This window comes from Agelaius tricolor, unplaced genomic scaffold, assembly GCF_023055355.1.
Source record: "Agelaius tricolor isolate 1412-34295 unplaced genomic scaffold, bAgeTri1.0.p SCAF_22, whole genome shotgun sequence".
Taxonomy (NCBI): domain Eukaryota; kingdom Metazoa; phylum Chordata; class Aves; order Passeriformes; family Icteridae; genus Agelaius; species Agelaius tricolor.
In genome coordinates, this window is record NW_027269282.1 from 14020888 (window position 1) to 14163118 (window position 142231).

Below are 142231 nucleotides of genomic sequence, written 5' to 3' on the forward strand. Positions count from 1 at the left end.
GCACTGAGGGGGATCAAAGAGGAAAAGCGATCTCCTGACACTTCCAGGGGTGCTTTTATTGAGGTTAAGATACGTAATCCAGGGCTCTGTGGGGAAATACCAAACCCCTGTGAGCCGTGGCTGTGGTGTCCTCCGTGCCACAGCGAGGTCAGCTCTGTGCTGGCTGGCAGTGTCCCACCAGCCCTGGTTCCAGCTGCGCTCCTGAACTCCAGCGTTTGGACGCTTCCGTGCTTTCGTGCATCAATACCCTGGAAATGACACCAAATCCTTGGCAATGTTAAAAATACACATTTATTACTGCACGTGTGCAATGGCTTCTGACAGTATCTGCAAAAACACAACCTTGTCATAACTTAAATATTCTGTGATGTGGTAAAATTGTCATGCAAGAAAATTACGGGAATGTATTAACATAAAATACAAAGATATATTTACATATATCTGCACTGAAATAGTTTTTAAAAATACCCTCCCAAGGCAGCAGGATTTCAGTCCAGGGTCAAGTCCATATTACTGGTATTTTTGCTATTATTTTATTACTCTTAGACTCTTTTTGGCAAGCTCTGGAGTAATAGAGAATTGGCAACAGAAGAAACATCAGGACCTGACCTGCCATTTGTCTTATGCACAAAATTCCCAGGGAAGGCCATGGAATTCAATGCAAACACTTAAAAATATGCAACTTTGCAAAACTTCGTAACACAACAGAGACAAGAAAACAATCTCATGGCAAGTGATTAAAGGAGAATAATTTATAGGTGCTGTAGACTTTTCACAGCAGATAATGGCACACACTGTATAAATCTGTCATACAAAAAAATACAGGTATTTAAATATTTATGTACAGAAAATTCCTGTGTTCTGGCTGTAGTGGAGGTGCAGCCCAGAGCTGTCAGTGACACCTTCCAAGCTGGGACATGGGACCAGGGCTCACAACTTCACTGTGAGGTTTGCTCAGCAGCAGCAGCAGCAGCCAGGGCTCAGCCAGAACAAGGGCACCACCGTAGGCACCACCACGGGCACCTCCACGGGCACCACCACGGGCACCACAGCCATCCCCAGCCCAGCCTGTGCCAGGGCCAGGGCCAGGGAACACCCACGGGAGTGGCACAGGGAGCAGAGAGGATCAGACCCCAGGACTGCATTGTGCATGGGATGAGCTGGACACGGGACACCCTGGCAGGAGCCACAAAGGTGTGTAGGGCCAACAGGACTGAGCTGGGCTCAGCTGGCACTGGCTCGTTACAGGGACACAGCAATGGGGACACAAGAGGGGCCCAGAGTGGGGCACGGGGGGCAGGAGCACTGAAACCCTCCACAGGGGTTCTGACAATAACACGGAGCTGTTGTCACTGTTGTTCCTATCATTTGTCCCTTTACCAATTGCTCTTTTTGTGCCATTTCTTCTCCAGGGACTGAGTGCAAACAGGTGGCAATGAACCCTTGTCTCCTATGGGCTCTGGTGAGGTTATGCCCAAATATTACTCTCGACCCAAACCAAGCACTTCAGTGCTGTGTCCACGGTGTCTCTCCCACTCAGCACAGTGACCCCACAGCTCTGTGTCCTGGGGCTGGTCTCAGGGATTCAGGTTGAACAGTGTCCCCAGCACATCCCTGGGGATGCACTGCTGCATTCCAGAGGTGCTGCCCAGGCAGCCAGGACCCACCCAGAGTGTGTCCCCTGGGAAGGAGCCATTCCCTGGCATCCCCCAGAAGCCCTCCTGGCTTGTGCCAGGTGCTGCTGAGCTGTTTTGCACAATGCACTGGAGAAGAGGAGTGCTGCAAGGGGAAGAGGTGAGCGACAGAGAGAGGGCTTGGGCTGAGAAGGCTCAGTTTCAGAAGCAGACCAGCTCCTCCCCACACACACCAACCCCCACCTTGTCTCTTGTCCTAAGGAGAGCAATGAAAACATCAATTACACATGTCCTGTAACTGCCAACACCTCTCCTGGCCTGAGCTTCTGGCTGAAGAGGATGTATCTTCATCACCCATCTGTGGGATGGTTTGGTCAAAAGATCAGCACCACTCCTCGTCATTCCAATAACCTAAAATTTTGCTGTTATTTACAGGAAGTTTCTAAATAGTGCAACGGAATTCACTGTAAAACCCTACCCACACTGCTGGAGTAAATCACCTGTAATTCATAACTCCTGAATAAATACATGGCTTGAGCCTGATCTGCTGTGCCAGGAGAGGGCTGGTGCTCCAGCTGGGAGATGTGGATGGAGACACAGGGTGAGCACAGAGCCCCAGCAGAGGACCAGGCTGCCCGTGTGGAGAGCAGGGGCTGCTCAGCACAGCAAAGGGGCCAGAGCAGCCCCTGCGCACAAAGGTGAGCTCTGACAGGTGAGACAAGGTAATTGGGCCTCCCTGGTACCCAGTAAAGAGACAGGAAGTTACTGGAGGCAGAGAGGGCAGGTTCCCCAGCACAGCCTGGGGTCAGAGCCTGGGCAGGTGCCCTCCCGTGGCTGGGAGAAGGAGCAGGAGGACACAGTGATTTCAGCACTCTCTCAATGACTGGCCAAGCCCCCGAGCCATCATTAACACAGCTCCTAACGAGGCATGGGGTGTGCAGGACCCATGGCTGACACCAGGGACCCCGGGCCTGACAGCATCTCCTGGCTCTGCCCTGAAAATAACCATGCAGATATATAAAATAACTGGACAGAGAGCTGCAGCTACCCTCCTCCTGCACAGCCCTAAAGACTTCCATGAAAACACATCTCTGCACAAGTGCAGCCACTGATTCCCACATAAAACTGTGGGAGACACACACGCCATGCCCTTGCCTGTGGAAGATCATTTTGTACCATTCTGCCTTTCTGGTTTGTTCATGGAAACAAAAACCGCAGCAAAACTGGTCCTGACAGAATCTGATCTGTTAAAAATATCTCCCATCCATTTCTGCACTGGGAATACCCAGCAGGGATGCAAACACTGCAGCCTGCCAGTGTCTGGCACAAACAGCTGCTGGTGGCTGATGGTGACTGTGCTCCCACCACGCACCTGGGGCAGTTGTGTGGCACCGCAGGGCTCGGGTTCACAGCAACCAAAAACCCCTCTGCAGCAGGTTCAACATCAATACAGTGAACGAGAAAGGCAACACCCACAGCTGGAGCAAGGGAAGATTTCCCGTCTTATTAAGAAGTTAAGACAGGTATTGGCAAATTATATACAGTACTTGTACTTTACACTGAAAATAAAGTAAATCGAAGGGTGAAATACGATATTCCTGTCTTTCATAACCAAGCAGCCTTGCAAGGCCACCCACTCTGCCTCCAACAAAACCTCAGCCTGTGATAAACTGTGTCCTCTGAACCTGGGCACATGGAGCCAGACCCTCCAACCCATCCCACAGCTCCTCACTGTCTGCAGCAGCCATGTCAAGGAAGAAAACATTTTAAATGCATCTCAAATACACATTGAACCATTACCCAGCCCCTGAAGAATCCATGGAGTGCACACAAAACATTTATTTGCCTTCAGTCAGGAAAGGAACTGACAGGTGACACAGGGACAGGAGGTGCCTGGGACACCCATGTGCTGCAGGACCCAAGCAGCTGGAGGCTCCCAGGAGCTGGTGCCAGAGCCCCGGGGCTGCTCTGGTTTGCACAGGGATTGCCCATCCCCAGAGCAGCATTTGTGAACAGGGAGTGCCAAAGCCAAACTCACACCACCTCTTTGGCCTTCCTCCTTGCTCCTTGTCCCTCCCCGTGGGGCCCAAGGACATGGCTTTGTTCCCTGTCCTCTCACTGCATTAAAAAGGTGTAGATCAGCAACCTGACATTAAAACAGAAAGACTAAATGAGTTGATCTCCTCCCCTGACAAGTTGCATAGGCCGTATCTTCCCCTGACAGGCAGCCATGGTGCGGGGCTGGCCATCCATGGCCAGGGAAGTCCTGTGGCAATTTGGCTCCTGTGCAGGCCATCCATGGCCGGGGCAGTCCTGTGTGAATCTGGCTCCTCCAGCTCTCAGGGGAGCTGGGCTGGGCAGGCCATCCATGGCCGGGGCAGTCCTGTGTGAATCTGGCTCCTGGGCAGGCCATCCATGGCCGGGGCAGCCCTGTGTGAATCTGGCTCCTGGGCTGGCCATCCATGGCTGGGGCAGTCCTGTGTGAATCTGGCTCCTGGGCAGGCCATCCATGGCCGGGGCAGCCCTGTGTGAATCTGGCTCCTGGGCAGGCCATCCATGGCCGGGGCAGTCCTGTGTGAATCTGGCTCCTGGGCTGGCCATCCATGGCCGGGGCAGTCCTGTGTGAATCTGGCGTGCTCCAGCTCCCAGGGCAGCTGCCGGTGCTGTGCGGTGGGCTCGGGTGCTCGGCGCACCTGAGGGCAGGTGAGGGCGGTGGCCGGCCCTGGCCTAGCTGCTGCCCGAGGAGCACACGGAGCTGCACATGTGCAGGGGCTCAGCCTCGGCCTCCTCGGTGGTCTCAGAGGCAGACACGGACTCGCTGGGCTGCTCCTGGCTCTTCTTTAGCCTGTGGGAGTGGAGGAACAGGAGTTACAGAGCTGCCCCCACAGCAAACACCCCAGCAGTGGGCAGGGGTCAGGACCCTGTGCCCACTCCCTGCTCGGGAGGTGCCTACAGCAGAGACATGGAGAATGGAGTCCTGCCAGAGCTCACAAACAGGTCATGACACAGCCCAGCGTACCAGCAAACCACACTGAGCTGCTCTGAAACGCCCCAAAACAGCCTGTAAGGCTTCAGCCCACCCAGACCTTGGCCATGAGCACCCACAGCACAGCCGGGCTCCTGCCAACCCCTCCTGCACAGAGCCTGCCCCACGCTCTGCTTACAGACCCAGCAAGCAGCCCCAACCCTGGGGAAGCTGTGGCTTTAATCCAGCACTTTCACTGCCTGCTGATTCCCACCAGGGACCTCTCCAACCTGAATGATCCTGTGAATCTATTCTATGTGTTAAAGATCTCCACAATCATTGAGTCCAACCTTCCTCGCCTTCATTTCCCAAAACATCATCTGCTAAAAGCAGGATGGGTGAGCAGACGCCATGGGGGAATGGAGGCAGTGTCACACACACATGTCAAATCCCAGAAGTCTCTCTACAGCATATTTATTTAATGGCACTTAATAATCCTTGATCTTGCCTCCCGTTGTGGCTAGAGCCATTTTTCATCCACAGGCAGACCTGAGCTCCTCTGCTGACACCAGTCACCTGGGGCTAGGCTGGCAGCAAGGTGCTCCTGGCTGTCAGGCACTGGCACTGATTCCTGAGGGAAATCAGAAAAAGGAGTATTTTTCCATAAAAAAAACACCCCACACACTCACTTCTCTCTGTTGAAGATGACAAAGTCCTGCTGGATAGCTTCAAGGCATTCCTGGAGATAGTCATTTTCCTATTGAAGAAAAACAAAACATGCATAAGCAGCCCCATTTGCATCTCACTGCTGCCTGCAGCCCCCGGCACTCCCAGCTGTGGGCAGGAGCCCCCACGCTCCTGAACCTCAGCCCAACAGCTGGAGGCAGCAGGGCTGGCTGCCATGTGGCTTTCACCAGGGGCTGGTGCCATCCATGGCAGCAGTTTTCTATAAACACAGATCACACCGTTCCTGACATAAACATAACATGTTCTTCCATGTATCCTGTATTTTGGGAGTGCTGTCAGCCCAAAGGGAGCTCAGGCAGCGTGGGGAGACCCCAGCACACAGCCCACGTGTGGGAGTCCCTGCCAAGGCACACAGGGAGCTGCTGCCTCGTGCCCAGCCTGAGGCTGTGCAGGGACAGAGGCTGAACACACCAGACCTCTGCTGCTCATCTCACTTCCCAAAGTACCCACTACTGTGAAAGTCTGATCAAACTCCCATAAGAGGATACGTGGTTGTTGGAATGACTCCATGGGCAAATGTTTTCACCAAAACAAACCCATGGCTCCAGCAGTGTGGCAGTAACAGCTGCAACAGCCGCCCAGATCCAGCCCTTCCCAGCTGCATGTTACCCCAGGGAGCACATACAGACTGCGAGCTGTCTTTGCTGTTATCCCTTGACTTGTTCTTTGCGAGCCTCTTCTTCTTCTTGTGCAGGGGCCTTGACTCCAGAATCATCTCCTCCAGCTCGAAGGTGGGGTCGCAGTGCAGGCGGCCCTTCTGCCAGGACACAGACACACTCAGGTGAGGCGCAGCAGAGACCCAGCAACCCCTCCCTGCTCAGCAAAGCCCTGCTTGCTCTCACAGCGGCTCCTGCAGCGTGAGGAACAGCCCCAGCTCGGCAGGACAGGTCCCTACTCACGTTGGGGACGAAGGCCGGCTCCACGCGCTTCTCGCTCACGTCGCTCCACACCACGCCCGAGAGCTGAGCCGAGGCCTGGATGTGCGCCAGGCAGGAGAAGCGATGCTCGGGATTCACTGTCAGCAGCTGGGGAGGGAAAAGCATTGCTGACACAGCACTGGAGAGAGCAGCATCCCTGCCAGAGGAGGCAGGCAAGGCAGCCAGCAGCAGCCCGCCCGGGCCAGCTGCAGGGCTCAGCCATGCCAAGGAGCCTTTCTGCTGGGGGAAATAGAGAACTTACTGCAGGAAAAACACCTAAGAAAACGTTCTGCGGGCACCCCAACGCTCGGGGGGGACATGAGGGTCCCCTCCCGGCTGAGGGGGCTGCTGGCACATGCCTGGTGAGAGGCTGGATTCCCTGGCAGCCCGGCTGCCCAGCAGATGGCAATGCAAACCCACCGAATGTGCTGCCACAGCCTCTGCCAGCAACTCCTCATTAAACTGAATCTAATTATGCAAATTGCCCACCCAACATTAACTCATATCAGAGGCACTTATTTGCTGCCGGCACCGGCTGCACCTTTCCTACAGCAAACTCACCAGCTACTTTCCAGAGTTCTCAGGGAAGCCAGAGCTAAACCAGCTGCCCCAACCCATCCCAGCTTTCTGCAGCAGCAGCACAAGGAAAGCAGCAGAGCATTCCACAGAGCTGGAACCCCCAGCAGGTCTCACAACTCCGTCAGACCCTTCAGCCCCAAAAACAAGCAAGAGGGAGCAGCCAGTGCTGCAGTGCAGCTCCACCTTAGCTGCCATCCCAGCCAGAGGTGCTGCCTTTACAGGTGACACTGACCGTGGAGAGGATGGGATGCTGGAAGGCACAATTCCAGCCCAGCTGGGAATCTGACTGTCACACCAAAACCAGCCTTTTTGCTCCCCTTGCTATCAAACATCATGCATCTTTTAACAGGGATAATAAACACACAACACACATAATTAATCATAGGGTCCCAGACTGGATTGGGCTGGAAGCTCACCCAGTGCCAGCCCTGCCATGGCAGGGACACCTTCCCCTGTCCCAGGATGGTCCCAGCCCCAGTGTCCAGCCTGGCCTTGGGCACTGCCAGGGATCCAGGGGCAGCCCCAGCTGCTCTGGGAATTCCATCCCAGCCCCTCCCACCCTGCCAGGGAACAATTCCCAATGCCCAATCTCCCATCCAGCCCTGCCCTCTGGCACTGGGAGCCATTCCCTGGCTCCTGTCCCTCCATCCCTTGTCCCCAGTCCCTCTGCAGCTTCTCCTGGAGCCCCTTTAGGCACTCCCACAAGGTCTCCCTGGAGCTTCTCTTCTCAAGACTTAACATCCCTAATTCTCCCAGCCTTTCTTTCATATATTATTATTATTACTTCATTATTATTCATTGTTTATTAATACGCTGATAATTTTCCAGCTAGTCCTGCCTGCACAGCAGCTGCCATCCAACCCAAAGCCACCCCAGAAGGACAATTCATCCAACAATTCATCCAGCTGCACCCAGAAGGGCCCCTCACCTTGCGCAGCAGCGCGACCATTTCCTTGGACCAGGCTGAGGAGTACTGGACACTGACGGTGCTGAAGAGCTGCACCAGGGACTCCACGGGGTTGTTGGAGTGGATGTCGTACGGCCTCTGGGGACAAGAGCACAAGGGTGAGGCGTGCCCTGTCCCTCTGGGCCAGCCAGAGCACGCGTCCGAGGGCCGGGACGGCCGGAGCCCTACCCAGCCCCGCAGCAGCTCGTAGGCCATGATGCCCAGGGACCACCAGTCCACCTCGAAGGAATAGCCCGTCCCGCCGCTCAGGAAGGAGTGGAAAATCTCCGGGGCTGAGCAGAAAGGCAGAATACACAACAGGTTATTTGTTGTTCTCACTCCAGTACTTCATGTAAGTCAGCGCACAACACTTGCGGTGATTTTCCTGCTCAGCTGCCCCAGGGGAGGCTGTGTGAGACAGGAGAACAGAAGCAGCAGCAGCAGCTGTGTGCCTGCCCTCACTGGGAACTGGGATGTCAGCCACCTGCAGGGACAGCCCTCCCAGCACAGGACAGCACAACCATGGGGCCCAGGAGACACCAAGTGCAAGGCTGGAGCCAGAGAGGGATGGGGAGCGCAGGAGGAGGAGGCTGGATGGGATGAGGAGGGCAGGGCAGGATGGAGGGGACTGGACAGGGTGTAATGCAGAGGGCAGGCCAGGACAGGACAGGACAGGATGGGATGGGGTGACATGCCAGCCCCAATGCCTTCTCACTGGGAGTTCCTCTTCTCAAACAATCGGGCTCTGCTGAGCCACTTGGGCACGAGCACCAATGTCCCAAATTAACTGGAGGGCCCTGGCTGGGGCAGCGTGTGCTGAGCACGCAGAACATGACACAGGCACAGGGGCAGCAATTGTCTCTTACCCATGTATGGCTTTGTCCCAGCCAATGCTGTCGCTCTTTCCCCGTCCCTAATGATGGTTGCAATATTAAAATCTGTTAAATGGGCATGACCTTAAATAAAGACACATTTTAAGAAGGAATTAATGGCAGTGCAGTGGCAATGCAGAGTCAGAACACATTTGTTTCATAAGCGTCTGCCCTCAGACAGGGTAGCACAGACACGGGCAAGTCAGGGTCAGATCCCACAGCATGGCCATGGGAGATCCCAAAGGTTTCCCAGGATTTGGGCTGGCCAGGTGATTAAAGGGTAAGGAGCTTTGGGTTTTGATTTTGAATCATCTACCCAGGGAGGTGGTGGAGTCACCATCCCTCGATGTGTTTAAAAAAAGACTGGATGTGGCACTTGGTGCCATGATCTAGTTGAGGTGTTAGAACATGGGTTGGACTCGATGATCTTAAAGGTCTCTTCCAACCTAGAAATTCTGTGATTCTGTGATTCTGTGAATCACACTTGGAGCAGCTTCAGCACTGGACAAATTGCTCGGGCCAGAAGCTACAGGAGTGAAAAGGACATCAGGGAAACACCATCATAGAACCACAGAATGCTTGGGTTGGGAGGGACCTAAAGATCATCTCATTCCAAGCTCCTGCCGTGAAGCTTCCACTAGGCATGGGTGCTCCAAGACACTGAAGCCATTGAATTACAGTGACTCCAAATTCCCAGGGCTGAAGTTGGGCTGAGCACAGCACACTGGACAGGCCAGTTGGGTGACCCTCCCCGCATTAAAAAGCACAGGGATGTTCAGGCAAACATGATCCAGTAAAAGCAGAGCAGCTTTTCCCACACTTTCCCCAGTGTGGGAAAAGATATCCAGTACCCGGGACTATAAGGAATCTGTCCCTGGAATGAATGAAGGAGCAAGCAAAGAGAAGCAGAGCGATCCTACCTTGTTCATCGAGGAGGATGTTGTCTGGTTTTACATCTCTGGGAAAAGAAGGAAGATTACAGCAGATGGAATCTCAGTCAGACCAGGGATGAGACTCAATGACAAAAATCCTGCAATTGTTTATCTATCAAAAATTAGGAACAAATTAAACAAAAATATTCTAACACAAGGCAAGCCCCTTTATGACGGACTAGAAATATGCTTTTCCTGGGCAACTTGGTGAAAAACTGGAAGGATTAGATTTGTTCAGAAAGGAAAGGTAATTTCCAAGGAAAAAGGAATAACAATACTGGGGATATTTGTGTGAAGCCCTGGATGGCTTAAACACCTGCCCTGAAATGTTCAGCCCCCAGTGAAGCATCAGACTCCCTCTGGGTGGTGGGGGCAGGAGCAGCACCATGAGCCAGCCCAGGCCAGCAGGGCAGGTGCAGCAGGTGCAGCAGGGCTGTGGAGTTACCTGTGGATGATGTGCTGGCTCCGCAGGTAGTCGAGGGCCAGAGCCATCTCACAGATGTAGAGTTTGACTGTCTCCTCAGTGAACTGCACGTTCTGCTGCAGGTGGTAGCGCAGGTCACCTCCCAGGAGCAGGTCCACCACCATGAACATGTCCTCCTCGTCCTGGAAGGAATACCTGCAGGACAGGGGAGTGGCTGAGCCTCCCGGGGCTCACAAACCCAGCCAGGCTTTTCCCCTCTCCTCATCACACAGCTCCAAGGAGAACGGCACGTGGCCCCACCATGGGCACAGAATCCCAGAATCGTTTGTGCTGTAAAAGCTCCCTCACACCTTCGAGTCCAACCATTCCCAGCGCTGCCAAGGTCAGCAATGACCATGTCCCCAGCTGCCACAACCACATGGCTTTTAAATCCCTCCAGGGATAGGCACCACCGCCCCAGGCAGCTGTGCCAGAGCTGGGCAGCCCTTTCGGATAGAAAATTTTCCCTAATACCCACCCTGAGCTGCCCTGGCCCAGCCTGAGGCCGTTCCCTCTGCTCCTGGAGCAGAGCCCGACCCCCCCGGCTGTGCCCTCCTGGCAGGAGCTGTGCAGAGCCACAAGGGCCCCCTGAGCCTCCTCTGCTCCAGGCTCAGCCCCTGCCCAGTTCCCTCAGCCTCTCCTGGGGCTCCAGACCCTTCCCAGCTCCGTTCCCTGCCCTGGACCTGCTCCAGCCCCTCAAGGTCCTTGCAGTGTTGGGCCCAAAACTGAAGATGCAGCTTTGCTGCTTGCACCTTCACAATCAAGCACATCCAGCTCAAGATGTTCACTTTTTTTTTAAATCATTCCTACATTAAGCAATGTTTCCCTGAAAGAGATGAGTATCCCAGGTAATGTTCCCCTGCTCACCCTGTCACTGTCCCTGAGCAGCTGTGCCATGTCAGCCCACCAGCACAGAGCTCAGGCTCTGCCAGCCAGACACTTCAGGGAAACTTCATATTTTCAACTGCAAACAATCTCATAAAACCTACTTAAAATATCTCAGCCTATCTGGAAGATGAATTGGAAAACTCAACTGCTAATTTAACCAGATAAACCAGGAAAAGAGATTTATATTTACTGTGGAGTAAACCGCCTCTCTAAATCTGCTGTGGGTCCCACGGGAGACTGACAGCAGTGGGGATACACCAAAACAACGCTCATTGTTATATTTGGTGACTGCACTTCCAAGGAAAGAGTATGTGGGATTGTATAATACTTATGAATCACTCACTTCTGCTCCCATCTTAAATGTAGGTTTATTCTAAAACTATGAGACGAAAGGGTTTGCCACGAGAGCAAGTTCTCTCCAGAATTTCATTGCTTGTTGGGAAAAACATTTGCAATTGCTAAGAAACCGAAAAATATCAATATTAACTCAATTGGCTATTCTGGAGCAATGGGTCAACAAAACAAATGTGACACATCACCCACTTCCATCACTTTGGGTATAAAACTTCCTCAATTTTTAAAAGTCTCCCCCTCCCTACCAGCCTGGCTCACATCCAGCACTGCTGGAGGGGAGGGGACCCTTCACTGGGCAGGAAGACTGAGAAAGAACAGATCACTGGAGCCCAAGGCCTCTGCCTAGGGCTCACCCCAAACTAACCAACGACACTGGGATATAATGCTCTACTTCCTAAAACTGTAAATCAGTTTTTCCTGCAAAATTTGATAATGATGTGCCTGAGCTCCAAAGGAATGTGTTTTATTTGGCCAGTGAGTGTGATGCAAAGCGTGCAAAGGGATGCTGGTGGGCTGAAGGGTCAATGTGGTTGTAGGGCAGATGAGACAGACTGCAGCCTTTGGCACTGCCTAGACAGGATACATTTCCCAGGCATTGCCAACTCAAGCTATTTGTTAGATTTCAACCTGATTTTAAGAGTGTTTTTTAAAATTAGATGTTGCTCAGTAATGAGGATATTTCTGCCAGTACACACAGAGTGAAGTCAATATTGAGCAACTTGAAATGCCAGTATTTGTAGTGATCTGCTGCTGAAAAAGTTATGAGAGCCCCTGGGATTATGGGGTGTGTGGCTCTGCAAGCCCTGGAGGCTGGGGAGGGAGCTGCTCACCAGAGATTGACCAGGAACACGTGCTCGATCTCCTGCAGGATCTCCAGCTCTCGGAACACGTTGCGCACCTCATCCCTCTCGATGCACTGCTGCTTGTTCATGTACTTCATGGCGTACATCTTCTCTGTGTCCCTCTTCTGCACGATGCACACCTGGGCCAGGAGGAGAAAACAGTCAGGAGCGTGCTCCACGTCCTCATCTGCTGCTTTCGGAGCTGAGAGCACCCTGCTCAGCATCTCACCCCTCAAACATCCCTGATCCCTAGACTGACACTTCGACCTACGGACAGCAGCATCCCTGGCTCTGCTCCAGCGCTGCCCATCGGACACTGCAGCTGCCTCCAGGGCATGATGGCCAGCTCCAGAGAGCTTTCCAAAGGGACAGTGCTTCCAACAACTCTGTGGGAGCTGTGAGACACCTTTGGGCTCGCTCTGCCTGGATGGAAAGCGGTGTCAGGCAGCCACAGGGTTCCGTGCCAGCCTCGCCGCCCCGCTGCTCACAGCGCTGCTCCACAGGGCAGCTCTCACCTGCCCGCACATCACTGGGCTCCCAAAGGGGAAAATAATCCCTTCAGGCAGCAGAAAGCGACCAAAATGCAAACTGGTTATAACAACAAAGACCTGGCCCAGAGGGGCACCCCGGGCCTGTCTGCTGAGCCCCGCTCTGCCACAGGCACGGAGCCCCCAGGCTGGCACGGAGCCCCCAGGCCTGTCCTCAGAGCCCCTGGGCTGGCACGGAGCCCCCAGGCCTGTCCCCAGAGCCCCTGGGCTGGCACGGAGCCCCCAGGCCTGTCCTCAGAGCCCCTGGGCTGACACGGAGCCCCCAGGCCTGTCCTCGGAGCCCCCAGGCTGGCATGGAGCCCCCAGGCCTGTCCCCAGAGCCCCTGGGCTGGCACGGAGCCCCCAGGCCTGTCCCCAGAGCCCCTGGGCTGGCACGGAGCCCCCAGGCCTGTCCTCAGAGCCCCTGGGCTGGCACGGAGCCCCCAGGCCTGTCCCCAGAGCCCCTGGGCTGGCACGGAGCCCCCAGGCCTGTCCTCAGAGCCCTTGGGCTGACACGGAGCCCCCAGGCCTGTCCTCAGAGCCCCTGGGCTGACACAGAGCCCCCAGGCTGGCACAGAGCCCCCAGGCCTGTCCTCAGAGACCCTGGGCTGGCACAGAACTCCCGGGCCTGTCCTCGGAGCCCCCGGGCTGGCACAGAGCCCTCAGGCCTGTCCTTGGAGCCCCTGGGCTGGCACAGAGGCCCCAGGCTGGCCCTGCCGCCCCCCTCAGCTCCGCTAATGACACCTTCATTACCAAGGTGACTGCTTTCCCAAGAGCTAATTAGCTATCACGGTAACTCTTTTTAAATTACTAATGGCATGTCTACATCTGCTATAATTATGCCTGCCCTCTGTTAATTATCAGCCCTGGCGGTAATTAGGATGAGCTGGATACGCTCCCCGGGCAGCTCGGCCGGGGTGGCTGCAGGCAGGGAGTGGGTCCCGCTCACAGCGAGTGGAACAAGGACAGGGGATTTCTGTGGGTGGCAGGGAACTGAGACAGGTGGGAGCCGCAAACGCTCGGCGCCTCTACACGCTGCCACTAATAACCATGTGCAAGTGCTAATGGTGCTCGGTATAATATCATCAAGGACACGCTGCCGCGAGGAGGTGACAAAATAATGGGTGGTTATCGTTAGCCTGATATACCCCCTAATTAGTGATGCACAGGAATTACCGCGATTATTTCCCGCCGTCGTTACAACTGCGGTGAGAGCTGAAAATCAGCTGTTGCCATAACTCTCTGCACACCTCAGAGCTCACAATAAGGACACTTCGTGGGCAGAGTGACCTGGGCTGTTTTCCTGCATCTGGACCCCTCCGGTGCCCATGGGCGAGCAGAGCCCTTCAACTCCAGCTGCCAGGGACTGTTCCAGGTACAAAACATAAGGGAAAACCTTCTTCATGCAAACTTAATAATAATAATAAACGACCTACCACAATGCACACCACCAGCAGGATCCAGCCCCTGCCTAGAGCAGGCTGAATGGTTGGTTATACATTCAATAAACCAGGCAAAAATATATTTTATAAATTCTTTGAGCAGCAAAGCCCTAACAATTTTCCTTTAAAACATGGTCATTGCTGTAGAACTGCTCTGAAAACAATCCAATCCTCTGGGTAACAACCATCAAGGCACTGAGCAACATTCTCTCCTGATGTCAGCTTATTCCACATTATTGCTGGAAGATCATTAATTTCTAGGTCCTTTATTTTTTAAGTTGTGACTTGCTGTACCTTAATGAGTATTACATGTTATTCTGGTGTCATTTGTCTCTTGTTTCTCCACAGTGAAAATGGGAGCCCGGCATAATAAATGAGAAAATGATGAAAACTTCATGTACTCTGTAATTATGATAAACAGTTTTCTGCAATGGAACAGCATCACCTCCACTCAGAGCAGCACCAGTTCCGGGCACTCTGGGAATGTTTGTTCTCTGATTTCTGCGGGAAAAGTGGATGGCAGTGGAGAGGCTGCCCTGCAGCTGAGTCCATGGCGTGAGCAGGGGCTGCCCTGTGCCTGTGGGGCTGCCTGAGGGCACAATGAGCCCCAGGGCCCATGGAGAGCTGGGCAGGGCACAGAGAGCCCCATGGACAGCTGGGCAGGGCACAGAGAGCCCCATGGGCAGCTGGGCAGGGCACAGTGAGCCCCATGGAGAGCTGGGCAGGGCACAATGAGCCCCATGGAGAGCTGGGCAGGGCACAGTGAGCCCCATGGGCAGCTGGGCAGGGCACAATGAGCCCCATGGCCCATGGAGATCTGGGCAGGGCACAGAGAGCCCCATGGGCAGCTGGGCAGGGCACAGAGAGCCCCATGGGCAGCTGGGCAGGGCACAGTGAGCCCCATGGAGAGCTGGGCAGGGCACAATGAGCCCCATGGAGAGCTGGGCAGGGCACAGTGAGCCCCATGGAGAGCTGGGCAGGGCACAGTGAGTCCCATGGGCAGCTGGGCAGGGCACAGTGAGCCCCATGGACAGCTGGGCAGGGCACAGAGAGCCCCATGGCCCATGACAGCTGGGCAGGGCACAATGAGCCCCAGGGCCCATGGAGAGCTGGGCAGGGCACAGTGAGCCCCATGGAGAGCTGGGCAGGGCACAATGAGCCCCATGGAGAGCTGGGCAGGGCACAGTGAGCCCCATGGGCAGCTGGGCAGGGCACAGTGAGCCCCATGGGCAGCTGGGCAGGGCACAGTGAGCCCCATGGCCCATGGAGATCTGGGCAGGGCACAGTGAGCCCCATGGAGAGCTGGGCAGGGCACAATGAGCCCCATGGAGAGCTGGGCAGGGCACAGTGAGCCCCATGGAGAGCTGGGCAGGGCACAATGAGCCCCATGGAGAGCTGGGCAGGGCACAGTGAGCCCCATGGAGAGCTGGGCAGGGCACAGTGAGCCCCATGGAGAGCTGGGCAAGGCAGAATGAGCCCCATGGAGAGCTGGGCAGGGGTGCTGTGTCCGCAGCACAGCCACCAGCAGGTACTGATCACATCACACTGCTCTTGGTCAGGGTCTAACTTGGGTCAAACCAACACCAGGACCAGTGCTGGCGCTGCCTGGCTGGGCTCAGCCACTCGGTGCCCCTGCTTACAGAAATGCATCGATATGTTTGTGTCCCCCAAAATGGCAGTGACACAAAACCTATCTTTTTTCCTTTTGTGCTTCTCTGTTCATGCATCAGTTCCTGGGGAAGGAATAAACATCTATTTCGTCACAAGTCAAGAGTGCATTTTTTAAATTAATCCATTTTCAGGCAAGTCTACAATGCGGAGCAAGGCAAGAAGCAGAAACGACTGTCCTCGTTCTGCACATTGCAGCCACACAAAGGGAGTGTTTGGTGGTTAAATACAGCCATTAGGAGAACGAGTGGAACGGAGCCAGCCCTGCGAGGCAGAAGGCAGGCAGCAGCTGGGAGTGGATTGCTCAAGACACGGCACATAAAAGCTTTCAGAGAGCCCCAGACAGCCAGGCACGTGTGCAGCTGCCCATCCTGCAGGGATGGCTGGAGCCCCCACCCACGACTCCAGCCAGGACAGGGGCAGGTGACACCTCCCGGGCGAGATAGTGACAATGCCTGTGCTGTCACAGTGACAAAACCTGTGCCATCACAGAGACAACACCTGAACTGTCACAGTGACAACACCTGAACTGTCACAGTGACAATACCTGTGCTGTCACAGTGACAAAACCTGTGCCATCACAGAGACAACACCTGAACTGTCACAGTGACAATACCTGTGCCATCACAGTGACAAAACCTGTGCCATCACAGAGACAACACCTGAACTGTCACAGTGACAACACATGAGCTATCACAGTGACAATCCCTGTGCTGTCACAGTGACAAAACCTGTGCCATCACAGTGACAACACCTGAGCTATCACAGTGACAATCCCTGTGCTGTCACAGTGACAATAACTGAGCTGTCACAGTGACAATACCTGAGCTATCACAGTGACAACACCTGAACTGTCACAGAGACAACACCTGAGCTATCACAGTGACAATACCTGAACTGTCACAGTGACAACACCTGAGCTATCACAGTGACAATACCTGAGCTATCACAGTGACAATACCTGAACTGTCACAGAGACAACACCTGTGCCATCACAGTGACAACACCTGTGCCATCACAGTGACAATACCTGAACTCTCACAGTGACAACACCTGTGTGTCACCCCAGCTGGCAGCTCAGCTGAATCCCTACCCTTCCCAGCCTGGCACGCTGCCTCCAGCAAGCTCTGCCTTTTCTCCTTTAGAAATCCAATAACTTTTTGCCCTGCTGATTCTGAAGGAATTCATCAGGCTGAAATCCCCACTCAGATGAGAGGTCACCTAATCATCTGACAGCATGTCCTGACTTAGCCTTGCTATCCAGGGACAGCAGAGTGCTCCTGGACTCAAACAATGCCATTCTGGGCAGGATCCATGCAGCTGGTAAACAGTGGGGATGGCTCTACCTCGGCTGCACCAAGACCTCGTTTCCTCCTGCACACGCAGAGGTCACCCAAAGTGAAGGCACTCGTGGCCCCTGAGGGACGTCACCGTCACGGCTGGTGACAAACCCACAGCTGACTCAGGGATCTGTCTTTGGGTCTGAACTGGGAGCACTGGCTTTCCTTCTTGAATTTCTGCTCCTTTGGCTTCTGCCTCTGTAAGACGAGAGTGATGCCCTGTAATCCTCCCACACACAGACACTGTTGACTGCAGCTGAGCCACGGGGACATTTCAGCATACAACCTGGATTTCACTCTTTTTGTTTTCAGAGCAGAGGCAAGGCTTAGAGTCAGCCAACACTACACACCTACACCAAACACCTTAATCCCACCCAGTTCTGAACCACGGCCACTGCTCTAGTTTATAAAAATGCTTCTTTGCAGAGGTTGCGCCTTGCCCACATATATTGATTTCTCCTCCAGCTTCTGCTGGGTGCTTATCCCTCCCTGTTTTCCCCAGGATCTACAGAACTGCCATTTAGCAGAAAGGCTGGAAATTGAAATGAGGAGCATTAACACGAAATTGCCCATGGCACCCAGAAGCATCAGCAGGCTCTGGGACTGCGTGGGGAGAGAATTCTGTGCTGTGGGGGCAGCACGGCAGCAGCCTCGGGGGGCTGGGGACACGGGAGATTTGCAGCCTCTGGAAGAACTAAGTCTTTCATCCTGAAGGACCAGAAGCAGTGAGAAGGCACTTAGCATGATGTAGAAACAGCTCAAGCTTTTTTGACAACTGATTTCATTTTGAGCACTAAATTTTACTTTGGAGACAGACTGCAAGGGCGAGGATAGGCTGGACAATTGTGTTCATTGGTTTCCTGAGCTTGTTGAGCAAAGAGTAAAGCAGGTGAGAAGGGCTCTATTACACCTGTGCACTGCTGAAAGGATAACCTCAATACTGACTTTGAACAAGTTCATCTCCTTTAGCCAAGCTCTCCTTGAATCGCTCAGCTCTTACACCAAGACACCGTTCACTTTTCCCAGGGTTTTCATCCTTTAGAAAGTGGCTGGAGAGAGATCCCTGTCACCCAGCATCCCTAGGTCCCCTCTGCTTTGCTCTTGTACCAAGAACTGCAGGCAGAATCCTGCCATTTATTAAAAAAAAAAAAAAAAAATTAAACTCTCAGCTGTTATCAGGAAAGCTGCAAACAGGGATCACTGTTCTGGGCATGGCCACAGCTGCACAGGACACAGAACTACTTCCCCTGGCATTCAAATGCATCTTTGTATCCATATTGTATTATGATGGTGCTGTTGGCAATTAAAATACAACCCTTCCCTGGTAATTAGCATCTGTGTAACACTGGTAATCAAAAACTTCATAACAATTTGTTCTACAATCCTCACAAATATCAAGGATAAAATCAGCTAATCAAATTTCTTTTTAGGCATAGCCAAGAGAACAAAGCCTACAGCTGCCTCTCAGGTGTATGTGCAGTGACATAACTCAGTGTCAGGGATTCTGGGTGAATCCCGTGGAGCCACAGGAACAGCTGGATGGAGCTGCTGGAAGCATCTCCCACAGGCACCAGCAGGCCCAGAAGGGGCAGGCAGCCCCTCAAGGATGCTGCTGGTCCCTCACAGGAGCTCCCCCTCCACAATGCTGACCCAGAGCTTGGTGCCATGAGCGCCAAGAGAGATGCAAACACTGCAGGCTGCCAGCAGCTGCAGCCCCTCTCCATGCCCTCAGGGCTGGGGCTGGGAGGGAGCTCAGCAGATCCTTTCCCACCCACCCTTAGCGGTGAAGGGGTCAGGTAACACCCAGAGGGACTGTGGCACCAAGTCCTGGCCGGGCTGCAGCTGCACACATCCTGCCCATGACAGTGACACTCGCCCCACGCTCGGCGGGGACACGGAACACAGGAAACTGTCTGACCCTGGATAAAAGCTTACTCTGAATCAACCCAAACCCTTCACTGCCTGGCTGCAAAGCTTATTGAAGCAGCACTTTGTCCTGGAGCAGCTCTGACAGCGGTGTCTCTGGCAGGGTGCTCTCAGCCATTGTCTCCAGCACACAAGGACCCGTTTGCAGGAGCAGGACATCTGCTGCCATTGCCACCTCCCCATGTGCCAGTGACCCAGCCCAGGGGACACCAACATGAGAGGGCTGCTGGCTGTGACAACAGCCCCCTCAGTCCTTCCATCCAGCTCACAGAAGCACAGACTCACAGAATGGTTTGGGAGGGAAGGGACCCCAAATCCCCCCCCATTCCCACCCCTGCCATGGCAGGGACACCTCCCACTGTCCCAGGTGCTCCCAGCCCCAGTGTCCAGCCTGGCCTTGGGCACTGCCAGGGATCCAGGGGCAGCCCCAGCTGCTCTGGACACCTGTGCCAGGGCTGCCCACCCTGCCAGGGAACAATTCCTAATTCCCAGTATCCCATCTGAAACTCTAAAGTTGCAGTGGTAACCAAACAAGTGGGACCCTCAGGAGCCATGCTCTAAGTACAAGGTTATCAGCTCGACAAATCTGCCCTCACATCTTTAAGTGCTGATTTTGTTTCCATTTCCAGACACCTTGCCACGTTTCACTCCTTAAGATATTTCTCATGGAGCCTTACAACTTTAGTTTTTCCCTGCTGAAAAGCTGTGCTTTTCCACAAGATTGATGGACTCGTTTGTCAGAACACCATAAATCATTAAAATCTCTTTTATGCAGCACTGCTGTTTGCTGCAGCCAAGTTGTAACAGCAGCTGATGAAACTTTTATTCACAGCAAGCCTGTTGGTGTTTCCAGGTCGTGTCAACACTTCCATAAAAAATCTCTTTCTCAGTTGCTTATGTTAGAGCCAAAAAAGTCTTCTGACCCAAAATAACACCTGCTGTTCCCAGCAGCACTTCAGTGTGCTGTGTATCAGAGGATCACAGAATCCCAGGCTGGTCTGGGTTGGAAGGGACCTTAAAGATCATCCAGTCCCAGCCCCCTGCCATGGCAGGGACACCTCCCACTGTCCCAGGGGCTCCCAGCCCCAGGGTCCAGCCTGGCCTTGGGCACTGCCAGGGGTCCAGGGGCAGCCCCAGCTGCTCTGGGCAATCTCAGTGGTTCAGTCTGGAGTCCTAAGGATGTGTTCCTGTGCTTCTGTGCAGGTCCACAGCCCTCCCTGGGGCTCAGCAGGCCCCTGTGGATCTGTACCCCCTCTGGGTGTGCCCACACTCTGTGTGCAGGCAAAGGAAACCACGTGTGCAGGTGCAGCTGGAGCGGCTCAAAACACATTGCAAAGCTAAGCTTGCCCATGGTTTTTGATTTATTTTTTTTCCAGAATGAGCCTTATTCTGTCTCACACAAATGGGACAGCCAGCACACTGAAACTATGTCAGGGAAAGCTCTCCTCATTGGCACCCTGCACATGGGGCTGAGGCATCTATCAGGGAACATTTCCTCATTTCCCTGCAAGAAATCATGGAAGGGGACTTCAGAATGATATCTACAGGGTCTGAGTCCTGACTTAATGCAATTTAAGGTGGCTCAGAGTAAGCATTTCCCCTTAATGTCACGCTGAGAAAATAAGGTCCCATCAGACATTAAGCAGATGTTTCTGTAATTGAGTTTGGATATGGGGGATTATTTGACTTGAAGCTCCAAAACACGTGTAGATTTCTTTTCCTCAGGAGAGACACTAATCCAAATAAACAAGGAGAAACTGAAGAAGTGACAGCAGAGAACCCTAAAGAACAAAAAGGGAAGAGAAGTGCTTTTCCTTGCTTTTACTTGTCTTGGTTCTCCACCTCTCCCCTGCACACCAGCTGAGCCCCATCACCAGCCAGACACCCCAAACCTGGTGTCTTCGCTCAGGGTTCAAACACAAACGCAGACATTTGGGATCCCCCTCTGGCCACAGCCCTGAGCACATCTCTGGTGGGGCTCGGGGTGATTTGCTGACCCCAGGCCATGGGGCAGCCCCTGGGGAGGCCCTGAAGGGCACAGGGGCTGTGCTGGCACCATGAGGAGAGCAGGGAGGAGCACAGCCCAGAGATGTGTTCTGGAGCTGTCACACTGCCTACAGAAAGGCTGTCAGGCATCTACATTTCTGTCTGGCTTTAATCACATGCTCAGAGATCTCTGCTGGGCTTTTCTTTTCCAATAATTAAAGTAGAATGATGAAAACTCAGACCAACCTGCAGAGATCCCTGAAGACAGTGTGACCCATCTTTCTGCCTTTTGGGTGGATCCAAACCTGGATCCAGCATTTCCTCCAGCTCAGCAGCACTCCACAGATTTACATGAGCACCTGGACCCCTGTGCACAGCCACAGCTAACGAGCATTGTCTGAATAAATCGTGCAATGTTTTCCTGTGGGCGACATGCATTTTGAGTTATGTCTGGTATTTGGAGCCATCTCTCCTTATGGCCATGACCACATTCTGTGATAGGCTGGTTAAAGAGGCAAAATGATTGTTTTTAGCTACATATTTGACAGATACTGGGAACAGAAAGAAATCTAATTACTTCCAACGAAGATTGGAGGGCCTTATTTAATCTGTGAACGTAAATTGATGTTGAAGTTCCCTGACCCCAAGGCAAGAACACTCGCTGTGCTATTTTGAAAAAAGCCTCATCACTCATCCTGACCCGGCCCTGATGGGCACTGGCACTGAGACCCAAGTGGCCCCAACGTCCTCGTTTGTTTGTGCTGCTGCCACAACACGCCCCCAGGCACCAAACTTCCCTTCTGTGCTGAAGGAAATAAACACGGGCCTCTCTTTTCAGCCAAGAAAGGAGGGGATACTCGTGTTTCACAGCGCAAAACCCTCAGGAGGAATCAGTGCCACTTGCAGCCAAATGCTTGATTTTCCCTTGGCAGAAGCTTGCCCCATTGAGCTGGTGTTTAGCAGCAGGCTGCACAAAGGGATCAGCCTGGAAGGGCAGCTGTGGAGGCTGGGCAGGGTCTGGAGATCCCTGCCAGAGCGAGGGCACAGGGCTGTGGTGGGCCTGGCCACAAACCCCCTGCCCCTCCTGGCTGCTCTCCTTCTCCTGCACTGCAGCCACCCAGCAGCCCCAGCAGGCACTGCCTGGCCCCAAGGAGCCTGCACAAGCCTCACCAGCCTTTCTATCAAACCCACCAAACAGCACTCCAGTACCTCAAGCTACCAAGACAAAGAAATACTCTTTATATTCCTCCATGTTTCCAAGGATGGGACTCCTCTGCCCAGGAACACCCTGCAAACCTCAGAATCACAGGATCACAGGATGCCTTGGGTTGGCAGGGACCCCAAACCCCCCCTGTCCCAGGTGCTCCCAGCCCCAGTGTCCAGCCTGGCCTTGGGCACTGCCAGGGATCCAGGGGCAGCCCCAGCTGCTCTGGGCAGCAATCTTACCCTGACAAGCCCAGAGACAGCAGCAGGGGCTAAAACCGAGTTCCAGAGCAGAGCAGAGCTGTTCTGAGAGCCTGAGCATGCAGCAGCCCCCCAGAGCTGTGCGTGGGCACACAGGGGGCACACACAGTCCCACCATGGAGCGAGGGCTGGCTGCAGCCCCTGCCTCCTGGCAAACAGCACTGCTCCAGCTGGGCTGGTGCTGGGCAATCTTCACTGGGGCTTGGTTTCACTGCACCACTTGCTGTACATGAACAGATAAGTATTGCATACTGCACTGCCCTTTGTTGAGAGGAATTTTTAGCATTTACTTTTAAAGACAATTTTTAGATCAAAAGTAATAATGTGGCACAACAATCTTACTGCAACTCCTTGAGAAAACGACAGGAACAGAAGGAATCTCAATGAATTTTGGACATAAATAGTAAGTAAACGGGAGGTGAGGGTGGAAAGCAGAGACACAAAAGGCTTCTGTTCAATAAATATGGTTTCCTTCCATGCTCTTCTTTCTTTACAAATTCTCATGGACTTATACTCCAGAGTGCCTTCCAAAGGGAGGTAGAATCCCTGATCATACATATAAAATATAGTCTATCCCAAATGTGACATGTCAGCAAGAAGAAAAAAGTATTAAGAAAAAATAAGAAAAGCCAATTTGCAATTGTCAGAGTGATCCTGTACTTACAGTTTCATTTCAGAGAACAAAATGGCCAGTTGGTACAAAAATGGAAAGCACTAAATTTAGAATTTGTCGGGATTTTCACTCCTGATATTTTAATTTTATGGAACTATTGAAACAGACATGATTTTGCCGTGCACATTACATAAATAACAATGTCCAGGCCTTTTCAGCAGGTGACCCTCGCTGGGCTGCACCTGAGGGCCCCTCACCCCGGGCTTGGCAACAGCAGCACAGATGGAAAGAGCAGCAGGAAGGAACCCAAACCCACCAAAACCCACAGCCCAGTACCCATGCTGCTCCCAAAGCTGTCAGTGTTTCCTGGCTGTGGTCTCAGGAGCCCTTTGCAGTGACAGCCTGAGCAGGCTGCCATGGCCCATGCTCCAGTGCCCCGTTCCCCTGCTGACAGCGGCGCTGGGCACACAGACCCCTCACACAGACAGAAAGAGCAGGTGCCACAGGGGTTCTGTCCCTGTCCCTCCCTCAGCGTGGGCAGGGAAGGCAGTGTGGAGCAGCCCCAGGGCACAAGGAGGGCTCTGGTTTTGCAGAGCAGGGCTCTTCAGGCCATGGGCAGAGCCTGCTCTGCTCCCAGCCACGGCCCCACAACCCCTGAGCCCACACCTGGGCCCTGCAAGGGACCCCTCAGCTGAGGGGACACCCAGCCCTCCACACCACCTTCCTGATCCCCCTCCACAGGTCCATCCCACAACAGCTCTTCCCACATCCCCTTCTCGGCCCTCTCCACAGTCCACCAGCATCGTCCATCTGGGAAACAAGGCAAATGGCCACCTCAGAAGACAGGAGCAGAGGGGATTCCAAAGGAGAAGGGCTGCCAGGAAAACTGGGAGGGGTAAGAGCACCTGGTGTGCTCATCCCTGGGAAGGACCCTGCCTAGCAAGCCTGGCCCACACCAAGGCCCTGTCCCCTGGCACTGCCACTGGCTCCGGGTGCCCAGCTCAGGCCATGGTCCCTCAACCTCAGCAAAATCACGTCAAATCCCTTGTCACAACACTGTTCCTTTTGTGAGTTGTGCACTAGCTGCATCAGTTTCTGCTTCTATTTTTCATGCTCCATCTTTAATTCATTGCTGAGACACAGGAAATCCCAACGGCCTTGTAGTGGCTTGTGGGCAGCTCTGCCTTCACCACAGAGAAACCAGAGCAGAACTGTATCCAGCCTTTTGGAGCTGTGTCCAAAAGACTCCCATGAGATTCAGACCAGTTTCTGAGCAGTGCACGGACACTTCAATAAGAACTCATGAACTTTAGACCCACAAGAAGAAATAGATCCTGTGAAGAAGAGGACAAAGGTTCCTTCCACAGACACCACTGCCCAGAGTAACAACAGGGCACACCCATAATCCTCTCAACAAACCCAGGCAGTATTTTCCTTAATAAACTCTATTTGCTGTATCATGCTGATGTACCCATAATTTCATAGGAACCGAGGACACTGCTCCCTATCATTTTTGACATTAAGTGGTTTGTAATTGGATTGTCCAACCATGAGCATTAACACAACATCCCAAGCTCACAAGCTGCAGCTTCCAAGGACCTGTAGATGACCTCCATGTCCAACACAGCTTCAATTTTATTGTTGCCAAAAGCTGCATCTGACGCTGGAACCTTCCATCTCTCAGCTCCATTTACGAGCTGGTGGGGGTGTGGGCTATGATGGCTTGTCAGAACAAAAACAAGATCCAAATGCTGGCCACATTTCAGCCTCTGAGAAAATTGTAATTATCAGTAGTGACAAAGGATGGGGTTTTTACTTTAAAAGTAAGAGGTTTTCACATCTCACCATGTGAGAGCTGCAGTCTGGTGTGGCCGTGGGGGCCCTGCTGAGGGCAGGAGGAGCCTCTGCCAGCAGCACACAGGGGCACAGGAGGTTCTCCTGAGGGCAGCCCTGACAGAACTATCATCACATTTCCAATCATTAATCTGAACAATGCCAAAACATTCTGCTCTCTGTCCTTTCAGGTGGGTGAATGTTTACAGAATTCTGTGATGCACTTAGGCTGTAGAAGTCTCATAGAATCACAGAATCCTTTCAGCTGAGTTAAAAAAAGCCCTCGAAGACTGAGATCCAGTATTTGACCAAACACCACCCTGCCAACCAGAGCAGAGCACAGAATGCCACATCCTGTCATTCCTCAAACACCACCAGGCAGGGGTGGGCAATGCACCACCTCCCTGGGCAGCCTATCCTAATGTTTCTCCAAAGCCAGGTCACCCTGACCCAGCTCCATCCTCCCCTGCTTCCTCCGCAGCTCCTCCTCCTCCTCCTCCTGTAACGCTTGCAGCTCTCTGTCCCATACCCCTCTGCAAGGCTGGCCCTTCTGACAAGGGGTCAGGGCTGGATTCAGGCACATCTGCCACTCAACAGGCAGCATATGTTGATCCACGAAAAGGTCTCCTTAATCAAAGACCTCAGAGTGAGATCTCTTTGGGTTCAGGAGGGGAGGGGGAGCAGGGAGGGTGTGGGTGGATTTTGTTGCAGAACCTAAAGCTGAAAAACCTCTCATCTAAGAGGCAGGAAGAGCCAGCTGCTGTCGAGGCTCGGTGCACACACAGGAGCTCACAGAAAGCACTCGTGCTGGCACAAGGCACAGCGAGCTCTCTCCCTGTGGTCCAGCTGAGGGCACGCTCCTGCTCCAGAGCTGCTGCTGAGGCTGCAGCCCATGCAGCCAGCAGGCATCCACAGGGCATCGACCACCTGTGCCCCAGGCCAGCCCCTCGGGGACATCAGCCGCCTCATCCCCACCTGCCCTGAGCCACTGCCACGCTCCAGCCCCTGCTGCCAGCAGTGCCAGCCCCTGTGGAGACCTGGGGTGGCCCAGGGCCATCAGTGCCAGCTCGGGTGGGGGACCAGGCTTCTGCCCTCTGCTCTCTTACTCCTCTTTCCTGTCCACCGGTCCCTGGCAGCTGGAGTGAGGGTCCATCCCACCTCCCAACCCACCTACCTCCACACCAGCGTGACTCACCTACAGGGAATGACGGGGGCTCCAATAACCCCAGGCAGCTTCTAATGCAAATGTTAATAAGGCACTGGGTGTACAATAATAACAAAAGTGGGCAGCTTGTTTGATAAATCATGGTCTTTTGAAGTCTGATCTTTCAGAAACCCCCCCCAAACAGGTCCCCAGTGGGGAAGTGCAGGAAAATCCCCAGCCCCTTCCAGCTGAGCTCACTGCTCACCCAGTCACTGCAGACCCTTCAGTGGCACTTCCCACTCTGTAATTTTCCTGCTGCTGCCCCCACAGCCTGAGATCCAGACAGTGAGGAGGTGCTGGACCCCACCACCACTGCACCTTTCATGCTCTGCCATTCTCTCCCGTGGCTTTTACTGATTACACGCTCACAGCTTAGCAACATCCAGGAAAGAAGAAAAATCCCTTGGTACTACTGAGGAGATGGTGTCAGAGGGAGGATCCCCCTGTGGGTGCCCTGTGCTTTCTCACCCCCTGCTCCTGGTCACTGTCCCCAGCCCAGGCAGCTGCTCCACTGCTGGATGCAATGGTGGAGCATGCTGTGGAATCAGAGAATCCCACAATCATGGAATATCCTGAGCTGGAAAAGACCCACAAGGAGTCCAGCTCGTGTCCCTGCCAGAACCCCAACAATCCCACCCTGGGATCCCTGGGAGCAGGATCCAAAGGCTCCTGAAGCTCTGCCAGCCTCGGGGCCATGCCCATTCCCTGGGCAGCCTGGGCAGTGCCAGCACCCTCTGAGGATGAACCTGTCCCTAGTGCTAATGACCTTCACATCACTCCTGCTGCACGTCCCATCTCCTGCATCCTGCAGGACTCCCTGGCAGCCTCGGGGGCCGGGCAGGATGGGGCCTGACCAGCACTGGATGGCCCCACAGCAGCAGCTCTCCAGCACCCCAGGATGCACAGACACCCCTCGGGCTGTGCCCTCTCCATGACCAGGCTGCCCTTTGACAAAGCCGAGGCAGCCCTGGCTCCAGAGCTGCCAATGACATGGTGAGGGATCGAGTGACAGGGGCAGTGTCCAGCAGGGACAGCCTCTGTCCAGCCCTGCCGGGGGCTCCAGCAAACCCTCAGCCTCAGGTGAGATCAAGGACAAGAAAGGAAAAATCAAGGGCAAAAAATATGTGTGGCAGCTAAATACCAAGGGATTAAGTTTCCAGCCTTTCTTTAGGGGGAAAAATCCAACATTTATAAAGCTGGAAAAAAAGAAAATGGATCAAGCTAGTGTTGATGTCAAAGAGGGATTCAGTTGAGAATAGACTTGAAGGGAATTTTATTTATGGTGCAGCTACTGGGTGGGCATCTGTGACCTTTAGAAAATGGATTAAAGCCTTTCTATACCCGGCTCCAGGCTGTATGAATTATTAAAGCAACAAAATCATGAAGTTGAAGTACTTGTACAAAGAAACCCAGACACAGCCAGCCCTCGCTGGAGGGTCAGTGGAGCTGGGCACAGGGACCAGGACCCCCAGCTCCTCTGGAGCAAACTGAAAGCCAGGCCCCCACAGGCTCCCACCCCAGGTATACTGGTTCCCTCTGGAAGATTCCATTTCCTGCTGCTGCTCATTCCAGCCCCAGCCCTGGTTTAATCCCCTATTTCCAACGGCACACAAAGGCACAAATCCACGCTGAAAAACTTCAGACGTGTTCTTATGTCTTCTCAGCAGTGAAGTGTAAATAATGAATTCCCACAGCCCCATCCAGCTCCTTATCGCTTGGAAAAGGCAGCTGGGGCTGCAGAGCCACGAGGGAAGCCAGGTGGGAGGAGGAGGTCAGGGGCAAACAGCCCCCGCTGCCTCACGGGGCTGAAGCCACAAGAGGCCAATAAAACAGGCAGAGCTCCCGGTCCTGCAATGCCACCTCTGCCTTGGGGCATCTCTGCGTCTCATGCTGGCTCTGGTGAAGCACAATGAACCTCAGAGCACATTTCCCACTGCAACAGGGCCACAAACTGCACCCCAGTCCAGAAACCCCCTCCTGGCTGCTGCTCCTCGGGAAACGGCATCAGAGCAGCCAAAACCTGGACAGCTGCTGCTGCTGCTGCTGCTGCTGCTGCTTGGAAAGGAGCCTGTGCTGCAGGAGGAACACCATGCTGATATTAAATCACTGAAAATCAAATCATATCACCTCTACTATGTGTGGAAAATATTCCACACTTGCTAATTGGTGTAAACATGGAGTTGAACCTGACCTTCATTTGATTAATTGTATCTTAAAGCTGATTAAACCCATCTCTAGAAAACAGAAATTGGCCATTCATTGCAGATATGCCAAAACCACAGCTCTGGGGCTCTCAGGCTCTTCAAAAGGGATTTCTGAGTCCCTTTTCCCTTCATTTCCTACAGTTCCCACACCGAGGATGTCACCATCTGTCCTGAGAGGTGCACAAAGTGACCATGGAAGGAAATGCTGTGCCCAAGGCCACCCCAGGCGCTGGCCCCAGTCCTGTCACCATGAGATCACACAGTGCCACAGCTCCCACAGGTCACTCACACACCCACGGTCTGCTCGCACACTGGCTCCCAAATATCTTCCTGAATGTGGCCAGGGAGTTTAACCAAGCATATCAAGTCACTCCTAAACTTTTAGGAACACTTGCCAGGTAGGTAGTTTTATGTTTTCTGTAATTTGATGTGAGTTGTAAATGACTTGGTAAACACAAATGCTTTTCTCAGTGTCAGAGGAAATTCAGCATATTGACAAAGTCATCCAGAAAGATGACAGATGAATCATTTCAGCATTTTGTTGAAAGTGTGTGTATGGTTCTGCTGCCTGACAGACTGCTACGTGCTAGACTTAACCTTTGTGCAACGCAGAGCGAGCAGCTGCAGGGAGCAGCCACGGGGAGCAGCTCTCTGCAGAGCCCAGGGACTCCTGCCCTGGGACAAGAACTGGCTCTTCTCTGGTTCATATTCTGAGCAGAATTAATTTTCCAGGTGCTGCTCCTTAATAGAATAAAACCTCCTTGTCTGGAAAGTTTATATGTGAAGTATGAATCTTCTCCTACCAGCTCAAAACAAGCTGCTCTTTTTCACTGAGGTTTGGAGTTAGTGTTTGGCCTTTGTGAGCTGAAGACACAAGACCTTGAGTGTTCCTGTTCTCACCAGGAGTGTCTGGGGAGACTTTCTTCTGCTGTTTGCCTTATCCTCACAGCGCAAGGGCTGAGCTGGTATTTAATCATTTGCCATCATTCAACAGAAGCCCAGAAATGTGACAGAGCTCTGCTGCACGCTTTCGCCTCTCCTTGCTCAAGGGATGTGGCTGCAAAGAGGGGTGAGTGTTTCAAACCACCCCCTCAACCCGTCACAGTGACTTGCACACTGCTGGCAATCCATTTCCATTACCCTGGAAGTCCCAGGCAGACTCTCATGGAAGCCCAGCAGGAATTCATGTGGGCGGGTTGTGCCAGAGCAGGGTAATGGATCTCCTGGTGTTCATCAGGGAACTGAGGCTGGATGGGAACATCTTCTCTAGAAAGAAGCACTGATGGCAGCACTGGGACTGAGTGTCCCCTGTCCTGCCTCTCAGAACAGTTGGACCCTCCCCATACAGACCACAGCTGATTTTGTGCTGCCACTGTTACGCAGCACCACAACTGCTTAATACACATGAAGTATTCAAAAAGAGATTTCAGTAATTGGTAATATTTGGGTTCTTCTGACCAAACAGGTCTCAGATCTCCTGGGAAATTTCTGCTTTTGCAAAATTTCCATCTTCCAGCCATCCAAGTATAGGCCAGGCTGCTCCCCAGGCTGTGGCCCAGTGGAACAAGACCTCGTCAGGCTGTACCACAGAGGGAGAAGGCAAAGGACAGTGTGGGTCATCTCCAGACCCTCGTGGCATCAGCTTTTGATCAAAGTGTGATGGCAGAAACCAGCCAAGATGACCTGACCAGAGGGAAACGCGAGCAGGTGCAGTTTGCCCCACCACTCAGCTGTCCTGTTGATGTCCCCAGTGCATGGGGACACTCGTGGCACCCACTGACCCAGGCTGGGCCCTTCCACAGCTTTGACACTGCACATTTCACACTATTTCCACGGCCATGTCTGCCCCCAAAGCCCCAGTGCTGGCACACAGCCCCACCCACACAAGCAGGTGACACACCTGAGCCTGCAGTGTCCGGGATCAGCGCTGGCACCGCCGCTCCCAGCTCTCACCCACCACACACAGGGGAGTGAGGCTGCACAGGGGGCACCCCTGCTGCTGGCTGCAGCAGAGCACAGTGACAGAAGCACTGCAGAGCCCCCAGCACAGCCCTGTGCTGTCAGACATCCCACGGGCACCGTGCTGGCACTGCCAGAGCAGGGGCAAATGCCAGAGGCACCTGCACAGGGGCAGGGGGCCAGCCAGAGGAACAGGGAATGGAGAAGGACTGGCACTAGGAAACCAACAGTAACCGACTCCAGAGATACACAGCTTTTTGATCATCACCTCCCACATCCTCCCACATGCTTGGCAAGAAAAGCCAGTTAAAAATAAACAACAAAACCTCTTCAGCATAACTGATTTCTGATTGGGAAAACAGCCCAGGACTTCACAGAACCCTCCTGACTCAAGTGCCAGCTCAGTCAAGCACCAAGGACAACTTCCAGCACCTTCCTGCCTCACTGCCCCCATCACAACCCGGACATCCCCACTGGAAACTGAAAACATAAAGAATGTTTGCTGTAAAATGGTCACAATTGTGCTGGTAACTTACAACACATCTGTTGCACCACGATGCCAAGAATTACAGCAAAGCCAAATGGCAACAAGGTATTTTCCTGAACATTTTTCCTGTGTTGACTGAGCAGCCATCATAAAAAAATAGAAAAATAGCCAATTTCAGCCCCATTACTGTTCCAATAAACCACAAATACATAACAGCAGACACCTGATAAACCATGCAAGACTGAGAGCTCAAGCCTACCTTGCCAAAGCTTCCCTTCCCAATGGCCCGGAGAATCTGGAAGTGGTCAAAGTTCACTACAAGGCAAGGAAAAAAGAATTTACATTTGTAAATGCTTTACTACAAATAAGCTTGCATCCTAAAGAAGGCAAGAAGACAACTACAGAACATTGGCCAAGCTTTTATTAAAGGTTTTCCTCTGGGGAAGCTGCAGGACAGCAGCTGCTTTGCTTTCAAGTCTCTTCACGAGCTGGCAGAGGGTTGGATGAGATTACTAAATGAGTGGTTTAGCACAAAGTAAAATACAGCTTCGACCTGTGTGGATCCAGGGGGAGCTTCACAGAGCTCAGGAGCAAACTGCGAGTGTGGCAGAGCGGAGAGCGTGGTGAGACCCTGCCCTACACTGTGTCCTGCCCTCTGCCCACTGCCCCACAAACAGTGCCCACTGCCCCACAAACACTGCCCACTGCCCACTGCCCCACAAACACTGCCCACTGCCCCACAAACACTGTCCACTACCCCACAAACAGTGCCCACTGCCCACTGCCCCACAAACACTGCCCATTGCCCCACAAACACTGCCCACTGCCCCACAAACACTGCCCACTGCCCCACAAACACTGCCCCATTGCCCCACAAACACTGCCCACTGCCCCACTGCCCCACAAACACTGCCCACTGCCCCTGCCCCACAAACACTGCCCCATTGCCCACTGCCCCACAAACACTGACCCACAAACACTGCCCACTGCCCCACTGCCCACTGCCCCTGCCCCCTGTGCTCAGCCAGCGCTGGGTGTGCTGTGGTTGCTGCTGCCAAAGGACAGCGTTAGGGACAGGGACAGCCCTCCTCTCCCTTCACATGCAGACCCATCTGTGGAAGAGATCCATAGTTTTTCCAGAGCCAGCGTGAGGAGCAATGACAAGAGATGATCGTGCAGCTGTAACACTCAGCCACTGACTCCATCAGCTGCTGCTGCAAACAAAATTATTTTTATACCAAAGTACTGCTGTGATTTAATTTAATATCAGTGTTAAATAAAGAAGACAAGGTGAGGAGGAGCTTGCTGATGGACTGAGCCCACCTGCTCAGATACAGCTGTCAGCCCTTGCCAGCTGTACCATGAGACCCTCCCCGTGCAGGGGACCCTCAGCATTCCTTGCCACATGTCTGGATGAAAAGAAATGCTTGGCATGGGCTTGGGGTTTGCAGCATAAGGTGGTCAACAATGAGCACTGAGCCTGTTGGCTGGCCACAGAGACCAAAATCACTCAGGAGGAGTGGGAACAAAGAATTCACTATAAATATTACGAGTCCCACTCCCAGATCTTAAATAAATGCACATCTGTCATCTCTGAGGATGAATCAAGAGCCCACGCATGCCCATGGAGTTCCTATTACCCTTTTGTGCTAGGCTTATATCCAAAATATTGTTATTGTCACTTTTGTGGGACGTTTTCTGCAGGAGAGCTCAGAAAACTTTGCCAAATGAAACTGAGAACAGAATCTGGGCCAGCTCGTACTCCGTGTGTCCCTGCACTCCCAGTTCCCTCCCTCGGGGATGCTGAAGGGCAGAAGCACCACGACTGCTCCATGTTTAGTTGGTTTAGTTGGTTTAGCTGACTGTGTGGTGATCAGTCATGGGCTGCACTCCTTGATCTTGGCTAAGGATCTTATTCCACCCTCAATGACTCTGTGACCTGCCCGAGATCTCTCCAGGAGACCCCAAACAGATCCCATGGGGACACCAGTGTCCCCAAACCTTCTGACAGCCTCCCCCATCTCCAGGGGAAGGGCTCAGCTCCACGGGTGCTGTGTCACCTCCTCATCACCTCCCTCCTCTGTGGGCCTTTTGTTTCAGCAGTGATTTTACTGAGGATCTTCCTCCCTCTCCTACTAGAGGGGCTGTAGTGAGCAATGCAAAACTGCAGCTTCAGCTTCACAAGTATTCTGTCCGAAATGTTCTGGCCAAAGCATTTGGAGCAACAGATCAAATGTTTTCCACGTGCAACCAAATCCACTGGCTGACCTCTTGTCACCAAAAGGATGCCCAGCTACAGGGAGCCCCTTGGAAGGGCAGCGTTTTCTTGACAATTCACCCACATGCAAGTGCTCTGCCATCACTCCAGGAGGAGAGCTTTTGATAATTCTTCCTTATAATGTTTGGAATATTGTGTAAAAAGGCATTGCCTCTGAGAAAACAAACCCCAAAGTGTCATTTCCACGTATCCATGACTACAACTGATCTGGGAAGCCTGCTCGAGCCAGCAGGCAGGAAACAAACCTAGAAATGAATATTCACCAGGCCCTTGAACCTATCAGAAGAGATGTCACTTTTAATAAATTAATACAGAGTTCTGCTGATGGGAAGTTCGGATGATGCACTGCCTGGTTTCCCAGTTCCAGTATTTTCTGCAGGATTCAGTAGGCAATCTGATAATTCTGTGGAAGTAAACGATTCTAAGATTACACGATCCCAATAAAGCAAAAGCAATCTCAGCATGTGAAGAAGAAAATCATAGTAGCAGTGTGCTGCTTTTTGTGCACAGCACAGTGGATTACTAAGAATGTTAACTTATCACTACGGAATACGTGATTATCCCTAAAATAGAAATCCTGAACCTGCCTGGAACAACTGCATATGCTCCAGAGGCTCTGCTCTCTGGGCTGCCAGGAGAAAGCTGTCATTCACCCCCAGCCAGCAGGGCTGGCTGACTCTGGGGGCACTGCTAGGAGCCTGAGTCACAGACACAGCGGAGCTTGGGTGGCAGGAGCAGGAGGGGACAGCTGCTGCCTCTGCCAGGCCCTGCTCACCCACTGCTCTGGCTCTGCACAGCTCCAGCCACAGGCTGGGGGGCAGAAACAGCCCTGGCTTCAGGAGGAGCCAGTCACTCACAGGGAGCTGCAAACCTGGGGGCTTCAGGAAGCATTTCTGTACAGAGGCTGCTCGAGCCTGGAACAGGCATCCCGCAGCCATGGTCATGATCCAAGCCCATCAGGGCTCAGGAGGCACTTGCACAATGCCCTTAATGGCATGCTTCAGCTTTGGCCACTCCTGAAGCACCAAGCACAGGGACTAGATCAGTCTAGGTGAGGAGTGGGACTAGTAGGTGCCTTACAACTGAAAAGATTCTGTTCTTCTGTTCCATCCCATCCCATCCCATCCCATCCCATCCCATCCCCACCTGCAATGTGCAAACAGGAGGAGCTGACTTGCCCCCCACAGCCAGCCCATGCCCTGCCTGTGTGCAATGCCCAGGGTGCTCCCTCAGCTCCTCACAGGAACAGGACACTCACTGTTCCAGCAGCTCCTCACCACCGTGGCACCTCGGCAGGGAGGGGAACCACGGGACAGGAGACGCTGGCATTTGCCATGTGCTGCTTCCCGGCTCTCCCTGGCACCGAGTGACAAACCATGAATCACAAATAAAATAAACACCATAGCCTGTGGCTCTGGCTTTGCTGTGGCTCTGCTCTCCAGCTCCAGGAGTGCGTGACGAGCGGGATGGCAGGGATGGATGGCAGGGATGGATGGCAGGGATGGCAGGGATGGATGGCAGGGATGGATGGCAAGGATGGCAGGGATGGATGGCAGGGATGGATGGCAGGGATGGATGGCAGGGATGGATGGCAAGGATGGCAGGGATGGATGGCAGGGATGGATGGCAGGGATGGATAGCAAGGATGGCAGGGATGGATGGCAGGGATGGATGGCAGGGATGGATGGCAAGGATGGCAGGGATGGATGGCAGGGATGGATGGCAAGGATGGATGGCAAGGATGGATGGCAGGGATGGCAGGGCTCCACGTGCCCACAGGACCTCCCCAAACCTCACGCAGCCCAGCCCTGCCCACTGCACAACAGAGTGCCAGGTGCTGCTCTGACATCCCTGTAATTAAGACCTCATTGTAATCACAAGATGTACTGTGGGATAAAGCAGGCTGGATACACAGCTTCCACTGCCAGTGAAATAGAGAGAATGAGGAGTACATTTCCCCATTTCCCTGCAAAAACTCATTGTACAGAAGGATGAGGGATGCAAAAAAAAAAAAAAGAAAAGGAGAGCTTTGTCTTCACTATTTCAAAATTATTAATGTTTTCATTACTTTTTGCTATTTATTCCACATTTATTTGCAAGATACCTAAAAGCAATACTTCAGAGACACAGTGGACTCCCCGTGAGTGTTCAACATCAGGACCTGGTATTAATCTCCAGCAGCAGGAGAACAATACAGTAGGATGCAGTTAGTAAACCTGGTCTACAATACCCTCAAATCTGGGGAAGCCAGCAAAATAAATCACATGTTAAGGTTCAAGTCAACCTTTTACCCTTCAGCTGCATGTTTTCCAGCATCATTAATACCAACAGGGACATTTAACTCCAAGAATGATTCTCTTCAATACTAAAGGCCTAAGAAATAATTTTTTGAATCTTGTAACAGCAAATGTGTCAGGGTAGCATGACATGATCCACTTTCTATCAACATATTTCTAGACATTGGCATAACAAATAGCATTTCTCTACCCACTGTCTTTCTGCAACGTAGCTTGGAAGAAGCACCCCAGTAACTGATGTAGAAACATTAAATTGTAGCCACAGAAACCACAAGTTTGCTGCCACAGAATGCCGTGAGTTCCATCTGGCAGGAAGGAGAGTTCCAGCTTTGCTGCAAAGCCACCACACACAGGGTGACACGGGAGGTGAGGCCACCCCGGCTGGGACAGAGGGGGCATCAGGACACGGGCATGGGGGCCTGCACGGGGCACGGCAGGCAGGGCAAGAGGACAGGGCAGGAAGCCAGCAGGACGAAGAGATGGGGGGGGATTTGGGGCAGCTCTGGGGCTCTGGGAGCCTGGGCAGGCATCAGGCACAGAAGGGAAGGAGGCAGAGCCACAGGGGAGCAGCAGCACCACGGCAGACAGGGAGCATCCCCAGGGAGGGGATGGGATGAGCTGCCAGGAGCAGCAGGGAGAGGGGCAGGACAAGGGAGGGGTGGGAGGACTTGCTTGGAAAAGCTTTCACACCAGAGGATCAGCCTGGGCGAACTGGAAGCTGAGATTTGAGTTCAAACACAAAGCTGTTGGTGGAGAGAGGGAGCAAAGGGCCTTGGGGGGAGATGCCAGCACTCCCTCCCCAGCCTGAATCCCTTGGAACACAAGGCATCCCATTTGCTCCAGCCAGAGGGCCGTGCAGTGCAGGACACCACTGCTTTCTTTCCCTGTTGTTCCTGCAGAAAGCACAAGCAGCAGGTTTGGTCTCCAGCATCTCGGGCCAATCTGTTTTGCCTATTCACAGCCACAGAGAAGATTACACAGGTGAGGGAAATGGAAATACAGTGTAATATGGCTGTCAGGAACCTCAAGTGAGCATTCACTACCCAGGAATCCAGGCAATGCTAGTAGATAATGGAAGAAATTAAAGGTACAATGGCAGCCCAGTGCTGTAATGAGCCCCTTTAGGAACCACAGACTCAAACCTACTACTAGGAAGCAACTCTAAAGTCGTGTAAAAACAGAGAATTTTGTATAATTAAAAATGAGTCCCTGCAACTCCATAAGGAATCAAATGCACCATGCAAAGCAACTGCTAAGTCAGTTTAGGCAGACTGGGTAATGGATATGCAATATAAAAATGTTTGCATTGGCCAGAAACCATTCCTAAACAGCAAGAAATGCCCTTTGCATTGGCCAGGAGCCCTTCCAAAGAGTGTGAGCAGGTTGCATTCACCTGATCTCCATCAGCGAGCTCAGGAGGCACTGGAGATGGAGAAGGAAACCCAGCACCTCATCCCTTGTGCTCCGTGTCCCTGACCAGGGCTATTTCTGTTAGAAAAACACGTGTTAGTGTGCAACAGCAACCCAGGGAGGCCAGCAGGGCACTCATTAACCAGCTGAGCCCTGGCTGGCTCAGGTCAACGAGCACTAAATGAGTTCACAGTGGTCCCGAAAGCACGGGAGATGTGGTCGCACACACAGGAGGGGTGAGCAGGCCTGCCCTCCCAGCAGTCAGGGCTCAGGGTCAGCACGTTCTGGGGCTGGCTGCAGGGCAGCTCCAGAGCCCTGGCTGCCCAAAGGGAGTGCCCAGTGCCCCAAGGCCAGCACCAGGACAGGTCTGTTTCCCCCTGTCAGCTGCCACGTGTCTGGCTGCTGTTTCCACAAGGGCACAGCCCCTCGGCAAACCTGCCTGGAAATGATCCATTTTACAGGGCACCTCTGGTTAAACAGCCTGCCAGGAGATCAGAGCAGAGCTGTTGGAAAGGCAAAGGTCACTCTGGCAACCACCCCAGCCATAAACAGCCCAGGTAACCTGCAGGGCCAGGGCTCACCTTCCCTGCTGGGCTGGCAGGGGACAGGGACAGCCACCAGCCCACACTGCTGCACTGCAGTGCAGAGCACTGCACACCTGGACACACCTTCCCTTCCTTCTGCTCCCAGGAGCAGCCACGGCCCGCACGGATCTGGGATGGAAAACTTCCTCTGCAGCTGGAATAAACCCTCCCTGGCACATCACCAAACCCCTCTGGCACGCTGAGTCCAGAGCACACAGAGCTGCAGCCCTTGGACCACAGAGCCATCCATGGGTCTGGGCTGAAGGATTGCCCACTGGAGCCCCCCAGGAGTGACAGAGCCCAGCTCCAGCCCAGCTCCATGGCTATGCTGCAGTGCCAGAGCCATCCATGGGTCTGGGCTGGAAGGATTGCCCACCTGGAGCCCCTGAGGAGCCCAGCTCCAGCCCAGCTCCATGGCTATGCTGCAGTGCCAGAGCCATCCATGGTCTGGGCTGGTCACTGGAGCCCATCAGGAGTGACAGAGCCCAGCTCCAGCCCAGCTCCTTGGCTATGCTGCAGTGCCAGAGCCATCCATGGGTCTGGGCTGAAGGATTGCCCACTCGAGTTCCCCAGGAGTGACAGAGCCCAGCTCCAGCCCAGCTCCTTGGCCACACTGCAGTGCCAGAGCCATCCATGGGTCTGGGCTGGTCACTGGAGCCCATCAGGAGTGACAGAGCCCAGCTCCAGCCCAGCTCCTTGGCTATGCTGCAGTGCCAGAGCCATCCATGGGTCTGGGCTGAAGGATTGCCCACTCGAGTTCCCCAGGAGTGACAGAGCCCAGCTCCAGCCCAGCTCCTTGGCCACACTGCAGTGCCAGAGCCATCCATGGGTCTGGGCTGGTCACTGGAGCCCATCAGGAGTGACAGAGCCCAGCTCCAGCCCAGCTCCTTGGCTATGCTGCAGTGCCAGAGCCATCCATGGGTCTGGGCTGAAGGATTGCCCACTCGAGTTCCCCAGGAGTGACAGAGCCCAGCTCCAGCCCAGCTCCTTGGCCACACTGCAGTGCCAGAGCCATCCATGGGTCTGGGCTGGTCACTGGAGCCCATCAGGAGTGACAGAGCCCAGCTCCAGCCCAGCTCCTTGGCTATGCTGCAGTGCCAGAGCCATCCATGGGTCTGGGTGAAGGATTGCCCACTGGAGCCCAGCAGGAGTGCCAGAGCCCAGCTCCAGCCCAGCTCCTTGGCTATGCTGCAGTGCCAGAGCCATCCATGGTCTGGGCTGGAAGGATTGCCCACTCGAGTTCCCCAGGAGTGACAGAGCCCAGCTCCAGCCCAGCTCCTTGGCCACACTGCATTGACAGAGCCCAGCCTGTCCCCAGACACAGCCTGCAGGCAGTGCCACAGCAGCACCAGCAGCTCTGCCCCACAGCAGCAGTCCCAGCCCTGCACTTCTCGGGTTGTTGCTTTTTTCCTTACTTCTACCGATAAGAAAATTTTATTTCAAGGAACTATAATTGATTTACGGAAAAAAAAAAATTAGAAAGCCTTTATAGCACATGTTTTTAGTTGGATAATGTTAGCAATAAACAGCTGCTGGATGTTACTTAATGTTTCTGCAGCATATGTTAGGAATGATAAATGGCTGAGTTTCGGCGCCTCATGAAAGATTGAGGCTGTACCATGTTCAGGGCTCGGCTGGGACTGCTAAAATCCCCAAAGTGAACAGAAGCACCTTTGTAAAGCTACGTTAAAATTAATTTTAGACAAATTAATTCCAACCAGGTTTGTAAAGTTGGCTGGAACAGGACACTGAATTAATTGCCTCCATTCATTTGTTGACAACGTGTAAAATTGCCTCTTCTGGAGTGTTTTCAGTACTGGCCATGCCAGTACTTTTTAGCACAATAAAGACTCTTTTGCAGTTTTATTTTAAAAGGTATAAAAGGAATAAAGAGTTATACAAAATTAAGTGATTGAGCTCAAATGAAGTCTTCATTTCTCCTCTGAAAAAATATGAATTTCAGGTGAAATACCCAAACTGGGTATTATTCACTGCTACTCTCAGCTCCTCACCCAGCTCCACATCCTGACCGTGCAGGCAGGGACTCCCCAGCCCTGGCCAGCACTCCCCACAAGCCGCAGGGAACACACTTTGCTTTGGGGGAAAACTCATTTAAAAAAAAAAAGCTTAGTCAAAGAATCACAGAATCATTAAGGTTGGAAAAGACCTTGGAGTTCACCCAGTCCAACCATCCCCATCACCACCACAGTCACCAACAAACCTCAGCTGCCACATCCACTCAGATTCTGAACACTTCCAGGGATGGGGACTCCAGCCCTGCCCTGGGCAGCTGTGGTGACAGCCTTTTCCAAAATGGAAAACTTTCCCAAAATGGAAAACTTTCCCAAAATCCGTCCTGAGCTGCCCTGGCCCAGCCTGAGGCCGTTCCCTCTGCTCCTGTCCCTGTGCCCTGGAGCAGAGCCCGACCCCCCGGCTGTGCCCTCCTGGCAGGAGCTGTGCAGAGCCACAAGGGCCCCTGAGCCTCCTTTGCTCCAGGCTCAGCCCCTGCCCAGCTCCCTCAGGGATTCTGCAGCCCCTGCCCGGCTCCCTCAGGGATTCTGCAGCCCCTGCCCAGCTCCCTCAGGGATTCTGCAGCCCCTGCCCGGCTCCCTCAGGGATTCTGCAGCCCCTGCCCAGCTCCCTCAGGGATTCTGCAGCCCCTGCCCGGCTCCCTCAGGGATTCTGCAGCCCCTGCCCGGCTCCCTCAGGGATTCTGCAGCCCCTGCCCAGCTCCCTCAGGGATTCTGCAGCCCCTGCCCGGCTCCCTCACGGATTCTGCAGCCCCTGCCAGCTCCCTCAGGGATTCTGCAGCCCCTGCCCGGCTCCCTCAGGGATTCTGCAGCCCCTGCCCGGCTCCGTTCCCTTCTCTGCACACTCCAGGCCCTCAATGCCAAATACAAGGCTGAGAACAAAGTTTAGGGTGTCTTTGCCATTTCCATTCAAAACTAAAAGCTGGCAACCAGCTTTGCTCAGCACAACAGGAGGTTTGGGGTTCATCAGCCTGAGCTCACCCCTGTCCCTGGGAAAACATCCATGGTTTTATGCAGGTTCTGCATGTTCTGGCTCTTCAGTGTCCAGGTCTGCTGAGCAAGCCCAGCTTAAATACAATTAAGGAACTCTCATAGGGATATAAAAGTCTTTAGTAATCAGAAATAAAATCCAGCCAGCAGACATACACTGTTTCCAGGAAGAAACTCATCACTACTATTCCAAGCCAGCTCAGTCCTCCCAGGTCTATGAGACAATGGCTACCAACATCTGATGAAGCAGGAGTCCACAGGGGACCCTTGTGATGAAGCAGAAAGCTTGAGGAGGAAGAAATGAAGAAAATATTATTGAAATCTGTAATAAAATTCAGGACGTGGAAGTTCAAGAAGCATCTCCAATATTAAATGTGGCAGAGATGGATCATAGAGTCACAGCATCCCAGACTGGACTGGGTAAGAAGGGACCCCAAATCCCACCCAGTGCCACCCCTGCCATGGCAGGGACACCTCCCACTGTCCCAGGTGCTCCCAGCCCCAGTGTCCAGCCTGGCCTTGGGCACTGCCAGGGATCCAGGGGCAGCCCCAGCTGCTCTGGGCACCTGTGCCAGGGCTGCCCACCCTGCCAGGGAAGAAATCCTCCAGTATATCCAAACTAAATTTAACCTCTGTCAGTTTAATCTTTTAAAATCAAAGGAAGTAATTTAATTAGAAATCCCTTTGAGGTAGGATTTTCCCCCCTTTATGGGATGTGTCTGTAGCCTCATGGGATCCCAGTTCAACAGCTCATGTCCTTAAATTTAACTCCAATAAATTTTTTTTAGCAAGAGAGGGTTTATGTTACTGCAGCCCTCTCAGAGCAGTCCTCCCTTAAGTACAAGTGCACCCTTGTATTGTACCATCAGCCACAGCCCCCAGAACACACAAGGGGTGGAAACTGAAGATGCCCAAGTCCTCAGCACTTCTCTCCTGTCCCAGGCTCTGCAGAGGCTGGATTGGACCCTCGACTCATTCCTTCATCCCAACTGTCCTCACCAGACCCGTCACTCATAAAATATGGATACTGCAGCACTCCTCAGCCTCCACACTGGAGCAGGAAACCTGCCCTGCACCCTCGAGCTGCAGCTGAACTCTAAAATATTTAAGCCCATCCAGAGATGCTGGATGAATTCTGGAGGCGGGACACCAGCAGGGCTGGCAGCTGAGCTTATGCAAACCCAAATTTAGGTGGAAGGAGGATGTGTCTCTGCTGGAGAGCCCATGCTGAGGACACCACCAGCACCGTTCTCCTGCCCACAGGGAGAGAGGCCCTACAGCCAGGAGGAGCAGCTGCTCTTATGGCAGCCTGGCCAACAGCCACTGTCCTGTTTGGCTTTGCCTGTGGCAGCCACTGCAGTGGGATGTGGGATGGAATCCCCAAGAGGAAGGGAAGGATCAGCATCCCACAGCCTGTGCTGCAGGGGCAAAAGCAATGACAGGTACCGGCCAGCCCGTGTGGCACACCTAACCCTGGGCACAACAACAGGAGCTCTGCTGGGTTCTCTCCTAAACACAAACAGGAAAACAATTCATGGCAGGTTTTACTGCTCTGTGGGGAAGCCATTCCACCAGCCGAACTCCATTGCCTTGTCTGAAATTTCCAGAAGGCACAGCACTGGAAGGCAGTGCCGCAGGATCCTCTGGCTACTGAGCCACTGAGCTCCATCTTGCTCCAAACGTCCGTCCATCTGTCCATCCATCCATCCATCATCCATCCATCATCCATCCATCCATCCATCCATCCATCCATCATCCATCCATCCATCCATCCATCCATCCATCCATCATCCATCCATCCATCATCCATCCATCATCCATCCATCCATCCATCCACCCATCCATCCATCCATCCATCATCCATCCATCCATCATCCATCCATCCATCCATCTGTCCATCCATCCATCCATCATCCATCCATCCATCATCCATCCATCCATCCATCCACCCATCCATCCATCCATCCATCATCCATCCATCCATCATCCATCCATCCATCCATCATCCATCCATCCATCATCCATCATCCATCCATCATCCATCCATCCATCCATCCATCCATCCATCCATCATCCATCATCCATCATCCATCCATCATCCATCATCCATCCATCATCCATCATCCATCCATCCATCCATCCATCCATCCATCCATCCATCCATCATCCATCATCCATCCATCCATCCATCCATCCATCCATCCACCCATCATCCATCCATCATCCCTCCATCATCCATCCATCCATCCATCATCCATCCATCATCCATCATCCATCCATCATCCATCCATCCATCCATCCACCCATCATCCATCCATCATCCCTCATCTATCCATCCATCATCCATCCATCCATCCATCATCCATCCATCCATCCATCCATCCATCCATCCATCATCCATCCATCCATCATCCATCCATCCATTCATCATCCATCCATCCCTCCATCATCCATCCATCATCCATCATCCATCCATCCATCCATCCATCCATCCATCATCCATCCATCCATCCATCATCCATCCATCCATCATCCATCATGCATCCATCCATCCATCATCCATTCATCCATCATCCATCCATCCATCATCCATCCATCCATCCATCCATCATCCATCCATCCATTCATCCATCATCCATCATCCATCATCCATCATCCATCATCCATCCATCATCCATCATCCATCCATCCATCATCCATCCATCCATTCATCATCCATCCATCCCTCCATCATCCCTCCATCATCCATCCATCATCCATCATCCATCCATCCATCCATCCATCCATCCATCCATCCATCCATCCATCATCCATCCATCCATCCATCATCCATCCATCCATCATCCATCATGCATCCATCCATCCATCATCCATTCATCCATCATCCATCATGCATCCATCCATCCATCCATCCATCCATCCATCCATCCATCATCCATCCATCCATCATCCATCCATCTGTCCATCCATCCATCCATCATCCATCCATCCATCCATCATCCATCCATCCATCCATCTGTCCATCCATCCATCCATCCATCCATCATCCATCCATCCATCCCTCCATTCATCATCCATCCATCCATTTGTCCATCCCTCCATCCATCCATCCCTCCCCAGCTTTAGTGTTTGCTCTAAGGTTTAATTCTGTCTGTGCCAATCAAAGTCACACTGCCTGGGTGAGGGGCAGATTGAGCTGTGCTCTTCTGGCACCATTTTTAAGCATTAACCACAGTTCACTTATGTCCAATACAACAAGGACAGATTTTTTTTAACATTTATGACACAGTAATAGTTCCACTGAGTGTCCCCAACTTGCAGTGTAATAAATTACAGGGATTATATCAGAAATAAATCTGCTTATTTCCATAAGCTTGGCTTACCCTGTGGTCCTGACTGTACAAGGGAAACCATTAAACAAGAAGTTAGTTCTTTAAATAATTTCAATTCACAATTTAGGGAAAAGTTGTTCTGTGACAAAGCCCCTTCTGAGGGTCTGACACACAAACTGCTCCCCACCCTCAGGTCTTCAGTCCACCTGTGCCCTGAGGATGAGACAAGCCTAAATCTTGGCCCCTCTCTCAGCAGGAACCTTCTTGGAGTGAATCCACAGAACTGAAAGGATGCAAAGGGTTTGTGCTGCCATCCTGCCCAGGAACGTGTCTCACTCCACCTTCCATGCTCCAGCCTCTCCTCTATGTTAATCACTTCAAAGTTGCTAAATTATTCACTGCTCAGAAAATACATTTTCATTTCTTAGAGCTGGCAGCCAAGAATGACTTACAGAAATAGGTCATGCTCATCCCATAGAAGAATTACCATACACTTCATCTGCTCCCCTCCCCAGTTTCCATTTTTAAGCTCTGCTCCACGTGAGGATGGGCCAAATTTAAACAGTCTGCATTTTTCATGCTGCTCCCACTGTCTCCACCATGTGCCCTGACTTTCCATTTTTAATAAACTGCACCCAGCAGAAGTATTACCAGACCAACTTCTGTCTGGTGTTCCTGTAGACCCGAGCAAAGCTTTAATGATAAGTGCAAAGGAAATAACCCCAGTTTTCCAATGCCACCACCGTGGCTTGGGAAAACTCCATCCTGCTGGAGCCCAGCCAGGATGCTGCCAACCACTGCCCTTGGCCAAGAAGGGTTTGCACCTGCCTTGAAAGGGGGAGCAGGTTGTAGTTTTCCTTCTTTTCGTTTTTGCTACCTAACTATCCCCAAAATGATCAGATTTTAATGTGACATTAAAAAAAATAAAACAAAAAAAACCCCAAAAAAACAAAACTTCTTGCTGGCACATTTAACTTTCTGGTTTTACACATCCCCAAACAAAACGCATTTGGCTGAGGCCTGTTCTCAGCAAGCTGTCAGCCAGGATATGCCCAGGCTGCTGCTGTCTGTTGGGTCCACAGGAATTTCTCCTCACTGGGAGCACAGAGCAAGGGCCCAGTTCAGGCTTTGTGCTCCTGCTGTGCTTTGCACAGGCAGAGCCAGCACTGGATTACCTGGAGACCACGCTGGTGCCTGCAGGGACACAGCCCAGGGGACACAAGTGGCACATGAAGCCAAAGTACAAAGCAGGAGACCTTAAATAGCATCAAAGACTCACAGACTGGTTTCTCTTGGAAGAGACCTTAAAGCTCATCCAGTTCCAATCCCCTGCTACGGGCAGGGGCACCTTCCACTAGAAGAGGCTGCTCCAAGCCCCATGCAACCTGGCCTTGGATATTTCCAGGGTTGAGAATGTGCAATACCATCACTAGAACTGATGAGACAGAGGAAAATCAAGACTGAGCCCATCCTGAAGGCAGGGGAGGGAAGGAAACTGAGTGTGGCAGGTGCAAGGGAGGATGGAGAGGATGGATGACCTCAACGATGCCACCGAGGACATGGACAGCCACCAGCCCTGTGCCCTGCTGCTGCTGCTGCTATCTCTGATCCAGAGTGAATTGCACTGCCTGGCTCGCTGTGCTGCTCATTGAACACTCTGCAGTGCCAAGTGTCCCCAAGCTGTGCCACCCACGGCACCAACACAGGGGCTCTTGTTGCCCACAGGAACTGAGCAAAGACAGTGGAGCAGAATCATCTCCAGGCTGGAGAGGCTGCAGCTCGTGGGGCAGCGCCTGCAGCTCCCAGGGAAAGAGAAGGCAAAAGCAATGAGGAGAGGTCCTCTATGCACAAAGGCAGAGCCTGGGGATGCTTTGCCCTGTGGACTCCTCAGGAGACTTTTCTGACTGACTTTAATGAGACACAGATTCTCCCAGCAAGGCCCTGGGAAGTGCCACCCACTGCAGCAGCTGGATGCTCAGTCTGGTTTAGCTTGGGGACCTGCCTTAAGGCAGCCCAGTGAGAGCCCAGCACCTTCCAGCACGGTGCCAGCCCTGCAGTGGCCCAGCCCTGGCAGAGCCCCGTCCCTGCAGCCTGGCTGTGTGCTCGGGATGCTGTTTGTTTGTGATTCACACCACGAGAGGGGTGCTGATCACAGAGCGCAGCTGCCCTGCCATATGCAGCGGATTAATTACTGTATCATTTGTTCCCATGGCAGGTCAAAGAGATCATTACCAACTCAGGAACACGAGTGCTAATAATAGTATTGCTCCCAACCATATTCCAGCATTCAGCTTGTTCCGATTGTTCGGCTCAATAACAGCTTACACTAATTCCCACCAACTTTTAACACCCATCCATCCATCCATCCATCCATCCATCCATCCATCCACGTGTATTGAGAAGTTCACACTCAAACAGCAGAAATTCTAATTCACAGCAGGATTAACTCTTCATGCTTTCAACTTAATTACGTGCAGTCAGGTGGATCTTGATGTTCCTTCCTCCTTAGCTAAACCCAACCACACACATTTAATGATTCCTGTGTACATTCACTGATGGAGATAATTAGGACTCCTGGGGGGCCAAGTGCAACTTTTCCAGTGTTGTCTAAACTGAAAACAAAATGTTCCAGAAGCCATGCTGCGCACCCAGGCTCTGCGAGACAGCTCGCTCCTGTGAGTCTGCAAAACCCGACGGTGTTTGCTGGGAGAAAGGAAAAAAGCTCAAAAAGTGCTGCTCACAGAATCACAGAATGATTCAGGTTGGAAAAGTCCCCTCAGACCACTGAGTCCAATCACACCTGCAGCAGCCAAGGCCGCTGCAAACCCATGTCCCCAGCTGCCACATCCACACGGTTTTCAAACCCCTCCCGGGATGGGGACTTCAGCGCTGCCCTGAGCAGCCTGTGCCAGGGCTGGACAGCCCTTTCCATGGAGGAATTTTCCCTGATAGTCCATATAAGGTCTCCATACTGGTGTTTACAGCCCACACAGTATTTCCATGGGCACTCCCAGAACCTGGGTGACCTTTCTGCCCCGGGCAGCAGAGGCAGGAGTGCAGGCACAGCAGCACCCTGGAGCAGGCAGGGCTGGGATGGCTCTGAGCACCCCTGCCCATGCCCTGAGGTGTGTCCCAGCCAGGCACACTGGACAGGAGGAGCAGACAGTGGGCACGCAGCAGGCATGGCCTGGCAGGCAGGACCACAGAGCACACTGTGCTCCTGGAAGCTCAGCAGACACCTCTGGCCATGTACCAATGGCCCACGGGAACAAACATCTGCCAGGCTGAAGCCACTGAGGAAAGCAAGGCAGGATCTGCGTGTGCTCAAGAGCTGCTGGGGCTCTCTGTTGCACACTGGGCTCTGTGACTGCAGTACCAGCAGTGCCTGTTTGGAACAGCCTCAGGGAACCCCGCTCTGAGAAACTGCTCAGCTGCCTCCCGGGTCTGAAAAAAGAAATACTTCAAACCATTACACTGCTATCAAGATGCTGCTGATTAAAGGATGACTCCAAACTCAGGGGACTGCCCCAGCAGCTGTGCACCCCTCTGGATCCCAGCCACAGCCCAGCTCCTGCACACGGGCAGAAAAGCAGCAGCAGGCTCCTGTGCTGCTCCCCAGCCAGCCCATGATCACCTGTCCGTGTCCAGCTGGAACCATGGCCATGTGAGGGAGGAGATGCTGGGATCACCATGTCCAGGTGGAGCATGGCTGTATGAGAGAGGAGATGCCCAGATCCCCGTGCCCATTTCCAGCCAGGGCATGGCCATGTGAGGGAGGAGATGCTGGGATCACCATGTCCAGGTGGAGCATGGCTGTGTGAGGGAGGAGATGCCCAGATCCCCGTGCCCATTTCCAGCTGGAACCATGGCCATGTGAGGGAGGAGATGCTGGGATCACCATGTCCAGGTGGAGCATGGCTGTATGAGAGAGGAGATGCCCAGATCCCCGTGCCCATTTCCAGCCGGGGCCATGGCCATGTGAGGGAGGAGATGCCCAGATCCCCTGGCTATCAGCAATCCACAGTGGTTAAACACACACCTCTGGCAGCCCACAGGCTCTCCTATCCCATCCTGGCTATCAGCAATCCACAGTGATTAAACACACACCTCTGGCAGCCTACAGGCTCTCCTATCCCATCCTGGCTATCAGCAATCCACAGTGGTTAAACACACACCTCTGGCAGCCTACAGGCTCTCCTATCCCATCCTGGCTATCAGCAATCCACAGTGATTAAACACACACCTCTGGCAGGTCTCAGGCTCTCCTATCCCATCCTGGCTCTCAGCAATCCACAGTGGTTAAACACACACCTCTGGCAGCCTACAGGCTCTCCTATCCCATCCTGGCTATCAGCAATCCAGAGTGGTTAAACACACACCTCTGGCAGGTCTCAGGCTCTCCTATCCCATCCTGGCTATCAGCAATCCACAGTGGTTGAACACACACCTCTGGCAGCTCGTGGGCTCTCTTACTGCCCATCAGCCTCTCCAGCCTGGCCTGGAAGCAGGAGCCCCATCTGGCTCCCAGGAGAGAGTACAGTGAAGCCACACCATGACTCGCCTCCAAACAGGAAAAACTTCAAACCCAGCATCCAACTGATGCCAAAAGCACCCAAGCAAATAGACAAGGGAATGAACTCCTATGAAATGCCATAAATATAACTGTGGAGTACCTCACAGAAGCCAATGAAGCCCTGTCTTTGCTCAAACTAGGGCAATTATGCCCAAAGAAACAAGAGGGGAGAAGACATTCTCAACGAGCAGGTGGGGACAGCACTGGGGGCCACCCCATGCTCTCACCTGCCTGTGACACTGCCCAGATCCCTCCCTCATCTCCTCACCCCGGCTGCTTTCCCTACAGCTGGGTCACATCTTTTGTCATGCATCTCACTGCGAACAGCAGGGAGAAATACCAAATTCAACAAATTCCTGATAAACTGTAGAATCAATTGAATGAAATCAAAACCTTTCCCTTCTCTCAGCCTCTGTTTTCACATTTGACATCTCAAGCATTTTCCAGTTAGATTTAATGAACAGAAAGTGTTCTCTTTTTTATTCCCTGAAGGCAAATACTATTTTCTACCTCCTGGGGAAAAAATTGTTCAAAATCTACTTCCTTTTGTTCAAGAAACAGAGAGAAAAAGACTAAATGTTTCTTAAATTAGCCTACTAGTATCCAGAAATACCAAAAAGCCATTATAATGGATACATATATATCTTCACACAGTGGAGAATATGTACATTAGCTGCCAGAGGAGGGGCCAAGTGCTGTGCTCATGGCAAGGATGGAGCTCCAGTGCCTGACAGGCACAGGGATACACCTTTCCTGGGAAAGCTGGGAGAGCACAACCTGCTTGTCCCTCCCAGCTGGAAACCAGCGTCCTACCACAGCCTCACCCCAGCACAAACAATACTCGTTGGGCCATAGGGAAAAAACATGGGGGAAAAAGTTCTGCATTTCCAAAACTTCCTCTTTTTCTTGCCTTTTCCTCCCCTTTGCGGGGCAGTTTTCCAGGAGGTGTTTAAACTGCCAGTCCTTGAGCTGTGCTTGCCCAGCGCAGAATGAACCTGTCAGTGCCTGGCGCTGGGGAGCACAACCAGGCTCTGAGTGCTGGGAGAATCCTGCTCCCCTCCTACTCCCTGGGCTGAGCCATTCCCCAGCCAGCTGCACCTCAGGGACAGAGTTCCAGCAGGGACACAACAGCCCGTGCAACCAGAGCTCGGCCACAGCACTGAGCAGAGGAGAACATCCCTGCCCTGAGCTCCCCACCCTGCTGTGCCACGGCCCAGAGCTGCCCAGCAGAGCCTGCTCATCCCCAGCACAGAGCCCAAACACCCATCCCTCTGTGCCATGGCCCAGAGCTGCCCAGCAGGGCCTGCTCATCCCCAGCACAGAGCCCAAACACCCATCCCTGCTGTGCCATGGCCCAGAGCTGCCCAGCAGAGCCTGCTCATGCCCAGCACTGAGCCCAAACACCCATCCCTGCTGTGCCATGGCCCAGAGCTGCCCAGCAGAGCCTGCTCATCCCCAGCACAGAGCCCAAACACCCATCCCTGCTGTGCCATGGCCCAGAGCTGCCCAGCAGAGCCTGCTCATCCCCAGCACAGAGCCCAAACACCCATCCCTGCTGTGCCATGGCCCAGAGCTGCCCAGCAGAGCCTGCTCATGCCCAGCACTGAGCCCAGATCCCCAGCACAGAGCCCAAACACCCATCCCTCTGTGCCATGGCCCAGAGCTGCCCAGCAGGGCCTGCTCATCCCCAGCACAGAGCCCAGATCCCACCCAGAGCAACACTGCAGCCTTGCCTGTAAACAACGGCAGCGTCTCTGCTACCTGTTTGCAATTCCTACAAAGCATCTCCAAGGGAAACAGAACCGAGTGCTGACACTGAATCATCCCCAGACAGGAACCTCTCCACAGAAGGCCCTTCCCAGCTGCTTCAGGCAAACCAAGGTTGACTTTACATATACGTAGGCATTTGTTTTTCCTTTAAAAACTGCCGTGTTAACTGCTGGCTGACTCCACTGGCTCTGGCAGGAGCTAGGGAGTCCAGAGGCAGCTGCTGCTGCATCCCCAGTGCACAAGGAGACACTGGTCCAGCTGATGCCTGTTATTTTTTTAAATAAATATGTAATTTACAATATTGAACAAAATATGGAATAAATACCACTTGTCACTATCCAATGCTACAACTTCCCTTAAGCCTGTAATTACTTACAAAAGCCTTTCACTACTGTACAGATCTCCCACAGATTTTGCCTCAGTAAGTTCAGGCTGAAGCTGATGACTGTCAGCTGAAAGACAGGAGTTGATTTCAGCCTATTTATCCTCCAGATTGATCTATCCCACAGACGAGGAGAAGAAACAAATTGGATGTTATTCATGTTTACTGAGAGCCCTCCAACAGCTCCAGCCTAGGCTGGCATGGCCGTGGAGGTGACACTGCCCAGGTGCCCCCGGTGATGGCTCTCACAGGGATGCCAGGTGCCAGCAGGGAGAGGGAATGGAAAGGACACAGCCCAACTCCCAGGGGAGAGGGAATGGAAAGGACACAGCCCATATCCCAGGGGAGAGCTGGGGAATGGAAAGGACACAGCCCAACTCCCAGGGGAGAGCTGGGGAATGGAAAGGATACAGCCCAACTCCTGAGGCAAAGGGAATGGAAAGGACGCAGCCCAACTCCTGAGGCAAAGGGAATGGAAAGGACACAGCCCATATCCCAGGGCAGAGCTGGGGAATGGAATGGACACAGCCCAACTCCCGAGGCAAAGGGAATGGAAAGGACACAGCCCAGCTCCTGAGGCAAAGGGAATGGAAAGGACGCAGCCCAACTCCCAGGGCAGAGCTGGGGAATGGTCCCTGAGCCAGGAGCCTGCTGGGCCCCATCCCGCCCAGCCCTGGGGTCACTGTGTGTCCCCTGTGTGTCCCCAGGTGTCCCCAGCCAGACACACCTCGCTCCCCTCTGCAGGCCCAGCCACTGCCAACGAGGCATCTCCGAGCTGGCTGCCCCAGGTGACAAAGCCCAGGTGACGCGAGGGAGGCTCCTGGGGCACAGCCACACCCGAGTGCCAGCAGCTGCAGAGCCACGGAACAGGCGCCGGTTTGCATCTTTAAACATAAGGTGTTTTTCCATGTCTTTTGGGCAAGAAGTACTCAAAATGCATTAATGTCTTGCTCTGTTAACAAAGAAACTATGGCAACACACACAGAGCTGCCAAGAGAATTACTGAAACAAGGTTTAATAGTTAATAAGCAGCCAGATGATGTCAGATTCATCTATTAAGACCAGTTTATATCTGCCTATTAGAACTTAATGTCCCAGAAAGTTGGGTTGGCCAGGATTAAATAGTCTTCCTTTTAGCCCAATTATCAGCAATAAAACCAATTTTCTAAAGAATAGGGTAGAGTTATTCAAAGTGTGGCCAGACCAAGCCTGTATTTTGTAGCATGCCTATAATGTTCCTTTTGTTAAGGAGCAATTTTCTAGATGTCAGAGATGTGAATCAAAATTTAATGTGTGTGTGCGTGTGTGTTATGGAAATGGCAATTGCAGCAGTTGCTTGCAACACACCCCGACTGCCAGGCAGCACAGGAAACCAAAAGCTTTTATTCCCATTTATGCCAGTGCATTTCTGAGTGTGCTGGAATTGTTCTTCTTTCTAATTGAGGCGATCAAGAATTCTTAAGAAATAATTTTCAGCAAAAATTAGTTTCTAAAATGGAATAATGAATATTTTATGGAAAAGCATTAAGTTGCAGATACACCTGCAGAGGGTTTTGTTTACCCAGCTGGCCATATCCACCATGAGGGGACCCTGAGGTCCCCACAGCTCCTCATGTGCTGCTGGCCTGGGAGGCTGCCCCATGGAGCTGGCTGTCCATGCCACCAGGAAACCTTCCACAGCCTCCAACCACTGCTTCCTTCCTGTTCATTAAACCAGCTAGGGCCTGTTTTGCTGCTGATGGAGATGCAGCAAAAGGTGCCTCCCTCCCTCTGGCACTGTCACCTGGTCCCAAAGGCCAACCTTCAGCTCGAGGTCCTCGCCAGAGTCCCCCTCCAGAGGCTGCTCCACATCAAGGCTTTATTATGGATCCCACACCCCAGTTCCAGGCACAGCCTCTGTTCTTGCAGAGCTGCTCTCTAACCAGTTTCCTGCAAACCCTCACCCCTGCAGCTGCTGCCATGGCCAGAGCTGCTGATCTGCAGGAGCATCCATCCCCTCAGCCTGCCTGACACTGCTCTGTCTCTGCCATGCTCTATTCTTAGCAGCTCTCACATCACCAATCCTTGAAACCATCTCATCTCTGACCCACCACATCTTCTGCAACTTTCCTTCATTCCAGTCTCCAGTGCTGCTGAAATCAATCAGAAACTCTCAGAGCTTTCAGAGGCAAAGACAGGAGATTATTTCTGGGCAGTTCCCTGCTCTCCTGACTGTGTCTGACTCCTTCCGCTCCCTTACGCTCAATGCAAAATTAAAATCTCTGGCAAAAAACTCCTCCAGCACTTCCTAAAGCTTTCTGTACATCCGTGTCTAACTGTGGCATCCAGCACTAGAGCTTCAGCTGACCCAGAGGAGCTGCCAGGCACTGGAGCCAGCCCAGGAGACACTGGGGGAACGGGGAGGCTCCCCAGCACCCCTTGGGATGAGCCCTCAGCTCCCCAGCAGCAGCACCCAGCTCCCCCAGCTGCTGCCCTGAGCCCCGTGCACTCCCAGCACCATGGCTCTGCCTGGCTCTGCCCAGCTGAGCACACCTGGCACCCTCACACCACAGCCCAGGGGCTGCAAAAGAGGCGCTGGACCCAGCAGAGCTGGCCACGGGGGACAGGGGGGCCACCTGAGGCACCTGTACAGCCTGGGCTGCACACCTGGGCTGCCCTGCTCTCTTGGGAACACGAGGTGCAAGATTTAGGGGAATTTCTCACGTGTACGCAACCCTTCGGCAAAGAAAAACATTGAACAGCTTTAAAAGGCTCAGCTCCTCGTGTGAACATCATGGCAGAGACACGGAAACGTTCTCTTCTTGTGAAGTGAACAGCTGAGGAACTTGCACCAGATGGACCATATTTGGAACTCTCTCTCATAAATACAAGATTCACCATTTGGAGTTAAGCGAGAGGAGCAGCTGTCCATTGTCCCACTTGGAGGGGTTTTGTTCACCAAATAAGCAGAAGCCAGGTGTCCGTGGAAGGAAAACCACAGAATCCCAGAGTCACTGGGGCTGGAAAAGCCCTCCCAGTCCCCAGCCCAGAGCCCTGAGTGCCACCCCCAGGTGCCACCTGCAGGGATGGGCACTGCAACCCTCCCTGGGCAGCTCCTGAGCCCCCTTTCCATGGGGAAATTCCTGCTGTGCCCACCCTGAGCTGCCCTGGCAGCCTGGGGCCGTTCCCTCTGCTCCTGTCACAGCCTGCAGTCAATGCAAGCACAGAGAATGTGTCAGTGACCCCCTGATTCTCTATTAACAAGGAATCAGAATAATGATTATTGGAGTTTCAAAGCCAGACAAAACCTGCTCAGCCAGAGTCCTGTCATTTCATCCCAAGAGCAGTGCCATGGCAAGGGGTACAGCTATTCCCCTAATCCTGCACAAAGGAAGGGCTGGAATTTAGGGAAGGTGGCTTTTCCTGTCTGTATTTTGTTACACAAACCCCACAACAGCTACAAAAATAAGCAATAATTAAACTGCAACCTAATCTAATATCTTCATTAAAGATAAATTATGAATTACCATATTATGGACACTCATTAAATCCAGAGGGCTGCTAAATCAAATGTACCACCACTCAGAACTGCCTGACCTAGTGCCCACAGGATTTAATGCCAGACTCCCCTGCCTCCAGCTGGCTGTGCCAGCAGGATCTGGGTCCTGCTGGAGTGGGTGGAGAGGGAGCATAAATCTAAACTAGGGATGAGATGACTCAGTTGAGACCGTTGGAATGAGGCAGACGATAAAAATACCCCAAAGACGTAAGGCAAATCTCAAAAACACTGCCTTGCTTCTAAACCAGCACGGCTGGGCCATGCTTTCCTACTCACTGCCAAAGCCAGCTCTGCAGGGACACAGGGACAGGGCTGGGTCACTGTGGGGAGCCCAGCAGGGCTCGGATGGGGACCCCAAAGCACTGATGGGCACCCAAAAGCATTGATGGGCACCCCAAATTCACTGATGGACACCCAACAGCACTGATGGGCACCCAACAGCACTGATGGGGACCCCAATAGCACTGATGGGCACCCAACAGCACTGATGGACACCCCAATAGCATTGATGGGCACCCCAAAAGCACTGATGGGCACCCCAAATTCACTGATGGACACCCAACAGCACTGATGGGCACCCCAAAGCTCTGATGGACACCCCAAAACACTGATGGACACCCCAAAACACTGATGGACACCCCAAAGGCATTGATGGGCACCCCAAAGCACTGATGGGCCCCCAACAGCACTGATGGGCACCCAACAGCACTGATGGACACCCCAAAACACTGATGGGCACCCCAAAGCACTGATGGGCACCCCAAATTCACTGATGGACACCCAACAGCACTGATGGGCACCCAACAGCACTGATGGGGACCCCAATAGCACTGATGGGCACCCAACAGCACTGATGGGGACCCCAATAGCACTGATGGGCACCCAACAGCACTGATGGGCACCCAACAGCATTAATGGGCACCCCAAGAGCATTGATGGGCACCCCAAAACACTGATGGGCACCCCAAAGCACTGATGGACACCCCAAAGCACTGATGGGCCCCCAGCTCTGTGCCAGGGCAGGAAGGAGCTGTGAGGGCCATCCTGCAGTGGGGCTGCTCCCACAGCACACAGAGGCACTGCCAGGGCTCTTCCCTTTCCACAGCAAACCCCTCCAAGGATGCACATTCATTTCTGTCAGGCTTCAGTTCTGGAGCAGAATAATCCATCTTTATCTTATTATTTCAAAAAGTAAATTTTCCACAGGAAAGTGGAGCTTTGCCTCTTTCAGAAATAAGGATTTTCTCTCCATAATTGCCATTAAGTAATGGGCACTCATTTAATTAACGGCTCTCTGTAATTTGACAAGAATCTCTAGAAATAATTTCTCCCTTGGATTACCTCTCAGAGAGGTTTTCTGACAAGTTGTAATTGAGAGACTGACCTTTCCTGGGAGTGGGGGAGCTCACAGGGCCCTGTTCAGGAGCTTCAGGACGAGGGCTGGGGGGTCTGAAGCACAGTCAGGCGTCTCTTACGCCCTCCTGCACAACCCTGGAGTCCCAAAGTATTTTTTTCAGAAAGAATTTCAAACCCTTGCCTTGACCTGGCCTCGTCCCTGTCAGCGGCCCCATGGAGTGAGGGGAAATAGGAGCTGTTGCCAGAGAGCGTTTGAAGTTCCTGTTTTTGATTAATAATGTCAAACGTGTGCTGCACATTTCAATGGGGTTTGAGAGACGTGTTCATTGTAAATGATTCCTTGTTAACTAATTATGAAATGCAAAGTCATTGCCAATTTACCATTGCCAGACAATGCTACAGCTGCTTTCACACGACACAATAGGCTCAGGCTTTAAGACAGATTCCTCAAAGGCAAGAAGTGATGAGGAGGAAAATCGGGCCCTTTTCATGATGGCATTGAGGATCCCCACTGTTCTGAACAGAGAACTTACTCAGAGACTGAAATATTGCATTCCTGCTATGATACCTGAAGCTGCTGCCTCAAAATCACTGAAGACACAGACGTGGCTTTCTCTCTTTTCCTATATTTCTGTTTGCTATGTCCCTCAGCCACCGTGGGTGCCATCTCTGCTCAGCACCTGCCTGTTCCTCGCGCACAGCACACGGGCCCCAGGGTTGGGCAGATGGTGGGAGCTGCTCCAGCTGACACCAGCTCAGAGCCGAGGCTGCTGCAGGCTCACCCTGTGTCTTTAATAACCATATCTCACGGCAGCAGAACATCTTTGTTTACGCCTAACACACCACATGACATTCGGCAGTATACGAGGAAGGAGTGTAATTAAATCTCTACTGTAATTGTCAAAACAAACAAGCAGCGTCTATTTTGCTCATTTGCCGATATAGATTGGCAGTGGAAATGGAAGAATGCAGGTGTTGGGGTGGCCGTGGCTGACAGGAGGAGGCAGGGGCGGTGGGGATGGGTGACCAGGGGTGATGGGCACTGGGAGCAGCTCCGGTGCCTCTGGCACAGCCCGAGCTCCATGGGGCAGGAAGGGCCCTGGGGCAGAGCCAGTGGTGCCACACAGGCAGGGTAAGGAGATCAGAGTGGTGCCACACAGGCAGGGTAAGGAGATCAGAGTGGTGCCACACAGGATGGCAACGAGATCAGCCCAACGAGCACCCTGTGCCCCCAGTACCGCGAGCTCTCCTCTCAACTGCTTCTTAATTAACTGCCAGTAATTAGTGTCACCCAGCAGCCTCAGCAGAGTGCCTCTCAAAGGCATCTCGCTGCCCTCCAAGCACAGTGGGGTTTAATTAGGAGTGATCTCAGCCAGGCTGTTGGGTCTGTGTGGCACCATCCCACCTCCCTGGTGCTGGCCACGCTGTGCCAGGGCAGCACTGGGCTCCAGAGGGGGAACCAGAGGAGGATTTGTGTGTGTCTCCCTCCTTTGTGTGTGTCCCTCCTGGGGCACACTAATCCCCTAACACCACCCAAGGCAACTCCTTCCACCCGGGCTGGACACACACAGAGCTTTGAGGTGCAGAGGCAGCCTCGGCCCTGCACTGGGTGTCAGAGAGACCAACAGAGGGGATGAGCCTCAAACCACGTGAAGTGATCAGGCTAGAAGCAGCAGAAGCTCCAACAGCAGAACCAGGGACCATTTTCCCGCTCCCTCTGCCTCTTCCCCAGCTCATGCCCAGCACACCAGCTGCAGGGTGCCTGCCAGGACACCCACACGCTCCTGGGGCCAGATGTGGGCAGCAGGAGCCCAGTGTGGGGGCACAGCACAGCCTGGGGCTCCCAGCCCAGAGCTGCAGATGCTCCCTGCACAGGAATGGGCCCTTCCACTCAGCAGTGAGACTGGCACCTGTAACAGCTGCACACCCACGTGCCTGAGAGAGGACTCTGTGAGCCACAGGGACACTCGGCACCAGGGACACACCAACAAGGGCATCACTGCTGGCCTGGGCTGGGACCCCCTGGGCAAACACCTCTGTGCTCAGAGCCAATGAAACAGCAAGAGTTCACCTGCAGGCAGAGGCGTACCACATCCTGATGGACCAAACACACCCCTGGAAGCACCTGCAGGAAGGGATTGAGGTATGTAGGGCACAGATCTGACAACACTGCACAGCTCCACTCGAGCCCAGAGCAACAAACACTGACAGTACAGACCTACTTTGCAGCCAACCTTGTGCTGCATTTGCATCGTGCTGAGACACAAAGGAACTGCAAGTGGGGCTTCACTGAAAGTTTAAAAACACCCCTGGGGAATGGAGCCCCCACTTGGGTCACGCATGGGAAACCTGATTTTGGGTCTGTCAGAACAGCCCCAGTCACACTCCTCACAGCAGATCCTGTGAGAGCACCAGCGTGGGACACACTGGGGGCACCTGAGGGCCAGAAAGGGAACCCGGCTGGACAGGTACATCCGTGGTACATCCCCATCCTAAAGAAAAGAATCACTTCTTCTGCAAACGTGTCTGTAACTGTGGCACCACAGCAATGCCCCGTGTTCGGTGCTCACTCCTGGCTCAGTTACAGATGTGAGCTTTCCCCAGCAGTGAGAAGGCTGTGGCTGGTGGCAGAGAGGAGGCTCTCTGCTCAGACACAGCCCCAGCTCCAGGCAGAACGATGCCTGTATCCAGCTTTGGCCAAGGAGATTGGCACCATCTGTGTGCCAATGACACCTGAGGGTGGCTTCCCCAGCCCTGGCTGGGGCTGGCAGCTGCCCCTGGCACACGGCCCTGCTGCTGCCGCCTGTGGCAGGGCCACATCCCCACCCCACTGCAATGCCAGCAGAGCCTTGCTCACCTCCTTGCTCCTTTACAAACCCTGGCAGTGCTGTGCCCTGCTCCCAGCCCGGGCCAGGCACCAGGGCAGGGTGCAGGCAGGCACACAGGGGTGACCCAGCAGCCTGGGGCACTGAGCAGAGAGAGCAGCAGAGCCCCAGCCAGCTGGGCACAGCCTCCCTGCCCCTCTCCCTGCCTGAGAGCAGCTCCTCTTGCTGCTTTCTTTATGCTCTGTGCCACTGAAGGGTAAATTTGGGCACAGCCTCCCTGCCCCTCTCCCTGCCTGAGAGCAGCTCCTCTTGCTGCTTTCTTGATGCTCTGTGCCACTGAAGGGTAAATTTGGAAACAACAGATATTTCTTTATATAGCAGCAGCCGTCCTGTGGAAGGGAGCGCCCCGGGACTGCGGGGAGCAGACTCAGGAGAGCCAGAGGGGAGCAGGGCCTCGGCTGGGTGTCAGGGCTGCAGCAGCACTGCCAGGCTCAGGGGCACTGGGGACAACCAAGCACACTGCTGACAGGGCCACCAGCACAGCAGGGGCTGCTCCCGTGGGCAGGAGGGGCACACCTGGAGATGGGCTGGGCTGGCTGAGGGGCACACACACCTGGAGCAGGGCTGGGCTGGCTCAGGGACTCACACACCTGGAGCAGGGCTGGGCTGGCTCAGGGACTCACACACCTGGAGCAGGGCTGGGCTGGCTCAGGGACTCACACACCTGGAGCAGGGCTGGGCTGGCTCAGGGACTCACACACCTGGAGATGGGGCTGGGCTGGCTCAGGGACTCACACACCTGGGGCTGGGCTGGCTCAGGGACTCACACACCTGGAGATGGGGCTGGGCTGGCTCAGGGACTCACACACCTGGAGCAGGGCTGGGCTGGCTCAGGGACTCACACACCTGAGCAGGGCTGGGCTGGCTCAGGGACTCACACACCTGAGCAGGGGCTGGGCTGGCTCAGGGACTCACACACCTGGAGCAGGGCTGGGCTGGCTCAGGGACTCACACACCTGAGCAGGGGCTGGGCTGGCTCAGGGACTCACACACCTGGAGCAGGGCTGGGCTGGCTCAGGCACTCACCTGGAGATGGGCTGAGCTGGCTCAGGGACTCACCTGGAGCAGGGCTGGGCTGGCTCAGGCACTCACCTGGAGATGGGGCTGGGCTGGCTCAGGGACTCACCTGGAGCAGGGCTGGGCTGGCTCAGGGACTCACACACCTGAGCAGGGGCTGGGCTGGCTCAGGGACTCACACACCTGGAGCAGGGGCTGGGCTGGCTCAGGGACTCACACACCTGGAGCAGGGCTGAGCTGGCTCAGGGACTCACCTGAGCAGGAGAGGCACACAGGTGAAGGAGGGCTGCTCAGGGAAAAGCAGAGCACAGGAGCTGTGCCCAGACTGCAGAGCTGTGCTGGAGCTCCCCGAGGGACAGCCCAGCGTGTCCCCAGTGCCAGGCTGGGGTGGCACTGGGGACCCTGCCCTCACCCCCCACCAGCCCTTCCCGTTGCCATGGCAATACAGAGAATAACGAGCAGCTCGAGTCATCCTGGAGATGCACCAGCTGCTATGGTGAAATCCAATGCACTTTTTCATGCTGTAACCTTACCCCACCCTCCTGCAACAGCACAACTGCATCCTGCAGGGAAGGGAGAAGGAAAAACAACAGGGCTTTGTACTGAAAGAGCAGGAAACGGCTCACAAGGACACCCAAAGTACACAGACCATGGCTAACTGCAGTACCACAGCACTTGGGAAGGCCCTGACGCTGTACTTGGAAGACTTAAAACATTAATTAATAGAAAAAAACAGTAATATTAATAATTAAGAACACTTTTCCAAGAAAGAGCCACATTAAATCCAGTCACCACAGGTAACTGAAGCCCTCAGACCTGGCAGGTTTCTTCTGTGCACCCAAGGAGAGCCACAAAAGCTGCTCAGGGCAGAGAGGAGAAGGAGCCACCCACATCTTGTTTGACTTTGTGTTCCAGGCAGCAGCAAACAGCAAGAAGCTTTGTATTGTGACAAAACTGCTGGGCTCACAGCACCAACCAGTGTGTGATGGATCACACACAAGCATTTTTAACTGAGAACTTAAAAACTGCTGATAACAAGACAGAATTCAGCATTCCTTTTATTTTTTAAATCACACGACAGGGTTTAAGAGGTCTGAGACAAACACAGCTCTTTTGGGGAACAACCTACCTCATTCTCTTTTATTCCATCATTTATTTTATGTCTCCTGATCATCACTGCTTTTCCCAAATCTTTATCCAGAACCACTGCAGTTTCCTACAATATGTAACAGTCCCAGGACAACAACTCTTTGTAACAGAGAGACCAAGAATATTTTCTACAATCAGCTGCTTCTGGTTTTCCATCAAAAGAGGCTTTTACTACTTGCCACACCAGCAAATTCATTGTGGGTCATGAAAGACAGTCTTGTTCCTCCTGCTGGGGCTGGTGACAGCTACCAGAGCACTGGGAAAATACACCAAAAGGTCAGACTGTGCACCAGCCATGTTGCATTTGAGCTGCAAGAGATGCAACAGCAGAGACATTTCATTTGGAAATGCCCTTTCCTTGTTTTCTAGCACTCCAGCACTGCTGCACACACTGCACTGAAGGATGGTCTCTGCTGCAGCATTTCACACCGCTGGAGCACCAAAGAGCAAATAAAAAAGAACAGAAAAAAATCTCCTGAAAAAGAGCTGAGCTGGCAGCTAGGCTCGTGTCTTGGCGACTGGATGGATCAGCACCATGAAAATACAGGAAAATCCAGGGATGTCTGCTTTGGGGCTGTGGTTTGAACATGTGCACGTGGATGACTGCACACCCTCCACCAGCAGCTCCTCCATGGCTCGGAAAGGGGCTCAGGGACTGGCACTGCCCAGGGAGGGTTGGGGTGCCCGTCCCTGCAGGTGGCACCCAGAGCTCTGGGCTGGGGACAGGGTGGGGATGGGGCACTCCCTGGGCTGGGAGGGCTTTCCCAGCCCCAGAGGCTCTGGGATTCAGTGTGGAACACCTGCTCCAGAAGGCAGAGTCCCTTCTGAGCCCGCTCTGGGTGGGGAGGAGCAGCGTGCCCTGAGTGTGTGTGCTGGGAGCTCATTCAGACTTCCCCAGCTGAGGCCGCTTCCCTCACGACAGCCTTGTCAACACAGCGATGATGGCTTGAAAACAAACTCTGGATTTCCCTCTCGAGAGCAGCCACTGGTGGGGCGTGCAGCTCCAGGGTGCTATTTCAGGCACACGGTCCTATCTTTGTCCCAGAGGCTCGTAAGCAGCAGACACGCTCCCAAAATACCTCTGGCTGGAGCAGGGGCTGCGCTGCTCGCAGAGCTGCTGCGGCAGCAGCGGAGGGGCTGGGCAAGGGCTGCTGCTCTCCCCTGGCCCCCCCTCCTGTCACAAACTCACCAGGGGCTCAGGGGGGACCCCAGGGCAGGTGAGCACCAGCAGCAGCCCCAGGAGCTGCAGGGCCAAGCCTGGCCAGCACCAACACCGAGGCAGCACCCACGGGGCTTTGGTGTCTCAGGGACCACGGGGGTCCCCACATGCAGGTCCATCCTCTGCCACTCACTGGGCTGGGCAGGCATTTCCCACAGCTCTGGCAATGGAAGAGGCTCTCTTCAGCAAAGAAGGAAAAGTTAGGAGCAAGACAGTGTGAATGAGAGGCTATCACTGCCACGTTCTGGCAGCGACAGTAAATCTGGGGGAAAAAGAACCACAGGAGAGTGTGAATACCTGAAGATATTTTGCTCGACCCCAGGTGGGAGCAGTGATCCCCTTTGGTGCTCCCTGTCCAACAACGAGCCTGATCTTTCTTCTGGAGGTGTCAGAACAGATTCACTCCATGGGCAGCCCTCACCTGAGCTCACAGGGACTGGGCTGGCCCGCCTGCACCTGCAGGATGGGTGGCCACAGCCACCCAGGATTCATTTCAGCTCCACCAGAAGAGAGCAGACCCAAATTCACAGCAGATGTCAAACAGAATTATTCACCAAGTGCAAATCCTCTGGGGAAGGCAGACATCCTCCTCCTGTGATAGCAATTCTCTGGAGCACAGTGATGTGCTCTCGCTCTGGAGAGAGGGAACATCTGCCAGAGATCACCCACAGGAGGGGATCCAGGCCTGGCATTGCCCCCTGCATGGGCTGGGCACCATGGGGGCTGCAGGGGACAGGGCTGGCCCTTGGCACACCCTGCACAGCTCCTGGGGCCCTTGGCACAGCCCTGCTCACCCTGCACAGCTCCTGGGGCCCTTGGCACAGCCCTGCTCACCCTGCACAGCTCCTCTGGCCCTTGGCACAGCCCCTGCTCACCCTGCACAGCTCCTCTGGCCCTTGGCACAGCCCTGTTCACCCTGCACAGCTCCTCTGGCCCTTGGCACAGCCCTGCTCACCCTGCACAGCTCCTCTGGCCCTTGGCACAGCCCTGCTCACCCTGCACAGCTCCTGGGGCCCTTGGCACAGCCCTGCTCACCCTGCACAGCTCCTGGGGCCCTTGGCACAGCCCTGCTCACCCTGCACAGCTCCTCTGGCCATGCTGCTGGCACAGATGGGGCTGTGTCAGCTCAGCATCCCAGCACTGAGCCCTGGGCACCAGGGCACCCATCTGCCCAGTGCCCACTGCCCTGGGACACCCTCAGAGCAAACCCCAGGGGATGACCCTGGGCAGGCTCAGCAAGGGAGCAGGAGCAGGGCTGGCAGTGGAAAAACCCCACTGAGCACAGAGCAGGAGGAGCAGAGGGGCCTCTGGAGAGCAGAGGGGGAGGCAGGGCTGCCTTTGGAGATGCCACGCTCAGAGCATGGAAAAATCCAAAGCAAGGCCAGAAGAAGCACTAGCTAAAGTGATTTCCCAAGTAGTGCTGAGGGGCAACACAGACTGAACTGTTTGTTGATATTACTCAGCCTTTCGATAAACAGAGGCAATTTGTTCTAGTTAAAAGAAACCTGCTATTTTTTAAATAAATCCACAGATTGATCTTTACATCAGAAAGCCATGTAGAGAAACACACAACAGGCTGGAAGCATTCATTAATCAATCCCTAAGTTTGCCTCGCTGCAGCTGTGCTTGTTTTGACACCTGCTTGCGATGCTGCTGCTGTGGCATTTCACATGGAATAAAACCCACGGAGCAGAGCAGCAGCCCCTGGCCCTGCACTCACCCACTCTGTACCAGGGTGGCCACAGAGCTCCTGGGCTGTCCCTGCTCTCAGAGCACTCCCGAGGGATCACAGCAAAGCCCCGTGCTGGAGCTGGAGCTGGAGCTGGAGCAGAGCTGGCAGCTCCTGCAGCTGCCCCATGGCCCTGCACTCTGGGCAGCTCAGAGCTCACAGCCCCATCCTGCACCCCACAGTGTTCCCCAGCCCTGGTGCTGGTTACAGGAGCAGCACTGCAGGCAGCTCAGAGCTCACAGCCCCATCCTGCACCCTACCAGTGCTCCCCAGCCCTGGTGCTGGTTACAGGAGCAGCACTGCAGGCAGCTCAGAGCTCACAGCCCCATCCTGCACCCCCCAGCTCTCCCAAACCCTGGTGCTGGTTCCAGGAGCAGCACTGCAGGCAGCTCAGGGCTCTGTGCTGGGCTCACAGCCCCATCCTGCACCCCCCAGCTCTCCCCAGCCCTGGTGCTGGTTACAGGAGCAGCAGGGCATGGCAGGAACCCCAGCGTGTCACAGCCAGGCTCAGAGGCTCCCCAGGCAGCAGGCTCTGACAGAGGGGCTGCCAGCAGGGCTGCCAGGGACACACAGCCAGCGCTGCCAGGAGAGGGGACTGCTTCAGCCTGTCCTGCCAAGCCTCTTCTGGGCTGGAAGAGCCACTAATCCATGCCAGTTCAAAGTTCTGAGCAAACCTAGAATCAGGCTTGAATATGAAATCATAGGCCTGTTTGCATGTGCATGAATTATTCATGTGCTTACCATATGCAGCATTGAGCCTTTAGAGCGCAAATTATTGGGGACCAAGCTTTGGCCCTATTTTCTGTGAAGCATAAAGCACGTTTTCCAACAGTGCAAACAATCCAAACATAATGTGTATCATTTTCTGTGTTCCCTGCTGGCTGGTTTTGCCTGCCAGTTCCCATTAAGACTGGAACCAGTGCACAAAAAGCCAAGGTGCAATGCATGGCTCTCCCATGGACCCTGTGTCACTTGTTTCACAGGGCTGTCTAACATGCCACATCTCCCACACAGGAGGCGGCCTATATCCCATATCCTATATCCCATATCCCATATCCTACATCCCATATCCTATATCCCATATCCTATATCCCATATCCCATATCCTATATCTCATATCCCATATCCTATATCCCATATCCTATATCCCATATCCTATATCCCATATCCTACATCCCATATCCTATATCCCATATCCTATATCCCACATCCCATATCCTATATCACATATCCTACATCCCATATCCTATATCCCATATCCTATATCCCATATCCCATATCCTATATCCCATATCCTACATCCCATATCCTATATCCTATATCCCACATCCCATATCATATATCCTACATCCCATATCCTATATCCCATATCCCATATCCTACATCCCACATCCCATATCATATATCCTACATCCCATATCCTACATCCCATATCCTACATCCCATATCCCACATCCCATATCATATATCCTACATCCCATATCCTACATCCCATATCCTATATCCTATATCCCATATCCCATATCCTACATCCCACATCCCATATCCCATATCCCATATCCCATATCCCCTATCCCACACCCCATATCCCTCGGGCAGTGAAACACCGAGCGTGTGGGTGCACTGGTGTCCAGCCAGCAGCAGGGCCCAGAGCAGATTCACCCTCAGCCAGAAATGTTTCTCCCAGTGCTCACGGAGCTCTGCCTGCTCAGAGCAGGACCTGAGCTTTAGCCCAAGGCTGCCCAGCTCACAACCCCCAAACCTTTCTGACCTTTGTCAGACACCAGAATTAAGAACACAGGAATTCTGCAAGGAACCAGCGTGTGCCTTCTGCTGACTGCCCCACCCACACACCAATGCTGTTCTCTGCTGCCTCAGCTCCTGGGTTCCCAAACACTCCAACAGGTTTTTCCCAATCTAAGTTTCTTCCCCAGTTTCTACCAAGTTTCCCTGTTCCTTGGGGTTTTTTTCCCACCCTGGATATCTGAAATACTCATATGATCGCCTTTTATTGCCACCACGTGATCCCTTTAGACCCCAGGACACAAATCACACCCCAGTATTTTCAGCAGTGATGGCAAATTGTGTGAGTTGTGCATTTTCTCTGCCGGAGGGTAGGAGGGGGTTATGGTCAGGAGAAATAATGGAAAGGAGAAAGAACTCTTTTTTCCTGAGCAAAGGCAGCTGAGGCAGGAATGGAGACCCAAGGAAACACAGCAGAGCCTGCAGTGCTCCCACAGTCTGACTCCTGCCCTCCCCACTCTGCTTCAGAGCCACTCTGGGGTGTCCTCAGGGCTCCAGTGCACACATTATCCATGGAAATACAAAATGTCACTGGTGCCTTTGGACAGCTCAGCTGCAACCCAGTGCAAATTTGGGCAGTAGGGAACCTCTGTGCTGGGACAGCCCTTTGCAGGCTACCCTGAAAGTCCTCAGGCATCACCAGCCTTCGGAGCCCGCCAGCTCTCTGCTGGAGCCACCAGAAGCAAGGAAAGGTATTTTCTGCACTAACAGACAAAATTGATCAGCTTCCAGAAACATCAACAAAGCTCTAAAGACATTACATTGCAGTTTAATTTCATTTCATTTCATTACACAGCAGGGCTAACCATGGGCCTGTAAGGATTCATAGGCACAGGCAAACCAGCAAGCCACGTAACTCTGAACATCATTCAGTGCCTGCATGTCCTCAGCACTCCCAGGTACTGGGGGAGCCCTGAGCAGCACCTGAGATGTAAATGAAGACATCAGCACTGGCACAGTGGCACACTGTCACACCTCATTGCCTGGCAGTGCTCGCACACGGCTGTTCCCACATTTCCCAGGCACTTCTAATTTTCCATAACTGTCACAGAGAGCAATTTAATTCCTGAGGAACAGTGGCAGAGGGAAAGAGGACACTGACATCTCTCCTCTTGTGCAGAGAAGCTGAACCGCTCTCAGTTCAGGACAGAAGCACCAAGCCAGGCCCTGCAAGCACGGATCCCCTTGCTGGCACAGCCCTGTGCAGGTGCTGGCACAGCCCTGTGCAGGTGCTGGCACACACCCGTGCAGGTGCTGGCACCCCCAACAGCTGGGAGGGACCCCCAGCCAATCCTGGGACCTGCCCCGCTCCCGTGCCCCTCCTGCTCCCGTGCCCCGCTGGGACCCCAGAGCCCAGCTCGGGCAGCTGTCAGAGGCGATTCATGGGGTGCTCGGGCCAGGATGTGCAGGCAGGTGTGGACACTGCACCCCCACAGCCAGGAGGGGCTCCACAGCCTGCTGAGGGACCCCGCATCCCAAACTGGGGAGCAGCTCCACTGAAAGCCCTGGGAGAAGCCAGACCTGCCCATTCACCCCGGGCTCATGAACAACGGGCTCAGCCGTGTCCCTGCCAGAGTCCACGCTCGGCCCTGACCCAGGGCACACCAGCACTGTGGGTGAGCCAGGCTCCATTCCAGGCGTTCCCACAAGGAATAAAGCAATATTCAGAAGGAAATGCAGGCTCTCCCCAGCCCCAATGTGACACACCGAGAGCCCAGCCAGCCGCTCCACCCTTCAGCACCCCAGCCTGAGACAGTGAGAGCACCGCAGTGCACAAAGAGCAGCTTTTCTCATCCCTGGGGAGGCTTTCCTTGCCCACTGCTATGCCAGCAGGCACGGCCCAAGGTGGGTGAGCCAGCACAGCTCTCCAGCCACAGCTGCCCCTGCTGCTCTCTGCAGGCCCCGTGTCCTGGGACCTGCAGCCCCCAAAGCACAGCTGCAGCCTCTGGCAGTGCCAGCCCTGCTGGGAAGGTCACCACGCCAGCCCTGGGGACGGGGGGAAGGAGGGCACATCCCCAGCCACGTGCTCCTGCATGTTATTCCCAAATCACAGGAAGCCCATTCCAAGCTAGTCGTGAGGACTGTGGCCTCCACAGAATACACCAAGTATTAATCTGATTTAATATTTCACTCGAATGGTACTTCCAGTGACTTTTCCTTGATTGCCCTTGTCCCTCCCTATCCATCAAACGTCCTTCAAACTGCTGTTGTGTTTGTTCCTTTTTTGTTACTCCAGCTCCATGCGAACAGTCTCGGCTGCCCTGAGGACTCATTTCACCCCGATCTCCTCTCCTCAGATCTCCCACAAACACATGAGCCCCTCGAGAATGGCTTTTCTTGAGACTTGAGCCAGCACTGCTGTGAGCAGACCACAGCCAGCAGGGTGGAGAGGGACAGCACAGCCATTAAACAGCTCAGAGCCAGTCACCCCCGTACTGCCCATGGTACCCCACACCTCCATGGCTGGAAATTGCTGAATTCCCAGGATTTAACCTATCTCTGCATTACATGACACACTGCAAAGCTCCACGCCTAGGAAAGTTTTCTGTGCTTGGCAGGAATGAGGGGCAGTGGCTCTGCTGGGCACAGAGAGCCTGGAGGGAGCCAGACCCTGGGCAAAGCATCCCAGATCCAGGGGCAGCCGGAACAAAGCCCTGCTGAGGATGCTAAACACAGCTTTGCTGACACCTCCCTGCAGTTCCCACTCCCTCCTCCCCCCGCTTGCTTACTTAGCTACCACTTTGATAATACAGAAAGGCTTTTTTCCCTTGTGCTTAAATATCAGGGAAGGCATCTGTGCTCCCAGCCCACAGCCATGAAAGTCAGGCTATGGGAAAGTTCTCCCTGCAGTCTGAACAGGGAACACTTCAGTCAGTGGTATGCAGAGCATGGACATGAACACATCTGTATCTGACCCCAAATAAGGAGTATCTGGGATTTTACACCTGCCTTACTGGGCACTAGACCATAGATTTCCAGTAAAAGGGAACGTTTCCTGCCCAGGGCTTGCAAGCCCTGCCCAGCTGAGGTGACAGTGGGGATCTGTGAGCAGCAGTGGGGCAGGAGGAGCATGGCTGGCACCAGCATCAGTGACAACGCTCAGGGCACCAGGGGACACAGCCAGGCCATGCTGGCTGCCCCAAGACCAGCACGTGGTTTACGGCACTGATCACCTCAGAAGAGAGAGAGAAACTTTTCCTGATCCATCACCCAGGTCCCTTCTCCCAGCAGCACAGCAGGATGTCCCCACACCTGCCACAAGCCTGGCCAGAAGGGTTTGGGTGCCCCAGAGGTGAAGGACACGGAACGAGGGAGGTCAGGCTTTGCTCCCCATCCTTCCATGCCCTGTTCCCCAAACCTCTGACGGTCTGGGACCATGCCCTTGGCTCCCTGAAGGTCCCAACCCGTGGAACAAAAAGTTATGGGGAGGAATCCCAAGCTGAAAAAGTGCGGCTGAGAGCTGTGGAGAACGCTGGACATCTCACTGCCATGGGCAGTGCACCTGCACACCCCACACTGCTGCCCTGGCTCCTGCAGCTGCATTCCAGCCCCAAAGCCCAGCCTGGGCCTCTGCCCAGCGCTGTCTGAGCTTGCTGCTGAGAGGGGACACAGCACACAGCACCCAGGGACACCTCACAGCACCCATGGACACTTCACAGCACCCATGGACACTTCACAGCACATGACACTCAGGGACACCTCACAGCACCCATGGACACCTCACAGCACCCATGGACACCTGACAGCACACGGCACCCGGGACACTTCACCTGACCCTGGACACCTGACAGCACCCATGGACACCTCACAGCACCCATGGACACCTGACAGCACACGGCACCCAGGACACTTCACCTGACCTGGGCTGGCCCTGAGCCCACACTTCCCCCAGTCAGGCTGCTCCACTGGGAGAGCTCCAGCCATGAGCTACAGAACTGGAAACGTGTTTAAAAGTCGATTTTGATGCAAGTAGGATAAACACAGGCGCCTGCACCCGACCCCCTTACAAAACACCATCTGCAATCTGGCAGAGTCAAAGAAGGGATGGGGGAAAAGTGATTGAGACAAAAACGAATAATGATGAAAGTCACTGGGCTGCACCATTAAAATCTTGTGCATCAGCAGAAAAAACTAACTCAGCATCAGGACACGGACAGGAACCCTGGACCACTGGCCTCGTGTCTGCGAGGGGAGGCACAGCAAAGCACAAAGCAGCAGATGGCTTCACAGATTCTCATGTATATTTACACACAGTTTTTTTAGTAAACCACTTTGATTCAGGAGAAACCACATCCAAAATGCACTCTTGAAATTCCTCTTCAGACACAATTGCATAGAGAGATAAATCTTGCTGTGGTTTCCCCCCTCTCTCATGTAACACAACTGTGGGCAATGCTAATAGCACTAAGTGTGCCCTGTATTTCCTCCTGCTCAGCCCTGGTGCCCGAGTCCAACAACTCTGCTAAGCATTTTCCAGATAGCTGGGTTGAAACATTCCCATTGGCTTCACAATTACAGGTTTTCCTCACCTGGCATAAAAAATAAATTTAAAAGAAAAATAGTATTTTTTTCTTCTAAAAAGGAGGGAGATGTCAATAAAGCTTGCTTGGCTGTTTCCCAGAACAACAGCATAATTCCTGCCCAAGTGGCAAACAAGCCTCATGACTTTTGTGCCTCCTCTCGCTCTCCAGCTCCTGCCAGGAGGGCACAGCCAGGGGGTCGGGCTCTGCTCCAGGGCACAGGGACAGGAGCAGAGGGAACGGCCTCAGGCTGGGCCAGGGCAGCTCAGGGTGGGCACAGCAGGAATTTCCCCATGGAAAGGGGGCTCAGGAGCTGCCCAGGGAGGGTTGCAGTGCCCATCCCTGCAGGTGGCACCTGGGGGTGGCACTGAGTGCTCTGGGCTGGGGACAGGGTGGGGATCCCTGGGTGGGCACAGCTGGCACTCGATGATCCTGGAGGCTTTTTCCAACACAAATGAATCTGTGATTCTGTGAGACACCCCAGTGCCCCATGCCCTGCACAGAGACGCAGCTCAGCCCCCAGACAGGCACTGCCCAGCCTCCCCTTGGGCTGAAGAACAAACCCACTCCTCTGGTGAGGAGTTTCTAAAAACTCCTTAAAGATATGTGAGGGACAGAGACAGATATGAATAATGAACCTCAAAAAGTCCCTGCAGATGAGGGTGTGTTTGTCCTGATGAAAATCAGCCCGCAGTGATAATGCAGGACCCACAAGCCCACTACGATTCACTGAGCCCACCTTACTCCAGCACACCACAGCTCCGAGTGCTCCACTCTGCCTGCAGCCCTTCTGTCCTTTTGCCTTGCCTTCCTCTTCCCATATTTTTTTCCTTGCTTTGTTTTTCCTCCTTCCCCTCCATTCATTAACTTTCTGTGTTCATGAGCAGGGTACAATGCACCTCGCCAGAGCTGAGCTCTCACAAAGGCATCCCTGGGCAGCATCTCCAGCTGGACAGGCTGCAGCTCCCTCCCAGCTGATGGACGTGCAGCTTGCCAGCTTTTCTGTGGGACTGGAACCAGCTGGAGCAGCGGCTCCCAGAGCCAGAGAAACCCATGTCCCGCATGCCAGGGCTGCCTGGAAGCACACACAAACACACAGGCACTGTCCTCTCACAGTCAGCTTTCCTGCTAGTTAACCCCAGCTGTGAAATCCCTCTGGCAGGCTGTGTGCAAGCAGGGAGAGCAGGGTGGGCACGCCCAAGGCGTGGGCAGGTGTGCCCAACACACAGCACCAGGCACTACATTGGGATGGGGACAGCACAGCAGCCAGGAAGGGAAGCAAGGAGGGAGCAGCACAGCTGCCCCTGGGGCACGGCTCCCCAGAGCCCAGCTCTGCACTGCCTGGCCCTGGATGCACCAGGAGCCAGCCCCACACAGAGGCTGCACCAGCCCAGCTTCCATCTCTGCCAAAGAACAAGCCCAGCCAGCACTGACAGAAAAGATGCTGAAAAAGTGGGGAGGGTTGAGAGAAGGTCCTTAGGACATACTCTGGAATACCAAGGTTACCCTTGGCTCAGAGAGCTCAACCCACACATCCCACCAAGCACAGCAGCAGGTGTGCCCTCCCAGAGACAGGGCTGTGACACACACATTGGTCCAGAGGAGATCCAGCAGCAGCTGGGGCTGCACAGGGGCAGGCTGAGGAGAAATGGCCATCCTTAAACAGCAGAGAACCCTCTGGAGGCAGGTGTTCCACGCCAGAGAGAGCAAACACATCCCTGCTCACCCCGGGCTGAGGGAAATGGCCATCCTTAAACAGCAGAGAACCCTCTGGAGGCAGGTGTTCCACACCAGAGAGAGCAAACACATCCCTGCTCACCCCAGCACATCCCTGTGCTGCCCCAGCCACAGCGCTGTGACAGGAGCCAGTGACTCAGTGAAGCCCCAAACCAGTCCCCAGGGAGTCAGCGACAAAGACTGTAAGGTCTGCAACGATTTGGAGTGGGATCTTAGTACTGGTTGTGTTACTAGTGACTACAATAAACGCTAACCTTCTATTTACATACACCCTGACAAATTAACAGAGATTATCTGCTGGATTTCAGCAGTCAGGCTCATCCTGTGCAGAGATCCATCACAAGGAACCACGTATGGGCAAAATTGGACATACCAAATGGTCTTTTCCTTTTCATATTTTTAATTGATTTCTCATTATATTGTTGTCACTAGTAACTCTTCCACATTATGTCACACACAAACCCAAGTATCAACTGGCTTCTTTATCTAAGGAAGTTATTGGGATGTCTTAGGAGATCACCATAGCAACCGTGCCATGACAGTAAATATGAGTTCACTGGAACAACACTGTAATTGCTCTGAGCACACTTTAACAAGGAATTATGGAAAAGCAGGAGACATCAAGGAAGCGATGTGCCAATAATTGGGACACAGCGAAAGCGCTGATTGAAAGTACCTGGAGAGGTGTTCCCAGGCTCCTGTCAGCAGCCATTCAGCTGCAGAGCTCACTCACCCTGGCTGCCTGCACACAGGCTCAGGGCAGAATTAAGAGCCTCCGAGAAAGAAATTTTGTTTTCAGAATGTAATTGCAGCGAAGCCTCCGATTTGAGTGTCCTTACTCGGCTGGCTCAGTGTGAATTGCTAATAAAAACGTGTTGGAGAAATCAACCAGCTCCTGTGCCAGGAAAAGTTTGCCTGATTTAACCCGTCAGCTGCCAGAGCAGCACAGGCAGGTGTGGTCCCCTCACCGAGGGAATCCCACACACCCTGACCCTCGCATCACTGCACTCAGACCCGGACTAACACATCGAACTCCAGGTTTATCCAGCGCACAATTCCACCCCCCCCACACACACAGGGATTTCTGCGTGTGCTCGCTTGGTGCCACGGGGCCAGCGCAGCATTCAGGAGTGTCCCGGCCATCGGCTGGCCCCATGGCTCTCCCGACTCTTCCCCCACCACAGTCAAAGTTTCCTTCCTTTGCTCCTCTGAAATGTCACCCCGCACCCTGCATTTCTAATGCAGCGGTGGTATCTCACGGCGTATTCCTAACCCTCCCAGTTTGCATTTTGGGGAAAGCCCCAGAGCAGCTTTCTGCCCTGGCAGCAGTGCTCGGCGCTGATGCCGGCAGCACTTGGCTCTCCCTCGGTCCAAGCGGGGCTGTCCGTGCACAGACCCAAACTTCGCTGCCGAGCCGTCCCCTCGCCCCCTCCCCAAGGCCCCGTTTTACCGGCGGCCGCCCCGTGGCCGTGGGGTGGCCGTGGGCAGGGTCCGTGTCCTGCGGGAGGCAACGCCCGGCCGGACCCCCGGACACGGCCCCCGCTGCCCGCTCCGCCGGGGGACCCCGGGGCCAGGCGGGGCAGCTCGGCACCCCGGACAGGGCATCCCGGACAGGGCACCTGGGACAGGGCACCCCGGGACAGGGCACCCGGGACAGGGCACCCCGGACAGGGCACCCGGGACAGGGCACCCGGGACAGGGCACCCCGGGACCGACACCCCGGACAGGGCACCTGGGACAGGGCACCCCGGGACAGAGCAGCCCGGGACCGGGCACCCGGCACAGGGCACCCGGGACAGGGCGCCCCGGACAGGGCACCCCGGGACCGACACCCCGGACAGGGCACCCCGGGACCGACACCCCGGACAGGGCACCCCGGACAGGGCACCCCGGGACAGGGCGCCCCGGGCTGGGAACCGCGGGACGGGCACCCCGGGACCGACACCCAGGGACAGGGCACCCCGGGACAGGGCACCCCGGACAGGGCATCCCGGGACAGGGCACCCCGGGACCGACACCCTGGGCTGGGCACCCCGGGCTGGGAACCGGGGCACCGCGGCAAAGCCGCCGCCAGGGCAGGGCAGGACAGGGCAGGGCAGGGCAGAGTGCCCCGGAGCTGGACATTCCGGGCAGGGCAGGGCAGGGCAGGGCAGGGCAGAGCAGAGCAGAGCATCCCGGGCAGGGCGGGCACCCCGGAGCATCGCGGTCCGCACTCACCGTCCTCTCGCTCGTCGAAGACGGGTCTCTTGGAGGAGGAGGCGCTCGCTCCCATCCTCTTCTTCCACTTGCTCCAGGGAAACATCGGGGCAGGCGGCTGGCATGCCCTGCGGCCTCTCCCCGCCGGCCCGGCGGCTCCCGCGGCCGGCCCCGCCGCCGCCCTCAGCCGCCCCGCGCCCCGGCGCCGCCCGCCCGCATGGCAGCGCCCGGCGCCGCCGCCTCCCGCCCGCTGCCCGCGGCGGCCACAGCGCGGCGGGGCGGGGACACAGCGGCGGGAGCGGAGCGGGGCCGGGGGAGGCGGGCGGGGCCGAGCGGGGCGGGGTGAGCGGAGCGGGGCCGGGAGCCGGGGGCGGGCCGGGGATGCGGGCAGCGGGGTGGAGCAGAGCGGGGCCGGGGGCCGGGGGCGGCCCGGGCGGAGCAGGACCGGGGGCGGGACCGGGGCGGGCCGGGATGCTCCTCCGGCCCCGCCCGCATCCCCCGGGCGCGGGGCCGGGCCGTGGCCGTGCCGAGGGCGGCGCTCCGGGCCCCCGCGGCTCCCCGCGCTGAGCCCCGCCCGGCTTGGTGTCCCCGGCTCGGTGTCCCCGGCCCCGTGTCCCCGGCCCCGTTATTCGAATCTCACGGCGCAGACCGCACGGGCAGGAGCGGCCGCCGCGCTGCGGTGCAGCCCAGCCCAGCCCAGCCTTTCCCCGGCGCTCGGCGGGGTCTGTGCCAGCGCACACCGCTCATCCTGCCTCGGTCCCTGGGGCTCACTGCCGATATCGGAGCTCACTGGAAGCCATTCCCCCTTGTCCTGGCACTTGTAAACAGTCTCTCTCCATCTTTTTTGTAGGCCCCCTCCAGGCACTGGAGCGCCGCGATTAGGTCGCCGCAAAAATTTTTATTTTCCGTGCTGGCCAATCCCAGCTCTCTCAGCCTTTCCCCATGGGACAGGTGCTCCGTCCCTCAAACCATCTCCGTGGCCTCCTGTGGACTTGCTCCAGAAGGCCGATGTGCTGGCGTGCCCAGGCCGGAGGCGGCTCTGCAGGTGCGGTCTCACCGCAGCGGGGCAGGATCCCCCCTGCCCTGCTGCCCTCGCGGGGGGATCAGCCCGGCACAGGGGGGTTCTGGCCCCTGAGCTGGGGCACGGCCAGCTCTCACCCACCAGCACCCCAGCTCCTTCTCCCGGGGCATCCCCCAGCCTGCACTGACTCCAGGGGTTGCCCCAGTCCAGGCCTAGCACCAGCGCTTGGTCTTGCTAAAGCTCGTGAGATTGCTGAGCTGGAACACGCTCGTGACTTGGGTTTCCGTGCCTTGCTGAACTGGAATGTCTCGTGGAATGGCTAATGAAAAGCATCTCTGGAATAACTCTCAGTGCCAGCAGACCATGGCAGAAACGTCATGGCAAAGGACAGCCCTGGAGCCAGTAGACCGCAGCTGGAACACCAGCAGTACTTTGGTGGTTCCTGAGATGCTGTTCCCCAAGTTTTCATTTAAAATCGATGCTGTTTTCTTTCCCAGCATGTTTTGAAATGGATACATTAGTTATTGTGCTCCTCACAGAATGTGTGCGAGGAGGCAATCATTATTTCAAAGAGCCTGGAAGTTGTAAAAGGATTACAATGGAAAGGTATCATTTAAGAACAGCTTTCCAAAGGCAAAGAATAGTTCTCAAAGAATATTTCTTTGAAAAATCAGAAAGAATTTGCTCTCAAATAAAAAGATAGAACACTTTTATACAAGGCAGTAATTTTAGCTTTGTTTAGGTATAGGTTTGTGTTTAAATACACTGTGAATCTCCAAGCTATCAGCTTTCCTCCTTCCTTTCTCCTGCCTTTACATTCTGTGGGAAAAGTATGAAAGATGCCATCTAACAGCTCCAGCCAGTTGTCATTTCTTTCTCATTTCCACTAATATTTGGACAATGAAATCCAGAGCATGGAGTCTTTTCCCAAAAAATTTTCAAGATAGCATTGCAAAACACATAAGGATGTGTTTGTCCTCATGCCAGAGGGGGATTTCAGTCCACTCCATCTCCTAATTCCTTTCCCTGGGCAGAGGCAGAGAGTGCAACATAGGGTTTGTTCAATTTATTCTTCATTGAGCAGCGTAGTAAGTGGTTTCACCTTCCTAAACAGGAGTCAGAGACAAATAAAAGATCTTGTAAGTTTTTTGTTTGGTTGGTTGGTTTTTTTTAGTGCTCCATTATTGTAGCAGAAATATATTCATTTCAATTGTATTAATTTTCTACTTCAAGAACTCAAAAAGTGTCTCCCTTTCTGTTCATTGGGCACTCGTGTCTGACAGCAATTTTAAACCCAGGGAGGGATGTGCAGTGAAGATGTTGATCCCCTCAGCAGCACCTGCATGTCAGGAGTCTCAGCACAGGTCACCCACCTCAGCGACACAGCTCCAGTCACCTGAGGAAAATGACCCAGTCATAATTGATGCCACTCCTGTAGGAGGGAAAAAGGAAAATCCAAAACCTGCTCTACAGTGGTCCAGTGTAGGAAAGGGAAATGGAGAGAAAATTCTGCCTTCTTACATATCCCGGTCTCCAGGGAAACAGAGAACCACTTTGTGTTTGAAATGAGGGAGTTTAAATAAAAACTGACTTTCACAGTAATTTATTCCTCAAACATTTTTGGCTGTAGCTGTGACTGCACCTCTAAGGGGCAAATGTGCAATTTGGGTGGCCAAAGGGTCACTGGGAACAGGCTGTCCTTGAAAACACTTGGACTTCATTACTCCTTTTTTCAGTTTTTCCTCTTTGTTTCCAGTCTGGTTTAGTGGTTTACATTTTATGAAGAGACAAAAAGGCATTTTACCAGTGGAAGTCCTGGGGATACTCTGTGCGTGCCTGGCAGTGCTGGCACTGGGAGCATTCAGCAGGCTGGGGGGTTTGCTTAGATCACAACAGACAAATAGCTGTGAGAAGCTTCTGTTCCTCCTCGGGAGAGCAGGAGGGAACCTTATGGAAAGCAAGGCTGCAGTGGTGGGCAGTGCCCAGCCCTGCCTGAGGGCACTGTGTGTGCCAGGTGTGCGGGAGAGCCAGCAGGGGCTCTGGGCTGGGAGCTCTAGGTGCTCTGGGGCTCCCTCCTGGTGCTGGACCAGCGCTGGCCAGCAGAGTGTGGGTCACTGCAGCCATGGGTAACTGCAGCCCTGGGTCACTGCAGCCCCTGGGTGGGTCAGAGCAGCCATGGGTCAGTGCAGCCCCTGGGTGGGTCACTGCAGCCATGGGAGGGTCACTGCAGCCATGGGAGGGTCACTGCAGCCATGGGTCATTGCAGCCCTGGGTCACTGCAGCCATGGGTCAGTGCAGCCATGGGTAACTACAGCCATGGGTCAGTGCAGCCATGGGTAACTACAGCCATGGGTCACTGCAGCCATGGGAGGGTCACTGCAGCCATGGGTCACTGCAGCCATGGGTCAGTGCAGCCATGGGTAACTGCAGCCCTGGGTCAGTGCAGCCATGGGTAACTACAGCCATGGGTCACTGCAGCCATGGGTCAGTGCAGCCCTGGGTCACTGCAGCCATGGGTCAGTGCAGCCATGGGTAACTACAGCCATGGGTCACTGCAGCCATGGGTCAGTGCAGCCATGGGCAGGTCAGTGCAGCCCTGGATGGGTCAGTGCAGCCCGAGATTAAGAGAAATTAGTGTTTTCTTTCACTTCACCAGCCATGAAATCACCTCCAGCCTTACAGAATGGCATATGCTGAGCCAAACTCACTCAGTCTAATCAGAACCATCATCAAAGTCCACTGACATTCAATGGGCAAAGTCAATGGGCATTATTTAACTGGGAGACGCAATTAAGCCAAATAAATTCTTTAACAAATTCCCGGATTATTATTTTAATCAAAGTATTTGTACCAGTTATTATCTCATCCCACTTTTCTGAAATGCCTCAGTTCTGCAAGTGAATGAGTCTTCTTTGAGGAATGACTGATCGTTCTCATTCCCAAGCATCGTGAGCTGAGTATTTCACATCGTGTCAAAATTAGTATGAGGGAAACTGCAGATAATATTAAACTTCCACTGTTAATCTCACATTTCAATTAAGCAGCACGGATCCTGGAGTTTTCCTTGTTATGCTGTGCCCTACTGGGATCTATTACAGTTCCCATTCTGTCGTGTTTCTGGTGGCACAAAATGATTACAATTTTCTCCTTTCACTGCTGTAAATCAGGATCAGGTTCCCTGCTATCAGTGAAGCTATCCTGACTAAAACCAGCGTAAATAGAAATAGAACTGCCTGAAGCAGCATGATGTTCTTCATGGTTATCTGGTCTCAGGGAGCTGATGAAGCGATTTCTAAACAAAAATACCACCAATTATCACAAAACTGCAAAGGAGGCAAGTACTGTGAGAAACTCCTAATTTGGGCAGAGAAACTAGGGGGGCAAGATACCATGATATTAAATTCCTTAAAAAGTCCTGTCCTGGTTATTATGGCTGTAATTGCAACATGTTTAAGATGATGAAAGGAATATTACTGTGATTCCCAAAATTCACATGCCTTCTTCATCGAGAAGAAAGCCTACAGAGAAAAGCCTGTGTTTATTTTTAAAAGTCCCTCTAACAGAACACATAATTCTTTCAATAAACATTACATAAGGGGGAAATTTCACATATTTTCCTATCATTAGTGTTTCTGTAAATACTGCCAATTCTATTTTTAAAGATGCTAATAGTAATGACTCGGAGCCAGCTGTTCAAAGTCTTTTAACACCACCACAGTTAAGTAATAGATTGTGTTAGAAGACAGGGATTTGATGGATGGAGCACTCAATGGACATGGAATTGGCTGGATGGTCACACAGAGGTGTGATCAGGGCCCTGTGTCCCAGTGGCACCCTCAGGGGCTGGGATGGGCACAGTTTAATGTCCCAGACAGGGACAGTGGCACTGACAGTGACCCCGAGCTGTGTGTGGGCAGGGATGGGGCACCCAGAGGGTGCTGCAGGGCTCTGGGCACCTCCTCGAGTCCGAGCAGGCCAAGCACAACACCCTGCACCAGGCCAGAGCCCGGCCCCAGTCACCCCAGGCTGGCGCTGAGCAGCCCTGGCAGGGGGAGCTGGGCTGCTGGGCATGGCCCAGACACGGCCCTGGCACCCCAGAACTGCCCCAGGGCTGGCCTGGTGCCCCGGGTGGGGTGGGGAGCCCCCCTCTGCCCCTCTGCCCCTCAGGTGAGAGCTGCACCTGCAGAGCTGCCCCAGCCCTGGGGACACCGCAGCAGCACAAGGGCCTGGAGCTGCTGGAGCCAGGCCAGAGGGGCCACGGAGCTGCCCCAGGGCTGGAGCCCCTCTGGAGCCAGCCTGGGACACCTGGGGGGCTCACCTGGACAGGAGCAGCTCCAGGGAGAGCTCAGAGCCCCTGGCAGGGCCTGAAGGGGCTCCAGGAGAGCTGCAGAGGGACTGGGGACAAGGATGGAGGGACAGGAGCCAGGGAATGGCTGCCAGTGCCAGAGGGCAGGGATGGATGGGAGATTGGGAATTGGGAATTGTTCCCTGGCAGGGTGGGCAGCCCTGGCACAGGTGCCCAGAGCAGCTGGGGCTGCCCCTGCATCCCTGGCAGTGCCCAAGGCCAGGCTGGACACTGGGGCTGGGAGCCCCTGGGACAGTGGGAGGTGTCCCTGCCAGGGCAGGGCTGGCACTGGGGGGGTTTGGGGTCCCTGCCAGCCCATTCTGTGGTTCTGTGCTCACCTGCAGTGCCACAGGAGCAGAGCAGAGCCCAGGCCAAGGTCTGAGCACTGTGGCAGGGCAGGCTGGCACCCCTCAGCAGCCCTGCAGGTGCCAGAGCAGCCCCGGGGCCCACGGGGCCTTTCCCAGCCCAAAGTGGGATCCAAGGGCTGCCTCCCTCCTGCCCAGCTCCCGCCTCCCACGCTGCTGAGGTAACTGCAGCTCCTGCAGTTGCTTGTTTTGGTTTAGCCTTTTGCAGTATCAAATCTGTATCCTGCTTAATTCTCTCTATGCTGTGATGCTTGCCTAATCGTGTGAAAGAGCCATTTTATTTCTGGCACTACTTGAGCAATTCAGCCCTTTAATTTTTTTGTGACTTCTGTCTCCTTTAAGTTGTTGTTGTTTTTCTTTCCATTTACATGTCTGTTTGCTTTTCTCCTTGTGCTATTCATTTATTTAGATTAACCAAATGTTTTACTAAGAAATTAAGGACATATGCTACTACAGTTTAATAAGATGCATTCTGAGAATTCAGTCTTTTAGTTCTGGCTGCTGCTTTGGGATTGGAGCTTGTGACTCTGGCTTGCTGAAAGTCAAATGAAGCTATGGAGGGACGTATTTATTGACTTTTGCTCTGCTATTTCTTTCTGCCTCATTAAGATAAAATCTTCTTAGATAGTGCCATGTTAAAGGAGTGGTTTTGTGTTACTGTGCTGATGCTGCAGAGAACTCAGGCTTCCGTGAGGAGATTGAAGTGGACAACCAGATTTGAAAAAGGAACACTGAAAGTCCTGCTTTAAGATGATTTACCTAAGTTCTGGATCTTTCCCAGTCCACCCCCTCTCCCTGAAATGTCAGTGAACTTGTTTCACCATTACTATTGTGCTACAAAATCCTAAACACAATGCTGAGATCAAAACTAGCTGAAATAATCCCTGCTTTAATTAATGGAATGATGTCATTGCTTTCAATCCTAATGTATTTTCTCATGTAACCTTAAATAAAATTACACTCAAATATTTTTTGTTTTGGGTAAACAAATACAAAGCAATATTTCTTCCAGCACTTCTTTGCCATTGATCCATTTGTATTTATCATTAATATTGCCCTCTGGTTTACAAATACTGCTTGTAATCAGGATTTAATTGCCTAAGTAGCCTCAAAGAAAATCCATTCCAGGAAAAGCATAATGTAATGACTAGTGATACCTGCTTTTTCTTAAAATCAGGTAATAGCCTATTTAGTAGCATCTGTCTGTTCAAAGCAGACATGCATCCATGCTGGGGAACAGGTGCCTTGCCTCATTCAGTCCCAGTAAGGGGATTTCTTAAGATTTTGTGCCCAAAGCAAAACAAAACAAAACAAAATAAAAAAAAATACCCAACAAACAAAAAGCACCATAAAAATCCATGGAGATTTAGGGCAATTTGGTTGTGCATTGGAGCCAACTGCTCCTGTGAAACAGCAGCATGATTTGGCACTGCAGGACAGCACAGGGTTTAGGAATTCTGAGGTTTCAGGTGCAATGGAAGCTTTCAAGGTGCTGCCACCCGCAGCAGGCTCCAGTCTGGGCAGGTCAGGAGTTCCCGATCCAGGGGCTGATCCAGGAAGCCAAGCTGGGAGCAGCGTCCCCAGCTGTGGGAGGTGTTCAGTTTCCATGTGTGGATCCAAACAGATGTTTCCTGTTTGCCCAAAAATCTGTTTCCAGGCTGTCTCTTGTGCCGTGGGACGGCTCTCACACCTCCGGGTGTGCCCCGTGTGAGGGTCTCAGCTGTTCTCCCCTCACAGGGCACAGACCTGGACAGGCAGGAGTGGCCCTGCTTTGCAGTGCCATCTGACCTGCACCCTCATGATCAGCATTTCATGGACTCACAGGATGGCTTGGGTGGGCATCACAGCTCATCCCACACCACCCCTGCCCCAGGCAGGGCTCCCTTCCACTATCCCAGGCTGCTCCAAGCCCCTGTCCTGGGACACTTCCAGGGGTGGGGCAGCCACAGCCTCTCTGGGCACCCTACACATTCTTAGCTATGGTCTTTAATTCCTGTATTTTATTTTTTTTAAGAAAAAATCCCAGACTAAATCACTTCCATGTGCTGTTGGTGTAGTTGAGCATTCTTTAATGCCCTTTAGTTGTTCCTCCCACAGAAACGTGGAGCCCCTGACAGTGCTCACATGTGACATTTTACATACCAAGGAGTACCAGCCCCTCTTTCTGGGTCTAAAACATGTTTGTGTTTTTCTCTCTCAGAACTGGCATCTGGAAGAAAATGTCCTATCAACAATTCCTGACAAATTGTTTCAGAATCTGCCAGATCTGCTTTGGCTGGTTCTCCAGCCTGAAAGCATTAAAGCTTCCCCATGAAATTGGTTACCACAAGTAAGATCACTGGTCACACAGGCAATCTAATAACAATTGCATTTATCCTCCACCTGCCTGACTGTAATTTCATTGCAACAGTCAGACTTTGAGATGGTTTTTTTTGGTACTGCCTTTGGTGCAGGGGAAGGGTAGGGCAGCTTAATGTTGTCTGCTGAAGTTCAGATGAACTGAAAGGTCCAGCTGATATTACAGGGTGAATCCAAACTCTTTTAACTTCAGAGATGTAAGAGCTGTTGCTTTTTGATGTGAGGTTTGTACCATTTTCATTGGGTGGCTCTTTTGATGGTGTTGTAGGGGAAATGCAGAGCCTCAGGCACAAACCCTGTGTCCCTCCTGGTGGCAGCGAAGGACAGCTCTGCCAGGGAGAGCTCCCCATCCATCTGCTCTGGGTGGCTGTCTGACAAGGCATTGATCACCTCTTGGGAGGATTGACTGTCTGTCCCTGGGCACACAGGTGTGCAGGGAGGGAGGTTCACCACAATGACGCCCACCCTGGGAAGCGACACTCGCTCTCACCTTGCCATGAGCGCCAAACTAACGTCTCACCAGCTTTGTGGATGTCCTTGGACAGCTCCTTGCTTCTCACTCCAGAAGTGGAGGACAAGAAGTCCCAATGTGTGGTAATTAACTGGAACAAAGAAATTTTTTTACTGGAAGGAAAGAGAAGAGCAGCCCAGACCAGCTTGTTTGCAGTAGTGGTACTAAAATAAACATTTCTGTGAGAGTGTTCAGGAGGAAAAGGAGGCAGAAAAAAGAACCCAAGCACAATATGATGGTGCCTCTGGGGAAATTCTCTATAGGCATTCCTGCCTGGCAGGGTGGGCAGCCCTGGCACAGGTGCCCAGAGCAGCTGGGGCTGCCCCTGGATCCCTGGCAGTGCCCAAGGCCAGGCTGGACACTGGGGCTGGGAGCACCTGGGACAGTGGGAGGTGTCCCTGCCATGGCAGGGCTGGCACTGGGGGGATTTGGGGTCCCTCCCACCCAAACCTTTCTATTCCATGGTTCTATCTTGTGACTGAAACAAGGTGCTTAAAGGTATTTTAAGATCTCCTGTTTGTGAATCATTACATATTCCACCCGTGATTAGACAAATGCAGCAAATGAAGGTTATGTCTCCAAAAATAGCTGGAAAATACCAAGGTTTTGAAATGCAGCTCTCATGTCCAATTTTTAAATTGGACAGGTGAGAGTATTTTGATATGGTTTTAAGTTGTGTGTTCCTTATTGTATGATGGGTTCCTCAAATCTAATGGCAGTTATTAGTCCCTTCATGTGTTGCGCTTGTTTGTGTTTTCCCATTGACTTCAACCAGCAGCTCAGCTTTTAGGAAATACCCATCAGAAATATCCATCCACCGAATATTCCTGAGTTGCATTTTGTCCTCATTACATGTTGGTCCACAGGCTGTATTCCAAGCTATTTGGACATTCTGTGGGTATCCTTTCCCTCCTTTTTCTGCTTTAAAGCCATTGAATTCCCCACTTCAAAATGTGAATGTGAACACAGTGCTTTCAGGCTTTGATTGAATTGAAATGTCTTAAAATATTGCCACAAATGTTAATGTGGTATTGAACAGCTGCCAAAATGTTTGTTTCTCCTTCCTAGAGGTAATGAAATATTATGACTGAAACTACCAAGCTTCCTTAGTGTTTGTTTTGTTGACTTTTAACAGTAAACAAGTCAATTTGCAATGCTGGGAAATAAACCCAGCCCTTTGTCTGGAGAGTTTCATTCGAGCTGATCTGCGGCTGGATATAAAAGCTGTTTAAAGGAATGTTATTGCAGTGGTGAAAGGGGAGCAGTGAAAAGTCAGGAGCAGTTGAGGCTGGTTTGTGCTTGGTCTCCGTGTGGTGGCTGTGGGGACGGTCCCCCTGCCTGGCTTGGAGTGCAGCCCTGAGCCTTTTACACTCAACAACAGCAAAGCAGCAGCTGCTTTCTGAGCCCAGACGTGTTCCTGTGCTGACACCTTTCAGGAGAGCAGGGTTTGACTGATGGGTTTCAGATAGATCAAAACGCATTATCCTCTATGTGACATGGATGTCTGCTGTGCCCCATGCCGAGCTGCTTCCCAGAACAGGAACACCAGAGCTTTTCACAAAAGGAAGTTGATGAAATTAAATAAAAACAGGGCATATTTCTTTCTAATCTTATCATCAAAAATGGCTGAGCAGCTTTAGCTCAGATTTAGCCAGAGGAAGGCACTCAGCAACCCAAAGACTAAAGCTCAGCAAGATGATAAACAACAGCAAATTATGTGTTTATAACGGGGACAGTCAGTATGAGACTTTAAAGTGATAAGCAGCATTTGCAAAGATCAAATACTAAATATTGGAGCAGTGTATAATGAATGGGCATAAATGCAAACTTCAGATTGTCATGATGGAAAGCTTTGGGCTGTGCTGTTTTCTAGTACTGGTGTTAATGCTGGAGAAATCTGGATTTGTCTTGTGTGCCTTTCCTACTCCTTTCTGATGAAGGAAACAAAGACAGGAAAAAATTAAAGAGGAAAAATATTCTTGTGTTTCTATTTAATTCAGTGAACTTTGCTTTTGCAGTTGCTACTCTTTTCTGTTTTATTGATAAGGCAATTGAAAACTCTGCTTTTGGAAAGGAATCCTATAAATGAGCTCCCACAGAGCTTGGTGAGTGCCCACTTCTACTTTGAAGATGTCAAAGATTTTTTTGGCTCTCAGTGTTGAATTCTGTGGTTAGACCTTAAAATACTTTGATATTTATCTAAAGAATGGGATTAATTTATTGCAAACATGTGTTATGAGAGAGGGGAGAAATTATTCATGTTATTTATAATGACAGAATCCCAGACTGGTTTGGGCTGGGAGGGACCCCAAATCCCCCCAGTGCCACCCCAGCCATGGCAGGGACACCTCCCACTGTCCCAGGTGCTCCCAGCCCCAGGGTCCAGCCTGGCCTTGGGCACTGCCAGGGATCCAGGGGCAGCCCCAGCTGCTCTGGGCACCTGTGCCAGGGCTGCCCACCCTGCCAGGGAACAATTCCCAATTCCCAATCTCCCATCCAGCCCTGCCAGGGAACAATTCCCAATTCCCAATATCCCATCCAGCCCTGCCCTCTGGTACTGGGAGCCATTCCCGTTCTGGTGCCCCCGGGCTGTGTGCAGAGGGTGCTGGGAGCTGGGAGGTGACCTGGGGTGTGTGACACCTGTGGGCACTGTGTGACACCTGTGGGCACTGTGTGGTACCGGTGGGTCACTGTGTGACACCTGTGGTCACTGTGTGACACCTGTGGGCACTGTGTGGCACCTGTGGGCACTGTGTGACACCTGTGGGACACTGTGTGCTACCTGTGAGGCACTGTGTGACACCTGTGGGGCACTGTGTGGTACTGGTGGGTCACTGTGTGACACCTGTGGGCACTGTGTGGTACCTGTGGGGCACTGTGTGACACCGGTGGGCACTGTGTGACACCTGTGGTCACTGTGTGGTACCTGTGGGGCACTGTGTGACACCTGTGGGGGTGCTACCTGTGGTCATTCTGTGCCACGTGTGGTCAGTGCCCTGTCAGGCACAGCTCCCACACTGCAGCCCCTGTGCAGCTGCCCCTGCAGCATCCTGGAGCGGGCTGTGTGTCCCAGCAGGATCCTTTGCAGCAGAGCTTTGAGCAGGGAATCAAAGCAGGGCAGGGAGCAGGGGTGGCCTGGGCTGGTGGCCCCCACAGCCCCTGCTCCCCTCTGGCTGCCCCAGGGCAGTGACCAGCAGCCAGGACACCGGACACTCCATTCCTGCCTCACATGAGCAGCCTGCTCCTCAATAACTCTGCTCTCTTTTTCCCAAGCTGAGCAGTGACAAACCAAAAAGAGATTATTTGAGTGCTGAAGTGTCTCTGTATCCCCCAGAACAGAATGAGCCACAGCCTGCTGCCCTCCTGCAGTGAAACTGCTTCCATGTTCCATGTTCCATGTTCCATGTTCCATGTTCCATGTTCCATGTTCCATGTTCCATGCACTGCCCTGTTCTGGCCAGGGCCTGGGTCTGGCTTTGTGCCCTGCCAGCCTTTGGTGGCTGCAGCTTTCCCAGGCTGTTCCTGACTCAGGGGTGTCCTGCATGGGTGGCATTTGTTGTGGCTCTCGAGGAGGCTGCTGGTGCTCCTGCTGTGCTGCAGGCTTTGTTCAGCAATGCAATGCTCAGGAGCTCTGCAGGACCGAGGGCAGCATTTGGGAGCAGCACAGTGACAGATGGCTGAGGCACTGAGGCTCCCGAGCTGTGCTGGCTCTGGGCACAGCAGAGGTGCCCATTTGGGGTTTTTTGGGACCATGGCACTGCCCCATGTCTGAGGCACTGAGGCTCCCGAGCTGGGCTGGCTCTGGCACAGCAGAGGTGCCCATTTGGGGACCATGGCACTGCCCCATGGCTGAGGCACCGAGGCCCCTGAGCTGTGCTGGCTCTGGCACAGCAGAGGTGCCCATTTGGGGACCATGGCACTGCCCCATGGCTGAGGCACTGAGGCCCTGAGCTGTGCTGGCTCTGGGCACAGCAGAGGTGCCCATTTGAGGTTTTTTGGGACCATGGCACTGCCCCATGGCTGAGGCACCGAGGCTCCCGAGCTGTGCTGGCTCTGGGCACAGCAGAGGTGCCCATCCTGGCCAGCACTGCCAGCAGGGTTTGCTCCATCCCTCCCTCCCATCCTGCTGGTATTGTCAGCACTCCCAGGCACTGGTAAGGCTGGCAGCACTGGGCCAGGCTGCTGCTGTCCTACCAAAGCCCAGCCTTGGCTGCTCTGCTGCCTTGGCAGAGGCCGGGGTGGGTGGCACTGTGGGACAGCGGCACAGCACCAGGCTGTCACACACACACAGGCTGTGTTCACAGAGCCTGTCCCCCTGCCCCAGGGCTGCTGCAGGCTCCTCTGGCAGCACAATGGTCTCACCTCAGCTGAAGGAGGCCCAGTGCAAGGACTTGCCCAGTGCACATCACTGAAGGCACTTCCCTGGGTGCAGCTGTGCTGGCCAGGCTCCCAGGGCAGCCCACATCACATTCTGCAGTCACAGGGACCTGGACACTGCCAGGCAGCTCACCTGGAACCGGGGAGAGCATCTGGAATTGTGCCTGGGACACAGGGAGCTGTTGGCAAAGCCCAGTGTATTGGTACAAAGCATACGTTTCCACAGGACAGTTTTTCCCCAAAAAGATCCGTGTTGTGATCTGATTTCCAGCCCACTCCTCCTCCTCCTTCCTCGCTGTGCCCAGGCTGCAGAGCTGCCATCAGAAGCACCTGGATCAGGGACAGGACAGGACACAGAGCTGCAGTGCAGCACTGCCTCAGAGGAACCCCTGCACTGCTGCCTTCTCTTCCAGTGAGTAGAACACCAGTCTTATGGCACTGCTACAATCAAAATGGAGCAATATACCAATCACTGCCAATCAAAAATCTGTAAGGCCATCTGAGGCCAGCTTGGAGGCTGATCCATGATAATTCTGCCTCAGCTGTTAGACTTGGGCATGTTTTCCTGTGGACCTGGAATGGATTCTCAGCGTTCACCTTTGTTGATTGAACTTTCTTTTGTTGTCAAAAGTCACCTGCTCAATGAATGTGACACCTTTGGAAGGGAGGCAGAAGGCTGAAAAGTGACAGATCACTTTTGTTATTTACCTGTGGCTGTTCCCAAATCTGGTTCCCCTGATTCATGGAGCATTGTCATTAAATAGCAGAGATGAAAAGTTCATTGCTCAGGCCTCAGCCTCCTCTGCTGTAAAAGGGGCTGAGAGCACAGTTATCCACTCTCCAGCCACTAAAGAAAGCCCAGGCACTGGAGAATTGTGTGCCTGCTCTACCCAAGAGTTCCTCAGCACTGTCAGTGATTTAGGAGCAATTCCAGAGTGGAGCTCCTCACGAGGGGCTGTGGTTTGAACTGCCTGGCTTTGTGAGGGATGCTGAAAGGTGCAGTGCCAGTTTGCCCCCCAGGCACGGCAGTGCCAGGGCAACTTCCCCCTGCACTCAGATCAGAGTGTCCAAACCTCAGTGGATTCCAGCAAGATAAAAAGAGATTGCATTTTTCCAATAGTGAAGTCATCAGTGATTCATTTTGGTCATGTCTGGTTAAAAATAGATTCAGTTTCTTCGTAATAAACTATTTTAAATCTGATTGTATTCCCAAATAGTCCCTTACAAGTTGCATTTTCAAAGCCATTTCTGCCTGTTAATAACACAACTCTTCCATTTTTGTGTTTGTAATTTATTATTATTTGAAGTCATTTCCTTATTTGTGACTCGTGGCATTATGAAAAGGTGTTCTGGTAATGAATTGTGTCTTGCTTAGCAAAGGTGTGTGTTTGGGTGGTGGGGATGCCTTCAGTTTGCTGGGCCCCAAAGCTGAGCAGTCAGAGGGGTGGGCCAGGCACAGGGGATGCTCACTGCTCTCACGGTCAGGGTCCTGCAGGAGCTCTGCAGACACTGTCCTCCACAAAGCCAGCAGCAGGAGCTGCACAGCAGCACGTTCAGTCTGTGCAATGAACAAGTATTTTCAGTTTCATCCACTTTTGTTACTCTGTACCCTAATTACACGTATGGCATTTCTGGGCTGGATTTTTGTTTTGTAGGCAAGTTCTTCCTTTATGTGTTTTTTCCTGGCCATTTTGCCTGCCTGGAATATTTCCACTGCTCTGTGGTCCCAGGTAAATCCTCTTTCCTGGCCTCTCTCCAGAGCTCCTGGACTTTTTACAAGAGTGTGTGGGGACAGGACAAGGGGGAATGGCTCCAAACTGAAAGAGACTGAGTGAAGATCAGATATTGGGCATTGGGAATTGTTCCCTGTGAGGGTGGGCAGCCCTGGCACAGGTGCCCAGAGCAGCTGGGGCTGCCCCTGGATCCCTGGCAGTGCCCAAGGCCAGGCTGGACACTGGGGATGGGATGGGATAGGATAATGGGATGGGATGGGATGGGAGAATGGGATGGGATGGGAGAATGGGATGGGATGGGATAATGGGATGGGATAATGGGATGGGATAATGGGATGGGATGGGATAATGGGATAATGGGATGGGATGGGATAATGGGATGGGATGGGATGGGGTGGGGTGGGATGGGATAATGGGATGGGATGGGATGGGAGAATGGGATGGGATGGGATAATGGGATGGGATGGGATGGGAGAATGGGATGGGATGGGATAATGGGATGGGATAATGGGATGGGATGGGATGGGGTGGGATGGGATGGGATGGGATGGGATGGGATGGGATGGGATGGGATGGGATGGGATGGGATGGGGTGGGATGGGATGGGATAATGGGATGGGATGGGATGGGATGGGATGGGGTAATGGGATGAGCTTTAAGGTCCCTTCCAGCCCAGGCTGTTCTGTGATTCTGTGAGACACTGGAGGCTGATTCCACCTCGTTCCCTCACAAACTTTAACTGCAGTAGATGAAATGCCTGTTCTGCAGCCAGTGTGTGCAGTGCAGTTAAACTTCCCTCCGGCTTTCAGTGTAGGAGGGACAGTCCCAGGTTCCGTGGCAGCAGCAGGCTGTGCATTCCTGGTGAGGCTGGGGGCTCTGCAGGCAGCGGGTGTGGGTGCCTCTCCATCTGCCCCTCAGCTCCCTGTGCCCGGAGCAGGAGCCAGGAGGCACCGGCTGCTGTCCCCACCGTGGTGCCTGGGGAAACTCCTGCGCACCCCCAGCGTCCCGGAGCCCCAGGGCCTCCAGGCTCTGCTGCCCCTGCCTGCACGGCCTCTCATGCTGGGCTCTGGTTTCTCTTTGGAGTGTACCTTGTCAATATTGCAGGAGTTGGCATTTCCAGGGAAGTGCTGTCAAATGGAGCTGCTAATCACACTGCAAGATTTGTTTTGTAACATTCCTTTCAGCTTTAATTACTGGTAATTTAGAACCAAAGAGCTGTGCCATGAGCAATGTATTTGTCATTTCTGCAAGTGAGGTTTGAGAGAAACATTCAAAAAGGGCAAATACATTATTTCATACTGGAATGAGGGAGGCAGACAGACACAGGCAGAATTTTAAGCAGCCAGCCTGTCAAAGGTGAGGCAGGTTGGACTGTACAGCTGAGCTGGGAAAGGAGATTTGCAGTGACTCCAGCAGTACAATGTGAAAAATGTGTCCTGATTGAGATTGGCTGTGGGGCTTTTGGTGCTGCGCTTCCAAAATACATCTTTATAAACCATATGTCCATCTAAGATAAATGTCAGGACAATGTATGATGCTACCTTTCTCTTACAGGCTTGGTACATTTATTTTCTCAAAGATTTACCAGATTTCAGTTGTTGTTCTTTTGTTTGAATCAAAAATAATTGAAAGTATTATTTAATTCTGCAAAATCCAGTTAGACAGGGAAGATTGCTTCTTTTGTTTTACTGCTATGAAATATAATTTATAAATGTTTACAAATAATCAGCAGAAACCTGATTTCTGAAAGGGATTGTGCATCTTTGGCACTGTGTTCCCACCTCAGCAGGCACAGAGAAAGGCCTGAAGGTGACTGCCACCCTACCTGTCACCTTCTCTCTGCCTGTGCTGCACAGGTTCCTGCTTAGGGGACAATGGGTGCTCGTGGTTCCCTTGGGCAAGGAGGGTTCTGCTGAGGAGCAATCAGCAGCAGAAAGTCACAATGAACTGGAAAGAAGACATGGAAAACTTCAGCTAAAAACTTCAGTACCTTTTCTTTCATATGAGGAAAAATAATACAGTATAAAAATTATTTATCAAAATAATGCTTTCATTTATGAGTGGGTGGTAGCACTGGGTTAGCTGACAAAGTTCATTCTGTCTGACTAAGCTTGAATAGGGCAAACATTTGCATAGAGAAACAGTCAAAAATTTTAAAAACCAAATTTAGAAAAATCCATGAAAATTTGCAAAGCTATTAAGCAACAGGACAATATAAGGCCAAAAAAAAAAAAAACAAAAAGAAAAATAAGAAAAGCATGCAGGCAACCACTACAAGCACGACAGTCTGGTTTGGACTAGTTAAGAACAAGTTAAGAACTTGGCCAGCTAAATAATTTAAGGTAGTCTAGAGTGTCTGCCCAAGTAGAAGTGGTAATTCTCACAGAAATCAGAAACCCAGGGAATCCCAGCCCCTGCCTTGGCTCAGCTGCCCTGGCCCGGGGCCCTCACCCACCTTTGCCAGCCCTGGGCCCCCAGGTCCCTTCAGCCAGGGCAGGCCCAATGTCCCTGCTCCAGAGGAACCCCCCCTGCCCTGGGAGCCCCAGCTGAGCCACTGGCATTGCCACGGGGGCCCTGCAAAGGGAATAAATCCCTCTGGGGGCTGCTGGGGACGCACAGCTGCTCTGGATGGAGCCTCAGGCATTGGGAGTCGTATCTGGGTGCCTCCACTGGAGCTGGTTGGCAGGAAAGAGTGAGCCAAGGGACAATTTTCCTGTGCCTTGTCAGTGAGGAGTGCACCCAGCTTTGCAGCCAGGGGATGCTGGGGCCAGGAGAAGTCAGGACAGAGAATGAATGGCCCAGAGGTGTGATCAAATATCAGCCTGAGGATCTGAGAGCCCTGAGTGGAGGGAGAGGCTGTGTGTGAGAGAGGCAGCAGCACTCACCAGGGAATGGCCAGAGGGGCACCAGGGGAGTGAGGCTGTGTGTGTGTGTGTGTGTGAGAGAGGCAGCAGCCCAGGGAATGGCCAGGAGCACAAGGAGAGGCTGTGTGTGTGTGTGTGTGTGTGTGTGTGTGTGTGTGTGAGAGAGGCAGCAGCACTCACCCAGGAATGGCCAGAGGGCACCAGGGGAGTGAGGCTGTGTGTGTGTGTGTGTCAGAGGCAGCAGCACTCACCCAGGAATGGCCAGAGAGCACAAGGTGAGGCTGTATGTGTGTGTGTGTGTGTGTGTGAGAGGCAGCAGCACTCACCAGGGAATGGCCAGGAGCACAAGGGGAGTGAGGCTTTCAGCAGAGCTGCTCTGGGGAGTGAGGCTTTCAGCAGAGCTGCTCTGGGAGCCAGCACAGCAGGGGCAGGAGCAGGGGCAGGGGATGGAGCAGGAGCAGGAGGCTGGGCTGGGAAAAGGCTCTTGGCATGGCAGGCACTCACCCCAGCACAAACAGCAATGGTAGCTGACATTCTACAGGGCATAGAGGGGAAATCAGGATCTTAGGGAAGAAAAGAGGACAGTTAATTAGCAGAAGACTCTGGGGGAAATGGAGATGCAGTACTAGCTGATACATATGGAGGAAATGCCTTCTGTGTGCTTGTGTGTCCAGGGACACAATCATCACATTGTGTACAACTGGTGCTCAGACCTACTTTAACAAAATCATTTAGTACACTGTAAATACCCCATAAGTCATTTTTAGAAGCAGCTCAACATTGTTCATCCACACACCAGAAGCCTGAGTGGTGTCTGTGTTTGCATGAGGTGTTTGAGCTCCTGTTCTTAGAGCAAATTCTGTTTGTCTCTTCTCACACTTTCTCTTCCCCCCCCCCCAGTATTGCAGTTATAAATTTACATTAGGAGGGCAGAATTAAGAAGTTGTCAGCAGAGAGGGAAAGATGCATTATTTATGGTCTGATGGATTCCAGAAGCCATTAATAATGGAAATACTGGGCATATTCCCACAGAATGCCTCTTCTCACACTTAAGCTTTCCTGTAATGAGGGCTAATTACTGTGGGTACCATTAGTATCAGACTGGAATTAGGGATGTTCAATGTGATATCATTCAAGGAAATGCAGTAAACTTAGGGTATAAATAAGCTACTTGAAGTGCAAAACCATGTAGTGAAATATTAAAATACAAAAAAATCAACTCAAAATACCGTGAGACTGGAAACTAAGTCAAAATACTGATGTACAGATGGCTCCTTTTTTACCAAATCTCAGTTCCATGTGTGGTATCATTAAAGGCAACCACGTGCATTCCCAGAATGTCACGTGATTATTGTCTTTGTGTTTTAATACCTTGGTTTTAATTCGTGTTGCTTTTAATTAGGCAGTAGTGTTGCTTAATTAGCACTATTTACCTTCAAGTTTTACACATTTTAGCACGGCCTGACGGCAAGCAGTGTGTTTTTCTAAGGAAACATGTTTTATCTGCCTTACCTGTGCTTAATGTTTGCATCATTTTTCCATGTTAGAGAATATTTATTTTAGCCTGCAGAGTATGTAAAAAGCTGCTCACTTAGGTTTGAAGATACCAGGGTCTCAAGTGGAGCTCCAGAGCCAGGCACCCTCTGTGAGACCCTCCTGGCCTGGCTTTTTCAGCAGGACAGAGCTGCACTGCCTGTGACCTGGGGAGATTGATGCACAGGAGCAGAGGGTTGGGATGCTCAGGGTTTGGAGTTAAACTCTCCCTCAGGAGCCCTGAACTAAAGCTGTTTCAGAGCACAATTCTGAGAGCTCCACACCTCCCTCAGCAGGGCTCAGCAGAGATGGGCACGGCACCAGCTCACCTGAGGGGGCTGGACAGGAGACCTGGCTGCAGGAAGGTTCCTCACACCTGCCTCAGCCCAGCAGAACCAGTGGAATTAGTGTAAATCCACCATCTGGGAACCTTCACTGAGCTTTCCAGGAAGGAGACCACTGATATATTAAATAGACCTCTAAAAGCAAACTTCTGTGCTTTTAAAGATATTTTGTTGTTTTAGAAGTCCAGTCCTAGTATGATTTTAAATCTAGTATTAATGATAGAGCTAGAACTCCAAAGTTCCCCATTTCACAGAACTGTCCATGTGCCAGGGCCTGCAGGGGCTCCAGGAGAGCTGCAGAGGGACTGGGGACAAGGATGGAGGGACAGGAGCCAGGGAATGGCTGCCAGTGCCAGAGGGCAGGGCTGGATGGGAGATTGGGAATTGGGAATTGTTCCCTGGCAGGGTGGGCAGCCCTGGCACAGGTGCCCAGAGCAGCTGGGGCTGCCCCTGCATCCCTGGCAGTGCCCAAGGCCAGGCTGGACACTGGGGCTGGGAGCACCTGGGACAGTGGGAGGTGTCCCTGCCAGGGCAGGGGTGGCACTGGGGGGGTTTGGGGTCCCTCCAGCCCAAAGCATTCCATGGATCTGTGAATCAGAACAGGCCATTGCTAATCATGGAAATAAACCAGAGGTTCCTCTCCTGAGGAGGCAGCTGTAGAGGGTGAGTTTCATCAAGTGTTTCAGGGGTTTTGGTAAATACTGGCATTTTAATGAGTTTGGTTTGGAAATGAGCAAAGCTGACAAGTGTGTGTTGCTCATGAGGTAAAGTGAACTATTCCTGTTGTTTTCCCAAGCTCCCTCACCATTTGTTACAGCCTTCCTTTCCAACAAACAGCACACCTGAATCACTCAAGCTAGTGATTTTGGGTTTTAACTCCCCTTCAGGGAGGCACAATTTTGAAAGTTTTCAGGATTTGATTACTGTTCTTCAAAACAGCAAATCAAGCGTTGTTCCTGCTGATTTTGTCTGTATGAGTAAACGGAGTTGTGTTCTGTTCTCTTTAACTCAAACAGGTTGGAACAACAAAGCGAGTGTAAGTGAAGGTCTAGAACAGCATTGTAGCTGAGTTCTGTGATCACGTTTAATGGTAGTTTACACAGTGTGTATTTAAAGAAAAATATTCCCATGCTCTTAATATTTAGAATCTGTGGGCATGGACAGGAGGTTTGGGAACCTTCTGTAACAGGCGAGCTTTGTGCTCCCTCCCACGGGCCCATCTGCGAGCGCTGAGTGGAGCTGCAGCAGCCACACACGGCGTGCGGGGACGACAGGCTGTGCTGGCAATGCTGCTGCTCAGGGCTCAGCATCCCGGTGTGGGGCTGCTCCAGCATCCAGGGAGCCCCGTGCTCAGAGAGAGCCCAGCCTGCGCTTGGACAGACCCAGCCTGCGCTTGGACAGACCCAGCCTGTGCTTGGACAGACCCAGCCTGCCCATCTCTGGGCAGCACGGTGACCGTGCAGCAGCTGCAGCAGCTCTGGGCCCAGGCCTGCCTGGGAGCGGGGCTGAGCTCTGGGGTGCCACCCAAGGAATTCCTCACACAGCTCCCAGGGAGCAAGCCAGGCCTTGAGCACACTGTAAATGTACCCTCAGATGAATCAGCAGCAGGTAAATATGAAAGATCACTGGATGAGTTCAGTTCTGCACCTATAAAGGTGTAATTTGAGATAAGGCTAAGTTTGTTTAACCTGAGATGCCAGCTGGGATGAAATGCAAGGTGTGCAAAAGCTTTCATTTCATGGTTGCCATCATTATATGGCATTATGTCACATATTTAGAGTCACGGGATGGCAGAAGGGTTTGGGTTGGGAGGGACCCTAAAGCCATGGGCAGGGACACCTTCCACTAGCCCAGGCTGCTCCAAGCCCCATCTAACCTGGCCTTGACATTTAAACTGATTATGTTAGAAGATCTCTCTTGTTTTCACTCACAGATTGCATCTGGGCCCTCGTAGTATGTTAATGATTATTGTGGCTGTTTGCTTTGCCTTTTTGCTTCCTCTGATACATGGAACATATTTTTAACTCCTATTCATCATGCAGAGAGCTCTGTCTTCAACTCAGTCATACACAGCTCATGTAATACTTATTTATACCCCAGTCAGCACTGGCAAGCTGTAAATGCTGCAGGCAAATGAGAGAAGTTGGGGTTATATGTGGCTCTAACTCAGTCCTTATATGCACATTAATTACGTCACTCTTGGCTTCCACTCTATTTTTTCTCCAAAGTAGAGATCCCAGCACAGAGCTGGGATTTTCCACTGGCATGCCTGGCTCTGTTTCTGAATTCCCTGCTGTCTAACAGGATTGGCGGATTGGACACATTTAAACCTTGCTGGGGCTTTGCACAGGGCTGGGTGACCGTGACAGAGCACAGGCTCAGCCAGCAATGTGGGGTCGTGCTCAGCCCCACGTGCCCATGGCCAGGGCAACCAGGGCCCCTCAGCAGGGCTTGGACACAGCTCCGAGAACTTCACTTGTGCAGGGTGTTGGGAACAGGGGCCTCTCACACTTGGCACGAGCCAGAAACACTGAGCACTTAACCAAAGTGATTGTAAGCTGGATTAGCTTCTACATGGTGGGATGGATAAACTCCAGGTGAAGGGCTTGCCAAATGATGAGATCTGTTAACTGTGTGAATCCATTAATGATGAGATCTGTTAACTGTGTGAATCCATTAATGATGAGATCCATTAACTATATGTCAGAAGGAAGCCACTGCTGTGCTCATGTACATCAATAGCTTGCTGGTTTCTTCCAGAACACAGGGGGCTTTGTGAAAAATCCTCGAGAATAAAACATGCATTAAAAGCAAGCAGACCACGGAGCCCATTTCCACTGGGAGGGCTGACTGACACCACACACCCTGTTCTGCCTACAGCCCGAGCAGCTGGGCCCATGCACGGACTGCAGCCGCCTCCTCTCACTCCACAGAGATCCCTCGTGGTGGGGAGCTGCCCTTGGGCCTGCAGGACAGTGGCCTAAGGAAGGGGACAGGCCAAGAGTTTGGGAGCTGAAGGAAGAAACAATGAAAGACATAACAGAAGAATTTCTTGCTGGTGAATGTGAACCCAGCCCAGGATTTTACTGGAACAGGATTGGATTACTGGATTGGACACATTTAAACCTTGGGGAAGGACAGCTCGGCACCAAGGCAGCTCCTCTGGGCAGGTGAGCAGCCTCTGTGGTGTGCAACCAGGATCAGGCTGGAAAACTCCACTTTTCCACTGAAAAATATAGAAGCAGTTTTCTGTGCATGATCAAATCTGAATTTGATGAATGAATGGTATTTTGACATAAGTGTATAGAATATTGTCACAGCACATGTCACAGTTGAAAAGGCCACAATACACAGAGTGTCACCACACCATTTCAGAAAGCTTCCACCCATACACAGTAACACCAAACCACTTCAGAAGGCAACAAGCACCTGCCCTCACCCTTCAGCCCACCCTTGTACCCCCTGATGTTCACACCACACTGCCCCGTGTGCCCTCTGCTCCCTGCGTGGCTGCTCAGCACACTGGGCACTCCATGGCTCACTGCTGTCAGTGCTGCTCACAGCTGCACCACTGGGGATGGGGCTGGGCCACAGCCCAACGACCCCAAACTGTGCCACACACAGCCCAATGACCCCAAACTGTGCCACACACAGCCCAGTGACCCCAAACTGTGCCACACATAGCCCCAGTGACCCCAAACTGTGCCACACACAGCACAATGACCCCAAACTGTGCCACACACAGCCCAGTGACCCCAAACTGTGCCACACACAGCCCCAATGACCCCAAACTGTCCCACACACAGCTCCAATGACCCCAATGACCCCAAACTGTGCCACACACAGCCCCAGTGACCCCAAACTGTGCCACACACAGCCCAATGACCCCAAACTGTGCCACACACAGCCCCAATGACCCCAAACTGTCCCACACACAGCTCCAATGACCCCAATGACCCCAAACTGTGCCACACACAGCCCCAGTGACCCCAAACTGTGCCACACACAGCCCCAGTGACCCCAAACTGTGCCACACACAGCCCAGTGACCCCAAACTGTGCCACACACGGCCCAGCCCCAATGATCCCAATGACCCCAAACTGTGCCACACACAGCACAATGACCCCAATGACCCCAAACTGTGCCACACACAGCACAATGACCCCAAACTCTGCCACACACAGCACAATGACCCCAAACTGTCCCACACACAGCTCCAATGACCCCAATGATCCCAAACTGTGCCACACACAGCCCAGTGACCCCAAACTGTGCCACACACAGCACAATGACGCCAAACTGTGCCACACACAGCCCAGTGACCCCAAACTGTGCCACACACAGCCCAGCCCCAGTGACCCCAAACTGTGCCACACACAGCCCAGTGACCCCAATGACCCCAAACTGTGCCACACACAGCACAATGACCCCAAACTGTGCCACACACAGCCCAGTGACCCCAAACTGTGCCACACACAGCCCAGCCCCAGTGACCCCAAACTGTGCCACACACAGCCCCAATGATCCCAAACTGTCCCACACACAGCCCAGTGACCCCAAACTGTGCCACACACAGCCCCAATGACCCCAAACTGTGCCACACACAGCACAATGACCCCAGTGACCCCAAACTGTGCCACACACAGCCCAGTGACCCCAAACTGTGCCACACACAGCACAATGACCCCAATGACCCCAAACCGTGCCACACACAGCACAATGACCCCAATGACCCCAAACTGTGCCACACACAGCCCCAATGACCCCAAACTGTGCCACACACAGCCCAATGACCCCAAACTGTGCCACACACAGCCCAGTGACCCCAAACTGTGCCACACACAGCCCCAATGACCCCAAACTGTGCCACACACAGCCCCAATGACCCCAAACTGTCCCACACACAGCTCCAATGACCCCAATGACCCCAAACTGTGCCACACACAGCCCCAGTGACCCCAAACTGTGCCACACACAGCCCCAGTGACCCCAAACTGTGCCACACACAGCCCAGTGACCCCAAACTGTGCCACACACGGCCCAGCCCCAATGATCCCAGTGACCCCAAACTCTGCCACACACAGCACAATGACCCCAATGACCCCAAACTGTGCCACACACAGCCCAGTGACCCCAAACTGTGCCACACACAGCCCAGTGACCCCAAACTGTGCCACACACAGCCCAGCCCCAGTGACCCCAAACTGTGCCACACACAGCCCCAATGATCCCAAACTGTCCCACACACAGCCCAGTGACCCCAAACTGTGCCACACACAGCCCCAATGACCCCAAACTGTGCCACACACAGCCCAGTGTCCCCAAACTGTGCCACACACAGCCCCAATGATCCCAAACTGTCCCACACACAGCCCAGTGACCCCAAACTGTGCCACACACAGCCCAGTGACCCCAAACTGTGCCACACACAGCACAATGACCCCAATGACCCCAAACTGTGCCACACACAGCACAATGACCCCAATGACCCCAAACTGTGCCACACACAGCCCAGTGACCACAAAGTGTGTGCCTACAGGATACAAACCAACTTTTCTATTTTCTGCTATTGAAAAAACTTTTTTTTTTCCCCAGAATTGAAAGCACTATCAGCCTTTTTTATTTCCTCAATTGTTACTTTTTGTATTCCTATTTTGGTAATTGTACCCTTGAATATCCAGATTCCTTCTACTGAAAACCAACAGGATTTTATAATACTGACTACGATGGACTGTAAAATCCTACAGGTAATTTATTTTTTCATTTCTAGTATATGCAGTATGATAAATAACTATATATAAATACAAGACAAGAAGTTATGTTCCTTTACATTGGCATAGAAAGCACTTTATGAATGTTTTATGTGTAGCAATATGCATATAATACAAACACTATTGGAGAGAATGTATTGGTGAATCCTTTCTGAAACAGGGAAGTACCTGGTTGAGTGAAGGAGAGAATAAACCCACTGGAGCTGTTCTTAATTTTATTTTTTGGTCAATAATTGCCACACCAGCAATGGGTTTTGTTTTTTTTTTTTTTTTCCCCACAATATTCACTAATTCCCCACAATTTTGGGGGAATTGAGTAATGCCTATAATTCTGCATCTTGTGAATCCTGTTCTGTACTTTCACTTCTACAAGTTTTGTCTCTGCATCGTCGTGCTGCTCTTCGATCCCTGGCTCAGTGGCCTCAGCAGTCACTCCTTTCTGCGAGGCGCAGGAAGCGGCGCCCTTCCCTGCGCTCCCAGAGCCTCCCCGGGGCCTGTGGCATCAGCCGGGTGGGCTCTGGGCACGGAGCAGCGCCGGGCCCTCGGTGACCTCTGTGCTCTGAGCTCTGAGCAGCGCCGGGCTCTCGGTGAGCTCTGAGCTCTGAGCTCTGAGCAGTGCCGGGCTCTCGGTGAGCTCTGAGCTCTGACAATGCCGGGCTCTCGGTGACCTCTGTGCTCTGAGCTCTGAGCAGCGCCGGGCTCTCGGTGAGCTCCGAGCTCTGAGCTCTGAGCAGTGCCGGGCTCTCGGTGAGCTCCGAGCTCTGAGCTCTGAGCAGCGCCGGGCCCTCGGTGACCTCTGTGCTCTGAGCTCTGAGCAGCGCCGGGCTCTCGGTGAGCTCCGAGCTCTGAGCTCTGAGCAGTGCCGGGCTCTCGGTGAGCTCCGAGCTCTGAGCTCTGAGCAGTGCCGGGCTCTCGGTGAGCTCCGAGCTCTGAGCAGTGCCGGGCTCTCGGTGCACTCTCGGTGTTCTCTCGGTGCACTCTCTGTGTTCTCTCGGTGCTCTCTCGGTGCACTCTCGGTGTTCTCTCGGTGCTCTCTCGGTGTTCTCTCGGTGTTCTCTCGGTTCTCTCGGTGCACTCTCGGTGCTCTCTAGGTGCACTCTCGGTGTTCTCTCTGTGTTCTCTCGGTGCTCTCGGTGTTCTCTCGGTGCACTCTCGGTGTTCTCTCGGTGCTCTCGGTGTTCTCTCGGTGCACTCTCGGTGTTCTCTCGGTGCTCTCTCGGTGTTCTCTCGGTGCTCTCTCGGTGTTCTCTCGGTTCTCTCGGTGCTCTCGGTGCTCTCTCGGTGCTCTCGGTGTTCTCTCGGTGCTCTCGGTGTTCTCTCGGTGTTCTCTCGGTGTTCTCTCTGTGTTCTCTCGGTGTTCTCTCGGTGCGCTCTCGGTGCACTCTCGGTGCTCTCTCGGTGCACTCTCGGTGCTCTCTCGGTGCTCTCTCGGTGTTCTCTCGGTGCACTCTCGGTGTTCTCTCGGTGCGCTCTCGGTGCACTCTCGGTGCTCTCTCGGTGCACTCTCGGTGCTCTCGGTGCACTCTCGGTGCTCTCTGTGTTCTCTCGGTGCACTCTCGGTGTTCTCTCGGTGCGCTCTCGGTGCTCTCTCGGTGTTCTCTCGGTTCTCTCGGTGCACTCTCGGTGTTCTCTCGGTGCTCTCTGAGTTCTCTCGCTGCGCTCTCGGAGCGCTCCCAGCCCAGCAGTTCGGCGCTCCCGGCGGTTTCCCAGCACAGGGCAATGCTGTCCTCTGGCGTTCCCCGGCAGGATTGCCGGCCCCGCTGGGAGCACTGGCAGCACTGGCAGCACTGGGAGCGGCTGAGGCCGCTGTCCTGGGAGCACTGGGAGCAGCTCAGGCTGCTGTCCTGGGAGCACTGGGAGCACTGGGAGCAGCTCAGGATGCTGCTGGGCACGCAGCCGGGCAGGTGCTGTCCCCTCTCACACATGGGTTAGGGCTCTTTAGTGCCTGACAATCACATTAATGAGAACCTTGCAGCGAATTCTCACACTCTCATTATGTTTCAATTTTGCTCTCACACTAAGTGTATTTCTTTGGTCTTTTATCAGGTTTTAGAAGCAGCTTTCATATTCCTCGGGCATGACAGAGAATATTCCTTTATTTAACCCCAAAAATTTCAGCTTTCAAATCGCTGTTGGAACGGCAGGAAAAACCACAAGGCAGCTGCTCTTAATTAATACATCCTAGAGCATATTTCAGAAAAGTGAAGGGATTGTCCAGGGTTTCGAACCCTGATTGTGTGCCGAAGGCAGGCCCGTGCTGCCATGGCACACCTTGGCTCTCCCATGGGCGTCAGAGGATGTGAGCCCACCCCCCGTGCCGTGCCCCCAGCCCTGGGGACAGTGCCACGAGGGAGAGTTCTGGAAATGGGCTCGATCCATGGCATTCTCGCTCTGGAGCGGAGTGGCTGCAGCAGCACAGGCACTGCAGCTAAAATAGACTTGGCAGGTGTCCTGGAAGCAGCACAGAGGGGAGCTTGGCACAGCCAAATGAAGTGCCTATAAAATGATTCAAATCTTCAACAATAATTCCTCTTGGTGAAAAACCTTGGGATTTATTAACCTGAAGCATGGGTAAGGTGGTTTGTCTAGGAAATCATTTGCTTCACAAAATATTTTTGAGGTTTAAAGGCATTCAACCGGGCAGAACAAAGGCAATTTTTTTTTTGTTTCTTAATTTGGAAACTGCTGAGGGAAGGGCAGCAGAGTGCCAAGGAGCAGAATCTGGGCATGTGAGGAGTGTGGAGGTGGGGCTGTGCCTTGGCTCCTGAGTCAGCACCCACCGGTGGCTCCCAGCAGAGCTGGGCTCCAGAAATAACTCCCTGCCCTCTGGTCCAGAGGTCAGAACATCTGGCAGGAGGGGAGGCCCTGGGGCAGGCAGGCCCTGCTGCCTTCCTGGGCCAGGAGGACACAGCACCAGCCCCTCTGTGACCTGGATGGGCGTGGGGAAAGCTGGGCACGCTCTGCTGGCTCTCCTGAAGACAAGAGGCATCGGTTTGCTCCGTTTTGCACACTAAAAATCAGTGTATCTAATTTTTAGAAGTGAAAAAAAATTCTAAAAATTCTAAAAATTAGTGTATCTAATTTTAATACCTCTGCCAGCACTGGGAGGATGCTCTAAAGTGTCCTTTTCCTTCTGAAATGAGTTCTGATTTCTCTGTCCTTGGGGACATCAGAACTTCCCTCTGTGCCTGTGTCCTACCCTCAGCATCTTCCCAAGGCAGCCCCGGGACTTTGGCTCGTGGACCCCTCTTGATGTGGTGACTGAAACGCCAACAGAGTTCCATAAAAATTATACCAAACACCAACCAAGTTGAGATTTTTTTGTTGCTATTTTGCTGCTTGGATTAACAGAAGCAAGGAAGCACAGTGCTGCTCATGGGAGCAATCATTTATCAGCCTTTCTGGCAAGTCTCTGCTTGACACAGTTGGGTCCCAGCCCTTTGAGTACACTGAGAATTCAGCTTCAGTCACAGCAGAGAAGCTGTATGGATTCCATTGGATCAGGCATGCTTCAGTCTGTCAGCAATTTGGGAAACCACAGCCTCTTTCCAGAAAGCATTGGTAAAAATAAACATGTTATTTGTACATATTTGCATTGGGATGCGTTTGGATCAGTATTTGCATGGGGAAGGGCGTAGGCAGAGGTCAGGGGGTGATCCTGCCCCTTCTACTCTGCCCTAGTGAGGCACATCCGGAGGGCCGTGCCCAGTTCTGGGCTCCTCAGGACAGGAAAGCCAAGGAGCTCCTGGAGAGGGTCCAGCGGAGGCCACAGGGGTCATTTTGGGATGGAGCATCTCTGAGATGAGGAGAGACTGTGGGAGCTGGGCCTGGCCAGGCTGGAGAAGGGAAGGCTGAGAGGGGACCCCATCAACCCCTCCAAACCTGCCCGGGGCTGTCAGAGGCCGGTGCCAGGACAGGGAGCACTGGCAGGAGCTGAACCACGGCAAGTTCCACCCCAACATGGGGAAGAACTTCTTTCCCTGGAGGGGCAGAGCCTGGAGCAGCTGCCCAGGGAGGGGCTGGGGTCTCCCTCTGCAGAGCCATTGCAAACCCTGCTGGCCGCGTTCCTGTGTCCCTGCTGCAGGTGGCCCTGCCTGGGCAGGGGTTGGGCTGATCCCAGAGGTGCCCCAAGCCCAGCTGTGCCGGAGCCATTCCTGAGGGACCCAGAGCCCCTCTGGTGATGGTGATTCCAAAGGACCCAGAGCCCCTCTGGTGATGGTGATTCCAAAGGACCCAGAGCCCCTCCGGTGATGGTGATCCCAAAGCCCAGCTGTTCTGTCCTGACCCATTCCTGAGGGACCCAGAGCCCCTCTGGTGATGGTGATTCCAAAGGACCCAGAGCCCCTCTGGTGATGGTGATCCCAAAGCCCAGCTGTTCTGGCACTGAGCCATTCCTGAGGGACCCAGAGCGGGGAGGGGCGGCCATGGCCGGGGCGGGGCTCACCTGACGGCCCCGCCCCCGGAACGGCCCCGCCCCGGAACGGCCCCGCCCCGCGGATGCCGAAGCGCGGCTCGGCCGCCAGGTGGCGCCAGGTGCCGGTCCCGCCCCCAGCCCGGCCCCGCCCTTCCCAGGCAGACCCCGCCCCTCCCGGCCGCGCCCCGCCCCGTTCGGCCTCGCCCCGCCCCGTCCCACGCACGTGCCCGGTAGCAGGGCGGGGCCGTGACGCCATGGCCGGCGGCGGGGCGGGGCCGTGACGTCAGGCGCGGCGGCGGCGGGCGCTCCGTGAGGTCACGGCCCAGCGGCCCGGCCCAGCGGCCCCGCCGGCAGGGAGCGGCGGGAGCATGGCCGAGCCCGGGGCGGCGGCGGCGGCGGTGGCGGCGGGGGACGCGGCGGGGGCGCCGCCGCCGCGGGTGGGCGCGTGGGTGCCGGTGCTGGTGGAGCAGATGGTGAACGACACGCTGGTGGTGACGCTGAGCTGCGGGGAGCGGCGCTTCACCGGCGTGCTGCTGGACTGCTCCAAGAGGTGCGGCCGGGGATGGGGGCACCGGGACCGCGGCGGGGAGCGGGGCCGGAGCGGCGGGGCCACGCCGCCCCCGCGCCCTTTGTTCGGCCGGGCGGGACAAAGCGGCGGGGTCGGGACCGGCCCGGGGCACGCGGCGGGGGCGGAGCGGTGCCCCCGGACCGGCCGCCGCCCCGCACGTGGCCCCGGGGAGCGCGTCCCGGCCCCGGACCCCCGGCCCTTCCGGTCGCAGCCCCCGCGCCGGTCGCTGCCCTCGGCGGCCTCTCCCCGCGCGGAGCTCCCCGAGCTCCCCCTGCCGAGCCCCCCCAGGTCCCGGCCGGGCCCCGGGGCCGGGCGGCGGTTCCGGGGGGTCCCGCGGGCTGTGGCCGCAGCAGCCCCGGCGCTGCCTGAGTTCTGCGGAGCCGAGCGGGGCATCTCGGAGCGGGGCATCTCGGAGCGGGGCCCGCGGGCTGGGCTCCGCACCGCGGGCACCTCGTGGTCACTCCCACCTGCCCGGCTCTGGAGGTGGCTGTACAGGCTCGCGGCGGGGCCGGGCGGCTGTCCCGGGCAGGGCCGGCTCTCCTGTGAGGAGCAGGTTTGGTTCTGGGTGCTGGGTAAGGGACAGATCCGTGCTGCGTGGGAGCACAGCAGCCTCACCTCTCCGATCCATCCTACGAGATGTGCGGAGCAGGAGTTCTGAGCTTCATTTTTGTCATTGATTTAGTTTCACGTGGCTATCCCAGAAAATTGGAGTCAGATTTTCAAACGCATTCAGGCACCTAATGCTGTGCAGAGCCCATAAACCCATCCTGGAGTCTGGTCCCAGCCTGAGCAGTTGGTGTCCCTCGAGCGCCCTAAACCATCTCTTTCTGCCTTCTCACATTTCAGTTGTTTTCCTCTGCAGTGACACTTCTTTCACCTGTTTTTTTTTCACCCTAACCTTTCTCCATTATTTTTCTTCATCTTGTTTCCTCCCTTTCCTCCCAGCTCCTAGTGGGTCCAAGAAACAACCAGACGGGTGTTTTCCCCAGGCTTTGAGGCAGCTCTGCAGCCCAGTGCTGCCGCAGCCCTGCGGGTGGTGACACTGGCTGGGAGGCAGTGGGGGCCCGCTGAGCACTGGGGCTGTCCCCGAGGGTCAGTGCTCGTTCTGTGGCTGTCCCCTGGTGCTGCACCCTGCCTGTGGTGGTGCTGAGTGCTGGCTGGGCAGGGCGGGCAGGGAGGGCAGGGAGGGGTGGTGGCCAGCACAAGGGGAGAGCCACGGCCTCTGTTCCTCTGCTCGTGGCTCTCGGGAGGGGACTCTGTGTGAGGCAGGACCCTGGGGACTTGGAGCAAGCACTGCAGTCATGCCAGGTCTCGGGTGTGCAGGGGAGGAGAGATCTCGTTCATCCTACAGCAGAACACAGGAGTCAGCCTGGCAGTGGCTGGAAGGTGAAGGTCAGGATGTGTCCCAAAGGCAGCAGGAATTTATCCACTTGGTGCTGAGCTTGGAGTGCCTGCAGTGGGTGTGTGGCAGAACTGTTTCTCCTCCTCCTGCTGCCTGGCTGATGGAGCTGTGTCCCACCAGCTTGTCCCTGTGCAGGGGTCACCCATGCTCTGCCTGTACCCCCTGGGAGATGGGACTGGCAGGAGAGGAGCCACCAGAGCAGGTTGTTAGACCTGCATAGAAAGAGGAGATTACCTCAAAAAGGAAGGAGGGCCTGTGCGGTGATTCTTCAGCTTTCTTTTGTGGTTTAAAGTGGTTTCAGCATCTCACAGTAGATGAATCTGTTTTCCTTAGTTGTGGCTGCTCCATCTCTGAAAGTGTTCAAGGTCAGCTTGGACAGGGCTTGGAGCAGCTTGTCTAACAAATGACCTCCCACCTCAGGCCAGGAGAATTGGAACTCCTGGATGATTTTTAAGGTCCCTTCTAACACAGACAATCTGTAATGCCTTGTTCACCTCTCCTGAGCTGTAGCGAGTGCTGTGTGGCGCTGAGCAGGAGGAAGGCCTGGCACCCTGAGCACCCAGGGCACTCCTGGCCATCCAGCTCCTGGCTGGACACCTCTGGTGTTCTGCCACAAAGGCAGGTGCAAGTTTGAACCCAGACTGCCTGCCCGGGTGTGCAAGGGCTCAGTCCATGGGCAGCAGAACTGCCTGCCCGTGCCCTGCCTGTGCCCATGCCCTGCCCATGCCCTGCTTGTGCCCGTGCCCATCCCCTGCCCGTGCCCTGTCTGTGCCCTGCTTGTGCCTGTGCCCATCCCCTGCCCATGTCCTGCCTGTGCCCTGCTTGTGCCCGTGCCCATCCCCTGCCCGTGCCCTGTCTGTGCCCTGCTTGTGCCTGTGCCCATCCCCTGCCCATGCCCTGCCCGTGCCCTGCTTGTGCCTGTGCCCATCCCCTGCCCATGTCCTGCCCATGCCCTGCTTGTGCCTGTGCCCATCCCCTGCCCATGTCCTGCCCATGCCCTGCTTGTGCCCGTGCCCATCCCCTGCCCGTGCCCTGCCTGTGCCCTGCTTGTGCCTGTGCCCATCCCCTGCCCATGCCCTGTCTGTGCCCTGCTTGTGCCCGTGCCCATCCCCTGCCTGTGCCCTGCTTGTGCCCGTGCCCATCCCCTGCCCGTGCCCTGCCTGTGCCCTGCTTGTGCCCGTGCCCATCCCCTGCCTGTGCCCTGCTTGTGCCCATCCCCTGCCCGTGCCCTGCCTGTGCCCTGCTTGTGCCCGTGCCCATCCCCTGCCCATGCCCTGCCTGTGCCTTTCTGCCCCCTGCGCCTTTGGGAATGGGGGGATGTCGGGAGCAGTCATGCCTGACCTTCCAGCTGCTGGGGAATTATTTGCAGAGAAAGTGCTCGTGTCCCTTCCTGCCCCAGCCTGGATGATGCAGCAGCACCAGGGCCTGCCCAGTGACTGGCAGTTATTTGCTTCCAATAAACTGGCTCTGCTCAGAGTGAGCTCCATAGTGTGTATGCTCAAGCAGAGATTTAAATGCTGCCACCGTGTTTCTGATAACAAGATTTGGTAGTTTTGCTGCAATTGAACTTACTTTAAAATTTGGGTTTTAATTATGCAGGGGTATAAATAAAGGAGGATGGCATCTCCTGGATCAGGCAGAGACTGGATTGAGGCAACCAAGTCCAGTTGGCTGCAGCTGCCCCAGAAAGGGGGATTACAAGCAGGGTGAAATCCCATCAGCAGTATTTCCTGCTGCTTTAATCACAGAATCCCAGAATGGCTTGGATTGCAAGGGACCTTAAAGCTCATCCTGTTTCACCCCTGCTATGGCAGGGACACCTTCCCCTGTCCCAGGTGCTCCCAGCCCCATCCAGTCTGGCCTTGGGCACTGCCAGGGATCCAGGGGCACCCTGTGCCAGGGCCTAGGGCCTGCCCACCCTGCCAGGGAGCAATTCCTGCCCAGGGTCCCATCCATCCCTGCCCTCTGGCCGTGGGAAGCCATCCCCCCTTGCCCTATCCCGACAGGCCCTACTGAGAGGTTTGTCCCCATCTTTCTGACAGGCCTCCCTGCTGAACTGGTGCCTGGCACAGGCTGACAGCTGGGGAGGGCATGGCCTGGGGCCTGTGGGCACGTTCTGTGGCACAGAGGCTGTGTCCAGCCCACTGGGGTTACAGGGTGCTGGTGCACTAATGCCACAGGCACAAACCATCCTGTGAGTGACCCTTTGGGTGCTCCACTGCTGCCAGGTGAGGAGCTCCATGCCACTCTGGAGGGTTTGGTGACCTGAACAAGGGGAGTGGGCTTATGTCTACACGAGGAGCAGTTTTCTGTTGTGACCAAGTCATGCAACCTCACTGCATAAAATAATCATAATTTACAGCCATCATTTCATTCAGAAATGGCCTCACTTTGGAGTATGAATGGTGCCGACGTCTCAGTCTGGCTGTACAGACTGTACTGGCTTTCTGGGTTGTCATTTAAAGACACCTACATTCTTGGTTGTCTCTGTTTAAAAAAAGCCTCTTGGAACAAAAATATTTTGTTCCAAATTACGTGATTTCAACAGCTTAATCCTTTCCCAGTTAAACTGTCATTTAACAGCAGGTTGTTGCACTTTTTCAGTAATTCCCTTCAGTAACTTCCCCCCTTCAGGGGAAGGACTTTGGAGGCTCCTCTCCATCGGGACACCCATGGCAGTGGCTTTGTGCTGCTCTTGGTGAGAGGTGTGGCACAGAGCGGATGCCTTCAGCTCCTCTTCAGTGCTCTCTGTAGCATTTACCAAAGTGTCCCCCTCTGTGACACCACCAAGACACTCCTCCCTTGCCTCAGGAAGGGTCCTTCCTTCTGGTGGTTGGAAAGGAAGCAATGGCTGGCAAGGAAGGGAATGGGAATGGAGCATCCAAAGCCCACCGGTATTTTGGTCTGTACCTGTTCTCCATTCCTTTGTTTCTTCTTGGTGGTCTCCTATACAACATTTTGTTATTATTAAGAAGGCCCACGTGCTTTACTACGGTGTGGTCTCTGCAGAAGTGTCTCTGGAAAGCCAAGGCAGGGAGCTTGCCTAGTCAGAGTCAGTGTTTCAGGGCAGAATCTGTCCCAGTGCTGTGTTAGCGTAATATTTCTAATGCCAGGCCAAGGGCATAAATTCATACATTTTGGAGACACGAATTGCAGTTGTGAGTTTCAGCATTTCAGAGGATTTGCTTTTGCCAATATCCAGGCAAGGTACCATGTCCAGGCCTTGGTGGCCTGTAATGAGACTTGGCATTGAAGGACAGAGTATCACCATTGTTAACAACCCTGCTGTTCTGGAGGAGCCCTGGGTGCCTGATGTTACCAAATGGAGCTGAATATGGAGAGACTGAGGAAGAGGAGCAGGGCTGTGTCTTGGTGAACCTGTGCAAGTTATCCACCCAAGTCAGGGTGTTTGGGTTTAGAATGAAAAACTGGAAAATCAGCCATGCAGCTGCAGTGAGAAGAAGGGCAGTTTCATAGCTCCCTAGGCTAATCCAGATCACATCCCTCCTCTGGCCTTGCCAGCCTGCTGATGCAGTAAACTGCTTTGTGGGATAAAACTTACAACTTCTTAGAGCAAAACTTTGTGCAAAGAGTTCATAGAAATAGAGGTTTTGATCCCTCTGTCTTTTCTGGGAGAAGAGTAGGATGCCTTGCTGGATTTCTGCACTGTTGTTATTTTTTTCAGTGGCAGAATCGACTGCTTGATCGTAAAAGTCAAGAGAAAGTGTTGGGTTCTCAGTACTGAAGCTGTGGGATGGCAGGATCTTTTGGGTTCCCAGAGAAGCACCTTTCAAAGCTTCTGACTGTGTTTCTTTCTCTCCCCATCCTTCTCGTCCCAATTTAGGTCTGGATTGTTCTGTCTGCCATCCTCCTTCCCGAAGCACGAGGACCCTCCCGCCGGTGCCTGCGCTACCGGAGCCGCCGAGGGCAGGGGAGCCACGGAGGGCAGGGGAGCCACGGAGGCCAGGGGAGCCTCCGAGGCCAGGGGTGCCTCCGAGGGCAGGGGAGCCTCCGAGGGCGATCCGGAGCCGCGCCCCGCCGGCCCCCAGCCCGCCGAGGAGCCGCTGCCGCCGCTGCTGCCCGCGCCGGGCAGCCTGCCGCCCTTCCCGCCCTACTTCGAGGGAGCCCCGTTCCCCCGGCCCCTGTGGCTGCGGCACACCTACAACCAGTGGGTCCCGCAGCCGCCGCCGCGGACTATAAAGAGGACGAGGAGGCGCTTGTCGCGCAACAGGGACCCGGGCAGGCTCATCATGAGCACCATCAGGCTGCGGCCCAGGCAGGTGCTCTGCGAGAAGTGCAAGAACACGCTGAACCCCGAGGATGCCGACGCGCCGCGGCAGAACGCCAAGACCAGGAGGAAGCTGAGCATTCAGGACAAGGAGCAGAAAAAGCACGGCGACTCTGACTATGTGGAGAAAAGAAACAAAAGAGAGAGGAGGGAGGATGACAAGTTTTCTGGGGAACTGGTGCATCGAACGCCAGTTATAAAAATATCCTACAGTACTCCGCAAGGGAAAGGTGAAGTGGTAAAAATCCCTTCCCGGGTTCATGGCTCAGTCAAACCGTTCTGTCCGGAGCCAGTGCTGCAGAACGGAGCCGGGGACCAAGAGGAGAGCAAGGACTCTGAACAGTGTCGACAAACCAAATGTTTAATGGACAAGTCAGCAGGCAGCCAGCTTGCTTCCATTCCAAAACTGAAGCTCACACGGCCAGTGCATTCCAGCGTGGATGTCCCACCCCCAAAGATACGGCTGAAGCCCCATCGCATCAACAATGGTGAGAGCGTTTCAATCTATAAGGCAGAACTGATTGACGAAATCAATGTCCTCCAGAACAGCAGGGAGTCCAATCCCGGAGCGTTTTACAATGAAGAGTCTGCTGACAGAAGTTTAGCTGAGATGTCTTCAGGCAGTTCAGGTGAAGATGATGACTTCAAAAGGTTTCCCCAGGGTAAAGATGGACATGATAACTTGGCTTTCCTCATGAATTACCGTAAAAGAAAAGCAGATTCTTCTAGTTTATCAGTGTGTAGCAATGACAGTCTAGATGAATCCAAGTCTTCTAGTTCAGAAGTGACATCACCAGAACTGTGTGACTTTTTGCCTGGTGATGATGCCTCTGTCTCTTCATCTTCAAAAGATGAGCGTAAAATTGTGCCACCATTGACAGTTAGACTGCACACCCAGAGTGTGTCTAAATGTGTTACAGAAGATGGAAGGACTGTTTCAGTGGGGGATATTGTCTGGGGTAAAATTCACGGGTTTCCGTGGTGGCCAGCACGTGTTCTTGACATAAACCTCAGCCAGAAGGAAAACGGGGAGCCTTCGTGGCGAGAAGCTAAAGTGTCATGGTTTGGTTCTCCGACCACCTCGTTCTTGTCTGTCTCAAAACTCTCTCCTTTCTCGGAATTTTTCAAACTGAGGTTTAATCGCAAGAAGAAGGGCATGTACCGGAAAGCCATCACGGAGGCTGCAAAGGCAGTCAAGCACCTGACTCCAGAAATACGAGACCTCTTAACACAGTTTGAGACATAACTTTGCCTCCAGTATCAGGTGAGTGATTGCTACACTAACGCTTGCCATCAAAAGCCTCCTGGTGCTTTTTTAATCTGTATTCCACTATTTGTTGGCATTTGTTTTTCCATTAAATCTGAGATTGGCAATTGTGACATTTACATGCTTGGCTGTTAGTTGGTGGGGGTAATTTCAGAGGTGGTGAGAAGCTTAATTCCAAACTCTTTTGGGGGCCATGGGAATTGGGGCTCCTCTTCCCAGAGGGAAATGCAGGCCAGGCAGGACGCTGTGAGGAAGCAGCCTGTTCAAAGAACTGAAAAATCTGGAGCTGTGTGCCTGGAAGACTAACAGCTCCTAGGCTTTCAGTTTCCTTGGGTCAAAGAACTAAAACTTTCACTGGAATAAAGATGACATTTATTATATGTATGTGCTGGTGCCCAGCAGTTACCTGTAACAGTTTAGGACCCCTTTGCTCCCCTCCTTCTGGTCCCTCTGGTTTGGATTTCTTATGGAAGCCCTTTACAGCTCCTCAGAATGCTTGTACCAAAAACTGTCTTTGTGGAACAGTATTTCAATATCTCTCACAGTACTTGGGGTTTGGTTTCTACCTCAATTTTCAGTGTTTCTCTGGGGAATGGCCTAGATCAAATGAAATTCCTTTGGGCATCACATCTGTGTGAGGACATTAGGTGGGAGTGGAAACGTGAGAGCTGATTCTTTGTAATGGATGGATTTCCCTTTCTCATCAAACAGTCTGCCTGGGATGAAAATTTGGTGCCTAAAAATACAGGATGTGGCATGACTGGGAATACAAGTTCATGGGAAAATCCAGTGACTTGGATGAAACCTGGAATCATTTCACAACCTTTCTGTCATCACTGTCCAGACAAGAGCTCAGCTGGGATGGTATTAGACAAGGGGGGGATTAACTTTTGTCGAAAACCAGAGGTTTCACTGGGAAGAGCCTTGAGTCAAAGGCCATGCTTTATGCAGTGTGGATCCTTGTGTTGTCCCCTGAATGCTCTGCTCTGTTTCATGCTTGAAGGACTCTGAGCAAGCCGGGGTTGCTCCTCTGGACTCTTCATTATCTGAACTGTCATAATGCAGTGGGACTGGGACGGTCAGTGCTCATGTAATCCTGATGGGAAAATGGGATTTTTTCATATCCTCTGTCATGGGACTTCACCCCTTGCTTGAGTGTGATGAAGGACTTGCTTTGCTTGGGTTATGACTCCATCTCAGCAAGCCTGGCTGGAGTAAATAACCAGAGCATGACATATTCATGCTGTGTACTCAGGGTGTCTGGACAACTGCAGCAGCAACATTTCAGCCTCCTTCTTGATCTTGCCCGTAAAACTGCTGCTTAACTCTGGCTAAGGACTTCATTATATCAGGAGTGTTTGGATTGGACCCAAATTCCTATTAGCTAGATCAGGAGTATAAATAAACCTGCTGCCCAGAATGTACTGTCCTTGCCAGTGGAAGAGTCCTGGCCAATCCATGGCTCCTGTCTGGACAGTGCTCTGGTTAAAGGAGCAGCAAACTTCATTCTCTGAGCTGTCTTCAGTGTGTGTGTGAGCAGTTTGGGACAAAGGGGAGGAGTGTCACCATCGTTCCTGACATCTGTCCTCGCCCCTGTGGGTCCTGGGCGGGCTGGCATGGCCCAGCTGCAGGAGAAGGGACAACTTGAGGAAGCACCTAATGCTCAGATCAGACAGATTGGCTGTGCCTGTCAGTCCATGGGGAGGGGGAAAGCTGTGGCCAAGAGGAGTGCCGAGCCCAGAGCTGGAAGTCAGAGTGGGAGGATGCTTGCTCCCCACGTGTCAGCCTGCAGGGAGCACTGGCTGTGGCCCCAGCAGGACCTGGCCAGGGCGAGGGCACAGGCTGCAGGGCAGGGCCTCCAGCAGGAGCTCCAGAGACACGATGGGATCTGAGCTACAGGCACACAGCAGGTCTGCAAACGGGGGAAAGAAGAACACCTGGAGAACACGTGGATAAGAAAATCATGGGATAGCCTGGATCAGACCAAAACTTTCCTTCTCTCTGTGCTCTTCAGCCAAACCTCTGCATGTGCATATGGGTATATACATTTAGCAGATACCACTGTTTTGTTGGCCTCCTTCAGCTGGCTTTCCACAGGGGATTTCCTGCCTTACGTGTCTGAGCTGAGCTGCCAGCACAGTCTGCCAGGCTGAAGACAACATGACTGTTGGATAAAGAACTGCAAAACTAGAAAAGCAGAACTACACAACTGCCTGTGTTCCACATGTCACATTTACCTAGTTTCCCAATTAGACCAGCTTGTCTGGAGTTTTGGTACATCACTTATAAAATTGCTCATTATTTCAGAGAATTGTCTATACCTAATTCTCTCCTTGCAGGAGCATTGAATTTTGTTGCTTTCCTTGATTTTCCACAAGGTAGAACTGAAATGTTTCCTTCAGCTGCTCATTCACTGTCCTTTCCTGAAGGATGGCATGAAAGGGTTTGGGCTGGAAGGGACCTTGAAGTCCATCCCATTGCACCCCCTGCCATGGCAGGGACACCTCCCACTGTCCCAGGTGGCTCCAAGCCCATCCAGCCTGGCCTGGGGCACTGCCAGGGATGCAGGGGCAGCCCCAGCTGCTCTGGGTAACCTGGTAATATTGCATGGGAACACTATAAAATCCATCATGCTGGGGCTTCACCGCAGTGGCACAAAGGTTTTTGTCATCAGGAGTCCATGAAGTGGCTTCAGCCCTGACACCGCTCCTGCTAATCCTGGCCACAGCAGAAGTTTGTCACTGGTGACACTTTCTATGGTGAAACTTTCTGTCTTCGGGCATGTGATGTGTTCTGCAAAGGGTGGCTACTGGAAAAATGTACAAACGCTGCAGGTCATTTGTGGATGCACAAAACTGGAAAAATTTGATTTTTTTTTTTCTTTTAACTTGGTTTGAGTTGGAAAAGCTGGTAGGATGACTTCTGTTACTGCTTTGTCCTTGGGGTTTCTTTGCAAGGAAAGTACTAGTCAGGTAATGACAGGGTTTTAATTAAGTAAAACAAGTTTCTGGAAAAACAACAGGCAGAATAGCAGCCTGTAGAACTCAAACTTGTACGACTTGGTTTAGAGCAGTGCCAGGAGAGACATGTCTGCTCAGCATCTTCTGGGGCTGCTCTGTGGCTTCCCTGGTGCGAGGCACCAAGGAGCCAGCTCAAGGCACAAGGAAGGCAGTGCCCTGGCTTGGAGTGACAGATGCTTGCTTCTCCCTTTATTCTTCCTGTCCCTGTCCCCAGGCTGTGACTGTGGAACCATTCAACTTGCAGATAGTGAAGGCTTTCATTTTAACTGCTATGAGCTTAACAGACCCTCAGTGTCAGTACATCAAGCCACCCATCACACTGCTCCTGTGTGCAGCAAACTCAGAGCTGGCTGCATGCTCGCTGTCTGTAGAAACCACTAATGTAAAATCTGGAATATCACGTTGTGACTTCACCTTCAAAGGTGTTCAGGGCTCTGTGTGTCCAGCCAGTGCTGCTGCCAGCAGCTTGTGAAACAGCATAAATCACTCCACAGCTGTATTTTCTAACACACCTTCCTGGTCACATGGAATATTTCAGCGCAGAAGATGAATGCTTGAGATTTTTCTTGCCCTGCTTTCCAGATGCTTCAGTCCACTAAAACCAGGCATCCAACTTAATTACTGTTTCACAGTCTTCCTGCTTGGAAGTCAGCGTCTCTGCATGCTAATACAAGGTGGGAGAGCAAGTCCAGAATAGGCTGTGCTGCATTTTTGTGTGCCCAGCGCTGGTGGTTGGAGCTGCACGTTGGGTGCCATCCTGCTGATCTGCCCGTTCCAAAAGCACCTGCCTGTTGTGCCCAGGGGCTGCCCTGTCCTGGCAGCGTGGCCCCTCTCCATCCCCCTGCTCCAGGCGTTTTCTTTGGAAATGCCACCGGGCCATACATTGTGCTATTTCTAACTGCACCTGCGCCAGTGCCCGGACTGCGATCGGCTTTCAGAGCTGTAACTTCAGCTGCTGCAGGAGATTGTATCCCCAAGGGCTCAGCAGCTCCCTTGGGAGCACACTGGGCTGTGCCCTGCTGTGCCCTGCAGTGGCCAGGGCAGGTGGTTGTCCCCAGCACTGTCACCTGCCCACACTGCACCCAGTGCCTGTAGATCCACACGGGATCAAGGGCTGTGCCAGGGTCCCGGGGCAGGGAATGGGAGAGATGTGTGCACAAAGAACCTGGAAACTGGTTTCCCTGAAAGCTTACAAATAAAGTAAAAACAATTTCTCTCTGTTTTCCTGAATTTTGTTTATTTGCTTGTTTGATGTTTGAACTCAAGTGGAGGTGTTCAAATTGCAGCTACAATTCCCCTTTTCCCAGCAAGCTTGGAGAGCAGCAGGGTGGGAGCCAAGGGGCACCCAAGGGAGTTCTCTGGTCTCCCAGGCAGGCTTGGAGCTCGTCCTGCCCCTGTGGTGCTTAAGCAGGTGTTTGTGCAGTATTGAGCACCTCCAGGGTGCACTCACAGAAAGGCTGCTTTGGGCCAGAAAGGAATGGGGAATTTTGGGAAACTTGGTGGTAGCTCTGTGTAGGGAAGGATGCCTGTGCTCTGCAGGTGAGGAACAAACAGGATCTTCACACAGCAGCCGTGCACTGCTGATGGCACATGCAGCTGCTTGGCTCATGGGGCTGCCTGACACAATGGGTGACACAAATTGTACTATCACAGATGGGTTTGGGTTGGACATACCTTAAAGATCATTTTGTTCCACCCCTGCCATGGCCAGGGACACCTTCCACTGTCCCAGGTTGCTGCAAGCCACATCCAGCCTGGTGTTGAACAATTGAATATTTCTCATTTTCATGTTCAGGTGTGAAAAGTGGGACTTTGATCCCAAGAATTGATGTGAAGGCTCTTGTTTTTCAGCCTTGATATGTTCTGTTTTATCCATAAGTTGCCATCAGTGGTGCTGGCACCAAGGTGAGCAGGAGTGTGTGGCTGAGTGACAAGCTCTGCTCCTGCCTGTAAAAGGCTTATGGAGCTGCTCACCTGTGAGATGAGGTGAGCACAAGCTGGGATGTGCTGCTTTTGGCTGGGGTACAATTAGCTTTTTTCACAGGGATGGATTTGTGGCCACGTTTTGGATTTGTGCTGAACACAGGGTTGATAAAATAGAGATGTTTTTGTTATTGGTGAACAGGACTTGCACAGAGCCAAGGCTGTTCCTGCCCCTCACACAGCCATGCTGAGGGTGTGTGGGAGGCTGGGAGGGGACACAGCCAGGACAGGTGACTCCAGCTGGCCCAGGGCTATTCCAGTCCATATGATATCATACGTGGTATATAACATGGGGGGAAAAAGGAGGAAGGGGGGACATTTGGGGTGATGACATTTGTTTTCCCAAGTCACAGTTAAATGTGATAGTGCCCTGTTCTCCTGCCTGCCCATGGAAGCAGGGATTTAATTTCTTGTTTTGCTTTGTTTGAGTGTGCAGCTTTTGCCTTCCCTATTAAGTTGTCTATCTCAGCCCATGAGTTCTCCAGCGTTTGTGCTTCCAGTTGTGTCCCCGATCCCACTGCTGAGGGAGGGAGCGAGCGGCTGCTGGATGGGGCTATACCACCACATGGGGCCTGCTTTATTTTATTTAAATCTGCTTGCTGCAGCTGTTCTGTGTGCTCTCTCTACCTGTACAGAGCACATGGGCTCTGCATTAGCCAGATAATGAACTCTGCACATCCTGAGATTACATGCAGCTGAAATAGGCTTCTGGTGTCCGGCAGCAAGGGCACAGATGGGGCTTAATACCTCAGCTCCTGGAGGGCTCATGCTCCTCATATCTACAGCCCTGTGCCCCAGGGCTGCAGCTCTTCAGTCAGCCATGAGTGCTCCCTTGCTTCTCCCGGGGCTTTCTCTGCCTGAACAGGAGCAGGAGCAGGAGCAGGAGCAGCAGGACCCTGCCACGGGCACAGGTGACAGTGTCCCTCTAGCGAGTGAGGGCTGTGGCTCCTGCCCAGCCCAAGGTGCCCGTGGGCAGCAGGAGGGTTCCCCTCCCTGCAGATGGATGCCCGTGCAGCTGAAGGTGCCCTCAGGGCTCCCAGGTGCCAGAGCAGTTCCACAGGGGCCTGTTGTGCCCTGCATTAGTGGCCTCCTGGCCTGTCACTGCCCGGGTGGCCCTGGCAGGGAGGAGCTGGGCAGGGGGTAATGGAGCTCTTCCCATTAAGCTGATGAATTTCTGAAGGAGTGAATGCCTTCACTGATGTACCAGTTCCTGTTTCATCTGCAGTAGTCCGTGCTAGTGCAGGATCAGCCAGCCTGAGTTTCTTTATGAAGTACATTTCCTGTGTGCTCTCTGCACCCGAAGAAATGAGTTGTAGCAAATTACTAGTTTGACTTCCCTTGTGAGTGATGACTTGCTCTGTTTTGATGCACGCCAATAACCTGAGCCATTTACTCATCTGGAAAACAGCCCTTTCCAAAGGCAGAAACCCTCAGTGCAGGATTTGTCATAGGGAGGCTTGGATGATAGAATTTGAGAGCTCCAGTGTTGGAGAATGTAGCTGCCAGCCTGCTCAAGTCAGCTGGATTCTGTGCCTTGAGAGCTGGAGACAGTTCCAAAACCTCATGCAGTGGGCCAGAGATGGGGATCCCAGCTGCCACCCTTTCCTTCCTCCTGGGACAGGAAGGCATGGGAAGGAAGGACTTTACCAGCTGGCTGCTGGCAGCAGCCTCTCTGCATTTCCCCCAAAGAGAGATGGCTGGACAAACACTGGTTTGGTGACACTCAATTACAGCCTGCTGTTAATTGCTTTATGATTAGAAAATAATCCTCAGAATAAGCTGCTTGGGCACACTTGGGGTGCTGCAGCCTCCAAAAGATAAGTTGTCTTCTGCACTCTACTGGTGCTGCTCAATCTGGATTTATGAATGGCTTTATTTGAACCAAAACTTCATTTTTTAAATTATGAACAAGCACTTGGCTTCAGGGGAGCTGCCTTGGCTCTCCTTTGGACACCCAGCTTAGCACCCAGGCTGTCCTGAGTCAGCCCACAGGTATTGTGTTAGTTACACATAGGCCAAGGCAGCAGCATCAGCTGCTGCTCCATGCTGGAAGGGGGTTTTGAAACACAAATTACTGAAGCTTTGCAGGGATGAAGTGAGAGCGTACAAGGGGCTGTCACCATGGCTCCTCTTGGACACATGAGAACTCCTGTGCATGCACAGGCACCAGGGCTCTGTCATGGGGTGCCCATGCCCCTCGAGCCGGGCTGCATTGCTGTGCAGGCACAGGTGCCCAGCCAGGCTGCATTCATTGCTGTGCAGGTTACAGGTGCCCAGCCAGGCTGCATTCATTGCTGTGCAGGTGCCCAGCCAGGCTGCATTCATTGCTCTGCAGGCACAGGTGCCCAGCCAGGCTGCATTCATTGCTGTGCAGGCACAGGTGCCCAGCCAGGCTGCATTCATTGCTGTGCAGGTGCCCAGCCAGGCTGCATTCATTGCTGTGCAGGCACAGGTGCCCAGCCAGGCTGCATTCATTGCTCTGCAGGCACAGGTGCCCAGCCAGGCTGCATTCATTGCTGTGCAGGTTACAGGTGCCCAGCCAGGCTGCATTCATTGCTCTGCAGGTTACAGGTGCCCAGCCAGGCTGCATTCATTGCTGTGCAGGCGCAGGTGCCCAGCCAGGCTGCATTCATTGCTCTGCAGGCGCAGGTGCCCAGCCAGGCTGCATTCATTGCTGTGCAGGCGCAGGTGCCCAGCCAGGCTGCATTCATTGCTGTGCAGGCGCAGGTGCCCAGCCAGGCTGCATTCATTGCTCTGCAGGCACAGGTGCCCAGCCAGGCTGCATTCATTGCTGTGCAGGCACAGGTGCCCAGCCAGGCTGCATTCATTGCTCTGCAGGCGCAGGTGCCCAGCCAGGCTGCAGAGCTGTGCAGGTGCCCAGCCAGGCTGCATTCATTGCTCTGCAGGTTACAGGTGCCCAGCCAGGCTGCATTCATTGCTGTGCAGGCGCAGGTGCCCAGCCAGGCTGCAGAGCTGTGCAGGTGCCCAGCCAGGCTGCATTCATTGCTGTGCAGGTTACAGGTGCCCAGCCAGGCTGCATTCATTGCTGTGCAGGTTACAGGTGCCCAGCCAGGCTGCATTCATTGCTCTGCAGGTTACAGGTGCCCAGCCAGGCTGCATTCATTGCTGTGCAGGCACAGGTGCCCAGCCAGGCTGCATTCATTGCTGTGCAGGCACAGGTGCCCAGCCAGGCACAGGGACTGAGCTGCATGCCGAGGTTCCAGCATTCCAAGCCAAGGAGCATCCAGCTGTTTTAAAGCTGCCTGCTCTGTTGCTGGCAGCCCCAGCTTTCTGCTCCCACAGAATCCCTGATACTTGCCCTCAGGTAGTTCTGGAGCAGGTGAGGTTTGGCCCCTGTCCCCATGGAGGAGCCCCGTCTGCCCTGGCAGTGGCAGGACCCTTCCCTGGGACCTCTTTGACATCATACTTCTGGTGTGATTCTTTCTTCCTCCCAGTGAGGAATCCCAAAGAATCCAGCCACCCAAGGGCTTGCTGTTACCTCCTCAGCCAGGAAATGCATTTTTTCCTGTTTAGACAAGATCTTCTCACTCTGTAATGTCTCTAAAGTGTCAGTGCTTTCAAAGCCACTTGAGGGATATTGTTCCAGGTCCCTGGGCCTCGGGAAGGTTTTCCTGGGTGTAAGGTGATAAACCTGCAGGTGAGATTGTTGTGTGTTCTTGAAAGTCTCTCTGTTCATCAGAAGACAAATAGATTCTCCTGCAAGATTAGGTAAGAATTTGTACTCTGTTGGCTGCAGGTAACAGAGCCCGGGGGTGAGACCTCCCAGTTTCTGCCAAATACTGAAAGAGTGTGTGAAACCTGATTGCAGCCCTTCTCTGGAATACATCTTTTGGGACAGATGTTCCTGGGTAGTGAATCAGCTCTTTGCATTCTGCATTGTGTGGGCAATGCTGAGGATCATTCTGGATGCTGAGTCTGAGTGAATCAGTGTCACTTTGGGTCCCCTGCCTGCAGAAGCAGTGCTGCTGCCATGTCAGCAGCTTTGGAGATGTGATCCTCTTCCTGTGTTTGGTGTTCTTGGTTCATTGTGCTCTGTAAGTCACAAACCTCAGCTGGGGTGGTTTGAAGGTTTCTGATCTGTTCCTCTATGGTGTTAATGTTGTATGTCAGGAGCACAGACCCAAGCTGGTGTCTCCTGCACTTCCAACTCAGCTGACGTGGCACAGGCTTAGGGCTGGTCATATTCCTGTGCTGCTGGAGCTGCATTGCCCTGGGAGCGAGGTGCAGTGATGCTTCTGCAGCTGGTCTGGGTGAGTGGAGGTGTCTGTGCCGTTCCCTCCCTTGGTCCTGTATCACCGAGTTGTTCCATGCATCTTCTGGCTTTTTCCCTTGAAGCAAGTGGATTTTCCCCTTGAACTCTTCCAGGGCTTCCACACTGTAGCCTGGCTGGGGCACTGCAGCCGGGCACTGCAACTGGGGCACTGCAGCCTGGCACTGCAGCTGGGGCACTGCAGCTGGGGCACTGCAGCTGGGCACTGCAGCCTGGTACTGCAGCCTGGCACTGCAGCTGGGGCTCTGCAGCCAGGGCACTGCAGCTGGGGCTCTGCAGCTGGGGCACTGCAGCTGGGGCACTGCAGCCAGGGCACTGCAGCTGGGACACTGCAGCTGGCACTGCAGCCTGGCACTGCAGCAGGCACTGCGGCTGGGCCACTGCAGCCGGGCACTGCAGCTGAGCCCTGCAGCCACAGTCAGCAGCTTGAGCACTTGCAGGTACTTAGAAAAGCTTCTGTACGGCTGCTCTCAAGGGGAGAATAATCCTATTTTGTAGATTGTGTTCGGAAAGTGGAGGCAGATGTTCTTCACGTGGCGCGCTCCGTGGGGACTTGTGGCAGATTAACCTGCAGTAACCCACCCGAACAGGGACTCCAGAGTCTTTAAGCCAGACCAGAGATTTATTATCATCACTGAAATTCATATCGTGTCGGTCCTGGGGAAAATCCCGCTCTTCCTTTGGGTTTGTTAGCCTGGCAGCTTTCTTCCCAAGCTGCAGCCGCTGCTGGTTGTGCCTGCTGGGCCAGCTGGGAGCAGGAGAATTCCTGGCTATATTTAGAGGGAAGCTGCAGCGTGTGCCTTGCCGCTCTGTGTCAGTAACCTCTCCCTCTCTGGCTTTTTCAAGGTAACAGAAGACGAGCACAGCTGTTCTCCTAGCGGGTCACCGAGCCTGTACCGCCCGGACGCGCTCCCAGGGGACGCAGGCGGCGCCGTGCGCGCGGCACGAGGACGGGGCTCCGGGACAGGTGACAGGGGACAGGGACACGGAGCTGGGAGGCTCTTCTGGCGTGAGGCAGGGAAGGCTTAAGGATATCTTACCCTAGAATGAGAATTTGACCAGTCGGACGGCAATGAACTAGGAGAACAGCAAAAACCACAACTCGGAATGTATTTATTACTTAAAAGTTAGCTATTCTTGATAAAATTCCCCAGATTATGCTGCTGCTTATTTTACTTACAGATTTCACACACTTGTTAATTTTAAAGCTACCGAACTTTTATTCGATACTGTACCCTGAGAAATGTAATTGGGTCAGGACATGCAATAGAATGAAATCATTGTAGTGTCTTAAGTACAATGGACTCACTTTGTGTCTATTAAACCTTGGAAGATGTGCAACACACAACAGTGTGGCTCTCATTGCGTGCTAAAGCTTTCTTGTCTCGTTTACTGCAGAGCAGGAGAATCAGTGGTTCCAGGTACATGAACAAGCAGTGCTGGGGACTTGGATGTCCTTGGGTCCTCCCCCTGTGCTTTCCCAAGTCACCTGGAGGAGCAGCACAGCACGGCCTGGGCCTGCCCTTGCTGCATGCAGAGGGTTCATGCTCTGGCCAGGGAGGGAGTCCATGTCTGAACTGAACATGAACATGCATATGAGCATGAAGTTGTATGTTCACACAGAGCATGAAGTTGTATGTTCACACTCTGTGAGTGGGGTTTAAGGCCCTCTGAACACGTTGGACAGAAGGGTCCTCTCCTTACCCACAACCAAGAGGTGATGCATGATTCTGAACCAGCAACCAAACAGCTTTTTCTTGCCAAATTCAAATGGTTCACAAACTGGACAGTGACATCTGGACAGGATTTTGGAGCTGTAACAGTTCATTTTTTTGGTTTGTGTTAGTCTACCCCTTCCTTGGATTCCCTCAGTCCAGAGACATTAATTTGAGGTGGTCTGTTGCCTCTGGTGCTGGAGAAGGCAGCTGAGAGTGTCCCTGCTCAGCACAGTGCTGTCTGTCTGTGGGAGGTTGCCTTGGAGCTGCAGGATCCCCGCACTGATCCTGTTCCTGTCAGCTGGACCTGCTGCAGCAAACACGGGATGAACTCTCGCTGAGTTGGGGCGAGCAGGTCGGAAATCACACGGGCTCGTGTTTTCCTGGTTTGTGCTGCTTCACACTGTGGTCTTTGAATGTCAGCAAGAGAGCTCAGAGCTTCCCGTTTCAGCAGCAAAGTGTCCAAAAGGAGAGCTCAGCACCAAACCCCTTCTGCTGAGCCTCAGAAATCTGCATCACAGCAGCAGGAAGGCTGTGGTGTACAGCAGGAGATGGTGAACCAGGACAGCTGTTTCCCAAGGCCCATTTCGGTCACCTCTGCAAACAAATCAATGAGCCTTCCTGTTTTCCAAAAATAAGTGCAAGAAGGACAGCAGTATCTAGCAGGAGATGTGTTCCTGCACCTTGTGTGAAGCCTTTGTGCAGTGGGTGTTTACCCAGGCTGGCAGAGGTGCTCCTGTGCTGGGAGTGCTCCTGCTCCAGGAGGAACAGCCTTGCCTTTCTTAGCTCCTGCCTGTCTGGCCTCAGGGGCTCTTTGTGAGGTTTTTTTCTAGCATCTTCTTGAGCTGGGCCTGGGCTGGCCTGATGGCTGTGAGGTGGTTTTTGTGTTTTCTGCTCACACAGTTGTGCACTGTACAAAATTCCTGCCCAAAAGTGCTGCCAAGCGTTTGGCTGTAGCATTACAGCAGGGAGCTGCAGGGAGGTACAAGCAGCCTTCTGTTCACTTAAAAAATAATTTTAAAAGGCAGACGAGAATAACCAGGACCCTACTGCTCACTACTCCCAGGAAAATCACTTGTCTGCTCCCTTCTCCAGTGAAGGGCTGCTCCATCTCACATGAGGAAAGGCTGCTCCAAGGCTGAAGGAGATGCCAAGGACAGTAGGTGAGTGTTGGCCACGTTCCTGAGCAGGCAGCCCATGGCACTTGGGCACAATGAGCAGGCAGGAGCATTCTTCAGACCAGCTGTTCAGTCTCTGCTGGCTGTGAGGGAACTGTGTGATACCTCACATGTGGGGCCACTGATTTTCTCTGGGCTTGGGTCATGGGATGGCTTGGGAGGGTTTGCTCAGGGCCAGTGTCCATCCTGTAATCTGGGGTGGTGCCCAGGGTGGAGTTGTTTAGGAGATGTCCAGCTTTTCCCCACAGTCTCTGCAGGAAAGCCCTGGTGCAGATCAGCCCTGCCAGCTGTGTCACAGCACAGTGGGAGCTGCTGGCCTTGCCCTCTGCCCCGTGGATGGGCACAGATTGGCACTGCCAGCTGTGCCAGAGATTGGCACTGCCAGCTGTGCCTGTGGATGGGCACAGATTGGCACTCCCAGCCCGTGCCCTCTGGCAGTGCTCTGCTCCTGCAGGCTGAGGGGCACTGAGTGCCTGTGTCCCTGCCGGAACCCTCCCCTGTCCTCCCCTGCAAGCTGCTGTGGCCAGGCAGGGCTCCTGCTGTCCTTGCACCTGGGCGTGTGACATTCCTGACATTGCTGTGCCCTGTGGAGAGCAAACAATGGGCAGTTCCTGCCCTGGGCCCTGCTGCTGAGGGCTGAGGGGAAATGCCAGTGCCAGCAGGTTCCAGAGCTGGTTTGCTGCCCTTTCTGCCAAGGCTGGGCAGGGACCCTCCTCCAGAGAGCACTGAAAATTGGTCTGCCAGGTCTCCTTGTTTTCCTGTGTCCCTTGCGATGCCCACTGGTCTGACAGCTGTCTGTCTGTCTGTCTGTCTGTCCTAACAGCAGCTTAAAGAATAAAAAAGAGGAGTGACATTTCAGTGCTGCAGGTGAGTCACTGGATTTTTGACACTTTACTAAGATCTGCCACAGACAGTTCCAGCACAAACATGGTAACAGAAAATGGGGCTTGGGAGGCAGGGGAGTGCAGGGGACACGGGTCCTGCTAGGACTCAGCAGCTCAGAGCCAGAGGTGGGTTAAACCCCAGCCTTACACAGCACCAAACCTCAGCCCAGCACTGTGTGGGGGCTGCCAGAGCTGCCCCACTGCTCCTCGGTGGAAAGATGACTCAGGTTTTGGCAAGGCTGAAAGGATGAATCTCGTAGCAAATTGCTTCTTTGCCTTGGCCATTATGCGGATAAATGAAAATAATTTCTCAGCAAGTGCAAATGCATAAGCCAAGAGTACAGTGACGGTTCATTTCTTAACTGGTTTAAAAAACCTGGTGTGGAAGATTCTAAATATCACTTTTAATAATGTGAGGTTGGAATGGCTTAATTCAGTCTGTCACTGTGTCAGAGTAAAAGCCGGATTGGGTTAAAAACCTGAGTGTAACATTCAGGAATGGTGAGTGGCCTGCAGGATTCTCTGTGCTTCCCATCCAGTCCCACCGCCTGCCCCGGGCAGGGACATTTCCTCTAGACCAGGCTGCTGCAGGTCCCATCCAGCTTGGCCTGGAACACTTCCAGGCATGGGGCAGCCACAGTTTCCCTGGGCAAGCCGTGCCAGGGCCTCCCCTCCCTCCCAGGGCAGAATTTCCAGTATCCCATCTGACCCTGCCCTCTGTCAGTATGAAGCCATTCCCCCTCGTCCTGGCCCTCCAGGCCCTTGGCCAAAGTCCCTCGCCATTATTCAAACCAATCAGGATTTTTTGTAATACAGCTTTTTGCTAATATTCTAAACCTATAGATTAAATTTTGGAGTCACAGTGGACAAACCATTGTAGCACCTGTTTGTCTTAACCTGTGACGTTTCCCTAAAGCTTCTCTTGCCTCTCTTCCAGCTTCAGGATTTCTGTTCTCTCTTCCCTCTTCGGGCACTTCCCAGGGATCCTGGGAAGCAGTTTTGCATTGATCTGTCCTGCTCACCTCACTGCAGTAATCCTTCCTGAGGCTGAAGTGTTCCTTCATGAGGAAATGGAGCTCTAAATGTGAAAATAGCTTTATCCTGGCAAAAGAGAAACCTGCTCTTCTGGAATGTGGGAATTTTCTTATTTTACTAGGCCTTCAGATTATGTACTGTCCATTTTTTTTATTCCTGCCTGTAGCAGAGGATTTCCAAACAGCCTCGGTGTGTTTTTCTCTGTGTCTCAGGATTTATGGCTCTGCTGTTAGGCCAGGGATCGACCTCAAGCATCAGTAGCCAGGTGGGAGCTGGGGTCCCCTGCCCCACACCTTTCTCATGCCTCGGCAGGGAGCCCGAGCCAGGGTGCTGGGCCATGCCTGTGACCACGACAGTGACCGTGACAGTGACCATGCCTGTGACCATGTCTGTGACCATGACAGTGACCGTGACCATGTCTGTGACCATGACAGTGACCGTGACAGTGACCGTGTCTGTGACCATGTCTGTGACCACGACAGTGACCGTGACAGTGACCATGACAGTGGCCATGACAGTGGCCATGCCAGTGACCATGACAGTGACCGTGACAGTGACCGTGACAGTGACCATGTCTGTGACCACGACAGTGACCGTGACTGTGACCATGCCAGTGACCACGACAGTGACCGTGACAGTGACCATGTCTGTGACCACGACAGTGACCATGCCTGTGACCATGACAGTGACCGTGACAGCGACCGTGACTGTGACCATGAGAGTGACCATGACAGTGACCATGCCAGTGACCATGACAGTGACCATGAGAGTGACCGTGACAGTGACCATGCCTGTGGCTGCCCTGGCTCCCTCATCCCGGCCTGTCCATCCCTGCCTGCACCCTGCCAGGCTCCAGCGGGCAGCCCCGCTCTGCCTGAGCTGGTCCATGGGCCTGTGCTTGAACCTGAGCTCTGGCTGCCCAGGAGGGACCAGCCTGGACACAGGGAATGTGTCCCCGAGCATCGCAGGGAATCGGGCATGGCCGCCCTCCTCTCCAGGGTGGCTCAGGCAAGCACCATTAAAGGGCAGCTTGCTTTAATCCACTCAAACGTCTGTCTATGGAAAATATTTCCTTTCTCCTAAACTCTTTTATTCTTAAGTGCATCTGATAAAACACAAAGTTGGGCAAGTTGTTTTTGAAGCAGATTTCTGAGGGAAAGCACATAAACTGCAAGCTGGTTTGCATTAGACACCAAAACCTGGAGCATTTGGCTTTGATAAGCGAGGCCCGACGTGGCTGGAAGCAGAAGGGAGCTGCACCAGGAATGCTGAGGGCAGCTGAGCTGGCTCCAGGCAGGGAGGGGCTGGTTTTCCTTGGGGGAGTCCTTGGTGCTGCTGCAGTAACGCTGCAGGCCACCTTCAGTGGGTGCAGGTGGCAGGGGACAAAGCCTGGTCCCGAGGGGCAAGGGGTCCGGGCTGGGGGAGCAGGGGGCACGGCCATGCCAGGGCTGAGCCGCTGCCAGGGCTCAGCCCCCAGAGCCCATCCCTCTCCGTGGGATTTCCCAGTGTCCAGCCTGGGGCAGGGAAACCTTTGGGGCCAAGCCCCCTGAAATGCAGCATCTTCCTGTGTGCCTTTGCCCCCCGGTCGGTGAGGGAGTGTCCCTCGCTTGCCAGGGCAGGCAGGGGAGACACTGGCACACCCTGGGCTGGAATGGGGCTCTGCTGCTGCTGCTGGCACAGCTGGCATGGGCACGGTGACACCAGCTCACTCGGGCCACGTCTGCTGGCTGCTGAAGGTGAAGGTGGCTCTCCTGCTGGACAGGCTTGGGCTGGGCACCAGGGCTGGTGGGGAGGAGAGTGGAGGGGACAGGCAGGGCAGCCCTGGTCCGGTGGGAGCTGGAGTGAGGGGTGCCAGCCCTGCAGCCCCACAGGGCACAGGGATCAGGGCACAGTGAGGGGTGCCAGCCCTGCAGCCCCACAGGGCACAGGGCACAGTGAGGGGTGCCAGCCCTGCAGCCCCACACGAGCACAGGGCACAGTGAGGGGTGCCAGCTCTGGAGCACAGGTTCTCTGCAGAGGGGAGCTGGGTCTGGCTCTGCGGCTCCCGGCTGGCTGGGGTGGGGATCCTGCCTGCTTTGATTCTGCTGATGACTCTGCCCCCACGCCATCATTTCGCTGCACGGCGTGGTTGCAGAGCTGTAATGGCTCTGTGTGGTGTGGGTTTGCTGCTGGGTGTGAGCTAATGAGCAGCTGGGGATCAGGCTCTGCTGGTCCCAGCGCTGGCACCGCGAGGCAGCGCCCGCCTGTGCCACCGAGCCCTGCCTGGGGCAGGTGACCCCTGGTGCTGCTGGCACAAAGGCACCACGGGCACCGATATCTGTATCAGCAAGGCTTAAATAGGAATCCTCATGTTACTGCAGCCTCTCCAAACCCTAATTATTTATAATTTCCACAGTTGAACCTCTGTTGCTAAAGAAAAATTGAATTTTCCCAGCGGCGCGGAGGCTTGGCTGATGAGTCACGGCGCTTCGTTAGCTAATCTTAGAGCCACTGTGAATTACTCACTGGCTGCTGATACAGAGTAGGCTGAGAAAATGCTCCTTTGGAGTGGATAATTTTGGAATTTGGGTCTCTTCCCTGGCAGGAGAGGGTGTGAGTGTGCGGGGGTTCAAAGCCATTATGTGGGTGCATGCTGGTCTCCCAAGGGGATCCTAACACATAAAAAACTCAGAGCCTGGGCTGCTTTCTCCAGTCAGATCCATGGGTGAATTTCAGTGTGTGAGGATGTTTTAAATTTGGAAATAACTCACTGTGAATCTGTGCTGAATCAGATGGGTCAGGTAGTTGGGGTAATGGCCCTGGTGAGAGAGGTCTGGGGAGGACAGGGTTTATTCTGGGAGCATTAAATGTTGAAGTTGGTAATGGGGGAGCACAAAAGTGAGTTTGGGGTGGGATCCTTGGGGGTGTCCCATGCAGGGCCTGGAGATGGACTTGATGATCCTTGTGGCTCCCATCCACTGCAGGAGATTCTATGATTCTATGAATTCTGTAGTTTTTTGATTTTCTCTGGAGTTGATGTTTTCTTTCAAAGTCTCCCAAAAAGGTGTGTGTCTGAGAAGCAAGATCACACATGTTCTCTGTGAAATGTCCCTGTTCCCCCTGGAAAACATGATGGGGCCATGAACCTGAAATCCCTGAGTGCCCCCTGGCCAGGCACAGGTCCCTGTGGGCAGCACCTGCCAGGCTCTGGCAGCCACAGGGCAATGCCCATGGGCAGCTGTCAAACTGCAGGACCTTTCAGGACCCTTTGGGGTGGTGGGAGGCATTTCCTGGGGGAGCAGCAGGGAATTATTCCTGCTACTATAATGATTTTTATCTTTCTTTTTATTATGGCTTATGTGTATGTGCACCAAAAATTCCATCAGCATTTTCCCAAGTGGTTGTTCCCACCATGGCTTGAACTAACAAAGTTTATTACAGGTAATTTTTCTCCCTGGTGCCAGACGCTGTCAGCTGCTGATTTGTGCTGCCAGCTCGGCCTCAGGGGATGGTCCCTGACACATGAAACAGCTCTTGGTATGATAATTGCAGCAATTTCAAGAAACAGGAGTAGGGGTCTGGGCAGGAATTGCCTTTGGGAACATCTGTTTCACTTTTCTGTCTATGACCTCCTTCTGAAAGCATCTTTTCAATTAAAAAAAAAAAAAAAGCTTATTCAGTATAACCCAGTCTTGGAGTGACTCACAAATGGCTGTGAGAGCTACACAAGTGCAGCTTGTCCTGTGCAAATGGTGGGCAGAGGATCAGGCGCTGCCCAGGGAGGTTTGGAGCCCCCATTCCTGGAGGTGTCCAAGCAGTAACTGGGCATGGGCTGAGCGCCAGCGAGGGCATTGCTCACAGATGGTGTTGGGGCTCTTTTCCAGCCTCAGGGATTCTGGGATTCTAGGAGGACTCTCCAGCCTGTGTCTGCCACCCTCTGCTCGCAGCCTGGTAGCACCAGCTCTGAGTTTAATGGAGCTGTAGCTGCCCCAGGTTTGTGTTCGAGACCTGAAATCCATGGCATTCCCCAAGGCAGGCCATGCTGCACGGACAGGGCCCAGCTCCATCTCTGCTCTGCAGGCCCCAGCTGCCTCTGGCCAGGCTCCCTTGGCCAGCACAGAGGGGCAGAGGAGCCGAATTTGGCCGCTGGTGCAGCGGGGAGGGCAGTGGGACACAGGGACCCCCGTGCCCCGGCCCCCAGTGCGGAGTGCAGGGGCTGCTCCTGCCCAGCAGCCCCGTGTGGGCAGAAACAGAGCTCCTGGACACAAACTGGTGTCCCCTCCTTCGAGCAGGCGGCAGAAGGAGGGGCCTGGAGGAAGCTGGTGCTCGCTGAGTTAAACCTGTTCCACAACCTTGTTCCCTGCTGTGCCTGGTGCCAGCCCCTTTGCCTGTGCCAGGGGCCTGCTGCTGCTCGCACCAGGGCAGCTTTGCACCCCGGTTTAATGCATCCTTGTTCCAAGGTTAAACTATTCTTCCTGTGACAGATGTTAATTATCAGCTGTAATTAATGGGTTCCCAACCCCCTCCACTGCAGATACTGGGGCTGAATTATGACCAGCAGTTCAGAGCAGCTCCTGCACGGTGGTGATGGATGCTCTTTTTGGTGGTGCCACCAGTGTTTCCTTTATTAGGAACCACCAACGTCTCTCTGGGAAGTGTGGAGCAGCATTCTGTTTGAAAAGCATTTTTTGTGCAGGGCTTTGGGCTTTTCCCTTTGCTACAAGTCAGCAAACAAAACTGCTGTTTACCCGTGCTGCCCTTGCAAAACAGGACCTGCAGCCTCTGCGTGGGGGTTCAAGGGGCTGTGGCCAGATGTCAGCGCCTCCATCCTTTGGGAATTTACGGGTGCAGTAACCATTCCTTCTGGAAGTACTTTGCATCTGCTGCAGAAGAAAACCCCAGACACATTTCACGCCAAAATGGGTTACCCAGACTGCCCTTCCTGATGGGTTTGCTGAAGCTGAATGTGGAATGTGCAGGGCTCTGGGCAGGGGACACACAGCCCGAGCCCTGTGCCCAGCTCAGCCAGCCCTCCCTGCCCCTGCCCCTGTCCCTGTCCCTGTCCTTGTCCCTGTCCCTGTCCCCATCCCTGTCAGTGCACAGGGAGTGGCAGGGCTGGTGGCTGCAGCCAACTCTCTCTGTCCCTGTCCCTGCCCCTGTCCTGTCCCTGTCCCTGTTCCTGTCCCTGCCCCTGTCCCTGTCCCTACCCAGGGAGTGTCAGGGCTGGTGGCTGCAGCCAGCCCAGGCGGGAGGGACAGGGACAGGGACAGGGGCAGGGACAGGGGCAGGGGCAGGGACAGCGACAGGTACAAGGACAGGGACAGGGACAGCAACAGGGACAGGGGCAGGGACAGAGACAGGACAGGGGCAGGGACAGCAACAGGGACAAGGACAGGGACAGGGGCAGGGACAAGGACAAGGACAGGGACAGGGACAGCAACAGGGACAAGGACAGGGACAGGGGCAGGGACAGGGACAGGGGCAGGGACAGCAACAGGGACAAGGACAGGGACAGGGGCAGGGACAGGGACAGGGACAGGGACAGCAACAGGGACAAGGACAGGGACAGGGACAGGGACAGGGACAAGGACAGGGACAGGGACAGGGACAAGGACAAGGACAGGGACAGGGACAGGGACAGCAACAGGGACAGGGACAGCAACAGGGACAAGGACAGGGACAGGGACGGGCCGGGAGCTGCAGCAGCCCCGGTGCCAGAGGGGGAAGGGCTGGGGCTGGCGGAACCAAAGGTGCAGCCTGGGCTGCAGAAATCGGCCATAAAGAGAAGTGAGGTCATGCGTGACACATCCCTGGCCAATTGTGCTGTTTTCCTGTCTAGAAAATGTGTTCTTACTGCTCCCATCCGCTGCTGGGGCTGGCAGGAGCGGTGTTGTCCCGCTGCCAGCGCAGGTCCCAGCCATGCCCTCTGTGCCAGTGCTGGCACAGCGTTCAGGGAGAGCTCAGCTCAGGGCCTCAGCTCTTTCCAGAGAGCCCACAGCAGATTCGGGGCCGTGTCACATCACATCTTCAGCAAAAACACGCTGCCAGCAGGGATCAGACGGGATCTCTCAGGAACTTCCCTGTCCCTCAGACATTGAAAGCGACTCTGCAGTATTGCAAATATTAATGTCTACAGTGGCAACATACCCTCCTCACCCTGAATTGCTTCAAAATACAGCAGCAAGCCATCACATTCCTGATGTCTTGGAGAGGAAGTGCCACTTAGGTCAATAAACATTTGTTTGCAGCAGAACTGAAAAGCCAGACAAACACAGGGAGCCTGTTGTTCCAGTGACTTGGGTCTCTGACTGAAAGGCAATAAATGAACTAGAAATCTAGTTATGCTGTAGAAATTGGGCATTTCAGACATTTTGTTTTGGCCTTTCAATTTCAGTTTTTAGGCCTTGTTAACTGAATGCATGTACTGGCAATAATTTGTTGCAATGTTTACAGTTGTCTCTATCAGACTGTTCTGGCCAGGTCCAGCTGCAGAGGCAGCACAGTCCCCTGTGCTGGGGGAGCCCAGCAGCCCTGGGTTGGATCTCACCCCAGAGGAGATCCTGATAGGTGGAGGGAGAGAAAAAGGAAGCTGGAGAGGCTGGAGGGCAGCAGGGGAAAGAGTCTGTGCTTCCCCAGGGAGGAGACAAATGATGGGTTTTATATGCGCTTTGAGTTTCCCTTTGACGGACTCGTCTCTCTCCCTTCTCAGACATGAAGATGGGAAGTGAATGTCTCTTTGAGACACAGGTTTTAGCTGGGTGGCTTCATTGTGGGTGTCAGGACTGAGGGGAAGAATGCAGTGAGATATTGGAGTTCTGAGCACCGGCAGTGCTGGTTCCCTCATGACACATTCAGAGGGGGCTCAGGCAGCACAGAAAGGAGCTGTGCAGCAGAAATCCTTGCCTGCATTCACTGGAGATCCTCCGAGTGCACGGAGGGCAAGGGGTCCCGCGGGGTGCTGAGCTGGGCTCCCCTCGATCCTCAGATCTTTTTGTGAGGTCTGGAGGATGTGGCCAGGAGCCCCTTCCTGGGGGAACGTGGTCCTGCTGGGACATGCCCGAGCACAGGTGCTGCTGCAGGGTGTCAGGGCACCACGGGCAGGCCCTAACCGAGCTGCCAACCACCGGCAACCTGTGCCCGGCCACGGAAACCTGACGCTCCTCAGAGAGGGAATGCGGTGCAGAACTAAATTTAGATGCTGTTGCTTGGGGAGCGCGGTAAATGACAGCAGCGAGCTGCTGCTCCACGTGCAGCCCGTGCCGGGCTCCTCCGGGGCAGCTCAGCCAGCGGGAAATCCCGCTGGAACCATCAGGGTGACACGAGCAGCAGCCAGATGGAGCCCCATAAATCACGGGGCCCAGGGAGAGCAGGCCCCTTCGGTAAATGGCGAGCAGGAGGGAGCTGCCGGCGGCTGCCGGGCACACAGGGAGCTGCCAGGCCCTGCCGGTGTCGGTGCCAGTGTCGGTGCCTGTGCCTGTGCCTGTGCCGGTGCCTGTGCCTGTGCCCGTGCCGGTGCCGGTGCCTGTGCCCATGCTGGTGCCCATGCTGGTGCCCATGCTGGTGCCCATGCCCATGCCAGGCTCGCTCTCGGTGATCCGCAGGCTCCGCAGGCAGCGCCGGCCGGGCGGGTCCCGCACAGGGACTGGGCTGGGTGACTCTCCCACTCTCCCTGGCCGGAACACAGACAGTCAATGGCTGTGTATATCGGGAATTAACAAACGAGGCTGCCGGCTGGCTGTGCTCCAGGCCAGCTGGGAGCTCCACCTTGGTCCCAAAACTTTCTAAGGTCCTAACCAGGAAACCTCCTAACCTTGAGCAAATGATTCCCTGCCTTTCTTGTGCTTCTGTTTCTTTTGCCCTGTTTGCCACTCGCTGTGCAGATTGCAGCTGGCCGGGGTTTGGGGGCTGTGAATCAAGCAGTATTTGAGCTGAAGCACACACAGGATCTGTTTCATGACCTGGTCGTGTTTTCTAGGGAGTTTTCTGGCTGGGAGGGTTGTGCCACACCCAGCAGTGCAGGGGTGCAGTGCAGCTGTCCTGGACCAACTTGGGCAGCTCCAGCAGGAATGCCCCACATCCCCACGTGAACACGGTCTGAGATGGAGTCAGTGATGGCAGGTGCTGCAGGCACAGGAATCTTTTGAAAGGGAACAGAAAATCTCCTCTCTCAGTGCTGCCCACCTGAGCACTGCTCCAGCAGTAATGAGCTGGGATGTGCTGACAGCCAGGCTGATGAGAGGTGCATAAGCTGCTAGCAGGACATCCTTCCTGATGTGCCATGGCTGGAAATCCATTTGCTCCAGTGTAATCTGCCTTTGCTAGCAGGGATGGGTTTCCTAATAGTGGTTTTCAGCCTGGAGAAGTGGAATGAGTGGGGTTTGAGCAGCTGTGGCTGTCCATCCATCACACGTCCACATGGTACCTCAGTAGCTGGCTCCCAGGGACTCTTCTTGTGTTCTGTCAGTCTGAGTCCCTCTGAGCACTGGTTGGTGGCACCCCAGGACATCTCCATGCTATAAATCCAGCTGGTGATATGTGGGGCTATGCAGGAGGATGGAGTGGCTGCCCTGCCGCTGAGTCACACCAGGTGCAGCTCTGGGATCTGGGCCCTGACCCCTCCCAGAGCAATCAAACCTCGCCCAGAGGGAGCAGAGTTCTTCTCCCACCAGTCTTAACCTCTTCAGGTGCTGCACAGACAAGTCCTGCTGCCCTGACTGGCAATAAGGAGGGCAAGGAGGGGCTGCCTGGCTGGAGGCAGCTGGTGGGAGCAGGAACGGGGGCTCTTGCCTCAGGCTGGGTGGAAGCTGCACCCCGGGGTCTGCATCAGAGCCCCCCAGCTGTGGGGCAGGTGGCCTGGGGATGCCATGGGGCATGGGGCACGGGGAGGAACCCTGGGAGTTTGTGTCCAAAGAGGCAATGGCGCCACAGAGCAAACGCAGCTCAGCAGAGACACGGCCCATCTGGAAAGGGAAACTGTGTTCACAAACAGGGTATTCAGGCAAACAGAAAAGCATCAGCTGTGTGTGACAGGAAGGCCAGGGATGAGCCACCTGAGCTAATGCTCCATAAAGCTCTAGCCAAGAACTCGGTATCCACCAGGGTCCGTGCTCCTGCTTGGGACTCAGCCCTGGGAATCTTGGCCGGGAAGGTTCCAAGGGGGAAAGTGTTACTCTCTTTAGTTCTTTGAGTCCGTAGAGGAGAAGTTTCATAAAGCTGAGGACCACACTTGAGAGCTGATCTCTGCTGGATCTGAATCTGATGGGCAATATGTTCCTGGCCACTACTGCAGGAAGGCTGTGCAGCCACTTGCTGGCTGTGTTATGTTCCCTGTCATCTATGGGAAGCACAGGTCTTAGGCTTAAGAAAAGGAATTGGAAAAGAAAAAAAAAGACATTTCTATGCATCAATAATACAAAGTTTTCCTTTGAAGGGATCCAAGCAGTGGCCTCTGTCATCTGCTTTGAAAGGGAAGCTTTCCTTCCTCAAGCAAGCAGTGGATCCCAGGCTCCCACTCCCACCCTGAGGGCAGGGCGCTGGCTGGGCTGGCTGGGGGTCCCCAGGCCAGCACAGCAGCTCTGCCTCAGTGGCCACGCTGCTGCTTCCAGCTGGGGTCCCCAGGATTGACCTCACACCTGGAGCACGCTCCTCTGGGCTGCTGGAATAGGGAGCCCATTATTTATCTGGTGGTGCTCTTATCTGGGGCTGTCTCACAGCACCCTGTGTGCTTTGGGTGACTCATGGCTGCACTGCAACAGACAAAGGGAATTAAAAGGACAAACAGGAGGTGGTAACCCATGTGTGAATGGGGAGAGGAAAGGAGAGTTTGCTGACCAGGCAGGGTGAGTGCCAGGGTGATAGGAATGAGCCTGTGCTTGTTCTGCATCTGGATGAGACAGCTCAAGAATTCAAGGATTTTTTTTAATATTCTGTGTCCTTTTCTTTTTCCCCTGCTTTTTTTTTTTTTTTTTTTTTTTTTTTTTCATGAGATTTGAGGTTTCGTCTGTCCAGGAACTCAGTATGGAAACTATAAATAGCTGTGACAGGCTCTGAAAGCTGAGCAAGTGAAAGCAGAGGAGATTTATGGCTGGGCTGGTTAAACCCTTGGCTGCTTGTGAGCACTGCCTGTATTGCAGTGCTGTAAAGCCACCCAGGAGGAGCTGAGGAGCTGCATTCTGTGCAGCTCCAGGGATGCAGTCCAGGGACAAACCATGCACTGACACTCGAGCTCGCTCCTTCTCCACCTGTGAAAGGTGGGGGCTGGCCACCATTCCCAGTACTCACACTCCAGAATCCAGAGGTCAAGAGCAGGCTTTGACATCTCTGTTTGGCCTGGTGGGGACAAGTTTTGTGCTTATCACACGTGTGCACTGCCTGCTGCACAGGCTGTGATTTGTTTCCCATGGAGAGGTGGCTGCTGGGGGGATCCATGGGATCCTCCTGGTGCCTGGCACAGCTCTTGGGGCCAAGGCCCTGCCCCCTGCTCTGCTCCTTGCCCATCTCTGTCCCTGCAGTGATGGGGAGCATGGCCGGGGTGCTCAGCCATGGCTCACCCTCCACTGCAGAACAGGGGACCTGAAGTCTGAGTCATTCTCTCTGCAAATTCATCAGTTACACACAGAAATGTCTGTTTCAAAATAGGCTGTGGGCACTCAGAAAGGGAAGGGACTGTCTTTTATGTAGTTGTTTGTTTATTCATGCATGGGGTTTATTTGCTCCTGGGTTTATCCCAGGCCATAACCACCCTGTTTGTTGCCATTTGCCATCAGGTGTTATATTTAGCCACTCGTATGTGATGGCAAATACATGTGGCTACTGCTTCCAGCCGTGGCAAGTCCTGTTTCTAAACACCACAGGGCCTGGAGATGTACGAGGGTATTGGAAATACTGTGGTTTGGGGGAAAGCTGCAGCACTGCCTTTCACTAGTGAGTTTCCATGTCTCCTGTTTGGGGCTCAGTGATCTGCCATAGCAATTCCTGAGCAGCCTGGAACTGGACCTGACGTCACTTGGCTGCTGGGGTTCAAAGGACACACTTTCAAAGGACATCAAAAGAGAGATTTTTCTAGCAATAAAAACCAGAGTAACCATCCCTCTCCACAGTACCAGGAATGCGAGAGCGGAGTGTTTGCTTTCCTTGGGATTAGTTTTCCATACTGCTAGGATGTGTAAACAGACACACCAGGCACCTGGGCCAAGTGTGACCGTCCCACTGCTGAGCCCACGTGTGCTCTGCACACTCAGCTTGGCATCTGCTTCATGCCAAGCCACCAGCGTGCATGAAGTTATAGAATAACCCAAAAGGCATGGGAAGCTGGTATTTATGAGCCCTGAGGCTGCTCACCCACGTGTGACACTGGCTGTGCTGCAGAGCTGTGCACCAGACCCTCCTGCCTGGGCAGAGACTCAGGGCTGGGGACCCAGAGCTGGGGCAGAAGCAGCCTGTGCCAGCACAGCCTCCCCATGCTGCACCTCTGTGCTGGTGGGAATCATAATGATAATGATAATGATGATGATAATAATAATAATAATAGCACCCAGCAGTTTTTATTGACAGGCCACATACAAATGCAAGTGTCAGTATGTTTAGAACTCGTAGAAGAAATGTTCTTCTCATAGAGTATTGTAACCCTTTGGAATTCACGTACGGAGAAGATTTAAGCACATAGCTTTGCTAGAATGAAAATAAAATCTTTGGCAGGATCACTGTGTGTCCATTTATAGCATCTGTGGCTGTGCAGGCTCTGGCCAGTTGTATCTGCATAACCAAAGAGTGCCCACCGGGGCGAACAGGATGGGCAGGGCATGGGAGCAGGGTGGGCAGGGAGCCAGGTCTGGCTGGGGCAGCTCAGGCCACAGGCTCGCTTGAAACACAGCCCATCCTCAGGCAAGCTGTAGGTTAAAGACCAGGGAAATCGTTGGGTCATGGCTTTTTGGTAAGGGTGAAAGGAGAAAAAGGAAAAAACCCAACTGCGTTATTTCTGGTCACTCACCTCCATGGCATTTACAGCCTGGGAATGGCTGCACGGCCAAGCACGCCCCAGAGCAGCCTCTGCCCCCGCCCCATCACCATCCTCATCCTCATCCTTATCATCATCCTCCTCTCCTCCTCCTCCTCTCCTCCTCCTCCTTCTCCTCCCCATGAGCCGCTCCTGCTGGGCACACCGAGTGCTGTGGAGAAGGAGGGAGCCTGACTGCTCCTTCCCCAAGGAGGGTTGTACTTTCAGTGAAGTCATTGGTTTTGTTACAAAAAAAAAGGAATAGTTCTGCTGTTCTGCTTTTGTCCACAGTCCATCCCATAAAAATATCCAACTGATATACAGGAGACTATGGCTAAACATGTCCAGAGTTGTGTGACACATCAAAGCCCCCTTTGGGAAAGGACGGATGTTCCGAGGGCTCCCCACAGCCCTGTCAGCTCCTTGGCCTCTCAGGTTCCTTTAGCCCCGTTGTGAGGGGGGACAGACACCCACGAGGCACACAGGAGGCTCCAGCTCGTGTCAAGCTTCAAGAAATTTCAATAAATAAAAAGAAAAGTTTGGGAAATCCACAGGCTTCCCAGGGTGACCAGCTCAGCCCTGGCAAGAGCCCAGCTGAACCCACCAGGACAGGGCACAGTGCTGTCCCTACCCCAGTACACAGCCTGGCACTGGCACTGCTGCAGACTGGGGAGACTGGCATTACATTTCTGAAACTAAACACACTTTGGGCTTCAAACGGTGAAATGCTCCTTGTGCCTCCAGCTGGCAGCTCTGCAGCCCTGGGTGGTGGCAGAGGGGACAGAGCGGGGCCCCCGGTGCTGCCTGTGCCCCACAGCACAGACAGACCCACAGCACAGACAGACCCACAGCACAGCACAGACAGACCCACAGCACAGACAGACTCACAGCACAGCACAGACAGACCCACAGCACAGCACAGACCCACAGCACAGACAGACAGACCCACAGCACAGACAGACAGACCCACAGCACGGACAGACCCACAGCATGGACAGACCCACAGCATGGACAGACAGACCCACAGCACAGACAGCCAGACCCACAGCACAGCCAGACCCACAGCACGGACAGACCCACAGCACGGACAGACAGACCCACAGCACGGACAGACAGACCCACAGCACAGACAGACAGACAGACCCACAGCACGGACAGACCCACAGCACGGACAGACAGACCCACAGCACAGACAGACCCACAGCACAGCACAGACAGACCGACCCGCAGCACGGACAGACCCACAGCACAGCCAGCCAGACCCACAGCACAGACCCACAGCACAGACAGACCCACAGCACGGACAGACAGACCCACAGCACGGACAGACCCACAGCCCTGCAGGAGCCCTGGGGGGCTGAGGTCGTGCTGGGCCTGGTGCTGCTTCCACTGTGCTGCATTTATTGTCCCAGCCACCCCTTGCGTTCAGCTTGTCTCAGGAGCCATTAACAGAGTGTGATTGATACAGCTGTGCTTTGGGTGTGCAGTAAGCACCCAGCTGAAGGCCTAAACCGGGATTCCTGTGGAACCAGGGAGTCCAAAAACTGCTCATAGGCCACGTGGAAAGGCCAGGGTGGACCCAGAGCCCGGATCAGATTGAGGGGTTGGCTTTGCACTCTTCAGGAGCCCTTTATTTCCTCCTGGCCTCCTGCCTCCTCTTCCCATCCATAACATAAAATGTTTTGAAGAGGGAAAAGGTGATCCAGTTCACCTCATCTCAGTGAAGTTGTTGTTTACAAGTACAGAGACAAGACGGCTGCATGGAAGGGTCCCAAAACTCCAGTTCCTTGCAATAAAAATAGAATTTAGGGGACTTGCTGTGTAAAGTTGTTTTTGATAGCTATAAAAAGAAAATGGAAATGTTTCCCTTTGGTATATCTACATCCTTCCCACTAAATAAGTGATTTCCTTCTCTCCTTGCTGATTAGGAAGCTCTCCTCTGGAGGTTGGCTTTGATGTCTCAGGAAAAGAAAAATCAAATTAGCAAATCTACAGGAAAGAATTAGCATGGCCCCATTCCCTGGGCCTGGAATGAGGGATTAACCCTCTGACTGATTCCTGCTGGCTTCAAGCAGGCCAAGGAAACAGGAGTGCAGTTGGCTTAGAGCTGCCCAAGGCCAGAACACTGGGGCAGTCAGGGATACACCACTGCCCCAAGCCATGGCCCATGTGTGCATCCCCCTGCACACCTGCACATCCTGCACATCCCCCTGCTCATCCCCCTGCAGACCCTGCTGAGGGCAGCCTGAGAGTCCCCCTGCACACCCCCCTGCACATCCCCTGCACACCCCCCTGCACATCCCCCTGCACATCCCCCTGCACACCTGCACACCCTGCACATCCCCCTGCACACCTGCACACCTGCACATCCCCCTGCACATCCCCTGCACACCTGCACACCCTGCACACCCTGCACACCCTGCACACCTGCACATCCTGCACATCCCCCTGCACACCCTGCACACCCTGCACATCCCCCTGCACATCCCCCTGCACACCCTGCACACCCTGCACACCCTGCACACCCCCCGCACATCCCCCTGCACACCTGCACACTCCCCTGCACACCTGCACACCCTGCACATCCCCCTGCAGACCCTGCTGAGGGCAGCCCGAGAGTCCCCCTGCACACCCTGCACATCCCCTGCACATCCCCCTGCACACCTGCACACCCTGCACACCTGCACATCCTGCACATCCCCCTGCACACCCTGCACACCCTGCACACCCTGCACACCTGCACATCCTGCACATCCCCCTGCACACCCTGCACACCCTGCACATCCCTCTGCACATCCCCCTGCACACCTGCACACCTGCACACCCTGCACACCTGCATACCTGCACATCCCCCTGCAGACCCTGCTGAGGGCAGCCCGAGAGTCCCCCTGCACATCCCCCTGCACATCCCCCTGCACACCTGCACACCCTGCACATCCCCCTGCACATCCCCCTGCACACCCTGCACACCCTGCACACCCCCCGCACATCCCCCTGCACACCTGCACACTCCCCTGCACACCTGCACACCCTGCACATCCCCCTGCAGACCCTGCTGAGGGCATCCTGAGCCCCCTGCCCAGGGCACAGCACGCACCCTCTGTGGGCTGGCACAGGGCATCACTCCCCACTCCTGGCTGTGTTTTGGGTCAGAAACAGAATTCCCACTCAGATTTGTGTGAAACCAGGACTGTCCTTGACAGCCAAGCCCTCACTGAGTGCCCGGGGGGTGGCTGCCCTGCATCCCCTTTGCAGCAGCGCTGCTGGGAGTGACCCCCAGCCCCTCGCCGTGGGCTGGCAGGGACAGCAGGAGCCCGTCAGCCCTCCCGAGCCAGGCAAGGGCAGCACATTCAAGGTCTGTGTGTGAGCACTGTTCTTCCATTCCCTCTCATTAAGCAAAGCCTCTGCCTTGTTTATCTGAGCTATAAATAGTTTTCCCGTGTCTGCATTTGCTCTCGCTGCGGTCACTGACAGGCGGAGTTGGGGTTTGGGGATGGGGTTTTAAACCTGATGGGGTTTTTGCCTATTGCTGGTGTCAGAAGGGAGCGTAAAACCAGATTAAATACACGGAGATTAAACAGAGAGATGCAGAAATGCATCTAAAAATAACCGCAGGGCTGCTCAGGGCAGCAGCAATGCACGGGGCAGACCGGGCTGTGACGGTGACGAGTCCGCGATTGCACCGGGGGCAGACGGACCCGCCCGGTCCCTGCCCCTGGCAGCCCCTCCGGGCACACGGGCTGCTGGCTGGCAGCCCTGCAGTGCTGGGCCAAGCCTGCTCTGACCCCTGGCCCGGGCAGGAGGCGCCGGGCGCTGCAAACCCCCCGAGCAGGGGCGCAGCTCGGGTGAGGGCAGGTGCTGTGGGGCTCTGCTGGGTGCGGGTCTGCATCCCCGGCCTTCCCGCTGGCTCTGCTGTGGGGCTCTGCTGGGTGCGGGTCTGCATCCCCGGCCTTCCCGCTGGCTCTGCTGGGTGCGGGCCTGCATCCCCGGCCTTCCCGCTGGCTCTGCTGGGTGCGGGCCTGCATCCCCGGCCTTCCCGCTGGCTCTGCTGTGGGGCTCTGCTGGGTGCGGGCCTGCATCCCCGGCCTTCCCGCTGGCTCTGCCCCCAGGCAGGGCTCGGACAGGGCAGAGCCGGCACACTGGGGCTCGCCGGGCAGGAGGTGCCACGAGGAAATGGAAAATCCCAGAGCCGAGGAGGCCGAGGCCGATTCCTGCACAGGGGCCATGCCTGAGTAGGGCAGAGGAATTTTGGCTGATGGCGCTGCTGGGCGGGGGAGCCGCTCGGACAGGCCCGGCACGGAATTAGCGTGTGGGTAATTCCCTGTCAGGGATTAGGAACACGTCAGGGTGGAGTCATGGAAAATGTGGAGAGCGGGCACGCTGCCTCCGAAACCTGCTTGACAAGAAATAACCTTGGGCTGCTGGAGGTGGATCCTTGGGAAGTGTCATTTATGGATGGGGCGGGGGGCACAGGCGGATTAGGGCTCCGTGAACAGAGCCCTTTGTCTGCAGAAATGCCTGTTGATAATGGAGATATTCCCCTCCCTCCTGGGTGTGTGTGTAAGCACCCCTGATGTGTTTACACTGCCTGCTCCCTCCTGGAAACAGACCCACGTTGGGCGTGTGTGTCCTGGCACTGCCAGCCCTTGGGCTGCCTCCCCCCTGCACCTCCCCTGCACCTGCACCTCCCCTGCACCTGCCCCTGCACCTGCACCTGGCTGCCCCCTCCTGCCCCTCCTGTCCCCTCCTGTCCCCTCCTGCCACCTCCTGCCCCCTCCTGCCCCTCCTGTCCCCTCCTGTCCCCTCCTGCCACCTCCTGCCCCTCCTGCCACCTCCCTGCCACCTCCCTGCCACCTCCTGCCCTCTCCCTGTCCCCTCCTGCCACCTCCTGCCACCTCCCTGCCTCTGTGACTCATGAACCATTTTTGCAAATCGCAGCAGCATGAGGGAGGAGCAAACCCCAGGCCCCACGGAGGGGCCCAGCTCTTCATTGCCACAGCTGTCCCTGAACACGCGGTGTCAAACACACCTGCTGAGAGTCACCCTGGAGAGCTTTCCATTCACATTTATTCACAGGAAGAAAGGTGATCAGTTTGGCTGCTCATAAATAAAGGCTTTGCCATTTACTAACATCCAGGAGTTCATTGAGGGACACTATGTGACACATGGGGAAATGGAAACTTTAAATGTCATGAGTCTTAGGAAAACTAAGGAAGTGTTTCCCGGGGGAATTTTTAAGTTGTTCTGCTGGTCTCTTGGAACCCTTTTAAGCACTAGAAGGAGCTCTAAGGTCTCCCTGGAGCCTTCTCCTCTCCAGGCTGAATAGCCACAGCTCTCTCAGGCTGTCTGGGGTCTGCATTGTCTGGTGATGTCTTGAGTTTTTCTTTAATAATTTAATTTATC

General features: G+C 53.9%; 2 protein-coding genes across 5 annotated transcripts; one reads left to right on the top strand and one right to left on the bottom strand.

Moving 5' to 3' along the window:
- Window positions 1-272: 272 nt before the first annotated feature.
- STK32C (serine/threonine kinase 32C) lies at window positions 273-73862 on the bottom strand. 3 transcript variants are annotated; one of them, XM_071445947.1, is made up of 12 exons: window positions 73609-73855; window positions 31052-31107; window positions 12128-12279; window positions 10038-10211; window positions 9581-9618; window positions 8655-8744; window positions 7978-8081; window positions 7771-7887; window positions 6246-6371; window positions 5972-6103; window positions 5289-5356; window positions 273-4479 (listed from the first exon to the last, which is right to left on the bottom strand). In XM_071445947.1, the coding sequence occupies exons 1-12, from the start codon at window positions 73691-73693 to the stop codon at window positions 4362-4364; spliced, it is 1260 nt and encodes a 419-aa protein (XP_071302048.1). In that variant the 5' UTR covers window positions 73694-73855; the 3' UTR covers window positions 273-4361. The 3 variants fall into 3 exon arrangements, 2 of the variants coding, with proteins under 2 accessions (XP_071302048.1, XP_071302049.1); XM_071445948.1 differs by lacking the exon at window positions 31052-31107 and having other exon boundaries at window positions 73609-73850; XR_011682146.1 differs by lacking the exons at window positions 273-4479; window positions 5289-5356; window positions 5972-6103; window positions 6246-6371 and having other exon boundaries at window positions 8655-8701; window positions 73609-73862.
- A 29615-nt stretch (window positions 73863-103477) lies between these two features.
- On the top strand, window positions 103478-121390 carry PWWP2B (PWWP domain containing 2B). 2 transcript variants are annotated; one of them, XM_071446175.1, is made up of 3 exons: window positions 103478-103773; window positions 109038-110745; window positions 111460-114982. In XM_071446175.1, the coding sequence occupies exons 1-2, from the start codon at window positions 103592-103594 to the stop codon at window positions 110725-110727; spliced, it is 1872 nt and encodes a 623-aa protein (XP_071302276.1). In that variant the 5' UTR covers window positions 103478-103591; the 3' UTR covers window positions 110728-110745; window positions 111460-114982. The 2 variants fall into 2 exon arrangements, with proteins under 2 accessions (XP_071302276.1, XP_071302275.1); XM_071446174.1 differs by lacking the exon at window positions 111460-114982 and adding an exon at window positions 120889-121390 and having other exon boundaries at window positions 103480-103773.
- Window positions 121391-142231: the final 20841 nt, after the last annotated feature.

Excerpts from the sequence above, each read along its gene's own strand:
- STK32C (XM_071445947.1), bottom strand. The coding sequence starts at position 73,693 with ATGTTTCCCTGGAGCAAGTGGAAGAAGAGGATGGGAGCGAGCGCCTCC. Across the intron at positions 8,745-9,580 it reads CATCCTCCTCGATGAACAAG|GTCATGCCCATTTAACAGAT; the intron begins GTAGGATCGCTC and ends TCTTTATTTAAG. Across the intron at positions 5,357-5,971 it reads GCAAAGACAGCTCGCAGTCT|GAAAATGACTATCTCCAGGA; the intron begins GTATGTGCTCCC and ends TTTCTTCAATAG.
- PWWP2B (XM_071446175.1), top strand. The coding sequence starts at position 103,592 with ATGGCCGAGCCCGGGGCGGCGGCGGCGGCGGTGGCGGCGGGGGACGCG. Across the intron at positions 103,774-109,037 it reads CTGCTGGACTGCTCCAAGAG|GTCTGGATTGTTCTGTCTGC; the intron begins GTGCGGCCGGGG and ends GTCCCAATTTAG.